Source organism: Panthera uncia, chromosome B1 (genome assembly GCF_023721935.1).
Source record: "Panthera uncia isolate 11264 chromosome B1, Puncia_PCG_1.0, whole genome shotgun sequence".
Taxonomy (NCBI): domain Eukaryota; kingdom Metazoa; phylum Chordata; class Mammalia; order Carnivora; family Felidae; genus Panthera; species Panthera uncia.
The window spans coordinates 130,109,264-130,223,599 of record NC_064811.1 but is presented as its reverse complement, the minus strand read 5'-3'; the positions used below and the strand labels follow the sequence as shown (position 1 = coordinate 130,223,599).

The 114,336-nt window shown below is 38.4% G+C and overlaps 1 protein-coding gene and 1 pseudogene across 6 annotated transcripts; one reads left to right on the top strand and one right to left on the bottom strand.

Moving 5' to 3' along the window:
* Positions 1 to 29,066: 29,066 nt before the first annotated feature.
* GUCY1A1 (guanylate cyclase 1 soluble subunit alpha 1) lies at positions 29,067 to 90,896 on the bottom strand. Of its 6 annotated transcripts, none has more exons than XM_049632316.1 (10): positions 90,807 to 90,896; positions 62,115 to 62,267; positions 60,554 to 60,922; positions 56,934 to 56,995; positions 53,693 to 53,751; positions 51,671 to 52,380; positions 49,780 to 50,265; positions 45,717 to 45,860; positions 41,536 to 41,690; positions 29,067 to 30,984 (listed from the first exon to the last, which is right to left on the bottom strand). In XM_049632316.1, the coding sequence occupies exons 3-10, from the start codon at positions 60,806 to 60,808 to the stop codon at positions 30,783 to 30,785; spliced, it is 2,073 nt and encodes a 690-aa protein (XP_049488273.1). In that variant the 5' UTR covers positions 60,809 to 60,922; positions 62,115 to 62,267; positions 90,807 to 90,896; the 3' UTR covers positions 29,067 to 30,782. The 6 variants fall into 6 exon arrangements, with proteins under 6 accessions (XP_049488273.1, XP_049488275.1, XP_049488278.1 ...); XM_049632318.1 differs by lacking the exon at positions 90,807 to 90,896 and adding an exon at positions 90,219 to 90,603; XM_049632321.1 differs by lacking the exon at positions 90,807 to 90,896 and adding an exon at positions 83,956 to 84,479.
* Positions 90,897 to 104,611: 13,715 nt separating this feature from the next.
* LOC125923785 (ragulator complex protein LAMTOR3-like) lies at positions 104,612 to 105,023 on the top strand (annotated as a pseudogene).
* The last annotated feature ends 9,313 nt before the right edge of the window (positions 105,024 to 114,336 follow it).

Here is a 114,336-nt window from a genome sequence, read left to right as displayed (position 1 = left end):
CTCTGCATGGCAGGACAAACATCTAAGTATGAAATATCTGCTCTTCTTACTGCCCTGTGAATAGGATTTCTTCTGTTAAAAAAAAAAGATTAAACCAAGTAAATTTGAAGATTTAACCGGCTTTATTAACTAATTCATGAATCTGTCAGCACTGTAACTAGCAAGTAGAGAGGCTCACTGAAGAGTTGCTCAAAATGGAAGGTTTTTATAGAAGAATGATGGAGGCAAGAAGGTTTTTAGCAAAATAGGATTGTTTCAGGTGATGGTGGTTTCTAGGAGGCAAAGCAAGGTGTCTCACGCAGAATACCTCATCTTTCTTTGGGGGATGGAGAGGATCCGGATGACAAAATCAATGTCACAGATTGAAAAATTCCTGGCTGAATAGTTAAAGACTACATTTCTGTGGGTATTGAACTGCATTTGGATTATGTATTGAGCACTAGTTTGGGAACTCTGTCTAAGTGACACCATTTGGGGCTTGTGTTTATTTTTTACTGCGTTCCTCTGAAGTCCCAGACCTGTAGCCCCTTCTCCTTAGTTCAGGATGACATATATACCTCACTTTGCCTGACAGTCTTTGTAATCTCCATGTCTGTGGATTGCCTGTGCGTACACAATTAAATTTTATTATCTCCTGTTAATATGTTATTCCAGGTAGAACACTTGAAGGAGACAGGAATTCTTGCTCTGGGACAGTTGGCATAGTTGGCAGGACACTTTAACTTGCTGGACACTGCTTTCTCTGGACACAGCTGCAGCTGAGAGATCCTGGGACATCTGACTTACAGCCGGCACAAGGTAGGATTTCTTACCATGTCAGCCTGCTGTAATCTATCTGGGAAGTCCAATGGAACAAGAGCGGCAAGAGTCGTTTTTCTCTTTTTCTAAATTTAGATTAGCAGAAGAAAATATTTGTGGAAGTTGTTCCTTGGGCTTAACAACTCTTTGGTTACTGATCCCTTTCCTCCCAGAGATGATCTTTGTTTTCTTTTGTCTGTGTCTTTCATGTCGTTTGTCAAACAGACTTTGAATGTACACATGAGGGAAAGGCTATTGCTGATGGACACCTTGGAAGCCAAAGCTGCAAAACCGGTGGACAGGAGGCAAGCATTTAAAACCTGGTAGAGCGCTTGCCACTGAACTCAGAGACTCCCATGATAGGATACCTTGGTCACAGAATGGGTTAGATTGACACTAAGCTACCCACCAACTTCGAGAAAACTTCTGTGCAATCAGGTACACTATAAAATGGCACAAGATCCCCAATCCCATGGCACATTTCTCCTAGGTATTAGTGTGGCTCCAAGAGAAGACCCAAAGCTTAGATAAAGCTGTTAATGTACATATTCCAGATATGATTTTTCCTTTCACCTTGTTCTATGTCCTAAGAGCTTGGTTTTGTGGCCAATGAGAACAGTCTCTTTGGTCTCCACCTTTCAGACGGTGCACTTACCAGGGTGCATTTCGATGGCCAAATAGACTAGAATTCCAGCTGTCTCAGTTCTGCTGTGTCAGCTCTTAGGGGAGTTTGTCATGAGAGGTACGAGCCTACAGGAACCTTTGTTGTCTCAATCTTCACTGTTTGCTACTGCTGGAAATTTCCATTTCAGTAACAACAGCCTGGTGTCACAGATTAGTGGGCCTGTGACTGGAGGTATCTCATGTTTTTATGGGAAACCAGATATACACCATTCTTACTGCCTGTGCATGGAAGCCCTTTGAGGTTTTAGACTAATTTCTGGAGTAAACTTTTGGATCATGGGGGTTGCATCATTTATACCCTCTCTAGACACCTCTTGTGTCTTTCATTAAACAATTGAAAAACATACTGGTTTCAGTGGGTAGTAATAGATCTTGCTCATTAATGGCCGCCTAATGGATCCTTTAAATTGACTGGGGGTGTGCAGGTGGCTCAGTTGGTTAAGCCTCTGACTCTTGATTTCAGTTCAGGTCATTATCTCACGGTCGTGGGGCTCTGTGCTGAGCATGGAGTATGCTTGGGATTCTCTCTCTCCCTCTCTCTCTCTGCCTCTCCCCCATTCATACTCTTTTTCTTGCAAAATAAATAAATAAACATTTTTTAAAAATTGGCTGAGATATATATATATACATATACATACATATATATGTATATATATATATATATATATATATATATATACACACACACACACACATACATGCAGTTGGCAGTCCCTTGGAATCTTAATATATATACACATACATATATATATACACACACACACACACACACACACACACATACATGCAGTTGGCAGTCTTAACCATGTCAGTCCCTTGGAATCTATCTGTGGAGTCCAATGAAGCAAGAGTGGTAAGAGTCGTTTTTCTCTCCTTCTAAATTTATATTTGCATATAAATATTATTTATAATTTATATTTATATTATATATAAATATTATTTATAATTTATATTTATATTATATATAAATATAATAGAGAACACTCCATTGACTTAGTGGTATAGTGGCTGGCCTCAGGGACTCCCTCGGCAGGATAAAAGAACAGAAACTAGACTTAAGACAAAAATAAATATCCACACCCAATATAAAATCCCCTTCTTAAAGTCCAGCCTCATTTCCCTACAAGATTTACAGAGATCACTCAGGCCTAATCTCTAGGTACAAAGTGTAAAGGCTGCTCATGTAGATGCTGAAAGCCAGAAATGAATTTAACAAAAGCACCCAGACTGACAATAGGGCTTGCTTTACTCCTACCTTCCAGGGCTCTTGAAATCAGGCTCTGCCAGCTTCAGACATTATTACCATGCAATATCCTTTACAGGTATATCCTAGACACCCACTGCAAAAGAATTTGTGTCCTCTGGACAACAGCACATCTTTTAAATTATAAAGACCTTTTACCCCTACTTTGAAAAGATCCTACCAAATTTAGAAAGTAACTAGAGGGGCGCCTGGGTGGTTCAGTTGGTTAAGCGTCCGACTTCAGCTCAGGTCACGATCTCGAGGTCTGTAGTTCAGAGCCCCGCGTCGGGCTCTGGGCTGATGGCTCAGAGCCTGGAGCCTGCTTCGCATTCTGTGCCTCCCTCTCTCTATGCCCCTCCCCCATTCATGCTCTGTCTCTCTCTGTCTCAAAAATAAATAAATGTTAAAAAAAAAAAAAAAGTAACTAGAAAGATTATTTGACTATATTCACAACCTTCCCTTCACAGAGGAAACAAGACAACATTTTTTCATAAGTCCTCCTACAAATGATCAGTGGAAGGCCAATATTCAGGGGCTGAAAGAACCCAAGATTGAACGGTGCACCCGGGGTGGGGTTGGGGAGAGGGCGGGAAGAAAGGCTGGTGTTAAAATGCATTACATAGACTTTACAAAGGCATAAATCTTTTGGTTCCTATTTTATTTAATTTTTTTTCCCTGATAAAAAGAAGCAAATTTAGTTAAAAAGACAAGTGTGACCCTTGGTGTTTAGGCTATAATCCAGTTCTTTGGGGAATTAGAGTCAACTGTTTTTGTCTTACAAATTTCTGCAAAACCAGAAATGCAACTCTAAAAACAAGTCAAAACCCACCTATCTTTACTAATCTCTAAACCTCACCTATTCCTATCAAAATGTTTGTAGATATTATAAAAGATCAGGATATTGGAACTAAATTGTTCTGTACTTAAAAAAAAAAAGGTAAGTTTTAAATAGCAATTACCCTGAGACATTAGGAAAAAATAGGTGTTTTTTTTTTACATTCTTTCTCTATCCCTTCAAATTATAAATCTATTTTTTTTTTTTTTTTGAAATATAAACACAGCCCACAGTTGCCTGAGACTGAAGAAAGAAAAAACAGAAGGGGAAAGAGACCTTTTTAAAAATACAAACTCCAAGGGCGCCTGGGTGGCTCAGTTGGTTAAATGTCTTGACTCTTGGTTTCTGCTCAGGTCATGATTTCATGGTCTGTGAGATCCCGCCCTGCATTGGACTCTGTGCTAACAGTGTGGAGCCTGCATGACATTCTCTGTCTCTGTCCCTTACCTGTTTACGTGCTTTCTCTCAAAATAAACACTAAAACATGAAAAATAAAAACTAGGTTCTAACACCTCTGATAATGGGCAGATGTGTTCCAAATACCCACCTTCGAAAAATCTTGGGTAATCTCTGTGTGCCTTTGTGATGTAAATTTTCTACCCCTACATTCTTTAGGACCTAAGAGCCATTCTTTGAAATACAAACTTTAAGGAAGAAATTTTTCATCAGAAAAAAAGAAAACAGAGGAAGGTATTTGAAAACTGAGCCTGTAACTGAAAATTGAGCCTATAATTTCCTCTTCACAGATATTAGTAAAAACAGTCTTATCTGTGTATTTTTTAAAGTGTATCTCCATGTATGTTGTAAATGTGGTATTTTTTTCTGTCTCTGGATGGTGTTACTAAAATTAATCTGAAAAAGGACTCTATTTAATTGGTTTGAAGGCAAGCATTTGTAAGGATTGGGCATTCTAAAACTCAGAAAGATAAGAACTAACTCAATTTTTCAAGTTCACATGATCTGGGAAAATATTCAGTATTAAAGCAAATTTAATGTTGTTGGTTTAATTAAGATATACATGTCTTTAGAATTATCAGCATTAAATATGAAACTTTTATTCTGTTTGGGTTTACTGAAAGTCAAATAAGTTCATGGTATCTCTGTTGCAAATTATTTTTAGAAAAAAAAAAGCTTAGAATGTCTGTGTCTAGTGCCTCATGAAGTTTTGTTTGTAGTATAAACATAATTGTTAAGAACAAATAAATTAAAGAGATATAAATAAGTGAACAGTTTTGTGGATACACTTTTAAATAGCTCTCCAAATCTTTGGTAATCTAAAACTTTACAGTGTTGCTAAGTTAAATGAGTTAAGTTAAATTTATTGAATATCTAGGTCATTTCCAAATTAGATAAATAACGAAACATTAAGTGTTAAACCTAGGTATCTGCTTTTGTCTTATTACAGACAAACTAAAGGTAAATTTGTGTCTTTTTGCAAATATGCTTTATTGAAAAAAAATTCCTGTGAAAGAGTTTCTAAGAGCTATGCAATACAGTCATATATTTGCCAAAATAAAGAACTCTTGTGTAGCAAACAGTTCACAATTGCTTACTACTTAGCTTTTGCTAGAAATTAAGGTTTCTAAGCATTAAAAAATCTGACCGTGTAATGACGACTACTGGAAATCGTAAGGGAAACAACTTTGTATGCAAGGAAACTAAGATTTGTGATTTCAGTAAAAAAAAGTATGAAGAATGAGAGTAAAGTTTTTGGGGGGAAAAGAAAGCAGTTTTGTCCTAAAGTGAGACAAAGACTTAGGAAGACTTAGGACAAAGTCTAAATGTAAAAAGGTTGCAGATTTGTGGAGGAGGAATCTTTAGAGGGAGTTACATGTGTGGTTGACACTTGCTAAGATTAAGATAAATTTAAGTAGGGGCGCCTGGGTGGCTCAGTCGGTTAAGCGGCCGACTTCGGCTCAGGTCATGATCTCACGGTCCGTGAGTTCGAGCCCCACGACGGGCTCTGTGCTGACAGCTCAGAGCCTGGAGCCTGTTTCAGATTCTGTGTCTCCTTCTCTCTGACCCTCCCCCCGTTCATGCTCTGTCTCTGTCTGTCTCAAAAATAAATAAACGTTAAAAAAAAGTTAAAAAAAAATATTAAAAAAAAAAGATAAATTTAAGCAAACAAATGACTTTTAACATCAAAAGTACACTAGTGTAAAATATTTGTTTTCTCTTTGTTAAAAGGACAAATATTTCTCAAATATGGGTCTGCTCTTTTTTTTTTTTTTTTAAGTTCATTTACTTATTTAGAGGGAGAGCTTGCACACACACGTGTAAGTGAGAGGGGGAAGGGCAGAAACAGTGGGAGAGAAACAATCCCAAGCAGGCTTCAAGCTGTCAGCACAGAGCCCAACGCAGGGCTGGATCTCACCAAGCTTGAGATCAGGATCTGAGCTGAAATCCAGAGTCAGACATTTAACCGACTGAGCCACCTAGGCACCCCAGTCTGCTTTTAATACGAAAATAGAAACAAAGTGTTTCTTTACCTTTTAAGTTATCTGCCAAAAAAAAAAAAAAAAAAAAGGATTCTGTTTTGCCAAAATAATTTGCTATGTTTATTACAGATAATTTATTACTATAGTCCTTGATTACTTATGTAAACAGTGTAATATTAATACTAAAAGAGCTAAATTTTGCTCACAACTATGTAACCTTCTTTATTTGCCTTTGATATCTTTTATTGTCACTTCATTAAATGGATATTTCACTATTATTCCATAATGATTTCTGTTCATGTTTAATCAAATATTCAAACCTTTTCATATTTTTTGACATATTTCCCCAAATGAAATTCTAAAATGAAAAGTTTTGACCACAGTCTAACTGAAATTTCCAGTGGGCCCTGAAACATTTCAAAACAATAATATTGTGAGAAATTAAACTAATTAAGCTTATTTTGTATGTTAAGTTACAGGGGAAGCATTGTCAGATAAGTGATATTAAAGTTTCTTAGATTATATTCATAGAGATATGTTATTAAAATAAGTGTTCTAAAAATTGTATAAAGTTCCCAGAAAGCTGGTGATAATAACCCAGAAAGCTGGTGTTATTATCTTGAAGTGTGTGTCACAAACTAGACATATTTTCTTGTCAATTGCATTGTAATGAACTTGAATCAGCTCTTTAATCACGGCCACGTTTTAAGTCTTTTATTATTTACAGACAGTGATACTTTTACTCAGATGCTCTTATAAAAGTTTCCTGCAGATGTGTTTCATCTTTAGCGAGACTCATGGAAAGAACTCTGAGTACAGGTTTCTGATAGCTTTAAGATCATAAAACTGACTAGGTAAAAATTTCTGGTTCTACCAGAAAAACTGAATTCAAGTAGAACAAGAATTAATATCATGAGACTTGTATAAACTAAGGAGCTATAAATTGTATAACTTTTTGTTTGTAACGTTGCTGACTTTTTAAAGTGTTTTGTTTTTCTTAATTTAAGAAAACTTCTAAGCAAACTGATAGTAATTTGATAAAATATACTTTTGTGAACAAATTGAAACATTTGTTTTCTCCCTACCTGAACCCTCCAGAACTCAGAAACTCTCAGTTAGTACTCTTATATTTTTATGGCAGTATATTTATTTGCATAAGTTCAATAAGAACTCGTATTTCTTATGACAGGACACAACTGAAAACGTAGGTTATGTTACCAAAACTTTGACTGGAATGTCAAAGAGAGACATGCATACACTCAGATATGACCAGCTTTAAGGAATTAGGGTAGACTCAGCTATGACCAGCTTTAAGGAATTAAGCCCCTTGGAAATATCAGCCTGGTAATTTATTTACAGACTTCCCAAAGCCTTGCCAGTTGAGTAAAGAAGGTCACTTCCTGGCAGGTGCAGGAAACAATATTTTGAGGCCCACGGAAAAAAGGAATTCACCCAAATGTATACATATTGCAGGCATTGTCTGATGGCAAGTATTTGGCTTGGCTTCTGTCCTTGAGAGGCTGTTCAAAGTTCAGTCTAGATATTCCTAATGAAAAGTTCCAGTGAAATAGATTTTAAAGAGTCTATATGGTACATCACTACTCTCACAGCGCTTATGCAAATAATTGGGCCAAGTTTTGTTCTGTTTTTGTTTTTTGAAACTAGACTTGTTTTGCAAATTATTGTTAATTTGGCTATCTTTGGTAGAAATGAGAGTGATTACAGACAGAAAATTTGTTTCAATAGCACACTTTTGTAGATATTAGATTTTAATACTATTCGTTATAAACTGGAATAAATCCCTATTTATTCTAGAATCCTCCAATGCCTGGCTACAACCTCTAAACCAACATTTGATTTTTTTCCCCATCTTTTCAACTTGGAATCATTTGAGAGCTAAAATTATTCTTTTTCCTAAAGCCCTGAAAACTGACTATAAACAACTTGATGTAAACGTCAGAGAAATTGCCACAATGTTCACGGATAGATGATGTTTGTGTGTATTACTCTGTGGTCCACTCAAAAAGATGGCCAGAGACATTTAAACTACAAATGAGGACAATCTGTCAGATTATCCCTGCCTGTCCTCACTCTATCTGAAAATGCTTGCAGCCTGACATCTAGAAATCTTAACTGGCTACCTTTAAGAACTCAGAAACTGGTTTATAATTTGATCCAATCAGTAACTGTTATTTTGCCTTTGTTTCTAAAGAAATACCTCTCATTTAATACCTGAATACTTGAACCATAGGCCTGACTTTGAGAACACAATTGTATCACTGCCTCCTGAAATGAATTGAACTGAATTGACTTGTTGTCAGGAGTAAGGGACGAGTTCAATGAGATGAAACAATATACCAGGTCAACTTCCCTGAAATTTCAGAGGAAGGAATTGTAGGGGCCAAGGGCAGCCTTCCCCAAGATGAGCCATTTGGCATGTAGACTGTTTGACCTGAAGGCAGTTGAGACCCTGTAGTCTCATGAGGAATTTTTGCCCTTCCCTTTACTACATAGGAAAATCTAAATTGGGGATTTTTTTTTTTTCCAGACTAAGGGTTAATAGAGATAAATTTTATCTGAGTGGTCCATCTGCATCGCAGGGCAAACATCTAATTATGAAACATTTGTTGTTCTCTATATCACCCTGTGAAGTGCATTCCTTTCCTCTTAAGTCCTAGACTAATACCCTCTTCTCTAATTCAGGATGACATATATGCCTCATTTTCCTGATTGTCTTTGGAATCCCGATGTCTGTGTGGATTCCCTGCATGTACGTTATTAAATTTGACTATCTCCTGTTCATCTGTCTCATGTCAATTTGACTCTTGGTCCAGCTAGAAGGATCCTTAAAGGGACAGGATTTCTTGCTCCCTGACACCCTCTTCTCTGTATACCCCATGCTGAGAAGAATTCCTTAGGTAGGAATAGGAAGATCTTGAGGAATTCCGTAGCCAGCCCTAAAGTTAACACTATGTAGATCAGTTCAGTGCATGAAAAATAAATATATAAAAAGACAATATGTGGCCTTCAGAAATATCAGCTGAAATGACTCACATTTTCAGGTAACAAAAATGAATTAGTTAGGTAAGTTAAATATTAAAGGTATTTTAACTACTGCTTTCAAGGCTTTTCAAGAGATGTGAAAATAATAAACCTTAGGTTACTGACAAAAAGGAACACATTTTTGGAAGGTGTTCTCAGGTCTGTGCATGTGTTTTTCAAGGTTTTGATGTTTTGCCAGTTTTTTTCTACCATGGAATCAGAGCTTCTGTTTTTGGATCATTTCATGGAACAGCATGTTCTTTAAGTTCGATAATTCCTTATACAATGATTTGATTTGTATTTGTATGCTTCTTAATCTCCATGGTTCAAAGCCCGATTAATGTGTCTCCATGGAGCTTCTGGTCCTAGTGTTGGATGGGTAGTCAGTAATCACACCTGTTGCTGTAATTTTTGCTAATACAGTCACTTCAATACTTCAAAGCCAGGAATGAAGAATGCTTATGAGCCAAAATGACCCATTATGACCAAATGGGTTCTAAATGACCCATTAGATGATGTAGTATTGGATCAATGGAAAAAATTCAATAGTTCAGATTCCTAAAGAGGTGACATTCAGATTTCCTTTGAATTTGCAAATCAATTATGAGTGTAGTCACATACAAAGTTACCATGTTTGTATCAGATTTGTTCAAATGTTTATCTTGTCATCAGAATTAATAAACAAATAAAAATAATCACACACACATAAACACCCACACACATATAGTCAAGCACTATATATATATATATATATATATATATATATATATATATATAAAGTTATTTACTCTGTAAATAAATGGAAAGAAATGAAAAAAGAATGAAGGATAATGCTTACTATTGATGGCTTTAGAATTAGAAGCATTAGGGTAAATCAACCCATTACCTATATTTATATTGGAATATATACAATTAAATAAAAATATGTTTTATTTCTGAGAAAACTTTATGAAAACAAGATTCAGCTCTAATTCAGCCAAACTGATTAAAATAAAAACTAACTGGTCTCAAAAACAAAAACAAAAAACTAACAATGACTGGGAAAGATTGTATATGACTGGGAGAGATTGTCAGATTTTTTTATAAGAATAGGTCTACCATGACTTTGTCAAAGCTTTATCTACTTTGAGCAGTGAAAGATAATTTAAAGGCCATTTAGTAAAACTTTATTTTTCCATATCAGGAAACCTTTTATGTACTTTGCTTTGTTAGGGGAACAATGAAAAATTAAAACCTTAGCTAAAAAATAGTAATTAGTAAAGTAATAGGTTATTGGCCTCAGAAGCCCTGAAAGATTTTAAGATTCCCATGAAATTAGAGCTAAATATACTTTCCCATAGTCTCATTTAGTGGTAGATGGAGTCTATTACTTGAGCTGCATGTGTCTATTCCAAAACAGTTCACAATTCTTAAAAGCCTCTGGATATCACATTACAATATTGATCTTTTCTAGCCTACGTTCAGTTATATACTGAGTTTACTGATATCAAAGGAAACAGGAGAGAATGAGCCACTAATTCATTTGTGTGAATATTTGTTTGATTATCTTTTTTTGGTTGGAAAAAAAAACAACAACAAAGAACAGGGTTATTAACTATGAGGACAATATAGTGTCATAGTTAATTGCGTAGATTCTTTAGTTGGACTGCTTTTGCCCCTACCATTTAGTAGTGGTGTAACATTGGACAGGTACTTGATTTTTTGAAGTGCAGTTTCATCACTTTTAAAATGGGAAAAATAGAATATTAAAAATATTACCTACCTCGCAGGTTTATTGTGAATAGCAAATTGCTAATGCAAATGTATTGCTTAAAACTTAAGAGTGGCACCCTTAAGTACTAAGAAACTATTAGTTAATACCCTTTTTGAAGTTGTTGCTGTTATTGCGGTTTTTACAATCAACCATTAACATGAGTCAACTCCTCGCATCCCAGATATGTCATAGGTCCACTGGCATTGCACGCATGACGAGAAAAGCTGGAACACGGCAATTTAGAAGATTTCAACCAGCCTTGTCAGTTACTGCTTGGCAGGTTAACCTGAGCTCCAAATTCCCCATTTGGTGATAACATGCCTGGCCCACTTTCCTAAACTAAGGTACAAGGAGAATCAAATGAGACGTGTTTGAAGGCTTCTCCATAAACCCTAAAGAACTATACCACCGAGTTACTGATTGTATGGAATTAGTAACTAAATAAGCCAAAGACTCACATAAGAAGCACTGAGTGACAAGTGACAATCTGACAATCTCTTGACTTTGTTAGAGGCCAAGGGCAGGCTGCCCCAAGATGGACCACTTTGGCATAAACATTGTTTTGAGTAAAGAGCAAATGAAACCTGGGGTGCCTGGAGGGTTCTGTGGGTTAAGTGTCTGACTTCAGCTCAGGTCATGATCTCGTGAGTTTGAGGCCCGCATTGGGCTTTGCCCTCAATGCAGAGTGCCGAGTGGGATTCTCTCACTCTCTCCCTCTCTTTCTGCCCTTCCTCCGCACCCACACACACACTCTCTCTCTCTCTTAAAATAAATAAAACTTAAAAAAATATATGTGTATAAGAACAAACCAAACCCAAAACCCAACAGATTCAGAAAAAGCTCTTTAGCTGTTCCCAACTGCCTGCAGGTACTAGGAAGAGAGCTATTAACAGAGATTCATCTTTATCTAAGATACTTATTTGTATAATAGGGGCACCCTTTGTTTTCCAAACATCTCTCAACTTCCTCCTAATGGTCTTTCTCATCTTTATATCCTTGGACTCCTGCCATCTCCTTCTCACATAAGCCTCATGTTGTCTTACTGTCTCTGGGATTTCATGTCTATGTGGATTCCTCATATGTGTGAAATTCAATTTTTCTCCTATTAATCTGTCTTATGTCAGTTCAGTTCTTAGTCCAGCTAGAAGGATCTTGAGGGCATAGTAAATTCTTTCTCCCCAACAGCGGCATCCACCTTTGACATTCATATTTGCTGTTCTTTAGCTTTTTGTTAAAAATAAAGTCCAAACATAATGGAATGATACAATAATGTTATGCATTTTTAACAAACACAACATGAGTAAAAATAATGAAATGAAAGTAAATTGACTACTGATCCATTTACACAGAGAATAAGCTTTTTTTTCTGAATGAGTACTTTATCAGCAACATAAAAGGTTAAAATGTGATAAAATATTAATCATTTAATTGACATTTAAAGCAAACCAATTGCATTGAATGTAATCACAAGTATGTTTACAAAACGTAAGTATTTAATAAAATATCATTTAGAATGAATTTTGAATGCTCTTTAACTATGATTTCTGGTGTCTCTATATGATGGCTCCCCACATAACAAAGAACATCAAACTAGAATGAATAAGCAAACAGTCCTAAACTGGTTTAATTAGATTCAAAGAGCTGGCAGCGATGTTTCACTTGAGAAGCATCAATACCTTATTGAAAAAATTAGAGTGCAAAACAACATTTGCTCTACTAGAATGATTTTAATGCTATTTAGGTTTTTTTTTTTAAATACATCTTGCCTCTAAATAGCCTTTGCCATTCACCTAGTACTTGCAAGCACATTATCCCCTTGTCTATGAGGGAGATGGTTTTGCTCATTTTAGATGTGAAGACCCAAGGGCGAAAAGGGTGAGGGACTCATACAATGATAAGGGCAATGGCTCTACTCATTGATCCCTTGGCAGATCATTGATTCCAAACCCATAGCTCTTTCCTTATGGCATCATTCTTTTCCTTTATGTGTCTGGAGAAATCAACAATTGGTGTTTGTTTATTATAATGCCTAATAGAGTAAAAAGAAATCAAATCAAAAGAGAAGTTATCTGCAATGAGCTATGTAAATTGGAAGGAACTAACATAAACCTCAATTTTCTTGTCTTTAAAACAAAGACATTATAAATAGTAACTTTTATGCCTTATGCAGGATTTTGGTAGGGATCAGATGAGTAAATACAAAGAAATGCATTTTATATACAGTACAATTAATGCACGTTGTGTTTGCTCTCTTTATTATATGATTCTTTGATATGAATGGTGAACATGAGTGTTTTCTTAACTCATGTTAAAATAAACTGTGTACATTTTTATAAACACATTTTTTAAATGGATTGTAAATTCACATATGATGAGTATTTACTGTGCACCACGCACTGTGATATGTCCTTTACATATATTATCATATTCCATCTCCACAATTGCCTTAAATCTTACAGCTTTAGACAGTTCAGTAACTGGTCCACAGTAGAACCAAATGCCAGCAGTCTTACATATCCCACTCTCCTATCTCCTTTGTGCTATTTTCTCACACGACAAAAGGGACTTTGTACATGTGAGTAAGTTAAGGATATTGATTTGGGGAGAGTCTCTTGGATTTTTCTGAGTCGGTCTAATGTAATCACAAAGGTTCTTATAAAAGAGGGACAAGAGCATCAGAGTCAGAGAAGATGTGGTGAGAGAGACAGAGGCGGGAGTGATTTGAGGCAAGAGCCATGAGCCAAGGAATGCGGGTGGCCCTAGATAGGGAAGAAGATGGATTCTTCTCTGGAACCCCTAGAAGGAATGCAACTCTGCTGACACCTTGATTTTAGGACTTCTGACCTTCAGAACTGTAAGGAAATAACTTTGTGTTTTAAGGCACTGAATTTTTGGTGATTTGTTAAAGCAGCAATAAAATACTAATACAGTTTTTTCAGTATCTTTTCTGAACCAAATTCTGAGATCTCTTGAAGACCTTGTTAGGGACTGAATGTTTATATCCCCTAAAATCCATATGTTGAAGCATTTCTTAATTCCCAATGTGATGGGATTAGGGCCCTTGGTAGGTGATTAGGTTTAGATGAGGCCATAAGTGTGGGGTCCTTATGAGGGGATTAGTGTCCTTATAAGAAGAGGAAGAGGTCAGCCATGTGAAGACACAACAAGAAAACAGACACCTGCAAGCCAAGAAGAGAGACCTCACCAGGAACCAAATCTGTCAACACCTTGATCTTAGACGTCCTAGCTTCTAGAACTGTGAGAAGTATGATATTTAAGCCACCCCAGTCTATGGTATTTTGTTATGATAGCCTAAGATGACCAAGACAGACTTATAAGTTATATTTCTATACTGAGCTTTCAGAGATGTTGGTAATAATAGCACATCTTCCACTCTGTTCCATGCATATCCTATCACTATGTGTATAGATCTCTTGTCCTGCCATTGGCTATGTTGTGTTTACTGAGAAAAGGATCATACTGATAGAGCTGATATATAATGTAGGACCACCGGTGGACCCCCTTCCCATGGTTAACCATAGCCTTCTTTGAAAGAATGATCTTTCCCCAGAATTATTGTCACAGAAATTGTTAGTCTTTCCATCAGTACAAGTTCTGCATTGCAAGCAACATAAATTAGCTATGGCTAACTTAAACACAAAAGGAAACATGAATACTGAGTAATTCACAGAATCACAAGGAAGACTGGAAAAATAGTGGGAAAAACATAAATTATGTGTAATTCTATTCATTTCCTGCATGAAGAGTGATCCAAGAGATACTGATTTGAGTCATCTGTATTGTATATATTACAAAAACATGTAGATTTGGGGACATTTCCTCTTTACAAGAAGATAGATAGTTTTATTTAATAGTTTTTCATCTGGGGAACTAAAAAATATATCTCTGCTCTTTGTGCTGGTAGCTGCCTTATAGGGTCTGAAGTTTTTTTCCTGCCTGTTTTCTTAGCGCTCTCCCTTCCACTATTACCAAAATATTTGGTCTGTTTCCCAACACTAATTAATTTTCCTTTTTTCTAAATCGCACTTGAACATCAGGAATATGTAGAGGGAGGTAGTTCATCCTGAGAGTTGAGCATAAGGTTTGAGAAAATGCCAACAGTGAAACTAGAAGGCTGGGAAAGGAAAAGGGGAGCAACATATGAAACTAATCATCTTGGGGGTAGGGAAAAAATCCCCAGAAGATGAGTCACATTTCAGTGATGAGTGTGAGAATAAAAATCAAAAGGCTATTTATCATGGGTTTAGCTAAAGATTCTGATAATGTATTTGAGAAAAAAATGCAGTGAAACCCCTATAAACCAATTGATTGGCTTTTTTAGGTCTCAGTTCTACTATTTCATCTTCTGGTTCCTGACTTCCCTATTACTCCTTGGCACAGATTCTTAATATCTGTCATTTAGTCTTGGTCCCAAATGTAATCTGATGGTGTATGGTCTAGCATTTTAAGGTCCCTTTTACTCTAGACTCAGTGTACTGGACAGTACATATCATCTGCCTAACATACTGAGCCTTGGAGAGCTAGGAATAACCAAGATGGAAGGAATCCAAGGAAGCTGCATGTTCCTTACCTCTGTAAATACCACCATGGTCCAGAAAGTAGGGGAACTGTGAGTTGAAATGCTTACCAAGCAATCTACGTAGTTAGAGAAATATTAGTTGTTAGCAGGTCTTTCCACCTGTTGGGTAAAACCTTAACAGTTACTCCAACACTTTGAGAAGAGCTATAGTAGGTTACTGGGATTGAAAATGCTGATAAAAATCTCATGAGAAGTTTGTGTAAAATACAGATCCCTGGACCCCAGTCCTGCTATTTTAACTGTTACGTCTGTGATTGTTTCCCTGGATTCTGCAAGTTTAACAAGCATCCTATTCCTCCAATGATTCTTTTATTTTGATGTTTATTTACTTTGAGAGAGAAAACAGGGGAGAGACAGAGAGAGAAGAGAGGAAAGGAAAGAGAATCCCTAGCAGGCTTTGTGTTGCTAGCCCAGAGCCCAACGTGGGGCTCCAAAGGACGGTGAGATCATAACCTGAGCCAAAATCAAGAGTTGGATGCTTAACTGACTGAGCTACCCAGGCACCCACCTCCAATGATTCTAAAGCAAGTGGCCCACATTTAGGGTTCCACTGTCTGGTTCTCAGATGAAGTCTAATGCGTGGTACTCTTGGTCTCCTCTTATTCCTTGTCAAGGTTGAAAAATGAATGACATCCAATGTGCAGGGAACACCCTGTAAAAAAAACTATAATACATTTTTAGACAGGTTGGATCAGCTACAAGAAAATTCTATACAGACTCTTTCCAGTTCTGTCAGTGATTGGCTCCAATTAGCGATTGCTTTGTAAGGCTCCTACGCTTAGTGTAAAACGTGTCCTGAAGAAAACTGCCCTCAGTGTGCTGGTGGGGAGAGAACCAGCATGTAAGAACTGATTGGTCAGAGCATCTGGCTAATGAATGCTTCCAGAGTAACTTCATAGCTCATACTATAGCCAAAGAGTGGTGGCACCCACCATCCACATAAACAATCTATAAGTAAGAGACATTTCTTTGCCTTTGTTAGGTTATAACAAGACTCATTATGTCTTTTTAGGGGTGCCCTGTTGCCTCACCTGGGAACCACCAAGGTTTATAATAGGGAGTGCAATTTTTGCTCTTAACTCACATGTGTTTCATCTTTCCCTGGAGACAAAGGGTTCTGGGCTCTGGTCCAGTAGGCTCAGCAAATGATGGGCAAAATCCAAACAGCACCATCAAAATGGTTGTTCTGATCTGGGAGAGGGAAAAGGGCACATCATGCTATCCCCACAGAGGCTTAGATGCATTGCCACAGTAAGATTCTTCCTTCATTGTCACCTACTCTCAGTGCTACATGGCTTCCAGACTTGAAGATGGCCCTGATCTGGCCAAAAGCGTCCAGTCTCCTGAGTATGTAGAACTGCCAAATGATTTGTGGCACAAAGTACAAAGCACTGCCTGATCCCAGGTACGTCTTCCTTAAATCTTTGTGCCAGGAACTGCACTGATCAGCCAAGTGATCAATTACTTCCCCCTCCTTGCAGTGAAGCTGGCCACGTCACTTCGTTTAAGCTAACAAAATGTGAACCAAAGGGACATGGGTACAACCTGCCACATAAACATTCCCATTTTCTTTCCCCATCTGCCCAATAGGTATCCATGCTCAGGATGTTGCTGAAGATAAAGTTTTGTCTGTCCAGGCCCGGAATGAATGGTGAAGCACCACTCTTCCCCATCCCTAGTTTGGTGAGAGATAAATAGCTCATGTGGGCTACAAACATTCAGGGTTTTATTTATTTGAGGGTTAGCCTACCTTAAATAACACAGGACTAGCTGAGGGCCTTGCAGAGTGGATTACTCACCCTGGTAATAGGGTACCATATACAGCTTTCCCGGGACAGGAACTTGAGGAAATTGTTTCCCCTATATTCTGTCCATCCAAATGAGTGTGGGACTGTGCCTTGTCCTTGTGTTACAAATTTGATTCCAGTTAAAGGACACCTGGGTGGCTCAGACCATTAAGTGTCCGACCTCGGCTCAGGTCGTAATCTCACAGTTTGTGAGTTTGAGCCCCATGTTGGGCTCTGTGCTGACAGCTTGGAGCCTGCTTAAGATTGTGTGTGTCCCTCTCTCTCTGCACCTCCACCGCTCATGCTGTCTCTTTCTCTAAAAAATAAATAAACACTAAAAACAAAAAAAGAAAAAAAATTAAAAAAAGAACTTGGTTCCAGTTAAGAGGATTACTTTTCCGTAAACAGGAAGCAAAGGTGTAATCTGCGACTTTATCTGGTCTCAAAATCATCAGCCAGAAGGTTTGGCATGAGTCATAATATTCAAGGTATTGACACAACAATCCTCTAGGGACCCGAAGCTGTGAATGTCTGTACTATTGGGCCAGCTCCAAAACACAAACCTACCACCCTGTGCCATCTACAAAATAAATACAGCTCTCTCGTAGCAGAACGATGAGAGAACAGTATTAAAGTAAATCTCACTTTATAGAAGCTGTATTCCTGACAACTACATGCAGTTCTTAAGACCGTAAATCAAATCGCATTTAGATGTACCAAGGGTAGATACTTAATGAAATCCTAAAATGAGCTAAGAGTTATAAAGAAAAGACTCTTTTGACACAGTGAACATTCCATCTTCTCATAATTTTCGTAAAGCAGGTTTGCTATCCTGGTGAAATATGCAAGAGCCACAGTCTCTAAAGCCCACTGGGTTTGGGAAGGTAATATAAAGTGATGAGGCAGTTTGAATACATTTAAGATAAAAGAGAGTGTTGGGGAATGCAGTGAACTAGTGAGTATTTTTCCAGCCCCAGTGAGGCCTCTGCTACTCAGGGACAGCCTTTCATCGACAGGATAGATTGTGGGCCAATAATGCCAAATACACTGAAATTCCTTAGCGAGATCTATAACTAGATTTTTATGAAAATAATCTAATTTTTGAATTTTGGCATTCTGTCCTACCTTTGCCTACTTGCAAGCTAACAAGTCAGCCTGAGGCAGTTCCAACGATGCTGGCAAAAAACTCCAGATTCAGGAGAGTGACTAAGGACTGTATTATTCACAGCAATAGCGATAGCCAGTTTCCTGAGTCCCAATTCCCACAGGGTGATGCAAAGTGGGCCAGGAGACACCTGTGTATGCAGTGGGTTAAAAGATAGGAGCCTTGACCTTAGGGAACCTAAGTGTTTTATCCTGAACTGTAAGGCTGCCTCCCTTTGCTCCAGAGGGAGATACTATCTGTATCTTCCAAAGTAGTTTGCTATACAAACATCCTTGAAAAAGATAGTGTGGAAAAAGACAGTCAGAGCCTCTGGTCATAAGACCCACACGAATATGAGGGGTCCATGGAAAATGATCTCCCAACCATATTCATCCTTTGTTTCTACACCATCCTGGATTCTGGTGAATTTTACAAGTATAGCACTCTGATTAATCTAATTGAAAGAGCTGAGTCCAAATCCGTTCAATTTGGCTCATACAACAGTTAATTATAGCTAGTGTCAACAGCACTTGGGCAACAGAATGAGCCCATGATGAAGTACTGACCTCAACCTTGCCCCAGAGTCCCAGACAGCTGAACAAGCCCCCAAAACCACCAGATCTAATTTAGAAGGCCAGGTGGCTTTCTTGTCAAGTTTTTGTAGTGACCTCTCCACTCGGTTATGTTAGAGATTGCATAGACTCCACTTTGACCTGCAAGGGGAAAGTTTAGGGCAATTTTATCATCATTCACAATCACCCAGACCAGTCAGTTGAGGCTGAGTGTAATGCCTTGGAGGGCCTAGGTAGTGTCTTTGACTTCAGCTAAAGGTGGGGAAATTTTAATTGCACCATTCTAACTGTATGACTCCCATCACAGGAACAACTGCTTGCAGTGTATGCATAAATAACCAGTCAGTTATTCCTCCAGGAAGCTTCCCTGAGTAATCAAGGATGGCCCCACTCTGGAGAGATCTCTGTAGCTGTAGTTGTTTACTCTGGGTGTTGCATTAAACATTTGAAGGTCTCCTATTCCTTCCTTATTCCTCCATACCCCTACAGTACAAGTCACTTGTTTTCAGAATGAAGGAAAATTAATGCTGTGCATCCACACAGGGAATACGGTCCCAGGTCGCATGTGGTGTCCCCAGAAAGGAAATGGCGTTGTTTACCATTCCTGGGATCTCTCAAGTGGATCCTGCTTTATTCAGGGGGCACAGGTTGATAATGCCTCGTCTGCTGCTTCCCAGCAAGCTAGTAGACATTGGGGTGCCCAGTTCTGTTTCAATACATGAGTCTAGTCTTTGTTCGTGGAGGCACTGGGGGCAGATGGCCCAAGCTGTGCTGTAGATCCATGCCACCAGCCAATGGTATTCATTGGGTCCATGAAATGACTGAGCAACAGTCACAGGAATGGGGTGGAGAACACAGGTAGTTTGTGTAGGATGCACATGTGCTACAGCCATCTCCTGTCTGATAGATTCAGTAAAGTTAAGGGAGGGGTAATTAATTCATGTTCAGAGTTGTTTCACAGGAAATGGCAAGCCAGTAATCAGCAAAAGTTAAGGCATTTAAAACAGTTTAGAGCCATATTAGAGCATTTTCTTTTATGAGAAAGGATCCAGGAGTGGTTCCGAATGATAAAGATCGTCAATATTCTTCCCTCTACCACATCTCCTGGGGTTCAAAGTGTTTGCTCCCCGGGTGCCAGGGTTATTGCTCCTGCTTCACCACCATGAATCTGGGTCTTATTTTAGTAGTTATGACTTCATCTTTTTAAAATCTTCCTCTAATTACACCCAGACCATTTATCTAGAAAGGTTAGATGGTGAAAGACAAGGGCATTTTTTAATGAAATTTAGAAAAATGGATTGAGTTCCCCACTTTGGCCTATCTGGGGACTCAATAAAAATGACAGTCAATCAAGAGGTCATCCTTATGATTTAGGACCATGTTAACACAACAAGGGAATCCAAGCGGCTAAACTCAAATTAAGCCTGAATTTTCTAGGTCCCATTGTATATGGGGTGCCAACCTAGAGGCTGGAGAGCTATGCTGGCCTGGGATTTTCTGTTAGGAACAGAAAGAAGCATCATGTCCAGGAAAAGTGAGGGCAAAATCCCAAATTTTTAAATTAGGTCTACTTAACAGCTCTTTATCCCTTTCATTCTGTTCATTATCCAAGAAGCAGCCTAGAAGAGATGATTCCTTTCTTCAGACAACTGCATTCAGTAATCAAACTTTCTTATTAAGGAAGGTGATGGGTATACTGTCAAAAAAATTGTAGTCAATTTTTGAGAAGCTCATTCTAGTAGTCAATGATACAAGTATTTGAGGACGGTAAGAAGCATGGAGGTGAAAATTTGAGTATCAGGGGCACCTGGGTGGCTCAGTTGGTTGAGCATCCGACTTCAGCTCAGGACATGATCTCACAGCTCATGAGTTTGAGCCCCGCGTCAGGCTCTGTGCTGACAGCTTGAAGCCTGGAGCCTGCTTCAGATTCTGTGCCTCCCTCTCTCTCTGCCCCAGCCCACTTGCATTCTGTCTCTGTCTCTCTCAAAAATAAATAAACATTTAAAAAAAATTTTTTAAGAAAATTTGAGTTTCAGCACATTGGTGAGTGGCTTTTGCACTAAAAACTACAGCATTGTTAGACTGTAAATATTCCAAGAAGCCTAAAACAATATAGAGCTTATGTGCAAGGACTACAATGCTTCAAGAAAGGGTCAAAGGTCTGAAACACATTGTTATGCCTGACCTATGATGACAAATGTGTTGCTATGTTAGCTACAGTGATGGATCCAGAGTAGTGATGGTGGAAATCTGAATGGTGCAGTTTCATTCAGTCCCTGCATTCCATCCCATATCGTTAGAGAACAGATCCTCATCGCAGGCATTTACATGAATGATTCAGCAATTGTCATTTGTTTTGACTGTTCATGGCCCCAGAGAGGGGTGTCTTTAGTCTGCTAATATGTAGCCGTCCGAAGAGCCAGGACATTAGCAACAGCCCAAGAATAAGTAAAAATATAACAGGGCACCACTGGGTTTTAGCTTAGCTGAACCATCAGTGAACCAGGCCCAGACAGGTGGGAAACCTCTGTCACCCAATGCCTCCACTGAGCCAGTAGCTTTCCTTTAAGCAGCAGAGTAGGATATAAAGTTTACCCCACAGTGACAGCTGTCACTTTTTCTTATAAAGTGGAGATGCTGCTCATGTCAGCCTTGCTGCCTGCTTGAATATCCTGTTTCTATTTACCTAGTGAAGCTTGTGGACCATTCCCACCTTGTTAATTATTGAGGCAGAGTCAACCCACCCTGAAATGGGAATATCAGACTGGACAGTCACAAGACCCTTATAAGTAAGGCATTCAGTTTTGACAAGAGTCTAATAGCATGCTGCCCTTCCTTCCTTCCTTCCTTCCTTCCTTCCAGAATTCCTTCTGGCATTTAGGGAAAAAGGAAGCACAAGCATATAACACATCAAATCTTAATATACATTCAGATATTGATGTGACAACAATGCACTGAATTAATCTAAAAGGCCCCAAACACAAGGTATGTCTGCCTCCCTTCTCCACTATGATTCCTGCCTAAATCCCATTAATTTAATTCACTGCCCCATCCCACCAAGGACAGCTAGGATGATGATGTGTATACAACAGAGGTATACAATTTGATTTCCTTCCTTACTCTTCCCCAAAGGCCTCCCAGCTCCAGATATTTAGGCAAGAGCTTATTACCTTTGATTTTCCTTGGCCCACCCATAATAGTCTTTCTCCTTAACGCAATTGAGGTCAGAGTAGAGAAGAAAGGATAGGTCAAGGGGTATAGAGGCCAAGAGTGGCTCTAATCCACTAAGCAAGGAACATCTACTATTAGTTTGGAGCACCTGGTGGTAGCTCATGGATTGAAAAAATGAACTTCCAAAGTCTTTGACTCTGCACAACACTCTAGCAGGTGGACATCCCTTGATTCAGCAGCCACAGCAACATTGTATTCCAACTGGGGGCTTGGGGTTTGCTCGCTTTAGCTGCCAAGGGATTGACTTAGACAACAGCAACTTCTTAAGGAGATCACCTTAGTCCGGGGCAATTGTTGCCTCATTACTAAGAAAATATCTTTAAATTCTTGCCCAATTTAAATGTAAGGTCTAGGGGAGTTTTCCAAGGCTGCAGGTCTGCCTTCAATAATTGATCTATTTCAGTCTCTCGTTCTCCAGTGAGTCACTTTGAGCAGCATTGTAAATCCAATTCAGAGCATTAAAAGTCCAAATATAGGCCAATGCTTGTATTAGCTGCTAGGATTGCTGAAACAAGTATCTGGGTGGCTTAAACATTACAAATTTATTGTCTCCCAGTACAGAAGACAAGAAGTCCAAGATCAAGGTGTCAGAAGAGTTGGTTCCTTGTGAGGCTGTGGGAAAGAATCTGTCCTATGCCTCTCACCTAGCTTCTAGTTTTTCTTGGCAATAATTCATTTCCTTGGACTTGTAGAGTCATCACCTTGATCTCTGCCTTAATCTTCATATGGCATTTTCCCTGTGTTGTCTGTGTCTAAATTTCCCCTCTTTATAAGGTTATCAGTCAAATTGGGTTAGGGGCCTAACTGCTCTAGTATGACCTCATCTTAACTAGTTATATCTGTTCCAACCTCATTCCCAAATAAGGTCACATTCTGATGTAGTGGGACTAGAACTTCAACACATGAGTTTGGGGTAATACAGTCCAACCCATAACAATGCCTTACTGTGGTTTCCCATGGGAGTTTGTCTGTTTCAGGGAAATCTCCCCAAAAGAACCAAGCTCCCCTATGGCAGCCAGGACTATTGAAAAGAACATCAAGAACTTTAACTGTCATCTCTGAAGAGATCTAAGGTTAGCATGAAAGATTGCAGGAAGGGTTAAGCCTTAAGACTTCCCTCTACTGCCATCCTTCCTTCACGAGCATTGTGCATCCAGCATGCTCCTCTCCCAAGTGAGCAATCTGAAATTTTAATAATTCACCTGGTTTATGCAGATTTCCTTCCTTTGCTTTGAGTGTAAATGTATATTTCAGTAACTATTGTCTGAAAAGGGTAGGAAACTTCTTTTAACCTGGGATTGTTCTTTCTACCATTTATGATATTGAGGTAGACTTGGGGCTGGCAGCCTGACTAGAGAGGAAGTCTTCTCTCCCAGGGGAGTGTAAGCAACAATCAAGCTGCTGCTCAGGCAACTGGCTTTGAACCTTCTTTCTGATACTTGACATGCAAATTCCTCTCTAATTCTTCCTCACTAGCAGACAACAAAATGGAGGACCATTTATCACCCTGCCGAACATACAATTTGGTCACCATCCTTGCCCCTGATTCCTACAGACTCGTCCCTCAAACCTTGTTAAATCAGCCCACAAGACCCTCATACCCTCTCTTCCAGGAAGCCATGTCTCTGTCAACATTCCATCCTCTTTGCCAAAACTGTTGATAACTATGAGGAGTGAGATTTTACACCATTTGCAAATTAACAAGTTAAAATGACACAGTTATGTGGATGCAGCCAGAAGACACAAGATTCCTGGGTCAGAGATTAAAGACTTCATTTCTCACAACTATGATAGCAGACAGAGAACATCAGCTTTATCTTGCACTGGTTCCCTGGGTCCCAATTTCCACAGGACAAAGGGGAGAGAACCCCTGTACACACAGCGAGTTGCATTATAAAAAAGAAGCCCTGAGCTTAGGAACAGAAATTTTTATAATGGCCACTAAATATGCCTGTCTTTTTGCTCAAGGGAAAACATCATCTCTATTTTCTAAGATGATTTCTTATACAAGCATCCTGAAAAGATAGTGTAGAACAAAGGCAGTCTGTACTCCTGTTTCTCTACAAAATACAAAGGCAGTGATGGAAAGCATTTTTTTGGTTTTGTTTGTTTGTTTTTGTTTTTGTTTTTTTTTTAGCAGATTGTACCTAAAACAAATTGTCCCCAAAGCTTATGCTACTAACCATTACACTTGGGTAGTCAGAGCACAGTTTTATTCTTAAGTTTAGGTTTAAAAAATAATTTGATATTATGGGTGACTTGAAAAACTTGGATGTGAGTTCTGTTGAAAATAAAAGCATTACATACCTAATGAAACGTATCTTGGTTACATTAATACCATCATTAACTGTAACTTTTTGAAAAGGGATAATAGCTGTCAGTCCTGTTTTTCCACACTCTTGTGTTGGAGGTTCCCTCTATCTGTAGCAGCAAGACCTACATGAGAACAAATGTGTTTGTGCTGCTTGAAACAGCATTGCTTTCACTTGATTCAACAGTTCATTTTTCTTTTTAGACAGCACTAGTTTTAAATTTTAAAAAGGTTTTTATTTAACACTTTTGTTACAATATTTATGTGGCAGCACAAACAAGCTTCTGAGACACGGGATCACTTTTTGATAGACTTGCAACTCTGCCAGAGGCAGAACTCAAAATAAATGTGTTATTTAAAATATCACCTGTGAAAGTAATAATAAAAGGAGTGTTGTTAGTATCAAGGTTTTCAATGCAAGGTCCAACAGTGATTCTATTTCACATAGAGGAAAAGTGAAAAGAAGTACTTAAATTAGAAAAAAAAAATTGGGATACCTCTAGCATACACATTTACCAAAAACTAGAGAAAAATAGGTCGAGAGATATGTTAAATATTGGCTGAAAAGAAACGTTAGTTGCCTATATGTGAAGCCCCATGAATTATTCTACAGAATAGTACCAAATAAACTAATTCCCTTTATTCCTCAAAAATCAAAAGTGGTTTCATCTAAACCAAAAGTCACTGATTTCTCCTGGTTGTACACTTCTCATTTCAAACATTATTTACTATTTTTTCCTCTCTTCTAGTAAGTTCTCAGTTTGAAGGTTATGCTACCTAACAAGAGTGGCCTAGGAATAGAATCCAGGGAGCCCTCTGGAAATACAGGTAAGTCTTAGGGTATAAGGTCATATGCACATTTTTGGAAGGATGATGGTCTGTATTAATCATCTTTTATCTAGTTCTCATAGTGATACAGGACTCAGTGAAAATGAAGACCCACTAGCCTATTGCAGCAGTTTCCAAAGTAAAATATAAAGATGATTGATTCACTCGGGTTAAGTGAAGAAAATATTAGAATTTTTATTTATATTCATGCTCATTCAAAAAATAAAATAAGCTTTACCACTATACCATAGTATATCAGATTGAGGGTAGCATATTATGTTTATAAATCATTAATCTTTGTAATATTTACATTTATGCTTATGTATTGATAATATACTGTCCATGTACCAAAATATCTTACTAATATTGTACAGGACTCCAAAGATTGAAAGACACTGCTCTAGATTAGTGAATGTTAAGTTGTCATAAGATTTTGCAAGGCATCTTTAATTAACATGTGGGAGGAGGTGAAGGAACAGTATATTCTCAAATACTAATATATTTTTATTCACTTCAAATTTCCAAGACACAATTTGTTTGGGGAAAAAGTCGGCTTATTGTAACTGAACTGTGCCTAGATGCTGCATATCCCTGCTTCACTGGTCATCACTCTCTCTGAAGGCACAGAATTCCATGACCATTATCACTATAACTTTCTCGACCAGTTCAGTTTTGCCCCTTCTATTCTGCAATGTATTATGTGGGCTTGTCCAACTCCCGTAACTGTATGTTTGTTTCGCTTTGCTTTAATTTTCTCTGAGACTACCTCAGAGTTCTTTCTTCAATACAAATGGATTTGGCAACATTTCAGATGTAACAAACATCTTAGCAGATACTTTAAGGTTTAGACATTATGCAAAGTCATTTTTATGCCAAGCAAATTTCTTCACAATCTGTAAGGTTTATTTGCAATGTAATATTTTGACATTAAATACTAAAAAAAAAAAGGAAAAGCAGCACAACTTTATCCAAAATCTTCTACCAGAATATCTGAAAAGTCCTAGATCTGCCATTTAAATTTTGTCCTGATTTCTACCCTGGTATTTAAATCTAAATTATTAACACTTTCCTGAAATGTAAATTCACTATGATGAAAAAGAATCTGTACTGATGATAAAAGAAGCATGGCTTTTAAAATATCACCTTTTTTCTCCTTTTGCTTAGTTTGTTTTTATTCTTTTTAAATCAGAATCTATGCATTTATAAAACCTATGCTTTTTTGTTTGTTTTTTGTTTTTGTTTTGTTTTGTTTTTTTCAGGCATTGAATAGAAGAAATGGGGGTAGGTAGGGGAAGAGCTTTGAATGAAAAACTGTGTAGATTGTGTGAGTTAGTCAAAACAGATGTAGGTGTGACAGGTTCAGAGCAAAGCCGCTTCACAGGAAATGTATAGATGGCAACAAAATGTAAAATGTTTGAGGTGCCTTAAAGTAACAATACCAAATGAGTGCATATCAACAACACAATAAAAGAAGCACTTAAAAGGAAGTTTGCACTTTATGTAAAACCTGGAAGCAGTGGTGGCTAAGAGCAGAAGGCTGAGTGCAACAAAGACTCCCAAGGACTAATTACTTCCATAAGCTTATGCTTTTCGGGACAGGAGTGATGCTTCCCCTTCTCACTAGAGGATGCAAAGATCTCCCAGGCTTTCGGAAGAATCCTAACCGCAAATGTACATTTTTAACACTGTAAACTTTGATTAAAAATTACATTTTGGTGTTCTCTGCTCAATAAAGCAAGCTGTCCCTGCTTTTAGCTTGTATTTAGACAAGAGGATTGAACTTATCTAGGGTTTCTGTAGCATTCAGTTCTTGCATTGCAGAAGATGGTAAGTCCTTCAACAAAGGAATTGCAACACCTTTTGCCTAGCTCCTTCCAGTACTGCCCTCCCACCTCCCACAGGGCCATATCCCCCAATCCTTCCACCTTTCAAATCTGCCTTCGTGTAACTTTCCATGTACAGCCATCTAATGAGTGAAATACCACCAAAGTGCACAATCAGGCAAAACACGTTTTATGTTGTATTGTTCAGTGAAAGATAATGACCTCTCAAGCCACCCCAATGAATGTGTATGAGAGATTCCTTTTCACTTTTTTTTTTTTTTTTTTTAGAGAGAGAAAAAGAATGCATGAGCAAGAGAGGGGAAGATGGAGAGGGAGAGAGAGAGAGCCTTAAGCAGGCTCCTTGCCCAGCATGGAGCCCAGTGTGGGGCTGGATCTCACAACCTTGAGATGATGACCTGAGCTGAAATCAAGAGTCATATGTTTAGCTGACTGAACACCCAGGCACCTCTTCTTTTCACTTTTTAATAGTGATTTATCCAGGTAAAATCCACATGCTTAAAACTACTACAATAATTCATTAACTTATTCTTTTTGGGACTACTAACTCTTGCTTTAACAGGGATTTGAAAATTGCTTTAAAGCATTGTATAGCCCTAGACTTCATTGGGGCTTTGCATGTAAAACTCCAGTTTGGCACTTTCCCAGCTGGGGAGTCTCAGGGAGCCATGTCTATACCCTAGACACTATGTGGAGTAAACACTCCCCTTCGTTCACCTCTTCAGCTTGCTGGGCCCACCAGAGAACATCTTGTTCCATCCTATGACTGCTTTTAACTTAACCATAGGACAATACTGGAAAGGTCGGCCTTGGCATGACAGGCAATATGAGGGATAAGTAATTTGGAGAAAAGGTTAAAAAATGTTGAAGTAACTTTTCCTTCCTTTCCACCAAAGGTTCTGAAGGACTAATGGCCTTTAGAGTAATATGAAATTCCAATGCCTGACGCACCAGTTCATAACTATGTGTACAAACCCAGGAAAAGGTATCTTTTGAGATACAGAAGGAATAAGAAGCCACATATGGAGACAGTAAAACCAGAACTGAAGGAACAGTTCCTGGCATTCCTGGAGTTAGGAGAAGCAGGCTGACTGGGAAGCCCTCTTGGGACCCACATTACTTTTTAGAATAGTTGAACTGGCAACAATATTCAGAAGCGTTAGCCACCAACCCCGTCATAGGCCCTCTCTGTCCATTTTTTCCTTCATCCTTAGTTCCACTCCTAACCTCAGAGGTGCTAGTTTGATCCCTTACTTTCCTTGAAAACTTACTTTCTTGGGTCTCTGGTTTCCATCAGTGGTCTGGATCTGAAAATGTCTCCATAACCCCTACCCTCCAAAATGGATAAGAAAGAGAGACAAAAGGGACTCCTTAATGTTCTTGCCATCCACACTGTGAATTTTGAACACACTCTATCATGGAAATGTATGTTCATCTTACTTATAATCCACAAGGTAATCTTTTGTAATTAATGTGCTTTTGTAGGCTGGGCTTGCTATCTATCACAGATGATTTAATTTCTCCATGAAAATACATTTCTGATAACTTTTTATTTGGGTAAAATGTCAAACTTATGGAGTAGTTACAGGAATAGTCCAAGGAATTCCCATATAGCTTTTACTCACATTGTTTACATTGTCTTCCATTGGTTCTGTGTGTGTGTATACCAAGAAAATACTTTTGAATTTTAATTAACTTACAAACTTAGAACATGAATTATTAAAAGATTGGGGTGTGTTTAAAAATTTGATAAACGGGGCGCCTGGATGGCGCAGTCGGTTAAGCGTCCGACTTCAGCCAGGTCACGATCTCGCGGTCCGTGAGTTCGAGCCCCGCGTCAGGCTCTGGGCTGATGGCTCGGAGCCTGGAGCCTGTTTCCGATTCTGTGTCTCCCTCTCTCTCTGCCCCTCCCCCGTTCATGCTCTGTCTCTCTCTGTCCCAAAAATAAATAAAAAACGTTGAAAAAAAAAAATTAAAAAAAAAATTTGATAAAGAAAACATTTTATTCTATGCTTTTTAATTTCCTTTAATCCCTTAATTCTTATTATTTTGCTATGATAAGGGTTCATTCCAAAATTCTGTTTTCCCAAGACCTGTGATACTTTCCAATAATAGGATTGGTATTTAGTGAGATATAATCAGTGCTTCAAGATGTTGGGATATCATTTAATAAATGATAATCATTGCCATATCTGTAGTAGAAAGCTGGGGATGCTAGAGGTCAATGAATGGTGACTTTTTATTCCTGAGGTCACCAGGCTAGTGTATCAATGACTCTGCTAATACTGATTTAAAGATTGCAATGTTCATCTTTCTCCTGCTTTGAAACTGAGCTCTTTTAAAAATCAAATCCTTATCCAAAACCAAACTCTGTAGATTACTCTCTTCTTCAGAGAGCTTAGGCTAATGTCATTAAAAAAAAAAAAGTTCCGGCTCCAGAAAAATGTTTAGAATTTCCATAATGAAGTCGCAGAATCATTTTCATCAATACTAACATTCTCTTTAAAAAATAACATTGCGATATCTCAAATAGAATAGAAAAATTCACAGATGTGTACTTGATTAGACAAAAAAACTTGATGATTCTTAGGATATACATACACACCAAAGTGTCCAACACAAATACTTAAAAAATAAGCTATTGGCAAAAAGAACAAGTCTCATTTCCCACTTTTGAACTTAAATTTCTCACTGGAACTTTATAGAACTCAACATGGCAATGCAGAATGGCTGCTGAAATAGATCCAAATCACTCTACGTGTGTGTGTGTGTGTGTGTGTGTGTGTGTGTGTGTTTAAATGTTTTACTTCTGTACTTCATGGTATATTCTCTGATTCTTACATTACTCCCATGTTACTTCTAATTAAATTAGAATGATATTATTGCATTTTTATATTGGCTATAAGCCTCTTGTATCCTGGATATGAATTAATAGGAATTAAATTGCTAACATGAATGAAAATAGCCTTTACCAAAGTGCAGAATAATGTCAAACAAAAGTCGATATTTATTGATATGACACATTATGTTATGGCAGATATTTTTATAAAACAGTCTTTGATATTTATAGAGGAACTATTTTATATTCATATTGCATCTAACCCATAATTGCTTATCTTCTTAAAAAATGGAGAAGAAACAGTGCAACAGAAAAAATACTCAACCTATTTTGTTATCTATGCCAACAGTTAAATGAAGAAATGTAAGAAAAGGCAGACTTGAAAGGTTCAAAGAGCTTATGGTATCAAAGACTATCATTTCTATTCAGAAAGCTTTTTTAAGGCAACACTATCACAAATACACTTTAACAACCATTCCACTAGGGCACAGACTGCAGGTAACCCCATCAGTTTGTGCAAGTCATGTCACTACAATTACCGGATATATGTACAAGGTGCTGAGTTTTGAGTACAGGTAATAAGTGTTTGTTATAGTAACAGAAATATCCCCCAAATGTCATTTTTGAGGCTTCATTCCTTTTTTTTTCTCTGAAGACTTGAAGTATTGAAGTGAATACATTTTTGTCACGTTAAATGGAAGAAAAAGTAGATGGTGACTTAGCTCCTGAAATTTGAATATTGTTCTTAGTCATCTGCAATCTTAAAGTGCTTTCAGAGATTCCACACATGCTCGTAGGAGTCAAAACCCAAGCCTAATAACCGGGTTTACATTTTGCTAATCTATTCCTGAGGCTTTGCCTAAAAAATTGGCATTGCCATCTTCAACATCTTTCGTTTGGAACCATGGTTTTGAATTTGTTCCTTGTTGATAAGCTTCCAGAAAATGACAGATTCCAGGAATTTCACTGGGGAAGTTTGGTGGGAGTTCCTCCCTTGATCGAGGGGTAAACACAAAACCAGGACAGTCTTTGAGTAATCTGAAAAGATTAAGATAAAAATATCAATATTAAAATCTACTACCGATATAACTGTCTACGCAAGAAAAGACAACCTAAAAATGAATATTCCTGAAAATACAGATCTTCCTTGACTTATGATGGGTTACATCTTAATAAATTGAAAATATCATGAACTGAAAATATCGTAAGTTGAAAATGCATTTAGTACACATAATATACAGAACATCATAGCTTAGCCTCGCCTGCCTTAATGTCCTCAGAACACTTACATTAGCCTGCAGTTTGGCAAAATCCTCTAACACACAGCCTGTTTTAGAATAAGCGTTTATTATCTCATGTAATTTATCAAATATTTTATTGAAAGTGACAAACAATGATTGTGCGAGTGCAGAATGGTTGTAAGTGTATGGGTTGTTTATACCCCTGTTTGCGAACGTGGGTCATGTGGCATACTGGTAAACCAGAGAAAAGATCAAAATTCAAAATTCAAACTATGGTTTGTGCTAAATGCATGTAGGTTTTGTACCATGGTAAAGTTGAAAATTCGTTAAGTTGTATCATTGAAAGCTGAGGACTGTCTGTATTAATAAAGCAGCCATTTTCAGTATGATTGACAGATCTTAATGATGTTAACAAACATCTTCACAGAAGAACAATGAAGAATCAGTTCACAAGAACTAAAACAATTCTACCAAATAATATATTCACTCTTATTAGGAAAAGTAATTATAAAATATTTTTGTAAAGATATAATCAATAACTCATTTAACCATGAATTCACAGTACTGGGAGAAAATGCAAAATAACCCAAAAGTCTAATAATAGCAAGAAAACCCCAAGCCCATGCAGAAACATCATGTTCTAGAATAAGGCTTCCTAAGTTGAAAGACAAATAACATTGTCCCTTTAGCAATTCATTCCTTTTGTAAACACTATTGAGAAGCAATCAAGGGCAATAAATTATAGAAGAAAAATTCTATATAAGGTACATGCCAATAATGTGAGAATAACATTTGAATCTCAATAGAATTTATATGAATTCTAGGTTAGTAGGACTAAAAGGAGATTTAATTGTACAAATTGACACTCTTCTTAACTACCTGGTATTTGAAATATTTCTTCTTATATCTATCTGTTGACCAAATTTTATTATTTACTACTATTTGTCCAGTACAGTAAAGTCATTTTATTTTATTTATTTATTTTTAATTTGTTTTAACGTTTTCATTTCTATTCCAGTTAGTTAACATACAGTTTATATTACAAACAATGTTATATCAGTTTCAGGTGTATAGTATAGTGATGTAACACTTTCATACAACACCCGGTGCTCATCACAAGTGCCCTCCCTAATCCCCATCATCTATTTCACCCATCCCCCTGCCCACCTCCCCTCTGGTAACCATCAGTTTGTTCTCTATGGTGAAGCGTCTGTATCTTTTTTTTTTTAAGTTTATTTATTTATTTTGAAAGAGAGAGACAGAGACACAGAGAGACCATGAATCTGCTGACAGCATGGAGCACGATGAGAGGGTTGATCTCGTGAACTATGAAATCAGGTCCTGAGCCCAAATCAAGAGTTGAATGCTTAACTGACTGAGCTACTCAGGTGCCCCAAGTGTCTGTTTCTTGGTTCCCAGCCCCTCTCTCTGTTTTCCCTGTGCTCATTTGTTTTGTTTCTTCCACATATGAGTTTAATTCATTTTAAATTCCAATCCTACTGATGAAGTTACTGGCTCCTCTTTATACTTGCTTCCCTAGCTTTCTGTCAAATGCAAACTTAATAAGTGTCTTTCTAATCTATTATTCAGGCAATGGATGAAAAAAATGTTGTCAGTTCTGGGCCCTAAACCAGACCATGGCCTCCTACTCATTAGTTTGTGATGTCATGTCCTGATGCAACTGGATGATGGTGCTGCATTAGATTTGGTACTGTGACACCGTTCTATGCAATGAAGGAAAAAAAAACTGAATAGAAACCTAGGTCTCACAAATGACAGTCTTCCAGTAGAAAAGAACATGTGAGTATTCAGTTAGCTCATTTTTGGAAAGTCATCAATGAATATGCAATCTGAAAAATAATTAATGAAATGATGCTTTAGTCATGATCCAGAAATATTTAAGTGTGTATTATTTATAAAGCATAATATTTGGTAATATATAATGAAAAGTTACAGAACTCCATAGTATTAAACATATAGGCTTCAAAGTCTGGTAGACCTAAGTTTGAATAGCAGCAAAGGTGTCCATTTTCTAGCCTGTGAAAAGGAATAATAGTACAGGTCTCTTAGGACAGTTGTGAAGATCAAATAAACAGATTAAACAGGATTGGTTAAGCATCAATTAGCTATCACTCAACACTCATACTGGTAACATTTCAGGAATAGAAACCTTCATATACCGCTGGTGGAATATAAATCGACAAGACCAATTTGGACAGCTAATGGATGCTCAGCAAAGCTGAACTGGATATGGCCTATGATCTGGGAATACCATTTATAGGTATGTGATCGCTGTACATGGCTTATTCATACTCTAGAATACGTATTATATCACATGCACATATAGTGCCAGGCTAGATCTAGCTCATGCTGGCTTATGGAGGACCAACTATTAAGCATTCAGGAATTTTATGAGCCAATGAAACCATCTGTAGCCTGAAACTTGCTATGGTAGCAGTAGGTACACCACAGAAATTGGTAAATGCTAAAAAGGTAGAGATTCTCCACTTTACCCTGCCCCACCCCATCCTCCCACCCCACCACCCCAGTGCTGGTTTACCAGCACACCACTGCATTAGGAATAGTTTAAATAAATGAACTAGATTTACATTTCATCAAAAAAAAAAAAATCTCAAAAACATAGTATTCAACAGATTTAAGGCAAGTCGTGAAAGGATAGGGGCAGGTCGAATGGGAATCAATTTTTCTCTGGTTTTGCTTTTCTACCTGCAGGTACCTAAATGAGAGTTTAGCCTCCTGGCCTCTCTCTGTCCACTTTCTTTCCTGGTAATTAGAAGCAATGTGTCTTATTGGTGAGTTTGGGAGAAGCTGCTGAACATGCTCTTCTCAGTGCCTTCCTGCCTTTCTCTCTGGGAGCCTGTCCGTCTGTAGGAAATACATGTTCTCAGCAACTCCCACAAACCCTATGGGGCACAGAGTCCAGCACGTCAGACAGCAGGGGCCGGGGCCTAGAATATTTTAATTTTTTAATAAAACAGGGATCTCAAAAGAAATATGGCAAAATGCTGACATTTATTAAATATTAGCTTTGGCCACATGGGTATCATATTTTCTTTGATTTTTTTCTGTATGCTTGAAATATTTAAAAAATAATTATAAAAATGCCCGAAACTATAAAGGTTTGATAAATAAAAACATAAAATTGTAAGTGATTAAGGGCTTTCTTTTTTTCTGTCCACATTATCCCAACATTTCCTGTTAAATATGGTAATTAATTTTTTTTTTCTTCACGTTTATTCACCTTTGAGAGACAGAGAGAGACAGAGCAGGAGTGGGGAAGGGGCAGAGAGAGAGGGAGACCCAGAATCTGAAGCAGGCTCCAGGCTCTGAGCTGTCAGCACGGAGCCCGATGTGGGGCTGGAACCCATGAACCGTGAGATCATGACTTGAGCTGAAGTCAGACGCTCAACCGACTGAGCCACCCAGGCACCCCTTAAATATGGTAATTATAATCATAACTTTATATGTAAATTTCTATAAAATATTCAGCATTTAGAAGTGGCTTTAAAGTATATCATTAGAATTTATTAAGTGCCTTGCTCAAGATGAGATATCTGGAAAGCTCTGTGTTTGGGGCTGTATGGCATGTCTTCTGGATACAAGTCTTACGTTTTTAAAAAATGTTTTTTTAATGTTTTTATTTATTTTTGAGACAGAGAGGGACAGAGAATGAGCAGGGGAGGGGCACAGAGAGAGGGAGACACAGAATCTGAAGCAGGCTCCAGGCTGTCAGCATAGAGCCCGACGCAGGGCTCAAACTCACAGACTGCGAGATCATGACCTGAGCTGAAGTCGGATGCTCAACTGACTGAGCCACCCAGGCACCCCCAAGTTTTATGTTTTTTAAAGAAACTTACAGATAAACACAATTAGAATGTTATGGAGTTAGAATGTTCATTAAATCATCTTTAAGAAAAGATCAGAATTTTTAACGAAAACAGGTGGAAAAAATAAAACCATTTAAATGAAAGCTTGATGGAATTAAGGCACATGAAAAGCAGCAACGGGCTCAGGCAGGTCATGGGAGTTTTCCTTACTCCTTCTTGACCAGATAACAGTTACCTCAAAATGCTGCATCAACTATCCTATTTTCTGTCATCTCTCCCACATTCTCTTTCTTCTCTTTGTTCTTTCCCTTTATAGAATTCAAGTCCTGTCTCCCTGCTATCAGTTCCCAGCTCTCTTGCAAATAAGAGTTCCGAGGTCTACTACATACCTATACTGGGCAGTATCCATTTATATTCCCCACCTGCCATGTTTGTCTTTAATGATCTCATTAATCCACTGACCTGAAACTTGGACAATATTTCCGTTTTCTGCACTTCAGTAACAGCTAACAGGAAAGCAGAAAACTGTCCCCAATAATAAACTCCTCATGACACTTAGAATAAAGGAATGTATAACGGTCATTACACAGCAACATTCTAAATTACTGATTAGAACTGGAAATGAAAGATAAGGATTTGAGGTTAAGGGTTTTTTGTGCATGTGGGTGTGTACTCTGTGTCTTAAACGTATAAGTGTTTCAAAAATATATCAAGGAAGCTACATCTGATATTATTTTATTTTTAGACAAATGTCACCCTAAAATTCAATGCATTACCAATAAAGTTCTCCCAAGGAACTAAATAGGTTTTATATTTGTATAACTTTAAAAAATTTTTTTAATGTTTGTTTATTTTTGAGAGAGAGAGATAGAGAGAGAGAGAGACAGATATGGTGCACGAGTGGGGAAGGGGCAGAGAGAGAGGGAGACACAGAATCCGAAGCAGGCTCCAGGCTCCAAGAGCTGTCAGCACAGAACCCCAATGCAGGGTTCGAACTCACAAACCGTGAGGTCATGACCTGAGCTGAAGTTGGAGGCTTAACCGACTGAGCAACCCAGGCACCCCTATATTTGTACAACTTCTTTTAAATTTTTTTAATGTTTATTTATTTTTGAAAGAGAGAGAGACAGAGCACGAGCAGGGGAAGGTCAGAAAGAGAGGGAGACACAGAATATGAAGCAGGCTCCAGGCTCTGAGCTGTCAGCACAGAGCCCAACACGGGGCTTGAATCCATGTGAGCCAAAGTCAGACACTCAACCAACTGAACCCCCCAGGCACCTGTACAACTTCTAATAGCTTCTACTATTTGTCCCCAACTTTGATGGAACTGAAATTATGTCTCTGTTTTATAATCCACTTATTAAATTTCACAAAGCATGGACTTTTTATTGAAATTTAAATTACTCTCTTTTTAAGTTTTTCTATCATTTGGAAAAAAATAAACTACTTTTAAAAGAAAGCATTTTAAAATGCTATTAGAGGTATTTCATGTTAAATATTTTGTTCTTTCCTACATAAAGCATTTTAACTGCCACTTGCCCTTTACGTAAGACATAAATATTTCCTATATAAGAGTGAGAGGTAAGTAAATTGAAAAAGGAAAAATAGTGGCACATGCACCCCAATGTTTGTAGCAGCACCATCAACAATAGCCAAATTATAGAAAGAGCCCAAATGTCCATCGACTGATGAATGGATAAATATATATATATATACATATGCATATATATACACAAATATATACACACATATATATGTGTATATATATATGAATATTACTCAGCCATCAAAAAGAATGAAATCTTGCCATTTGCAACAAAGTAGAAGGAACGAGAGTGTATTATGCTAAATGAAATAAGTCAGTTAGAGGAAGACAAATAGTACATGACTTCACTCATATGTGGAATTTAAGAAAAAAAAACAGATACACAAAGGGGAAGGGAAGGAAAAATAAAAATAAAATAAAACAGAGACGGAGGCAAACCACAAGCGGCTCTTAACTATAGAGAACAAACTGAGGGCTGCTGGAAGAAAGGTGGGCAGGGGATGGGTTAAATGGGCAATGGGTATTAAGGTGGGGGGCACTTCTGGAGTGCCTTGGTGGCTGTCGGTTAAGCATCTGACTCTCGTTTTCGGCTCAGGTCATGATCTCGCGGTTTCATGAGTCTGATCCTGGCATTGGGCTCTGTGCTGGCAATGCGGAGTCTGCTTGGGGTTTTCTCTCTCTCTTTCCCTCTCTCTCTGCCCCTCCCCTACTCATGCTGTCTCTACCTCTCTCAAAATAAATAAATAAACTTAAAAACAAAAAGGGAGGGGGCACTTGTGATGAACACTGGGTGTTACAGGTAAGTGATAAGTCATTAAATTCTACTCCTGAAACTAATATTACACTATACACTAACTAGAATTTAAATAAAAATTTGAAACAAAAAAAAGGAAAAAAAACATACCATATTTGTTTATAACAGAAATAAAAATAGCAAATGCATTGATGCTCAGTATCAATTAAGTTTTCATTATCATTTATATATGTGCATATAAACACATACTAAGAAATAATTAAAAAAAACAAAAAAGTGAATAGTTACTGTCTCTGGATACTGAAATTATGAGTTATTTTTATTTACGTATATGCAAACATGTAATATTCTGATATGCAAATATGTAACTTTCTGATATGCAAATATAACTTCTGATATGAAAATATAACTTTCTGATATGCAAATATGCATATATATGCAAATATATATAAATATAAATTTTTTAGAAAAAACATTTCTAAAATAAGCATAGGTTACTATTATAATACAAGATATTTTATTCATAAAAGGTAACACTGTAGTGTAAAATCCTGTTTTTGCACATTTAGTAAGTCTAGTAACATGGCCAACATGCTGAATTTAAGGATTGAAGCTATGGACCTTAACCTGTTGCCGAATATGTATATCAAAATGTCATGATCCTCTGTGGAAGACAAGAGATCCTATATTACGTTTTGGGAGTAAAATGAGTAGCTGATATCAATGTTTACTATCGAGATTCAAGACAACCAGACTTTGAGATATGAAACGAAGGAAGATTTTCTTTTATGCTGCTTAAAAACAATCAGAAGAAACAGAAAATCACTTTTTCTATATGCAAAGGTTTGGTTTTAAGGATAGACACACACACACGGACTCCTCAACGTGCACATGCACATGTATGACGTTATTGAACACTCACCAGCAGTGACTGGACTAGCAAAGAGTCATGTGATCACAGGATTCTTACTCTCCAATCCCCCAAAGAAAGCAAAGTCAAATCCTGAGGACAGGAGTTCTCATCCCTTCTTGGTTTACCCGGGAAGCCTACAGGTCTATTACCATTACAATAATCCCTAAGAAGTTTTCCAATTCTCATGGATAGTGACTCATTTTCGTATCAAAGCGTGGACAGTCAATCAATCAATACTTTCCTACTACTGTGTGCCAGGCATTGATCTGGGAAATAGGGAGAGAAAATGTCTACCACAGGAGGCTGACACTCTACAAGGGGAGGCAGGCAATAAACACATAAAGAAAGCAACATTTCAGACACAGATATGAGCTGAGAAGATGAAAAAAATAAGATAATGTGAGGTGTGTGAGGTGAAAGTTGTTCCTCTAAGTATGACAGTGAAGGAGTGTCTTTTGTTTTTGGGGGGGGTGGTGCACATGAGCAGGGGAGGGGCAGAGAGAAAGAGAATCATAAGCACTCCACACTCAGCATGGAGCCCAACGTGGGCTCATGACCCTGGCATCACGACCTGAGCCGAAATCAAGAGTCCGATGCTCAACTGACAGAGCCACTGAGGCACCCCAGGAGTGTCTCTTTGAAGAGGGGATATTTGATTTAGGTCTAATTATGAGAAAGAAGAATACATACGATGATCTAGGAAAGGAGTGGAAAGCAGAGGAATAGCCAGTATCTTCGATTGAGGAAAGGGTTTAGGAAGTCTGATGAATAAAAGTAAGGCCAGGGTGGCCGGGTATCAGAGAGTGACGGAAAAAATGGAAGAAAATCAAGTGACACAGGCTGGCCTGATGTTGATCAAAGAGGACGTTTTAGTCTGTGGTAACAAATTTAAATTTCATTCCGGCTGCCATGGGAAGCCATTAGAGGGTTTTTAACACAGGAATGATGATATCTGGCTTGTACTTTAGAAAGATAGTCTGGCTACTGGGTGCAGGATGAACTGCGGGGAGGAGGTGAGCAAGAAAGTGAGCCGAAGAGTGAGGACGATCCTTGGTTGGCTGAGGTGGAACAGATGAAGGAGGCTTGCCTTGGGGTGTAGTACTGAAGTAAGTCAAAAAAAGATGTATTTGGGGTATTTAATTGTAGGCAGAGGTGGTGAGCTGTAAGGGGGAGAAAGCGACGATCACTCTGAGGTTTATAGTCTAGGTAACACAATAGACGGTGGTGCCATTTTAAGGACATTGATAAAGCGGGGTGGGAAGTGGATTCATTTCATCAGATTGGAGTGTGTGGGAAATCACTTGTTCTAAGACTATCATGTTAATTTTAGTGTGTCGACTAGTCATCCAAGTAGAAATATAAAATATGATACACGGATCTGTAGCTCGGTGGAGAATTGTGGGATGGGCTAGAGAGAAGAGAAAAGGTGAGTCAATAAAGTTCAGACAAAGAAGAGAATAGGGACAGAGCTTTTGGGCATTACAACATTCGAAGGTTTGGTAGGGAAAGAGTACCGACATGAGACACTGAGAAGGTGCAGCCACGGGGTAATAAGAAAACCCGGTTAAGTGTGGTGTCACAGCCTAAGGAAGAAAATGTTTAAAGGAAGGAGTTCTCAAGCTCTTCAGTTGCCAGAGATGTTGAGGAACATAAGGGGAGAGAATCGACCACGATTTTAGCAAGCAACCCTGACGGCCTTGATAAGAACCATTTCAGTGGGGTGCAAGGGACAAACACTGATCGAAGTGAGTAGAAGGGCGAACGGGAGTTAAAAATGTAGAGACGTGAACATAGACAGCTCTCGCAAGGAGTTTTGCTGGAAAAGGGGGCAGAAATATAGGGGAGTAGCTGAGATACACTGGGAAACAAGGAAGCAACTATTTTAAGAGTTTTAATAGTGTGATATGTCTATATTCTGATGGGAATAATCGTTTCACCCGAGAATTTAATCATAGAGGGAGAGCAGGTATTTTCAGAAGGCAAGTTTTGGAGAAGATGAGAGGCAGCGGCACTCAGAGCAAACCTGGAGGGATCATCTGGAAAGGAGCTGGGCAGCTGGTACACAGTCACTGGCCACCGGAATGAAGTCCTAAGACCAGGGTCCCCGGGACAGCTAGGCTGATGGGATCTGCCCGGGAAGGTGGTGCAGTGCTTACCTGACTGCATTTTTTTTCTTTTCCTGTGAAATATGAAGTGAAGTTATCAACTTAGAATTAGGGCCGGAAAGGAAAGGTTGTGGGGTTTTAAGGAGAAAGAAGATGCTATAAAATATTTGTCTCTGAGAATAGAAAAGACAACTCGCTTGGTGTAGTTTGATAAATCAGCTACCACACATATCTGGAAAGCGTTTTGTTATTCAAGCATTTTCATTATGATCGGATTCTTTTTTTTTTTTTAATTTTTTTAACGTTTATTTGTTTTGAGAGAGAAAGAGTATGAGCAGGTGAGGGGCAGAGAGAGAGGGAGACACAGAATCCGAAGCAGGCTCCAGGTCCTAAACTGTCAGCAAAGAGCCAGATGCAGGGCTCGAACTCATGAACTGTACTCATGAACTGTGAGATCGTGACCTGAGCCAAAGTTGGACGCTTAACTGACTGAGTCACCCAGGCGTCCCTATGGTTGGATTCTTTTTTTTTTTTTTAATTTTTTTTTTTTTTAACGTTTTATTTATTTTTGAGACAGAGAGAGACAGAGCATGAACAGGGGAGGGGCAGAGAGAGAGGGAATCACAGAATCTGAAGCAGGCTCCAGGCTCTGAGCCATCAGCCCAGAGCCCAACGCAGGGCTCGAACTCACGGACTGCGAGATCGTGACCTGAGCTGAAGTCGGACGCTTAACCGACTGAGCCACCCAGGCGCCCCCCTATGGTTGGATTCTTAAAATGAGATGAAACGTATCCCTGTCTGACACCTGAATTAAGGATATGTTGAGGACCATGCCCTATAACTTGTGGGGACCATGCTAACTCTGGCAGTTAGCTACTGTACTGGTCAGATTAGCCGTCAAAGCACGGAGAGCATTAACACATGCTTCGAAAAGAATAGCGAGGGAAAACAGGATGTGCATCAAGGATTACAGCTGGGCTACAAATATCTCAGGAGGGTTGTTCTCATGATGCTAATGGGTAATTTTAGAAAAAGTGAGGATGATAAAGTCATTGCGTTCCTTTTCCTTGCAAGATTATCTAAGCAAGAAAATGTCATGGAGGATGAAGGAAACCAAGGAAAAATACAACAGCTTTGAATCAATAAAAATAATAGATTCCAGGCATTCAGTGCAAACAGTACCTGTACGTTGTCGGGCTGACGTTGATTTTCCGTGGTACGCTGCAGGACTCAAATTTGTTTGCCAAGGTGACGTTGTTTCCAAAAAGACAGTAACGAGGCATTTTAACGCCGACGACTCCAGCAAAAACTGACCCAGAATGTAGTCCAATCCGCATCTGAAGGCAAAAAGTAACACGGGGTCCTCACCGTCGGTAAAAACGTTTCCTGCTAGTCGGTATTGTACGAGTGCTGTTTATTTATTTATTTATTTTTTAATGTTTATTTATCTCGAGAGAAAACACATGAGCACTCAGGGTAGGGGCAGAGAGAGAGAGAGAGAGGGAGAGAAAGAATCCCAAGCAGGTTCCTTGCTGTCAGTACAGAGCCTGACATGGGGCTCGACCTCATAAACCCATGAGATCACGACCTGAGCCCAAATCAAGAGTCAGACACTCAACTCCATTGACTGAGCCACCCAGGTGCCCCAAACGCTGTTTGAATGATTTTGCCTTTTGCTGTCGCTACACCATTCCTCCCTCGGCAACACCTCCTGCCAACTTCCTTCTTTTCGCATCCAATTACCAGTGCAGGGGCGCCTGGGTGGCTCAGCCAGTTAAGCGGCCAACTCTTGATTTCGGTTCAGGTCATGATCTCAAGGTTCTTGAGTTTGAGCCCCACATCAGGCTCTGCGCTCACAGTGTGGAGCCTGCTTCGGAGCCTCTCTCTGCCCCTCCCCCACTCCCCTTTTCCCTCCCTTTCTCTCTCTCTCTCTCCCCCTGTCTCTTTCTCTCTCTCAAAAATAACATTTAAAAAAATAAAAAAAAACATTACTAGTGCAAAATCAATCACACTTCTCAACTCTTCTCCATTAAGCACCTACGTCTAAACAAGGCATCTTGCACCTGCCTTCAATGTCTGAAACACATTTCCACACATACCCATCACAGTCACCAGAGTGACAAGACAAAGGGTCTATGGGCAGTTTACGTGAACCTGTTCTGTCCATCAGGTGAGACAGACATAATTCCTGGACCCCAGGTGTTGTTTCCCAATGCACTGTCAGAGAAGGGCAAGAGAAGCCAGCTCTTAGAAAAGAAAGAATAAAAAGAACTTTAAGACAAACACTACCCTGCTGTTCAAATGACTAACAGGAAACAAGAAAGGCACTGTGATGTTTTCATAGAAAATGACAGAGGAAGCAGAGTGGGGGCTGCTTAGGCCCGCATCACAGTGACTATATCAACACTGTTGTTAAACACGCCTGGACGCACAGAAAACCAGAGTCGTGCCATATCTAGATATGAGGTGCAGTCCGGGAAATGTTGGTGTAAAAGTTTAGGAATTCTGAAGGTTACCAGTGATTTGGAGAACAATTAAAACAGTATCTTAAACTTGCATCTTCCAGAAGATCTGAATTCTTGATGATCTTAGAGGATGCGCAAATTCTTAAATTGCTGCTACAACTCAGCAGGTTCGAGTGGGGATGTTTTATATCACAATCAGACACCGTGTTCATTATTTTCAAGTCCCATGTTTAGTTGACCATTTAAAAAAAAAGGTTACATTATAGGTGAATTTTAAACAAAGGCCAAGTACTCAACAGTTTAGATGTTATTCAAGAAGACTCCAGTTTTGCCTAGTTTTGCAACACATTTTTGGTATTTGCTAACAACGTTCTAGATTAATTTGTTCCGAAGGTGTCAAATATGAATTCTGCAAAATTTTCAAACAAAGCACCAAATTCTAAATCAGGAGATCTGCATTCTCAACCAAACTTGGCTAATAACTGACGGTCTGACTTTCTGTAAGTCTCTTTATCTCCCTCTTATTATTTCCTTATCCATAAAATAGAGGATTGAATTAGTTTTACAGTCCCTTCTTTGTCAGTCTCATTTTAATCAGCAAAACTTAGACATGTTACCTCTAGCATTTTCTTCTTTATGGACAATATGGTTTTACACATCTACCAACTGATCAATATGAACAAAAAGCTATTTTCTGTGTATAAATGTCAAACACAATTTTAGCATATTTCAATCAAGAAGTTTCTGCTCTTTTTGGGCACTCTTCTGGTTAAACCAGTTTCTCTCTGTGTACTTAATTATTCTAGTTTCTTCTTTAAAAATTTTTTTTTACAGATTTTATTTAAATCCAAGCCAATTAACATATAGTGTAGTAATGATTTTAAGAGCAGAATGTAGTGATTCATCACTTACTTATAACACCCACTGCTTATTCCAATAAGTTCCCTTCTTAATGCCCAACACCCATTTAGCCCATACCCCAACCAACACCCCTCTAGCAACCCTCAGTTTGTTCTCTGTATTTGAGAGTCTCTTATGGTTTGCCTCCTTCTGTTTTTATCTTATTTTTCCTTCCCTTCCCCTATGTTCATCTGCTTTGTTTCTTAAATTCCACATATGAGTGAAATCATATGATATTTATCTTTCTCTGACTGACTTGTTTCCCTTAGCATAATACCTTCTAGTTCCATCCACATTGTTGCAAATGACAAGGTTTCATTCTTTTTGATGGCTGAGTAAGATTCCATTATATATGTACACCACATCTTCTTTATTCATTCATCAGTCAATGGACACTTGGGCTCCTTCTATAATTTGGCTATTGTTGAAAGTGCTGCTATAAACATTGGGGTTCATGTGCCCCTTCGATTCAGCGTTTTTGTATCCTTTGGATAAATACCCAGTTCCTCCCATGCTGCTCTCCCTCCCCCTCTCCCCCTCTCCAGTTCTGAATTTCACTCTTAACTCCACAGCTTTCTTATCAGGGTACTTTTCAAATTCACAAGCAAATTCACAAATTCATTTCAAATTCACAAGTAAATGATACCAAATTTAAGATGCATATCAAGCCCTGACTGGAAACCTGTTGGGGGCATCTTCCATTTGGGGACCACTTTTGATGCAGCCCACGTCCCATCATGGACATCTGGGAACAGGAAGGGGGTTAACAGGAGTCTGTTTCCATGTTCACTTTGCACTCACTGACTTTCCCTGCCACATTCAGCGCTCTGGCTTCTATCAACACTCCACCTGCAGTTTTCTAAGCCAGAGTTGAGGGGTGTCAGTAAGGAAATCAACAGCGATAGAGGATTTATACACATGGCATGCTGGAGAAACACATAGAGCTTGAGGGGAAAAAAGGAAATATTTCCTATTCTTTCACTCTGATTCCAATCCATGGGGTGGCAGGGCAAGGAGGAGAAAAGGGCTGGGCTCAGACATATGGCTTCTATTACGAAGAGCACCAAGACTATGTTTTTGTATTTTGCATTTTTCTTTCTTTTCTCTATATCTTATAGCATGCCAGACAGGATTCTGTACTATTTCAAAGGCCCATTTCTGAAGGTCATCAGTTAAGGACCGTCCAATAAAAATTAAGTGGCAGATTCAATGTAAGTAGGACAAATAAAGGTAATCTTCTTGTGTTCTATTAAACCAATGCCTAGCATGGTAATTTTAGGTTCTCATCTGCAGTAAGACATTATTCTGAGATAATTTAGAAATTTCAGAGTGTCACGGGCTTTGGAAAATATTGGTGGATTAGCGGTCGATTTTCATTGTAGTGTAACGGCCTCCCCTGCAGGGACTGGAAAACGAAAAATTACACTTTCCCAACGCCCTTGCATTTTCTAGGCGCACTGAGGTTTGGTGAATCTGATACACTCACAAGAGGTCTGGAAGCCAGAATTTCTGCTGCGACGGCCTCCAAGTGCAAGCACAACTGTGGACGTCTTTATTCTGTGGAGGTCATTCATTCTGTGAGGGTCATGATGCAGAATTTCCACGTTACTGATTCAAAATTATATATAGTAAGTGCAGTTTTGTTCTGCAGCCAATAATGGAGGCAGCAGCTTTCTGAACACAGCAGTTTCCTGACTGCGGCTGTGGAGGTATGGTGCTGGAGCCAGGTTCTTGATCTTGGGAAAAACAATGGTTTCTGAAGTGCCGCTTTGGGAGCCATTTTGTGAAGGTTTAATGTAGAGATGGCTTCTTTAGCTCTCTCGATAGTTCTGTAAGCCACTCGATACCCCCGAGTACGTGCCTTCTCGCTTCCAGACGTTAGAGATTTTGCTCTCCGTCAACCCTGAGAACATCCCCCTGAGAGATGCACTATTCTTTGGATACCTAAAAAGCATTCACTCTCTGTGACACTTCCCGGACAGTATCTATCTGCCTTACCTTGATAGGTTCTCCATGGGGAGACATAACTTCATCAGACAGTTCCATCATCTTCAGGGCCATCAGTGCTATCTGAACAGCATGGGTATCACTTTCTTTGTGTAATCCCCCAGCCACACAATATGCATCGCCAATGGTCTCCACCTACACAGAACAGATATTCCATATTACAAATTCAGAAAGAGTTAGAGTGCACATCTGAGAGCAGAAAATCTCAGTGTTTGGGTCCTATAGGAAATCAGAGTAAATCAGATACACTCAGCAATGGCTTTCCCTTTCGGGAAATTCATAAAGTTTAGATGCCTTATATCAGGCACTGCTCCGAAGGGCAGTGGGGTCCTGCGAGCCCAACGTTAGGAGGTGGCTTCTACTTCCAGACTTGCTGCTGAGTCAATACATCCATCAACTCACCTTTTTCCCCCTCACCATGTAAAATGGCTCTTTAGAGGCAAGTGATGCTATGTAAATGATATTTTGGGTTATAACAGAGATAAAGATCATTGGAATCACTTGCTGATTTTATATCCTTTTAGCCTGAAGTATTTTGAACAGTCACTACTCAATCAATGTCATATGAATTTAGTAAGAATGTGCGACATAAAATGGAGACATTTTAGCTTTTCTAAAGGATTTGGAGGTTCTCATAGCAACTCTAAGTGTCTACATGAATATTAATCACAAAGTATAGAAACCGAGAAAGATGTCAAATAACGGTTCTTGGAAGGCTACTGAAAATTAAGCTGTTTGATAAATTCCAAGTATTATCATTGTCATTGCTGTTGTTGTAAGAAGTGATTTTTATGTCTGTGATGCTGATGACAAAGCTACCAGTTAATTTAAATCTACAAACCATCCACCCAATTTTAATCATTGCATTTTCTCCTCTAAATATTTATGATATCTTATCAGATCATATCATTCCTCTTCTCCAAACCCTCCAATATGGAGGGATGGAGATGAGAGAGAAAAAAAAAAGGGAGACTAATCTTCAGTGATTCTCCATCTCCTCAGAATAAATGTTGAAACTGTTATAACACCTCCAAAGTTCTTCTAGCTTTTCTGCAAATCTCTGACTTTATTCCCTAATCCTCTCCCTTGCTCACTTTGTCTCAGTGCCATTGAGACAAAGTTATCATGTTATCCCTCAAACATACCAAACATGTCCCTGCTTGCTATTCCTTTGCCTGCAGATACTCACTTGGCATGTCCCTCATTTCCTTCAGTGCCTGCTAAACGATCACCATCTGAGAAATGCCTGTCCCAACTGCCTTCTATAAAGTAGCAATCACCCCTTATCTTCTGCACTTCTCCTCCTTTAACTTTATCCAGAATATTACACCAATTGGAATACTATAAAATATACTCATTTGTTTATTTTCTGTCTTTCCCCCCGTAGAATATTAGCTCTCTGAGTTTGTCCGTTTTATTAACTCCTGAATTACCAGCACCCAGATATCTGCTAATGAATGAACCAGGCGGTAGTGCCTCTTATAAGATTTTCCTCAGTGAATACATAAGAAGTGCCTAAAATAATGTCTAACATATCTCCGGTGCTCAGTACGTGTCACTAATCAGAAAAAGCGGTGCCCTCACTCCTTGGTGTTCGATGCCTACTCTCTATGCTATTATAGCACCTTGTCCACATGTGTTTGGGTTCGGGCATTCACCAGGTCATAGAGATCGGGCATCGGTCAGCCCCACCCTCCTTTCCTTCCACATATGAGATATTCTCACTCATGCTGGCCAATGCTGGATGACAGGAAATATTTGCTAAAACAACCAATAAGTGAATACTGAATCAACTGAAAAATGGACGAAAGGCTGAAGGACAATAAGCAAATGAAATTAAATAAAGTCCTGAAACAAACAGGTCCTGGAAAAGAAAAGTTCAACTATTCCCTGGAAGCCATCACACGCACAGGTGAGCATGTGATGATACATTCTGTATATCTTACATTTATCTCACGGTTAAGACCCTTCCTGATGTCTTCACCACTGCCTTCAGATATTTTCATGCAAAATCAGAAGTGAAGAGAAGGTGGAAATAAGGGCAGAGCAGATGGTTCCCTATCTAGCTTGGGTTGTGGTTGGATTAACCCGGGAACTCTGTGGCTACCATCCTTGGAGCAAGGAGCACAGATCCTGAAAACTTGATTGGAATAACCACAGTGTTTCAGTTTCACCAGTTCGAAATTTGTAGAAAAGGTGGAATAACTACAGTGTTTCAGTTTCAACAATTCGAAATCTGTAGAAAAGGGCTGCTACTCCTGCAAGCAATCACAGCAGTTGCAAAGGAGACCAAGAATTTCTTCTCACAGTTTCCAGAGGAGACAATATCAAGATAGAAACTGTCTACAAACAAATACAGTCAATTCCACAAGAGGCCGTCAAGCTCAACCTAACTGAAGCCAATTATTTTATCTGTAATTATACATGGACCTCTTTTTTTCCCAAGGGAATCATGGTTCAGTCTGGAATTTCCTGCTAGATATTTTAAAAAGGAAGGCTTTACTTCTCACATCTAGATTGTAACAAAGCAGAAGTTATGTCTTCCCACAAATGGTATTTATTTTCTCCTCAATAATTGTATTTATTTCTTGTCGGGCAAAGCTCTGAAATGCCAGGTTGTTACATGGGAAACTAAAAGGTGAGTCAAGCCACACAAACAGGAAGGAAGATTCTTAATGCCAATAGCTAAAATAATGCAAAATACTTTAAATTAGTAAAAATATGTTTTAATTCTAAAAACACGGAACCCCAAATCACTTTATTAGTTCTCTTATTGCAAATAAAGTTACATTTTAAAAAGTTTATTACACATTAGGGATAATTACTGTGCCTCCCTGTGCCTAGAGTGATGTGTGGTAAGCACTCAAGAAATCCTGCTGCATCGTGGATAACCGATGTTATTTTCCATAATCTTTAGAACAGTCTTGTTCATGAAGATAATGGGACATAATGTATGTTATTCATGCGTATAATCTCTGTAGGCGGATATCACTTTCTCTGTGTAAGACATGGGAAAGGCTACTTGACTTTCCCAGCTTACAAAGCAAGTAGAGAACAAGATTTGAAGACAGACTCTCTTCTTCAGACATCTCTGCCCTTGGTCTCTTCAATAATGCCTTAAGTAGGGGTTTTTTTCCCCTCCTAATCAGCCATGCAAACTATCATGTTAACTCTGTATTTAGTTAATCTATTTATTTCTTTAAGTTTATGTATTTATTTTGAGAAAGAAAAAGGTTGGGTGGGGGGAGAGCACGCACAGTGAGGGAGGGGTAGGGAGAGAGGGAGAGAGAGAATCCCAAGCAGGCTCCGTGCCGTTAGGATAGAGTCCGAAGCAGGGTGAGTTAATCTATTTAAAGATCATATAATACTCATGTTTCTTCTATACTTTTATTTCTACAAAGGATAAATCTTCCCCATACAAGTCATATTTAAGAATCATCTCTCGCCTAATAACTTAACTCAGTTGCCACAGTCTAGTACCAGGTTCACTGATTCTTTTTTTTTTTTTTAATTTTTTTTTAATGTTTATTTATTTCTGAGACAGAGAGAGACAAAGCATGAACGGGGGAGGGTCAGAGAGAGGGAGACACAGAATCTGAAATAGGCTCCAGGCTCTAAGCGGTCAGCACAGAGCCCGACGCGGGGCTCGAACTCACGGACCGCGAGATCATGACCTGAGCCGAAGTCAGCCACTTAACCGACTGAGCCACCCAGGCGCCCCCAGGTTCACTGATTCTTAAACTGTACCTGTTCAGGGGTCCTATACCCCATCCTCCACTCAGTCAATCACCCTTACATTCTGTGCCTCTTATCTGAGAAGACAATGTGTCAGTCCTTTCGTGGAATAACAATCTCTGTTTCTGAGCAGATTCAGAGCTATTTCTGGCTGGAGAACACCCACATGATTAATGCACAATGCCGGCTCCCAGGGTGCGGCATGTGTAGCCCTGCAGAGAAAGCCCTTCGTCTGCCTTGTAACTCGAGACCTGGTTGCAGAGCCTTTTTTTCAGTGACTTTTGCCTGTAAAACGGGCCTTGCGCTCCTCCACCCCTACCTTGTAGACATCCAGCTCTCCGCACTGCCGGTCAAAGCGAGTGTAGAGTGCATTGAGCATGGTGATAACCTGCAGCGGAGAGCACTGGGAGCAGATGGCGGTGAACCCAACGATGTCTGAGAAGAGCATGGTGACATCACTGAACTTCTTGGCTTGCACGACTTGCCCTTGCCACAGCTGCTGTGCAACCTCGCAGGGAAATATGGAGCACAGGAGATCCACGGTCTTCTTCTTCTCCTCCTCCAGGGCTTGGTGGGCCTGCTCAAGGGTGGCCTTCAGCTTGCCCAGCCTCTTCTTCAGGCCGTCCTGTGCCCTGGCTTGCTCCCCTATCAGCACCACGTCCCTCAGTGCATTGTGAATCGGGATGTCTGAGAGGTAGAGCCCTCGTCCCGTAAAATCTTCTAATCGGTCCACACAGGGTGAGCCCAAGAACAAGACTGCACTGGATTCAACAATGTAGATCATCTGGCCTTTGAGGTCCATCACCTGTGAAGCAAAGGCAAAGCCAACTCTCATGGTTTATCCAAGTTTTCAACACCTTTCTGAGACAAAAGGAAAGGCATTAGATACAGCGACACTCCCTTTGCATTTAAACTTGATTGCTACCACTTGCAGAGAAGGAACAATATGCTTTCTATGGTTCTCATTTACTGTGCGTCCTAAAATGCATGCAGACATTTGAAGAACAGATAGACTGGAGAAACTCTATACAGAGATCATGATTTCCAATAAGCAGTGCAAAAAATTCTTGCCTCAAGGCGTTCTCACTAGGGGGAATGCTGATGCTTTTGCTATTATATTCCTTTGATAGTAGCAGATTGCGTGAAGGATTGTACCAAGGAAGCCTTGAGAGAGCTGAGGCTTTAGGTGGTCATCCTGGGATACCAGATTTAGTTTACGAGGGTGAACAAATATGTATATGTGTGTTCACTGCAGCAAAGAGTCCAAATCAACACAAATGTCCTCCGATAGGACTGGCTAAATGAAGTAGAGGATAACCATACAATGGGATTCTATGTGGCCGTTGTGAAAGTGAAATAGACCAATACCTCCTGACATGGAAGAATGCCCCAAATATTGTTTAGCGAGAAAAAGGAAGTGGCAAGTAGGATTTTGTTTTGATCTATCCCAAAAATGTATATAATTAACGTCTTTGATTTTTTTTTGCTGCAATGAACATCTTTAAGTATCACCTATTTTGAACATCTACCGGCATTATTTTTTATGATAAAAAGTAGTAGTGAAACTGTTTTCACTTTGGGAAAAAAAAATGCACAACTCCTGGAATTATGCATGTTTCAAAGTGATATCCATCATAAGCCTGACTGTTGGCTTTACTTACGTACCCTCAACTATGATTTTGCAAACTCTTTCCTTAGACTAAATGTTTACCAAAGTTCTCTACCATCAGAACAACCCTCCCAACATTCCTCTAACAATTAAAAAAGTTAGTGATTCTCCATGTCTATTAAATATTGATTAAAAAACCCGTTTAGTCACCTCCAATTAGAGACAAGTAGTTTTTGTGTGTTTGTTGTAGAATAATGCTTCCTATTACTCCAAACTGTCAGCTATTTGGTGATAACTGAAAACGTATGTTTAAATACATATTTATCTAGTTTGGTTTATAAAATACTCTGAAAGGATTTTAAAAGGTACACTGCATTCAATAAATGTTTGTGAAGTAATAAATCAAGTAAGCAAGCCAATGATTGCAAAAAGGATTTTGCTTTAAATTGATCTCAGCCTTAAAATTATGTCAGACTTGCCTTAAACATAAATGTTTTATCAATACATTTGAAGTGATGCATATGTTTTTACCTTTTTGATTCTAGTCCTTAAACAAGAAGTGACTTATTTCATATTCAAAACACTATTCCGTTCTCCTTACCCTGGAAGATTTCTTCACAGAGTTGTCCCACCTCCTCACTCGGACCACAAACTGCATGTTCAACATGGTCAGGATTCCACTGAACGTTTGCTTGATTTTTGGAGTCAGAATTTCAAAGTACTCTTCAAAATTAGGCTTTCCTTGAAAGTCTCTCCTGTTCATCAGCCTTCTAATGCCATTGCCAAACTGCAGAATTGTCATGTCTTTGTCGAACATGAAATGAAAAGGAAAGGTCTTGCAGAAGAGGGAAGCAGGAATCACCAGCGAGGACGGGGGCTTGCCCGGGGACAGGGATGGCTTGGTGCTTTTGACGTGAAGCGAGTATAACAAATAGGGTTGATTAACGAACTCGCTGCCTTCAGTACGGAAGCAGGGAGGCATCAGTGACACATCCACTTCTGTTTCGTACAAAATGTGAGCAGCTGCCTTAATGATGCCAGGAAGAATCAGAGACGTGATTCTCTTAGGGAAAAAATAGTAAACATTTAAGAAATTGTGATCTTTATCCAGGCATAGAATGGAAGCGTCCTCGAACCTGCCTCTCTTTTCTGCCTCTTGGCAGTGGCTGCTCTGTTTCAGAAGGGTGCTGAAGCTATTTAAAAAATCTTTGAGGGTTCCTCCAACCACACCTAAGATGTGTTCATCTTCCTCATAACATATTTTAAAAAGCTCTTCACCGAGAGATTCTTTGATGATTTCTGCTGGAACTCCTGAAAGTAAATAATACATTTTTTGCCATATCAAATAGATCCTCTTGGAAGAGCTGTACCATTACTACTGTTTTTAACATTGTTTGATGATTTAGTTCCCTTTAAGTCTGGTAACAAGAGTTCCAACCAAAATTAACCACCTATATTCAAATTATCTACATGGATTAGTTTCTAAAATCCTGGTAGCTCCAAATAAAAACTTCCCACTCAGTTAATTATACAAGAATGATCAGTTAAGTCTAACACATAATTTTTAATCTCCCTTAAGAGATGGTTCTTACAAAAGAACACCTAGAATTTACAGAATCAAGTTCATTTCAGAAAAAGCTCTCCCAGCTTTCTGTTAATGGCAAAAACAGTATGTCTTGATGAAGGGGGTGCCGTCCCACCTGGAGGGCCCCCAGAAGTAGGAACGTCAGACAGGAATTTAAAATCACTGCTCATGAAACTCAATTTGTCATTTTTCTCTAGATATGACAGAAAGTAATTGTTTTTTGTTTTGTTTTGTTTTGTTTTGTTTTTTAGCAAAACAGCATTCTTGTTGTTTAGTGTTACCTGGAAGAATATTTGTTTGGAATATATTTACTTCCTGTAACTTCTCCTTCCGCAATCTCTTATTTTTTAAATTCTGTGTGTCATTTTTTTTTTTCTCCTCTGTAACTGCAAAGACAATAATGCCCTTTCACAGCACCGTGGTGATGTGTTGGGACTGTGTTTAGAATACTGCCTGGCTCCCAGGAAGGGCTCAGGATGTTTGCCATCACCATCATCATCCTTAAATTCTTAATACCTTGTACCTTCAGAAAGATTTAACCCATTACTCCATGCACTCCAATTTTGAAAAGGCCAGTATGACAAAGTTACTCATCTACTTGTTTTCCTCAAACTCATTAAGACGAGAACTCTGTTAATCTTTTTTCCCACGATTGTTTCCAACCTTTAAACAAAATTCTTTATTTTAGTTTGTTGAGTAAAATTTCTCATGCATAAATGAGGAATACCTAGTTTAAGTTCAAGGCCAAAGCATGTAAATGTCTATGAGTCAGCTTCCCATGCAGCCTTATCTCCTTCTCAGCAGACACACATAAAGAAGAGGAAACGTTTTAGGTCAAACAAAAATACACAAATTATTCTTTAAGTTAACACAATACATAATATTGAACACTTCATACTGGAAATCACCTTTCAGGTGAAGATATTAGTTCTACAGGTAAATATTTTCTACTAATAGAAAATATTAGTTTATAGGTAAAATATTAGTTCTGTAAGTATAATTACTCCTTCATTACATATACTTAAACAATTCTATTACCTGCTGCAATTGCTTGGTCTGTAATTATTTTTTCAAAGTCTTCTCTTTCCAAAGATTTCCTGAAAATATGTCAACATCTTAAATTATAAACTGAAAATTGGATGTTACAACTTCAGATTATAACATACAAACATGACGATGGGAAATAATTTAAACTACCTTTTCTGCAGAGGTGAATCTTGACTGTTGAATTTACAGGAAAGGAGCCAACCCAAACAATGTTGGAAAACCCCAAACTATACCTGATTTGAAGTGTTTCATCATCTTCTGAAGCATATTTACCTTTTAACTTAACTTTACCTAGGCTAATACTGTGGGTGTTTACACTGGCAGGGAACCAACCAGAAGTATGAAGTGGCCAAGTAGGGGATGGTAATAAATCAGCCAAGGGGTCGTCTGATAACACAACCAAAAAGAAAAAATTACATACTGATGGATTTCACTTTTTAAGTATCACCATCTTTTTTCCAAAGCAAATACGTAGCATCTTGCTTCTGAGTTTAAGGTTCTATACATTTAACTCTCAGGCATTATTACATTTAACTATCCACATATAAAAATTAGTAACTAAAGAAATCTATTCTTCATTCAATTACTGCATTCAGTTTTATCACATAGAGGTTGATAATATCATAGCATACATTTTGAATGACAAAAAGTTTTGGCAATTTCAACTGGATAACTTATTGATTTATGTTTGCCTAATTGTTTTTTTATGATTTCTGATAGTGACTGATTTCTGACCAAGTTGGCCAAACTACTAACAAATTTTAAAAGACACCCAAAGTTCTATTTGTACTTCAATTTGCCATTAGATAAGCCAAGTTTACAGACAGGCAAAAATCTAAATATTAGACAGATTCCAATAAAACACAAAACATGCAGAAAAGTTTCCAAAGGATATATTTTCAAGAAGGAAAACTGCTCAGTCCACTACTTTATCACATAAAGGTACATTGCTTTTAACTGTTTAAAATGTTATGGAGAAACACTTTCTTATCTAAACTGGTTGAGGGTCACTATCTAATTTTCTATTTAGTTCACATAATTTTATAACCTCTTGTTATATATTATTTTATATTAATCACTCTTCAGATTTGCTTATTTTTATCATTTAAGCAATCTCTGTTTTTTCTTTTCTTTTTCCTAAAGAATGAGAGCATTTCTGCTCAGGGGACTCTAATTCTGCCAGTTCCCAGCATCCATGATATGCGATGTGAGCAAAACTTAGTTCAAATAGCACATAACACAATTAAAAATAAGTTTGCTATCTTTAACTTAAAAAAAAAAAAGGAGTAAGCTTGCATATGTACCAGCAAATGTGTATGTGCTTGTACACACACACACACACACACACACACACACACACACCAGCCATGCACAGATATGATGATGTGGTCAAAAGATCCCAGGGAAAGAAACAAAGCAAAAGCTCTCTGTGAAACCAACCGAGAGAGATATCACAATGACTGTACTAAAATTCATTTACTTAAAAGGTGGGGTACAGGGAGCTCCAGTCTTTCATTTAAAGACAGCTTATTCTTTAATATATTTATTCTTTGCTTTTCAAATCACACAAGATACTGAACATTCCACAAAAAAAGAGTTAACTTATGGTCAGGCAAGCTGAGAACAGTAGAAATGGCAGCTGACTTTCCAAAATGAAGATGGGGGAGAAACAGGAACAAAAAAGAAATCCAAAAACTAAAAAAGCAAAGCAGAGAGAAGCCATTTAGCATATGAGCAGGCAGTCATGAGAAAAAAAGGTTTGTTATTTTATTTCAACAACCGAGTAATTATCATTAGGGCAGTTTAAAAGTATGATCAGCTCTTGAAGAAATAACGGCAGGGATAAAAAACTTTTCAAGATTTCCAAAGAAAATGACTTTGTTTTAAGTTCTTTAATTTTTAAAGAGATAGAACGCTGGGAGTACATCCTAACTGAACCCCTGCATCTAGTTTAGGAACATTTCAGAACACAAAGCCCTGAGAATAAATTCTGAGCAAACTGGCTGCCAAAGTCTTAAGGAGACAGGCACAGTAGCATAGCTACAATGACTTGTGGCTATCTTATCAGCTTGACTGAGAATTAAGGTCAGAGGCATTCTGGAATGCTTTTCCTATCACTCGTGTAAACAAAGCTTCTGTCAGACACACAGATTCACACTCTCTCCTTCTGGACCCCTCATGACCCCTTCTTGGCTTGCCTGCTGCCTGCAGTTTGGGACCAGTTAGTCAACAAGGAAAATTATGGGCAGATAATCCACTCATGAGAAATAGACGGATGAATGAATTTATAAAACATTCCCAACAATGGTGCTGGTTTGCAAAGCTGCAATGTTCAATTCTGCAAATTTGAATACGAGTACTTATTCCATTATTTGCAAAAGGAATAATCCTTGAGACTGCATGGAATCAAAGAATAAAAAAGCCAATCAAATTATCCACCAGTAGTGGATGTGCCAAGATATATTTGAAAAATCAACTATATAAAGCAGGTTTCTAAAAAAAAAAAAAAATCACGTTATATATTAAGCCTTTACAGAAAGCATTCTTTAAAAAATTTTCAGACTACAAGAAAAAAGTATAAAAGGAACGGACACTCAGCCGGTGCACACAAATATAACCCAACTGGTTATGAAAATATGGAAACACCTCCCTAAGGATTGATAAATTGTCGCTGCTGTTAACCCCCTGAGGCAACCCATCCCTTTAAACAGCCTCCCAACTTTGATTCTTCTTGAATCTCCTCCTGATCCAGCAGCTGAAAGTTGAACCCGTGGGAGGCAAGGGCCACTGGGACCCTGCTCTACCTTTTGGCAGTATCCTTCAGGCACAGAGTCTGTATTGAGCATCCGGGATCCATGCCTTCCATGTTAAGTACTGTGGGGATGATTACCTCTTAGTAGGAAAGAACAGGTTTAATGACTTGTCAAAAGCAGCGGTATATGGCAACATGGTTAAAGCCACAGGCTCTGAAAAACCCAGGCTTGCAACTCAGACCTGCCTTTTCCTAAACGGCTGTAAACTCCTAAACATTTCACATAAATCTGAGCTTAGATGTATCAACTGTGAAAAATTAAGACACTTCCTTTCACATTAGCAGCAGCTAAAACACCTAATCCAGTTTCTGGCAGTGATTCGAAACACGGTGATGCATTTACTAAGTGATGGCCATTGGCAATGGTATCAGTGATTGTAATGGGGAGTTCACACAGCTAAAGTAAGTGGTTCAATTTACCTGCTTTCTTTTATTTTGTGTTTTGCCAATGTTCTCTGAAGTGCAAGGTTCAGCCGCTCCAACTAAAAATTGAAAAGAAAGCTTTTAAACATTCTCTTAAATAATAGTTTAATTGAAGACACGGATTTTACACATTTGTACTGTAAGCTTCTTCTCAAGCAAAAACACGATTACTGGTAAGTGTGGCGAATTTACGCTTTGGAAACAGAGACTGATTTTCTAGAAGTTTCTCAAGCCTAGAAGAACCGATGAGCCCAGACTAATTTGAGTTTGGATGTGGGCTGTGGCTCACGGGCTCTGCCCTCTGTGGGTGGTCTCCCTGACAGCCACAACACAAGGTCAAGTTGAACCGAAATCCAAACAGCAGACTCCAGTTTGGTAACGCCGGGTCTTCCAAGGAGAAATTGTAGATCACTTCCTCTGGGTCAGGAAATCCTCTTGGATGTGCTGCCAACACTTCAATCTCAGTATGGCTCTCGCCAAGCAAATTTCTGTTCTGTTCGCAAACCCTACACCCAGCCACCCCACTGTTTTGCCCCGCCCTCAACTACAAATGGGAATTTATGTTGCCTATTTCATTTACATGTCCTGGCCTAGAAAACTCTGAAGCTATCCCTGTACCGCCCCCCACCCCCCACTTCTCTAATTCTCTAATCCCTTAAATCCAAGCTTTCACCAAGGTCAGTTGGTCACTGATTTGAAACAAATCTCGGATTTACCTTCACGTGTACTAAGTTCCCTTCTTAGAACTACTAATTTTCATCAAATACTTACACTTTTACTCTCTTAGATTTCTGAGTATTTCATGAGTTTCCCTACGTGACAAGTTATTTTTCTGTAAGTCTCCATACTTTGTAAATACCTGCCTATCAATTAATCTCTCTTAACAGCTTGTTTTCTTTAACTAGGTCGTAAGTGGCAAGTACAACATTGGATAGCAGCACTGCCAATTTTTTTTTGTTTTCCATTTCATATAAAAACCATATGTATCTATATGTGTATATATCATTGTTGACTCTTTCTGTAGTTTGCCCAGAGGAAAGTGAAAGATTTTCTGGTTATGTTCCAAGTTAGGAAATTCCTTTTTCCTTAAGAACTATTTATATCACGCTTAGAGTTTCCACTGGTCAAGTGAGGCAGTACTGTTAAGCAAAATAGAGCAAGCTTATGTTTCAATAAAATGAGTTATGAAAAGGACTTCCAGTTTTAAAATGCATATAGAGCTTAGAAACAAATCTAGAATTTATTGGGGGAAAAAAAAAAAAAAACAACACCAGAAATGAAAAGTCTGCATTGGATGAGCAATAGCATCTTTCCAGGCCCTTCTATTCTACTATTCTGGAATGACACCTCCCCACTCTAAATTTGCTATGGATCTGTGTCCCACCCCCTGCCAAAAAAAAAAAAAAAGCCATGATTGTGGAGTTAAATCGGATTATCCAAAAAGCAAGAGCTATAATGTTGTCAAATGCTGTTTTGAGTCTCCCCTTTGGGTCCCTGATAGAACTGAAACTAAACAGTAGGCTAAGCATTAAATCTGTCCACTCAAAAAAGAATCAGTAAAAACAAAAACAAAAACAAAATGCTGTATTTGATCAAAGACTTGCTGACATTTGGATGGCTGATGGAGTAATCTACACTGATCACCAGACAGTCCAAATGCATCCAGCACTGGGACATTTATTGTTATAAGGCAAAATGGCCTCAGTTGTCAGAGTTCTAGTTGCTAATGCCAAATGTACCTCTTTTACCCTCTAGAGTTCCTATAGCTTTGCCTTCCTTGCTACATGATGCTACAGTCAAATTTTGGTGTTTGTTCCTATGAGTTCACAAACAACACAGATTATTCTAGAAAAAGGAAAAAGAAAAAAAAAGTAAAATATCATTTATATTTGGTATTCAGAATGTTTTTAAAAGAGATTCCAAAATGTGTCTGACTTCTATGGCAGGAATTCAAAATTTATCAAACAAAATAATGAAGCCAGGATGGTAATGACAGGACCCAAGGAGAGCATGGAAGCTCTCCAGCATCCCCATCATCACCATCTGTTCATCTCACTCAGTTCTTGGAAATAAGAGTTTCAATCACTTCCCGGACTATGATGCCAACCAGCACCCTGAGAAAGGCGACATCGCTCATCCCAGCCAAAACTGGCTGTCTAGTGACTTGGGTGGGGTGAGAATAATGAAGTATTCCCATTTCAAAGGCCATTAACCAAGGCGTGATTGTGCTAATACTGTATTTGAAGTAAGTTCCCTCAACTTTCTGCTGATTCTGCTTTCTCCATCTTCAAGCTACAGTGCTAGTCTCTTCTTTCACAGTCACTCTAGGCATACTGTTGACAGCAGTAATTGCTCTACCCCTGCAAAAGTTGGGTGACTTTAGTCAAGTCACTTAACCTCTCTAATCCTTCCTGGGAGTAAGACAAAATCACTTCTAAAGTCCAGTAAGTTCTAAAAGTCAGCAATCTGTGGTTCTTCAGTGCTCCACACAAAGCAGAGGGTTGGTGCTGGGTCAATTAAACATTTTCAATGGATTATTATAGCTGGAGTCAGATTATATCAATGGCCAATCTCCCAGATGAAGTGAGTTTACATAGAACTGTAAACACTGCCAGAAGGAGAAAGACATCATGAAGACCTTTTCAGCTGCTCTTCTCTTTAGCCCCCAGGGGGAGAGGAGCTCTCCATATACTCTGTGATTCCTAATATGTGACTTCATTAGATATTTGCCCTGGCCCCAAGGTTCTCCTATAGGTGGATGAACAGAAGGTGCTTCAGATCTTGAAGAGGCATTAGGCTACACAGCTCACAGAGCTATACTGAGAAGTGTCAGAGGTAATTTGCAAGCACAGGGCCATGACTCTGGCTCAAGGACTCTGGGTTGAACAGAGACTTCTGGGTCACACTCAGAGCCAGAGGAGGAAAGGGGAGATTTTCCCACCTCAACAAGTTGGCAGGGAACCTACGATGCTCTTTGGAATTAGAAGAAAACTGGCAGAAAATAAGTTATTCTTCAAGAAATTTAATTTAAAAATAATAGCTAACAACTACCAGGCACTTAAGGTATGGCAAGAGCTATGGATTATTTCACTTCATGCTCATTGAAACTCTAGGCAGTAGGTACTATAGATAAGGAAGCTGAGGATAAGAGGGCTTAAGCACTTGCTCAAAGTCATAAAGGCCATCGAGGCAGGATCCTTTAGAAAAGAATTCAAAATCTTAAACATTTAAGAATAAACACAATTGAAGAACATGATTGCTTGGGGCGCCTGGGTGGCTCGGTCAGTTAAGTGTTTCACAGTCTGCAAGTTCAAGCCCTGCACTGGGCTCTCTGCTGTTGGCACAGAGCCTGCTTTGGATTCTCTGTCTTTCTCTCTTGCCCCTTCCCTGCTCACTCTCACTCTCTCAAAAATAAACAAACATTAAGAAAAAATATTTTTTAAGAAAGAACATGTTTGCTTTTAAGAAGTGTTTTTAGATGTTTCTAGGAAATACTCTACATCTATTATATACATATATCCTTGAAAGTGAGAAAGCAAGTGTTTACATTCCCCTTAAAAAATGCTCTTCTACAATATTCAAAATATCAGGAAAATCTCAAAAGAGCAAGCACTCACCTCTGGGAAAATCAGTTTGCAAATGCTCTCTGCTAAAGTGTGAAGGTAGACGCGGCTCCTACTGGTCTTTCTTTGAGGAAGACTTCTTGGTACATTCTTCTCAGGAACATCCTGACAGATGGGCAGAGTTGTTTTGCCACTCTCTGAGCTTCCTGCTACCTCTTCTGCAGGCTCTTTGGGAGCCTGCCCCGGTGCCAGTAAGGACAAAGGGCACTCTCCTGTGATCTTGAGATCTTTCAGCTTCGTGCAGAACATGGTGTTGGTAGCCTCTCGCCCTGCTGTGGATAGCCTCCCGATGAGCTGTTCTTTTTATGCGGGACTGACAAACAGAAGCCACTATCAGATCAAAGGTACTGGTGACTGCGGTGTCTATGGGTAATGGAGAGTCAGAAGAGAAAGGGAAGTGAGGACGTGTACTTGTGTAAACCGGAAAAGACAGGTGTAAAAAAGGCAAAGACCACAGGTCCATATGCCATTTTCAAGTAAAAAGAAAATTCTGGTGGACATGTCAGCTACTATATGGATGAAACATTTAGTAAAGACCTTAATTTAATATGTGTGCATTTTAGTATACTAAATACTCGGGTTTTGTATTCTTCAAATGGAATATAATCTTCTCCAAAATGTCCTTACCGCAAACTACTGATTTCCATTTTTATAGATAGCCCACTTCGTTAAGTTTGATTTCACAAGAGTGGAACTTTATGGTTTCATGACAGAAGCCAAGTATAAATCTGTGTCTTAGTGCTAAGTCTTACTACATTCTCATTATGTTTCCCTTCCTGAAAAATCAGAATAGCAGAAACTAGTGTCTCCAATACTTAAAAAAAAAAAAAAGTATGTGATGATGCTCAAATATATGTTTTTGGCTGAAATACTGAGTTTTAGAGGAAAACAAAATTAACTGAAATGATTACTGCAGGGGCGCCTGGGTGGCTCAGTCAGTTAAATGGCCGACTTCGGCTCAGGTCATGATCTCACGGTCCGTGAGTTCGAGTCCCGCGTCAGGCTCTGTGCAGACAGCTCAGAGCCTGGAGCCTGTTTCAGATTCTGTGTCTCCCTCTCTTTCTGCCCCTCCCCTGCTCATGCTCTGTCTCTGTCTCAGAAATAAATAAACGTTAAAAAAAATTTAAAAAAATGATTTCTACAAAAGAAGACACTTGTTTCTATAAATAGCAAAATAATTTTAAAATATTATCAAAATGTAAGAAAATAATATTTTTTTCCAAGAACTCCTGATCCCTAAGCACATGCCACTGGATTTGCAGGGGTCTCCGGATCCAAATCTAGAGGACACTGGAGTAAACCTCTCAGGGGCCCACGGAAATCATATACGTGGCTATTTCAGCATGTTCCCTTCATACTTTTGTTTTTGCCGACGCGTGACTGCAAATCCTCCCACCCACAGTTTACAACCCATTTATAATTAGTTATTTGTCACTCAAATGGTCTCATGAACTGTCAGCAATACTAAGTCTTTAGTAACTGGGTCCACCAACCATCTTCATTCTTTGAAAAGCAAAAACACAAAAGGAGTGCAAAAGAGCCCAAGCTTACTTACTTCCTACGACGTGCCTGGCACGTGGCTGGGGATTCTGTATTTACAGTCAAGCCTCACGGGAACTGTTCCATCGATCCTCCCAACAGCCAGACGACACAATCCCCAACGATCCAGAGGCTCAAAAGTTTAGGCTATTTTCTTTCATTTGATGTGCTGGAAAGTGACAGAGCTAGGGTTCACATGTAGGTCCATCTGATACCAGAACCAATGTGTTTTCTATCAACCCAAACTCCTAGGCCAGTTTCTAAATAATCAGGCTTAGTTCATAAACTAGGAGTAAAGATATGGTTTGCAAGTTTATATTAAAAAGCAAACAAAAACATAATTCTCCTGCTCGTTGGTTGGTGGTAGTTGAATCATCCAGGATAAAACCTTATATTTCAGTCGTTAGAACTGGAGTTCAATTACTTACTTTTTTCTTTTCTGTGTGCCTTAATGCTCTTAATATGTTCTTCATGTACACCAGCAACAGATTGTAATTTGACACAGATATGTTCTCTAGTAAGTTTAGAACAATGGGCAATTCATTTTCTGAACTGGGGCAAATAAGGAAGCTAAATTCACCACGTGATAGCCCTCGGGAGCGTCATGAGGTATTAGGTATGGGCGAAGATTATGGATGCTGACAGGCCAGAAGAAGCGGGTGCTACTCTCTGTTACTTAAAATCCCCCAAATCTGTGATCACATGTAATTTATGAATCTTCAAGAAGACACAAGGAAGATCCTATATATTCACAAGCAAAGGCCATTTCCTGCCAGAATAAAAGAAGCAGCTATCTCAGCAGGCTAGAATGACCCAAAGGTAATTTGGTAATAGAGTGAATGGTTACTTTGATTTTGAAAGACCTAAAACTCCAAGGCTCTCAAGCACACTTATCTTGATTCAATTCCACAAATATATGTTTCTCAGTCTTTAATGCATCCGAACATAACTATTACTCTTCACTCACTCCCGTCCTCATACATGCTTTATACCAGTGGACAGCAAACTTTTCTGTGAAGGGCCAGAGAGTAGATAACTTCAACTTTGCAAGTTTCTATCAGTGGCTTAACTCCTGCCATTACATCATGAATGCAACCACAGCTGATACACAAAGGAATGGTATGCATGTGTTCCAATAAAACTTTATTTGTAAAAACAGGCTGTGGAGTTGGCCCTCAGAATGGCCTTATTGATTTGGATCAGGCCATGGCTTGCTGACCCCTGGTCGTAAAAAGCTGAGCAGGTTAACTGAAGCATTTTAATCCAGGTATAATTTGGACTACAGGACCAGAGTCACTTCCTCATCTCCTCCACCACTCCACTCCCAAAATATAGTAGCCCATGTGAATCTAGTTTAGTATAACTTGTAAGTAAAAAAGACAGTGTAGAAGATAATATTAAATAACTATAAAAATTATAATACATTACTTTATGTTAATTTTCAGGAAGAAGAGCTATATTAACTGAATGCCATGATTTCAGTCATATCAAAATATAACTAGAAGAAGAGAGTACACACAAAAAAAGAAAAAAAGCCAAAAAAATTTGAAGATTTTAGGTTGGATCTGATGAAGGTACAGAACTTCTAAAATAAGTAATTCTGGTACATATTAGAATTTTAGTTTGGGATTTAGGAGTTTGACATAAAAGAGTTTATGATAAAGTCTTCCCATTAAGTTTCTTTTTAATGTTTATTTTTTTTTATTCTTGAGGGGGGTTAAGAGAGAGAGCAGGACAGAGTATCAAAAGTGGGCTCTGTGCTAACAGCAGAGAGCCTGATGTGGGGCTTGAACTCAGGAATCCTGAGATCATGACCTGAGCTGATGTCATACACTTAACCGACTGAGCCACCCGGGTGCCCTGAAGTCTCCCATTAAGTTTAACCTTCTCATTAATGTTGGATTTCAACACTTGTCTCTGAACCCAACATTTTGACTCTGTTTCCTGTTAAATCTCATTGCAGAAGGATAAAACTGACCAGTCAACCTTGAAATTCTTTCTTCTCCTGTATTGCACATCACTATAATTTCCAGAAAATGTGTCTAATGCTGTTTTTTTATTAAGAAAAAACAGCAACAGGAAACAAGTTGTGCTTACTTTAAGTTCAGCTAAGTGTTTAGTCTCATTAAATCACATATGTATAAACAAACTAATTAGCATTCTTCATCTGTTCAACCGATGAAATTAAATTATGAAACAGATGCTCTCAGTGCTGATACCTTGGAAACCTATGTTTGTCTTGTGTTTGCCTGCTAGGAATACAGAATACGTTCTTCGACTAAACGAGTGGTGATTTTGATGTGTAACATTAGCAGTGACTTCGGAAGTGGTTTGGTCAATGGCTGAACTCAGGCCACAGCTGGTTATAGAAATGAGGGTAACACAGTAAGGGAAAAACAAATTAATTAAAATAATAAGCTTGGTGACAAGGCCTTGGCAAGCAGTGGGATATATGTTCTCAGAAACCCAGAGATGTTATTTGCTATCCCCAAGGTTAATGATTAAACAGCCTCTGAACATATTGAATGCTCTCTCCCTCTAGCTAGTAAGTGATTAACATTTCTATAGTGAGAAAAAGGACTCAGCTACTGGCCTCATATTAATAACCTGGATGCATTATTGTTCAGGTAAGGGGCCTGTCCATCATTTAAACTCCAGAGTTATACACAAGAATCTTGTTTTCTCCCTATCAAAGACCTGAGGGAAAACACTCACAGTAAGGACTCTGACACAGAAAGCCCCTTTTGCAGCAACTTAAATAGAACAGCAGGTCGTAAAGAGCAGGTTTCAAATTAGAAATTTCGGAAGGGGGCGCCTAAGAATTGAAGTCTCCTTAGTAGAAGTCAATAGTTACATCGAGTGTCCAATATCAGACCGAGGACCTAGCCGTGCCAAAATCCGGGGTTAAAGAGATATAAGTGTTTTAAGATCAAATTCCAAAGTCCAAAATTTTAAGTTTACCTGAAGGGAGAAAAGAGGCTCGAAACACAAAGTGCCCTGGTAAGGGTAGAGTCTGCACACAGCAGCACAAACTAATCACGACGTTCATAAACCGATGTCAAGGGAAGAGCTTATTTTGCAGGTAGGCTGACAATCTTCAGTTTTTGTTCTTCAAAAATTGAAAAAAATTAAAACTCCGTAAGTCAAACTTTCAAAATGTGTTTCTTTTCATTTTGCAGTAGGAAATATTTATAGGACATTCCTCTGTGATATATCAGGAAAGCAGGACAAAGTACTAGAAAAACTGGTTGAGAATGTCCAAGTTACTCCAGGACTAAGTTTGAAAAAAAAAACAAAAAAAGCAAGCAAATGTCAGACTCTCTCATCTCACCATGCCTCCTTCGCCTCGCCATTGTCTCTGCTCATTATGGTCACACTTCTTGAAAGATCAGGCCTTATGTGCTGGGTTCACTTCCTTACAAAATAGTAATTCCTAAGTCTACAACTCCCTGGCCTTTGCTTCCACTGGGTTACTGCCATGCACCTTGCTCAAGTCAACGACGACCTCTGAAAAGTTAAAGCTCATGAACCTTTTGGCTTGTAACATACTTGAGTTGAGCTATTTGCATTTTCTTTTTTATAATCTCCACTCCCACAGATTCTTTGATACACCGGATTACCTTCTACTGCATTCACTTTTCATTCTATTCAACAAGTATTTATGGATGACCTACTGTGTGTCGGGAATTCTTACAGACACAGGGACAGAGCAGTGAATGAAGGACATCACCTGCCCTCATGGAGTCTACAATCCAGCAGGAGAACCATTTCTGACACATCAGTTCCATGTGTGATGCGTGCTAATGAAAGGGGAAGTGCATGGTGCTCTAGGAGTGCAAATCAGGGATCCAAACCCAGTCCCAGGAGGAAGAGACATCTGAGCTGAGCTATGACCCTGAAGCAGGTGAAGAGAGTTCCAGAAAGAACAGCATTCTTGGAGGTCAAGACAGACCTAGCCATGTTCTAGGAACTGAAATAATTCCAGAACGGCTAGAGCATGGGGTCAGGGAGAGCAGGGTGACGGTGGAGGGAGCTGAGACAGTGAGAGGTCACAATTGTGGAGGGCTCTCCAAACCTTGCTAAACAAAGGAAAACTCTATTCCAAGGGCAACTAACTGAAATCTAAGAGGTAAGGATGTGAACATATTAGGTTGTATTTTTTAAAGATTATTTGGAACGGAGAATGAGAAATGTGGCAGAGTTGGACAGGTGGCTGATCTGGGTTGGACTAAAATAGTGACCCTGAAGATGAAAAAGTGGATCAATTCCAGAAGTATTTCAGATAGAAAAATCTACAGCCCTTGGCTACTGACTGCATATGGGGTCTGAAGGACAGTGAGGACATACTCCTCTGATCTTACTTCTCAATACCACAGCCCAGGAAAGACTCTAGGCCCCACGGGGAGCAATCAAGGGTCCATAATCCATTTCCCACAACATCGGTTATTCAATCATAACCGAGCCCAGATTTTGGGTTCTCACTATTACATAACACCTTGTGGGAGTCAGAATGCTCCAACTCTCTTGCTAAAAATCTCCTTTTGGAAAGTAATTTCTCTTGCTTCAGAAGCCCAGACGTGGGAAAGCTGACTCCAGTTTATGTCACAGCAGAGAGTGTTCACCTTCCATGACTGCATTTACATGCAAGTGTAAGGTGCATCTTCTATCTGGATGAAGAGTAGGGGATACTTACCTTGAATTTTTGTAACTAGAGAGCCCATACTGTTAATCTTCCCACAACAACGAAGTCAACTCCAGTGCTCACTTCAGCAGCACAAACACAAAGAAATCAACTCTAAAGGCAATGGCCATGTGGAGGTTAAAGAACACCCTACTAAAGAATGAGTGGGTCAACCAGGCAATTAGAGAAGAAATTAAAAAATATATGGAACAAACGAAAATGAAAATACAACAATCCAGATGCTTTGGGATGCAGCGAAGGCAGTCCTGAGAGGAAAATACATCGCAGTCCAGGCCTATCTCAAGAAACAAGAAAAATCCCAAATAAAGGCAATGGCCATGTCAATGCTAGGGCCCAAAATGCCAGAAATCCCCCTTCACCTGATAGCAACTACCTCGTCAGAGCCACGGTACCGATTCAAACTATGTTTAATAATAATTGCCACAATTGTATTTAATACTGATAATTACAGTTTAACAAACTGTATTAATTCTTTATTAAGAATAATAGGGGTGTGATTCACAATCTTTTTTCATTGGAATAGGGAGCAATTCTCTGACATCTTTGAAGTGATAGCAGAGTTTAGTATACTCTAGTAGGGAGATTTTATCTCTGAGAATTAGCATTATGGGATTCTCAGTTTTTATAGCAAAATGCTTACAGCATACTTTATACAGCAAAAGTTTTGGGACTATAAATCCTAAATCTCTATGTTTAAAACTCTCTAGTGTGATTATCACTGAAACTTGAATACACGCAGTTAGTATGTCTTCAATATCATTACCACTGATGGCAGGTCATGTCAGTCATGAGGAAATCAGATAACCATTTCAATCTTTTGCTCCTGTGATATATAAAACAATTTCCTGCAGCTATTTCCGTAATTGCCATCATAGTTTTTTTGGGGTTTTTTGTTTTGTTTTGTTTTTTACTAAAATAGTTCCTTAGAAGCTTGGTCCTTTAAAAACATATTTACTGAAAATATAACAATTATTGTGAAAGGAGTGAAATGAGAAATGGAATTCCTTCTTACCCCATAAAAAGCCATTTTGGTTTTTTATCTGTTTTCAGATAAATACTGTGTATTTCTGTGATGTGAACTGGCTCAGACACAGTCATAAAGAGGTGAACAAAGTCGGTCTAGAGGAGTAGTCATGCTGGGTCTCCATCTACCCCATGGTCTTCCTCCTAGCTCCGTTTGACCATGTGTCCTATCTCGGAAGTACTTACTACGCTTGTCCTCTATTTCTTTCCCCGTCTCCGACACTCAGCAGGCTCAGCACTTTCTTATAGCCCCTTCCCATCAAACTGCTTTCACCCTTTCCCCTAATGTCAGGCTTATAATTGCTTTCGTGCAGGATTCCTCAGAATTCAACTGGTCTCCTTAACAAGCTTATACAGTTTTTATGATTGTTACTGCTTTTGTTGGCGCTCAGGGTGTCGACTGGTTTTTACCCTAACACATTTTCTTCCCACAAGTCCTTTTATTTTTAGTGTGGTTCTGCAGCATGCGAGGTTTTTCAGGAACATATGTAATGTGTTGTTTCAGAAATGCCTGTGCTCTCGACAATGTTTGATTTCAGTTTGCAAGGTGAAAAGCGGACATAACTACTTGGAAAACACACCCAATGAGGCCGCATTCTTGAGGACGCTATAGATTCCATTATGATCTAGGTACTACAACTGGATGAAACTTTTAAAATGAAAACACGTCCATGATGATGAAACAATTGGGCTGATTGGTACATTTCGTTTAAGTAGCATAACAAAACTCCTGACTATCTTAACATCATTACTTCTCGCTTTTCTTTTCTTTTTAATGTTGGTCCGTCAGGAAGACCTGGAAGCACATGTTCGACTTGATAAACCTGCATACATGCACAGACATACCTATTTTCCCTCTCCTGCAACGGTGGGTTGTTTTTAGTGTCTGAGACTCTCTGTTTACTCATTATCTGTATCACTGTGAAGATACTTAGTGTGATAGAGACTTGGTGGTTGGGAAGATCAGTTCACACGAATGTTGGTGCCACGCACAGGTGTGCCCTGAGATAGTGGAGTTAGTGCAGCAGTGATGAGCTCAGGCTCCAGGACCAAAGACCAGATGGTCTGTGTCTGCTCCCTGCCTCTACCATCCACTAGCTCTGTGACCTTAGTTAGATTCGTAACTGCACCTCAACTTTCTCCATCTGGAAAATAGGGACGTGAACAGCCACTATCTCATAAATGTGTTGTGAAAGTAAACAAACGGATAAGAGTAAAGGACTTAGAATAAGCACCTGGACCCAACATGTAATGATTAATGTTGACTATCGCAATTGCTATTTAGCAGCAGGGCAGGTGGGCAGGTTTCTCTTTTTTTTTTTTTTAACGTTTATTTATTTTTGAGACAGAGAGAGACAGAGCATGAACCGGGGGAGGGTCAGAGAGAGAGGGAGACACAGAATCTGAAACAGGCTCCAGGCTCTGAGCGGTCAGCACAGAGCCCGACGCGGGGCTCGAACTCACAGACCGCGAGATCATGACCTGAGCCGAAGTCGTACGCTTAACCGACTGAGCCACCCAGGCGCCCCATGGGCAGGTTTCTTAACTTCACTGAGCTTCTGTTACCACGATTGTAAAATGGTAAAAAAAAAAAAAAAAAAAAAAAAAAAAAAAAAAAAAAAAAAAAAAAAGATTAAATAGAGATGTAGGAAGGATTAGAAAAAAATCTATGCAAAGGCACTGTACAAGATGCAAGATGTAAACCATGCTAAAGGAAGTCACTAAATAGAAGAATGACAAATTTATTCTATTTTCTCAGAAATATAGAATAACTTGTCAAAACCAGTTTCAGGAAACTAATATAAAACTAATATATAGCAGGTGCTTGGTACTCTACAAATTTGGAAAACATTCTCCCCTTGAAATACATTAATACATACCGGGGAAAAATAACATCTATGTCAATACTTAGGGTTTATTTTATTGAATTACAAAATAATAGAGTTTACAGCACAGCCCAGATTAGTAAGATTCTAATTTGGTTTTATCTTATATAATTCCATTAGCTAATAAGTTGCATGTCAAATTTCTTTAATATGATATTAGAATAAAAATTGAAGGACGATGCTAGATTTTAAATCTCTTTTTCCACTCATGAAACCAAACCTGTTAAATAAATCAGGCAAGCCTGACATCAGTGGAGTACATAGTATTTTCCATAAATCCACACTATTTCTAATGTGGAAACATTTTTAAACAAAATAAACCCATAACAACCGAGCTTAAACAGAAATTCTGTGGTATCTGATTTTCTTTTCCTAGAATGTTAGATTGACAAATGATTAGTATTGTTACACAAACACTCTTGCCTCCAATCGTGGCTTTTATAAGCCAACTGTTCTCCATATTGATTCAGTGTTAACTCTTTTATGTACTTATCTCCTCAATATTTACTTATTTTGTATAAAGGCTTAAGAGATGGGCAGGAAGATATGAAACACTAACCAGCAATGTTAATTTTAGGATATTTGTGAAATCTAGGTAAGTCACCCAAAGTCTGATTAAAATAGGAGATGACAAGGTTTCTAGCAAGAGTAAATAAAGTGGATTCTGGTTTTCACGGTCATACCTGCAGAGCAATTGAATTAACATTTCAACAATGAGGAGATATCAAAGTGGCCTCATCCTTGAAGGGAATAAGGGGTAATCCGTGCGGCACAGAATTCACCCTATGGTAGACAAAAGTGCACTTATCTGGGCTTTAATTTGTCGTATTTGGAGAGAAAGTTCTGGAAGAAGACACAATAGTGACCTTCATGATTCTTCTACTCCAGCCCTTGAAACTTTTCTCAAAATCCTTGAGAAAAAGGGCCACAAACTAATAAAGCCATAAAAATATAGCACTTTTCTCTCAACAAAGAGAGAAAACACAAGAACAGGAACAGATATACCAATAGTAAAGGCTCAGGCAGTGAAGGAGATGCCCATACTGGGCCAGGGCTGGCAAGGGCAGATAAAGACAAACCACCACTCAGGAACGCACTGGACCTTTCGGACCCTTTAAAGCAGACTCTGGCATAAAATGGCCTGTGATCCAAATCTAACCTGCTGCCTTTCTTGTCCGGCCCTAGACCTAAGAATGGTCTTTACGTCACTAAACGTTTGAAAAAATCAAAAGAAGAATATTTCACGATACTCGAACACTATATGAGATTCAAATTTCAGTGTCCATAAATAAAGTTTCATTGGAACACAGCCGTGCTGTGACAGAATAAGGGATATATATTTGGTTTCTGCCTGTTGTTTCCTGGCACACAACTACTAAAACTCAAGGAATCTCCAAAGTGATAAGTCTCCTTGGATATCTTCAGGATGGGGCCTGGTTGCCAGGGGAACCAACCAAGTGATTAGAGGGTTGGAACTCTCCATCCCACGGTGGTATCTGGAGAGAAGACAGAGTCCGAAGATTGAATTAATCATTAACAGTCAATGATTTCGTTAATCATTCCTACCTAATGAAGTCTCCATGAAAATTCCTAACCAACAGACTTTTGGAGAGCTTCTTAGATGCTGAATGCATGGAGGTGCTAGGTGGATAGCATCCCTGGGGAGGGCATGTAATGGCTGTATTTTGAAAAAGACCTCCATCTTCTACAATTCCCTCAAAACTTCCACCCTGAAGACCCCAAGAAAGATGTTTCTCTGGAAGCCCCTGGGGACATGATGGGGCAGGGGGTTGGTCAAGAGCCTATGCTCTTTGTCCACTTCTCTGTTAAGTTAGCTAAATGAAAAACCATACATGTGTCCAATACCTCACTGCTTTATCAGAAGCACTGAGCACAGTATCACGTATTATTTGGTATTCAATAAATATGAACTCTTTCATCAATAAAATACGCTATTATCAGGCTATTAATTATAACCAATATAAAGGACAAAACACAGACAAGAAAGTATAAAATAGAAGTAAAATGAGGCTAGATTGGAACATATAAAATGTGTTGCCTCTTGAAAACAAGTTTTATGAGCTATTAATAAATCAACCTTATTCAATCAATATTCACTACGTTTCTGAAAAAGATAAAACTATTTCTTTCAAAGTCTAGTATGGGTGATATACATTTTCTTAAATGGCTAAAATAAAAGGTGGAGAATAAGTAGAGATAGAAAATTAATGATGTTTATAAAAAACATTGCTTTTAGGCAACAGCAGCAAAACGGTGATCAGGGAAAACTTCTTGGAATGCAGGAAATTTGAGCTTAGTTTTGAAAATGACTAGGGTTTGGGCACAAAGTCATTAGTAAAAACTCATGCCAGAGAGGGAGAACAGTATAAGTGAATGTGAGTGAAGGAAGTTGTGGGAAAGGGCAGGAAAGCATGGGTGATAGAGATATTATAAAATTAAAGTTGGCATCACATGGCCAATGACTAGGTCTGAAGAACAAGATGACTGAGGTTTTATCTGGAAAGATAATGGTGCCATTAATAGAAAGATGTAACAGAAGTAGGCTTGAGAGAAGGGATGTTGAATTTTGTTTTGTACACATCTTGAACTGCTGGCAGGGCATCTATGCAGAGATGCATTTGAAAACTGGAATATTTAATTAAGGATTAGAGATAGGAGTGTGTGGTCTGCCACACTGAGGAAGCTATTAAAGTCGACTTTAATTCAAACTGTTCATTGTCAAAGGGATGCAAGTAGAAAGGGAAAATAGCCAAACTCATTACTCTGGGGGAACATTCATTATTTAAGAGTTGGAGAAGGACATTATGACTAAGATGGAGAAGGAGCAATCAGAAAACTATGACAAAAGGGGCACCTGGGTGGCTCAGTGGGTTAAGCATATGACTTCAGCTCAGGTCATGATCTTGTGGTTCGTGGGTTTGAGCCCCATGTTGGGCTCTGTGCTGACAGCTCAAAACCTGGAGCCTGCTTCAGATTCTGTATGTCTTTCTCTTTCTGCCCCTCCTCCACTCGTTCTCTCTCTCAAAAATAAATAAACATTAAAAAAAATTACGAAAACTATGATGAGAATGGAAACAAAAGAGAACACATGTTCAAAAAGAAGTGTGCATTTTGCAAGTCTGAAGAGGGGAAGGGGGTGTATTAGTCAGCTCAGTCTGACACACACAACAAAATACCACAGACTGGGTGGCTTAAACAATAGGCATTTATTTCTCATAGTTCTAGAAGCTGGAAGTCCAAGGTCAGGTGCCAGCATGGTCGAAGAGCAAGCTGCCTCGTCTTATAAGGGCATTAATCCCATCATGAGGGTCTCACCTTCATGACTTCATCTACGCCTCATTATCTCCCAAAGGCCCCACTTCCAAATACATTGGGGATTTTTAAGAGCTTCAACATAGGAACTTTGGTGGGGACACAATTCAGTCCACACCAGGAGGACTGAGAAAATATCATCTGACTTTTAGATTAAAAAAAAAATTATAATTTTTATGAGACAATTTTCAATAAGAATAGTAGGGTAAAAGTAAAGAAAACAATGGGTTATGATGAGGAAATACTACAGTGTAACTGATTGCAGATTACACTGAAAAACAGCAAGTTTGAAAGAAGGATTTTGAGAATATGAAATTTTTTGTTCTTTGTTTATGTTTATTGGTAGTTTTCTGTAAACAGAAATACTTAACTAACTACATACTGTATCAAGTTAGTTCAAAGTCACAGTACAGAGTCTTCACTTCTGATTAGGTTGTAGAAAATCACAAGAGACTCCCACTCAAGCCCCAATGATGAGAACTAACTCGATACACTACGTAATCATAGTTTTAAAAAACCTATCAGAGGGTATCTAAAAAAACTACAGTTAAAGTCATACCCCAAGTTAAAGATTTAACACTTACGCAGGGATACCTCCTCTCACCACACCTAATCAATTGCATTGAAGTTAGATCCTAGCCATTGCAATAAGTTAAGAAAAAGAAATAAAAGACACAAAGATTAGAAAGAGAGAAGTGAAGGGGCACCTGGGTGGCTCAGTTGGGTGGCCCAACTTCCACTTGGGTCACGATCTCATGATTCGTGAGTTCGAGCCCTAGGTCGGGCTCTGTGCTGCCCCTCCCTCCTTCACACTCTGTCTCTCTCCCTCTCAAAATTAATAATAAAAGAAAAAAAAAGAGAAGTGAAACTGTCCCCGTTTGCTATATGTATATATAACTGTTCACATAGGAATTCCCAAGGGATCTACCAAATATAGGCATGTCTCAGAGACATTGCAAGTTTATTTCCAGACAATGGCAATAAAGTAAAATTGCAATAAAGTGAGTCGAATTATTTTTCTGGTTTCCCAGTACAAATAAAAGTAAAAGTTGTATTTACACTATACTGTAGTCCATTAAGTGTACATTAAATGTGTATTATGTCTCTGTACATACCTTAATTGAAAAGTACTTTATTGCTTAGAAATGCTAACCATCATCTGAGCTTTCAGTGAGTTGTAATTACTGACCACAGATAACTGTAACGAATACAATAATGAAAAAGCTTGAAATATCATGATAAATACCAAAATGTGACACTGAGGTATGAAGTGAGCAAATGTTGGAAACATGGCATCAGTAGAATTGCTAGATTCAGGGTTGCTACAAACTTTTAATTTGTAAAAACACAGGATCTGTGAAGCACAATAAAGTGAAACACAAAATGAGGTATGTCTGTAACAACTATGATTAAGAAGTGAGTTTAGCAAGGTTGCAGTTATACCTATGTACTTATGTATGCTAATCTACAAAACTCCATTGTAATTTCTGTACTCATAGTAAACAACTGGGAAATAACATTTTTAAAAACCTATATGTAATAATATAAATAAATATAAAGTACTTAGAAATAAATCCAACCATCCTAGTATCCAAGATCTATAAAGAACTCACCAAACTCCACACCCAAAAACCAAATAATCCAGTGAAGAAATGGGCAGAAGACATGAATAGACACTTTTCCAAAGAAGACATCCGGATGGCCAACAGACACATGAAAAGATGCTCAATGTCACATTTCATCAGGGAGATACAAATCCAAACCACACTGAGATACCACCTCACACTGGTCAGAGTGGCTACAATGAGCACATCAGGAAACTATAGATGCTGGAGAGGATGTGAGGAAATAGGAATCCTCTTGCACTGTTGGGAATGCAAACTGGTGCAGCCGCTCTGGAAAACAGTGTAGAGGTTCGTCAAAAAATTAAAAATAGAACTACTCTATGACCCAGCAATAGCACTACTAGGAATTGACCCAAGGGATACAGGAGTACTGATGCATAGGGGCACTTGTACCCCAATGTTTATAGCAGCACTCTCAACAATAGCCAAATTATGGAAAGAGCCTAAATGTCCATCAACTGATGAATGGATAAAGATGTGGTTTATATATACAATGGAATACTACTTGGCAATGAGAAAGAATGAAATCTGGCCATTTGTAGCAACGTGGATGGAACTGGAGGGTATTATGCTAAGTGAAATATGTCAGGCAGAGAAAGACATATGTTACCATATGTTTTCATTCATATGTGGGTCCTAAGAAACTTAACAGAAGACCATGGGGGAGGGGAAGGGGGAAAAAAGTTACAGACAGGGAGGAAGGCAAACCATAAGAGACTCTTAAATACTGAGAATGAACTGAGGGTTAATGGGGGGTTAATGGGAAAGTGGGTGATGGGCGTTGAGGAGGGCACTTGTTTGGATGAGCACTGGGTGTCGTATGGAAACCAATTTGACAAATTATATTTAATAAAAAAAAGAAAGAAAGAAATCTAAACCAAAGGTTTGCAAGACCTCTATACTGAAAACCACAAACACTGGTAAGATAAGATAAGGAAGGCAAAGAAATGGAGAGGTATATCATGCTTAATACTGTTAATGTATCCATTTTTCATAAACAGTCTACAGATTCAATGCAATCCCAGCGAAAATCCCAGGAATCATTTTGGTAGATATTGACAAAATGATACTAAGAGGTAATGAAAGACACAGAATAGCTACATCAATACTAGAGAAGAAAAGCAACACGGGAAGATTTATACACTTTATTTTTAAAATTATTATAAAGCTAACATAACCAAGAGAGTTGGATATTGGTTTGAAAGAGTAACACAGAGATCAATGGACTCTTAGAGAGTCCAAAAACAGATCCAGATTTGGATGTTCATTTATACAACCAACATATCAAGGCAATTCAACGAGGAAATTTTTTTTTCAATAAATGATGTTGGAGCAACATATGATGTTGGATATGCATATGGAAAAAAATGAACATTGACCCATATTTCACACCACATACAAAAATTAATTCTGTATGGATCACAGCCATAAGTGTTGATGTTAAAATGGTAATACTTGTAGAAGAAAATAGGAGAAAATCTTTACCTTGTATGAAGCAAAGATGTTTACTTTTTATTTATTTTTTAAAGTTTATTTATTTTTGAGAGAGAGAGAGAGAGAGAGACAGGGAACAAGCGGGGGAGGGGCAGAGAGAGAGGGAAACACAGAATCTGAAGCAGTTTCCAGGCTCTGAGCTGTCAGCACAGAGCCCGACGTGGGGCTCAAATTCATGAACCATGAGATCATGACCTGAGCCAGAGTTGAACTCTTAACTGACTGAGCCACCCCTGGTGCCCCAAAGCAAAGATGGTTAAATAGAAAAAACAAATCATGAAACATCAAAGCAAATGATAAATTAGAGTTCATCAAAATTTTAAATATTTTACTCTTCAAAAGATACCATTAAATAAACAGAAAGACAAGTCACACACTGGGAGAAAACATTCGCCACATGTATATCAGCAAAGTAATTAAATCCAGAATATATAAAGTTTTACCACTAAATAAGAGAGCAAACAATTCAATTAAAAATGGGCAAGAGATCTGAACAGATATTTCACTAAAAATGATATAAGAATAGCCCATAAATGTCTGTTTCTATGTTCAATAATATTAATTATGAGGCAAAACCCCACTGGAATGTCTAAAATTTGAAAGTTTGCCAATGTCAAGACTTAGTGATGATGTGAGATACCTGGCATTTTTTTTATATGCTGCTGGTGGGAATGTAAAAAGGAACAACCACTGTGGAAAACAGTTCGGTGGTTTCTTAAGACGTTAAACATGCCTTCTCATACCACCCAGCTATTCCATCGCTAAGCATTTACCCAAAAGAAAGGTAAAGATATATTCAAACAAAGACTTGTATGCAGACATTTACAGCAGTTTTATTTGTAATAGCCAACAACTGGAAACAACTTAAATGTCTTTGTTCATGTGAACAAATAAAGAAAGATGTCATATAGCCATACATGTAAAGAGCTATTAATTAGTCAGCAGATACATGCAACAACGTAGCTAAATCTCCAAATCATTATGTTGTGTGAATGGGACCACACATACAGGAATATCTCATTTTCAGATAAAATCTAGATACTGCAAACAAACCTGTAAGCACAGAAAGCAGATCAGTGATTGTCTGGGGACAGAGGAAGAGGGAGGAATTGATTGGAAAAAGACACAAGAAAACTTTTAAGGGGTGATGGGAATCTTTTTTTATATTGAGTTTGGTGGTAGTTTCACAGGTGTATACATCTATCAAATAGAGTCCAGTTGGGTATTTTATATATGTGGGATGTATTGTATGTAAGTTATACATTGGTTAAGTTTTTTTTTTTTTTTTAAAGTCAAGGGCTCAGATACACCTCAATGAACTATATTCCTAAATAAATAAGTAAGTAAATAAGTAAGTAAATAAAAGGTCTAGGAGAGATGAGGGGCTATTTTCAACCCAGATGAAGTAGTGGAAGGTTACAGAATCTCCCCCAGGCAGGGGTCAAGACAAGTTGGTTAATTGTTTATCAAACTTTTAACTGCCGTATGACAGATTAGAATCCGGAGAAGCCCCACAATTTATAATGACTCAGTCTTCTGTACTTGCAGCTTAATGTACACGTGTGCATAAGTAGAGTATCCACTGAGAAACAGAAAGCAAAGAAAATGAAATAATTGGAAATGTGCTAAAAATGAAAAATACACAATCTGCAACAAAGAATTCCATTTAATTGGCTTAACATCAGAAGAGAGGATCAGTCGACTTGAAGTCAGGTTGATAGAAACAACTCCAACAGAACCACAAAAGAACAGAATAAACAGCAAAAATACAGAAGAGCACCTGACATCTATAGAACAATGTCAAAAGGTCTGCCATACATGTATTTAGACTCCCGGCGGGGGGCGGGGGGGGGGGTGGAGAGAGTGGGGATACAAGAAGAAATATTTGAAACGGCTAGAAATAGTCCATGTTTGATAAAGCACTAACTCACAGATCCAAGAAGTTCAGCAAATCCTCATGCATGATAAATACAAAGAAAATCACACCTAAGCATATTGTTACCAAACTTCCGTAATTCAAAGATAAAAAGAAAAAAAAACAGCGAAAGAATCATGGAAACTAGCAAATAATGAAACAAAAAATTAAGGACTGAGGAAAGGAAACAAACAAAAAACAAACCTGTTTCCCTTAAATTATACATCCAACAAAATATTCTTCAAGAGTTAATATATGTGAAGAAAAGAGTTGCCTGACTATTGCAATCATAACTTTAGACTGATGGAAAACTTAAAGATACTTTATTTTCATTTGACTGAATTTCTATCAAAATTCTTTCAAATGCATTAATTTTCTGTTTCATGCATTAATTTGGAAGTTCACAGGTCTTTGAAACCTAACTCTAGAGTCTCATTTGACCCTGTAAAAGCAAATATGCTATTGATCATATGCAAAATCATTTACAAACCACCAGAAAAACATATATATCCAGGAAAGATGGTGAAGCATAGTATTTAAGAGGATGGACACTGCTTAGCTACAAACACTGGTTCCACCACTAACTGAAGGTATGACATTAAGGCAAATTACTTTTCCGCTCTTGACTCCATTTCGTCACCTGGACATTAAGTGATAAGGTAGGACATTTCTCAAGGGGCTCGGTAAAGTTTTCGTTTTAATTCCGTTTTAACAGTGCTTAGAATATAGTATGTGCTTAATAAAATGTTGACTCCTATTTTCTGAAATTAGGTACAAAATTAGTCTGGCACCTCTCTGCTACATTGTTCAAGGCTTGGTTGATCTAAGGCAGCAGCACAGTAGTTCTCAAAGTGTTGTCTGTAACTTCTTGGGGATGCCCCCGAGACCCTTTAAAGGGTGTGTAAGATCGGAGCTGTTTTCATTACAGTACTGAGATATTATGTGCGCTTTTCATTCTCATTCTCTCAAAGGCACACAGTGCAGCTTTCCACCAACTATGCAACATCTAACAATGTCCTCATTCTCCCAGCTAATGGAATGTGTGCTTGTGAAGAACTCTCTAAGGTAGCGGATTTAGTGTACAAATATATGTGTGTTCAGGGATTAACTCAGTTTGTTCTTAGAACTTGCACTGTGCTCTTCTCAGAAATCACTGGTTACACTCGCTATTATCTCTGCAACCTCATCATTGTGCAGTGTTATTATTTCAAAATTCCCAAGTCTTCCTTACACCTACATGTATACACAAAAAGCAACTATACTCTGCTGTTTTGTTTTGTAGTAATATTAAATTATGTTAAAGTTTTCTAAATTTTAAATTTTCACTCAGCTGTTAGTTTAGAAGTTGATAATATTTATTTCAATTTAAAGGGAAATGTATTTGTATCTTTCATATATTTAAGGATGCACTCTTGGCTTGAAAAGATGACACTGGAAGACTTTCTCAGGCCACAAATGTACCATCTACGCCTGCCATGGTGGACTTGACATCCTCCCAATACTTAAAACTCTTTCCAGATGACAGCCACGGCGATATTAACAAATGTGGTTTTTTGATAAAATGCAAAGTGTGTCAACATTTGGAAGATCTGAAAAGCTCAGTGAACCCGTATTTTCCAATGACCATGATGTTACAAAATCATATATTAATAAAGGATCCGTTCACAGAACACAGATCTTAGTGGTTTCGTATCCCATATTGCAAGTAACCTTTAAGTTATGATCATTTCAAATTTTGAAATTTTTTACACCAGAAAAATCTACAATTATCTTTAAAAAAAATTTTTTTAATGTTGATTTATTTTTTGAGAGAGGGAGAGAGACAGAGCATGAACAGGGAAGGAGCAGAGAGAGAGGGAGACACAGCATCTGAAGCATCTCCAGGCTCTGAGCTGTCAGCGCAGATGTGGGGCTTGAACTCACACACTGTGAGATCATGGCCTGAGCCAAAGTCGGATGCTTAACTGACTGAGCCACTCAGGCTCCCCCACAATTATCTGAAAACACTATTAAATCACTCCTCCCTTTTCAACTGTGTACCAGAGTAAGGCTGGAATTTTTTCATATACTTCAAAAAACCTGATTTTGTTTTATATTTTGTTTTAATATATTTTAATATGTTTTAATATAATAAATTATATATTTTGTTTTCATATTAAGAAAATATTACTTTTTATTTCAGACAATTATATAATTATTGTGGGTTCTTATACCAAATGCACAGTTAGCACTTACAAATAATATACTTTCGGTTTATATCTCACAAATCAGTTGGGTAACACCACTTTACTCTTCCACAGGCTGTACCTTAATGTGACACTAATTCTATATCCAATGGATCCTTCCCTGTGATACTGGACAAGACAATGTCTTTCCTCTTCAAAGTCTATGCATGGCTCTAGACTCTAAAGCAACATGCTTTCTCCAGGGTAATTCTTTATAATTACCTCATCTTCCCTTAAAATCTTTACTCTTTCTTCTACTAGAATCCCTCAATGTATCCATTCATCCATCCAACCATTCATTTGTGTGTTCATATATCCTGGAAATATTTATTAAGCACCTTTATCATTGCATTCTAAGACATGAGGTTTCAAGAATTCAAAACAAAAAGAAACAAAAACAAAACACCACTAGATCCTTAAGGAATGTGTCACGTAGGGATTGGGGTGTGGACAGAATAAAAACACACAAATTCAATTAAGATGTGATCTCATGTGACAAGTGATGGGGACCCAGAAAATCTGCATCTAAATCTGACATGGTACATTGGTAAATGCTTCGTCAAAAAAAAAAAAAAAAAAAAAGAGTTGAGTCTTCTAGAATAAGTAAGAAATAATAAGGCATAGAAAACAAGAAAGGTATTCCAAGGAGTAGAAAAATACGTTCAAAAGACAAAGACAGAAACAAAAAAAGAGTTTGGTGCCCAGTTACAGCAAAGACAATATGGCTATAACACAGATTTCAAGTAAGAGAATAATCAAACACTGAACAGCAGAGTTAGACAGAAAAGTTAGGCTGTCAGAATACCTGCTTGAAATTATGAACACTGCATGTTTTTACATCACTTACAATGGCTTTTAACACGTGGCATGCAGCAAATTCTTAATACTCATACAATGACCAATGACTATTTATCGAGGACAGTTAATGTAAAGAAACATAGCCAAGTACCATTTCACTGTGTGTAAAATAGACTAAGACAACATACAACTACCCATTTCCACTATGTACTGAAACAGATCCAATGTTAAGATAAAAATAACTCAACCAATATGACTCTGGTTTGATTTGTGTAGATAACCAAGGCCACAACATGCTGGTGAGGGAGATGTTCTAACTGCCCCCAGTTCGGACAGGAAACAAAAGTGTGAAGAAACAACTCTTTTCAGGACCTTCTTTACTTTTTTTAACCTTACTCTTCCTGTTTGAGCACCATATTGCCACCCAATGTCCCCTACTGGTATCTACCTTTCTTATTTATGTCACGCATACTACGTCTTTCAATTTTCTTTTTCTCTTATATTTAAAAGTCTACATCAACGAAACCATGCTCTTGATTGATGGTAGAAGGCAACATAATAAATGTGACTTTTGGTATTGGGCAAACAAGTTTATACTCCTCTTCTGAGTAACAAAGTTATTCTAGGGTTCCTAGAAATAAAATCCAAAGGACTACATCGATCCAAAGGAGTTGTCCGAGTATAGGACAAGTGGAAGAAAAACTTTTGTGGTAGATGGTCTTATGATACCCCTTATATACATACCTCTTATACAACCTTCTTGCCCTTGGCCAAGCCATCAGGTGAGTTGCACGTGGTAACCCAGTCTAAGTCAAGATAAATTCTTATAGCTTCCAAGAATGGGGAAGAAAGAGAGGGGGAAAGACAGCAAATTCTACTAGGTATAATTTAGTATCTAACCCAAGGAACAGACTCTAGCAAGAAATATCACAACTTTTCTATATACTGTTGCCGATATACATGTTTTTAAGCATAAGACAACACAACATGAGCTTAAGAATTACTTGTAAATCAGTCACTACAAAAAAAAAGAACCAGAAATAGATGCATGGCATATTAAATTATTATTTGGGGTAGAAGTGGAGAAAGAGGAATGTTACTTACAATTAGTGACTGTGAATATTTTAAAACATTTAAAAAACGGAATTTTACCCAAAGAATCTTCACTGAGAAAAGTGCCTTTGCTAATCACATTTACAAATGAATGTTAATCTGGTGTAAGAATATCTTGTTTTAAATACTACATATCAAGTATTGACAATGTTAATGTGTTTACCCAAATCTCTTCCATGCTACAGTTGTAATCGCCCATTGTGCTGTATCAATTAAACTCTAGGTTCACAAATACACAACTTAAGTGTTTATATTATGTCAGTGGAACATTGAAATCCCTTGTCCTGTGTGTTAACAATATAAACCAAAGAACATTTGACTACTTATAATAGTAAGTATCTGAAGCTGCAAAATGATTGAAAATTGAGCACAATTAGCAGCTAATAATTTCAGTTCCTACAAACAAAATTAGACTAGTGAAATAACAAAACTTCTCTAATAAAACACACGGCATTAAAGTCACAGGGTTTCCCGACCTCACAGATGGAAACACCTGATGCAAGGTAAGAAGCCAAATAATCCCTCGTTAAAGCTAGAAATGCGTATCAAGCTTTGAATAGTTTTAATTGATTTATGAAGGTCTAATTAAAAGTCAGGAATATACCGTATCCTGTCCCCAGACTCAAAAAACAAAATGGTTCTACATTACCTAATAAAGCGAAAACTCTGCCTGACATCCTGGCCTTTTGTAATCTAACCTCTCTTTACCTTAAATCTTTTTATAAATAAGTCCCCGCATAGCCTCATCACTCCAAGCAGGCCCCTCTCACATCACACATTTTTACTGAGTGCTTATGATCCATGGGACACTTCTATTAGGTGTCTGTGAACAGAATGAGAACTAAACAGCAATGGCGCCTCTGGCCACCGAATAGGAAGGAGTGTAATGGTGAAAACGGACAATTCGGCAAGCAATTACAGGACGATACGATCATATGACGGGCAAGTGCAGGGCCTTGAAGGAAAACATAACAAAACACTCCACGGAGACTCAGAAGGTCAGGGAAAGTTTCTGAGAAAGTAGAGCCTAGTTTGAGGTTTGAAGGATGGGTAGGTATGGGCCTCTCGATAACTGAGCAGAGGGAAAAGGGATCTAGAAGCAGAGGGAGGAGTAGAAGGATTTTCCACAAAGGAATACTGCCAAGTTGTGCTTGAGAAGTCTCGGTGTGCCCTTTCCCCCTTCACACCCCGGTTCCACGTGGACGCGCATGCACACCTGCACCCCGCACTCATCCCACTCACCTGCTTCCGGCACCGCGCCTCTCTTTTCCTCTGCCCAGAACACTCTTCCCACGCTTCTCTATATTTAAGTCCTACGGGTCCTGCAAAGTCCTACATGGGTCCTCTTTTAAAATCTCAGCTAAGAGCCAGATCCTCTCTAGAAAGCCTTCAATGTTTCCATCCTGCAAAGCGCCTTCTCTTTCAAGTTCTTCAGAACTTATTAAAAAGGCACCACGAATATTAAGCTCATTGTTAAGTGCTGACGTGTGTAATTCTGAGACTATCTCTGGGTTCTGTTATCTCTACGGGCAGACTTTAAATTCCCTCAAGTCGGGGGCTGTGTCATAAACTGTGCTTGTATGTCCCACAGTGACAACCATAATCCATAATAAACTTTATTGTGAGAAGTACAAAAAAGGGACTGAGCCTCTGAGAAGAGTATCGTAATACATAAAACAAGCCAAAGCTTCCAAAAATTACAAATTCAAAAAAAAAAAAGTTCTTTCAATTCTTTATTATTACCAGATCAAGTGGAGATGATGGCATTTGCATTAGGTGTATGAGGAGTTCAAAGACCGGGGGGGATGTGAGAAAATTCAAATGATGGCACATGACTGGTCCAGCAGAATTACTCCACTTTCATTTCATCCCCATTCCTCAAGAAAATAATTTTCATACTGGCAAAAGTAAGACCAAAGTCAAAATAACAAATTTAAGGTTCAAGATATGGAATGATGGTAAATATTCTAAATGAGTTTAAATCCATTCATTTGAAGAAACGGCATTACAACGTACTGAAAGCACTTGCGGATGAAAGAAGGGGAGAGTTAAAATCATCTTTAAAAATATTACAATGAAGAAGAGTGTTGATAGAGAACAAAGAATCCAGTCATTGCCTCAATTTTCAAAATAGAGAAGGTGAATTCCACCAACTACAGCCTAGAGAGCTTGACATTTCATTCCAGGCATGATTCCCAAGAGATTTTTAAATCTATGGTACGGTATGGCAACTCAAAATGTGAGGTGTTGTTACCTACAAGCTAGTGAAGTGTCTCAAGGAGCATATCATTCTAAATTGATCTAGTGTTATTTCCTTTTTTTTTTAATGTTTATTTATTTTTGAGATAGAGAGAGACAGAGCATGAATGGGGGAGGGTCAGAGAGAGAGGGAGACACAGAAACTGAAGCAGGCTCCAGGCTCTGAGCTGTCAGCCCAGAGCCCGATGCAGGGCTCGAACTCACGGACGGTGAGATCATGACCTGAGCCGAAGTCGGACGCTTAACCGACTGAGCCACCCAGGCGCCCCTTCCTTTTGTTCTTAATAAGGGTACTTGGGATCTATTCTGCAGAAAGTGGAAATGCATTTTAGAAAGAAGTTTGACCAAGTCTATCACCTGTCACTCCTGGGCCACACGAAGGAATGCAGACTCCAAAGAAAGAGAGTTACTTGACGATATAACTGGTTGGACATCCATGTAAAGAGGACTACTAACTCACGGACTCATATAAAGAAGAGGAAGGTATCTAGGATCGTGACAGATGTCCTTCCAGTTAGCATTTTTAACAGTTACTTGGATGAAGACATTAACTGTATCATAATCAAATCTGTTACGGCCTCTGAATTGGGAAGAATGGCTAATCTTCATCAAGGAATCAGAATCCAAAAACACCTTGACCTTCTGGAACAACAGGCTAACTAAAGGTAAAAATTAAATTTAATTGCAGCATCTTTAAAAGTCCCAACTTAAGTGGCCAAATGTATAACTGAGTAGAAGTGTATCTTCAGAAGAGTATGGATAAAAGGATGTATAATTAAACAGTACAGTGTGGATGTAAAAAAAAGTGGGGGGAAAAACAGATTCGATTTTTAGGATGATTTACTATATGGTATCCAGAGGAGATAATCAGATATATCCAATGGTATCCGTCCACTCATCCATGTTCAGCTCGGGGCACCACATTTTAAGAAAAACACGAATGCATCCAAAAGAGAAATTCCCTGATGATAAGACTTACAAACCGTGTCAATTAAGGATGAGTTGAATGAACCGGATATTACCATAGAGACACAGGAGTTGTCATATATAAAAGCATTTTGTATAAGTGCTCTAAGACGTAAAAATCAGGATACGAATATTGCAGTGTTAAATAGTTTCATTCAATATAAGAAAAGGATTCTTGGGGCACCTGGGTGGCTCAGTCAGTTAATTGTCTGACTTCGGCTCAGGTCATGATCTTACGGTTCACGAGTTCGAGCCCCGCATTGGGCTCTGTGCTGACAGCTCAGAGCCTGGAGCCTGCTTCAGAGTCTGTGTCTCCCTCTCTCTCTGCCCCTCCCCTGCTCATGCTCTGTCTCTCTCTCTTCTCTCTCTCTCTCTCTCTCAAAAATAAATAGAAACATTAAAAAATTAAAAATAAAACAAAATAAAATAGTTCTTATGCTTAGGATGGGTCAAATAAAGAAATGCCTCCTAAGTTCCAGATAATTCCTGACAAATAGTTTGCCTAGACTGATCTTACTATTCTCTGTGAATCTGGACATAAGGTCATCCACTAAGAATGAAAAAAATCAGGATAATGTGGGTGGGCTGGAAAACCTGGAAACATCTAAAACAAGCACGATGGAGAATTTGATACGGAATTATCCAAGAGAGGATAAAAGAACTTCCTAGCACTGTTAATCATCCCTTAAGCTGAAGTCAGAATGAACTAGATTCTGGTAGGTACAGTGGCTAGAGATCTGAAGTCTGCAGCAGAGTTGACATTGCTGTCCAAGATGAGTGTGGTGAGTAAAGAGAGGAAAACATGCGCAAATTGGGCGTGGCCAATGAACAATAACGGGAGAGAAGGATGTTGGGTAGTTGTGCATGAGTGGAAGGATCGGAAGGATAAGAGGCTGTGGAAGAAAGGACACGAAATTCTTAGCTTTCTGTTCAGCTGGGGCAATCCTGAGCGACGAGAAGACCCAGATGGGTAAATACCAGCAGACTCCAGGAGACCAGCAGAAGTAGAACAGGCCAAGGTGCTGTGAAAGCCAGACGCGTAGATGTTGAATGAGTCTTCGAACAATGACAGCTGATGAAAACCCTTCATTATTTTAGATTCCTGAGGAAAGGAGAATGTTCAGGATATCAAAAAGCACTGGTAATGGGGCGAGGGTAACATGAGTGAAGGATGTAAATTTAAAAAGATAGAGGGTAGAGGCACGTGGGTGGCTCACACGGTTAAGTGTCTGACACTTGGTTTCGGCTCAGGTCATGATCTCACAGTCTGTGGGTTTGAGCCCCGTGTCGGGCTCCGGGCTGACAGCACAGAGCCTGCTTGGGATTGATTCTCTGTCTCCCTCTGTCTCTGCCCTTCCCCTGCTTTCTGTCTCTCTCTCTCAAAAATAAATACACTTAAAAAAAAAAAAAAGATAAAGGGTAACTGGATGATGATAAAAGAAATAACAGTTTACAAGCAGTTCTGAACAGACTGCATGCCATGAGAGAAAAGCACAGCAGTGTCTCTGGATGATGAAGACCATAATATTCCACAGAAGGTCAGTGGAAAACAAATATATTTTTTTAAAAAATTATATCCTTAAACAAAATAACTTATAGCATCAAGACATAAAAAAACCTTAATTCAATCATTACAAAGACAACATAATTAATCTTATTAGACACCTACTATGTACCAGGCACTGTAGATCCAACGGTTGAATATCCTGAAAGAGATGGGAGTTTGGTAGGCAATACAGACATCTTAACAGGAATTTTTAATGCAGTGTGGTGCAGACAAAGGAGATATATATGTAGACAGGTCAGACCTGGAAAAAATTTCAGGATTAAGAAGTTTTTCTTCGCCCAACTTCCTTTCCCCAGGGTGCTCCCTCTCAAAGCCATCATCTTCTGTTGGCTTCTTGCTAATTCCTACTACACTGAGGAGGAGGAGGTGGTCTGTGAGTTAATTAATTTGAGCTGCCTTTGATTTTCTGAAAGGGAGAGTACATTTTATAAAAAAGTATGAATTGCCAGAAAGCATTTCAGGTCATTGACATGAGTAACTATAAGCAGTTAAAATCACATTTTTGTAGCAAGGGGGAATCATGACCAGAGACCCTCAGATTTTATAAGATAATCATTCTCTTCTACTGTAGGCTGAGAAAGGAGCTGGCCTATCTTCACTCCTTGCAAATAACTATTCATACTCAATAACCCTCATGGCTATAGGAAGATAAAATCTGTTGGCCTGAACCCAGGAAAGAGAAAAAAAATATGAAATAGGTCAGACGCTTCCAAACTGTTTGAAAGAAATAAAATAAGCAAATATGATTCAGGATAGCCAAAAACTTATCCCAACCCCAAATAAGTCAACTAGTCTATGAACAACTAAATTTGTTCATAGAAAGCCCTAAAATTGCCCAAAGTTCTTATTGTATCAGGTCAAGATAGAGATACTCAAAACAAACTTATTGGATAAACACCTAATAAATACTTACTGAATAAATCTAGATGTTCTGGAGACTAAAACTATTGCAATTATTAATATTTTACAAAGAAAATATCTTTCTGCAAATATGCAGAAAAATAATAAGTAGTGATGTTTAAGAAAAGTTGCTTAAACAACTTTTGGATGAATATTTATAATCAAATGGTGTAAAAATTAGTGCCATAAAAGTTATATATCCTAGCAAATGAAAGAGAAAAGCTAAGCAACTTCCTGGCAAATCTGACATATAGAAAATATTCTGAATAACTAATTTCCTCCAAAATACTTTCCCATCAATAACATGCTTTTTGCTTTATTCAAATACTGCTTTAGCTTTCCACTTCTCTTTACCTGGAAAAATTCATTAAGGCTAATTTGAATTTTTTTCTATTTTTGAAAAAATACTAACTACAGACATTTTGGGTATCTATATTGTTTTAAACTAACTTGTAAAAAAAATCAGTATTATCCCCTCTATAGTCATTATGAATTGTTAGCAAATGTAATGTATAAGTGTAAATATAAGATTTAATTTCCCTGACATGGTTTCTGACAAAATTCAAGGTTATCTAATCTTAATTTATTAAAAAAAAATGATATTAACTAAAGATTTGAGGCTTTTTTGTTTGAAAAATGTCTGCAACAAAACAGCTAACATTTAGGCACAAAAATATCTTATTTACATATTCATAATCATATGATAATGGTTTAATCACTTCTTTAGCTTTTAGTGCAATATTAATTAAAACAGTTTTTCAAAATGACACCTTAGAACAAAATTGTTTCATAAACCATAGTTATAAGAGATATAAGGACTAAGGCTTTGAAGTTTACCACATTTCTTTCTCCTTTGGTGTTGCCAGATATAAGTCAAATACCTTTACAGTTTCTTTCACATTCTCTAAATGACAGAAAACTATCTTAGATATATTATACCTGGAAGGGCCTTTAAGAGATTATTTATATTCATATACTTTGAAACACCACACCATGTATAAGCACTTTATCTTTTTGTTGGGTTCCAAATAGAGAAAAATATAATTTTTATTTTCTATGTCATACACTAGAAAGAGATCTCCCAGTACAAGAAGAAACAGAATGTACCTATCTATTCATCACAAATTTCTACTAAACAAACTTCACCAACCTAAGTTGCCTGATACATTTAAAAACATGCAAGTGTTATATGAAATGTTTAAATATTACAACGCTAATTATTCTAGAATTTTCCTAGTTTATGTCTGCAGTCTTTATGTAGAAAGCCTATTGTTGTGACAAGAAGTAAAGCTTATATATTTTAACTTTGTAGTTCTTATTTTTCTGTTGAGTCAAAGATCCCTCTGGACTACCACCTAAAAATAGAGCGACTCAAATGTTTAAATACAGTATCAGGGGCTGCATGACCCTTTGAAGCAGATATACAGACTTGAGTTGGTTAATAACTAAACAGAACACAGACCATCTCACAAAAAAAGTAATAGAGTTTATATGGCTTTTTGACAAATTAAAGTTTGCTTCTAAATTTTAGATTTTCATACTGTTGTGATATTTTTGTTGCTCTTGATTTTTACCACTCTTCATAACATAGCACCTGAAATGACCCCTCTTGAAAAGAAAACATAGCCATTTTCGGAAAAGCAACAGATTACTTCTGCACTATGAACCAAGATATGAAAATCTCCACCATTAAGTGCTTCAACGTTTATGTATCTGTCACCAGAGGGTTAATGACGTTCCCACCAAGAGTAGTTCAAGTAAGTAGGCAGACCTTTAATGATATCACCAATGGAGGGTTGAGCCTGAAAAAAATCACTACTGATACAAAACAAAAGCTCAAAAAAACCCATATGTATATAGATATCTAGAGAGAGAGAGAGCTCCTCTTCTATTTAAAACTCAGACGGATTTTCAATATATTGTAAACCAAGGTGCCTTTGACCAGTTACCGTTAAGTGAGAGGTTCACTGTGGTTTATTTCAGAAGACACAAACTGTTTTATCAAGTGCAAAATGAAGGAAGAACCATATGAAAATAAGCGAGCAAAAGAAAGACGCACGAAATCCATAGCCTGAATCACATGATCACGATGCACCGCAGCCCCTCGCACGACCGACCGCCACAGCGAAGCTGCTCAGCTCACCACTACAGGCTGCAGCCACAGACCCGACGCGCAGAGGCTGCTGTGATCCCCCGCTTACCATTACCCCGAAGCGCGGCGGTCACAATGAAAACAGAAATTAGACTGCCAATAGACCGCGAGCGCGCGCGCGCGCGGGCACACACACACGCACACGCACACGCACACACTTACTCTTCGATCGAGCCCCGAGCAGCCCGGCTGGAAGTTTGCTGGATGCTTTGTCTAAGCAATTCAGCAATCGTTCGCGGTTTGCTCTCCAGAAGGGCGATTGGCTCGCCCACGCAGCAGCCGGCGGGGTGAAGTTGCGGTAAAGCCGGGGCGCGGCCTCGAGCCCCGGCCGGCTCTGAGGTCCCCGCCGCCCTTTGCTCTGCCGCAGCTGAACCTCCCGTGCGCCGGAGGCCCGGGCGCCCCGGCCGTGGGAGAGCAGCGGCCCCAGCGCGCCCCGCGCGTTCTCACGCCCCGGCCGTGCGAGCCCGGCCGCTGGCGCTGCGCGGCCCGGCGCCTACCCCCTCAGTCCTCTTCCCTCTGGCCCCGCAGCTCCCCCGGGCCCTGAGCCGGGCCCCCGGGCGCCGTCTCCTCTGCTCCCTCGCTCCTCCCCAGCGTGGGAACCGCGCCCCGGCCCCCGGGGGCTGAGCAGCTGGGAGCGCATGGAAGTCTCCCCAGGGAGGAGAAGGGGGACGAACCCAGCCCTGGAGCCTCGGCAGATGGACTGCCCCTCTGGGGAGCCCCGACCCGCGTGGGCACGCAACGACCACTTACTCGCTGGCTTCCCAGACCTCGCGGCTGCGTTTCGGGATCTCCGGCAGCTCCAGGGCGCGCCTCGCAAATCCCCACTGCCAACGCAGAAAGAGAGTGGGCGTCAGGAACCAGCGAGGGTGAGCGGGAGAGGGGACCCTACAGCGGCACCTGTCAGTCCGTGCTCGAGTGCACCTACCGCACAGGCGACCGCGGTACTCACGCTTGGGCTCACTCCCGTCTACCTGCTCAACAGGCTGGGCGGGACGCGACGTGCCTTGCAAACCGTATTCCCCGCGCTGCTCCCAAACACTCAATCGGTTCTGGCCGTGGTCCCTCCCTGTCTCCGTATCTGCCTGCTGACCCCGAAGGATCCCTTATAATCCCTTTCCCTACAGCATTCAAGTTCTTTTCAGAATCCCTCCCCTTCTGTACACCGAAAGACTGAAAAAGAAAGTAGCGACTAAAACGCACCATGGTGAGGTCACTCAGGGTCTGGGTCCTGCCGAGGCTCGTGACGCTCCCCGCCCCCTCTCCCCCGACCCAGCCTGCCGCAGGTATGGGTCGCCTAGGGCGGCTCCCCAGCTGCTCTCGGCTTTTTGCCTGGGATCGAGAGCAGCGAAACTGTCGGAAAGCTTCGAAAAAACCTGCTTTGGAAAATCAGCTCAGTGTTGGAGTCCCACCCACTACGCCCAGACTAGGGCTGGGGACCTGAGTCCTGGCCTCTCCAGCCGTCACATCGCCATCCCAGCACTTACTGTGTGGAGACTGAGACGAAGGGGCAGGGACAAAGAAAGAGAAACAAACAAAACAAAAACAAAAGGAGGGAACTCAAGGAAAATCTGCTCCCCCCTCCGCCCCCCAAATCTTCTCCACCATGCATTGCTCCGGAAGATCTGTCGTTTTCAGTAGTTAAAACCTCCAACATTTCTGCTGAGAAGTTAATCTCAGCACAGATGGTTTTCCTGTCCTGGTTTAAAGGTTTAAAAACAATCTACGCCTTTGCAAATGCAACCTTATGGTTGCACAGTATATACCATCTTCCCAATAGAGTTCTGATACAGCTTGGTTCAGTGCATTTAGTTCTGCTGGGTGTGTGTGTATCCCAGCACAGAAAAATAAATTCTGATAATTGATTTTGAGTCAATTTTCTGACTTAAAAATGTCATTATGCTATTTCGTTGTGAATTCATAATTAATCATGATTACCGTGTGATCCTTCTTCAAATTCAGTAACTCTGAAACATTGTTCTTGGTTATCTACAATTCTTAAATCTCTCCCAAACCCCACCACATAATCTGGTCTCATGTTAGATTCACCACATTTGCAAAATTTTCTCCCAGCCTTGTCGACTATGCTCTCCTCATGGCAGACATTAGTCAGAATAAGCAAAGAAGGGGAAAAAAAGTCATTTAATTTTTTTAAAAAAGGCATTTAAATAAACTTTGCCTTAGTATCAGGCAAAAAGTTCAGAGCTATAAATTTGAATTTTTTTGGTTCTACCATATCTGAAACCTTCTCTTCCCCTATAACCAACCCATGAAAATGTCTTAAGTCAGTAGGGCTTTTGTCTTCAGTGCTCTTAGAATTTAAGACCTAGAATAAAAAATAAAAATAAATACCAAGTAATGCATTGTTCACTAAAACTGCGGTAGGTGACTATGTTAGCATTGTGTGATTGTCACAAGCGATCTCAAGGAGAAATGAAGAACAGGAAGAACTGGAAAACCAGTTAGGTAGAGGCATGCAAACAATATTTTTACACAACCAGATATGATAGATACATAATGTATTGAGATGACTAAGGATCTTCATTGTGTCTATGTAGAAAGCACAAAACCTTAATTTTTACAACTATATTACATTTATAACTACATTATATTTTACAACTGTATATACATATTTTTACAACAGAATTACACCTTATGATGTACAGGTATCTGGAGAACTACTTGTGAGCACATGTACCCCTTTCCCTTTTGTATATATAATTCTCTGTAGCTAACAAGCTTTGAAGTAATTCTTCAGAGCAATCTGAAATACTATGTCCCAGGCTATAGTCCTCAGTAAGACAACCTACTGTGGGGTTGGCTTTCTTTCAGTGGACACCATCATTAGAAGAGGGCCCTTACTATAATTGTTAAAAAATAAATTTGATGATGTGGAAGCTCAGAGGACAAACAGCTATCTTCTGACAGGAGAAATACTTCTTAACAGAGCAGCATTAGAGTTAGGCCTTAAAAATTTGGTCATCTTTAAGAAAAGATGAAATACAGGAAATGTTTGTTCATTTTGTTTTGTTTTTGGGCCAAGGGAAACTTGTGAAGAAGGGCATGGAGGTGGGAAGGCATCAAGACCAATATTCAAGAAACAGAGAGTGATGCCATTAGGTAGAAATGCCAAGCAAATGGGGAAAAAAAAAAAAAAAAGTATAGGAAGATAAAGTGGAAACATCAGTTGGGGCCAAATGATCTCATTGGCCTGTCTTCTAGTTGCTGCACGGAAGACTTGTATAAAAACAGCGTTTGTGTTTTTGTGTTTCTTTACTGGCATTACTCTTGTCAATATTCCTTTCATCCTGGAACACGACTTGCTTAACCCATTCTTCTCTGCCTTTACCATCCTGGTATCCCATAGCACACCAGAATCCATAGTACGTTTAACTTCAGTCCTCTCTGCAGGGGCCTACCAGTTTTACCAAGGGTAGACTCTCAGCTTGTATTCTCCTTCTCCCATCTTTTACGACTTCCAGGCAATGGGGTGTGTGGGAAAAGCAGCCAATCTAGGGTGCCGGGTGATTGTGAAAAACATGTTCTAATCTGAATGTTTGATACGCCCTGACAAAAGGTTAAGAGTTCCCTGCTGTTATGGAAGGAATCTTTGTAGCCAAGTGCGTAGCAATGTATACGGTTCCTAAGAGGGATTCAGTAAAATAATTATTGAGTGGCTAAATGCATATATGAGTGTTTCATCATCTTCCAGGTCTGCTCTTCTGTCTTACAGATAATGTGTAGGTTAAAGCCTACTTGTCTCCACTTTATTGAGAATCAGAAAGTTGTCATGACAACTTAATAAAAATGTTAACAAGGACAAATATTTGGTTGAAAGCAATCCTTGGTATTCTTGTCAGCTTTGGCAGAAAAGCTCAAGTTTTTCTTCTCAAAATGCTTTGTTTTTCCTGTATCCACAATTGATGATAGCACAGAAACATTTAAATGTGTATTCTTTGCACACTTACAAATGACAATGGCAACCAGACATGTGATCTAACGCCTTGCTACTCAAGATATCAGCAATATCAGCATGACCTGTCTTCTTGTCAGAAATACAGAGCCTTGGACCTCACTCCAAACCTACTGAATCAGAATATTCATTTCACAACATCTTCAGGTGAGTCTTAGGCATATTAAAGTTCGAGAAGCCCTGATCTAATATCAATGCATTAAGTATGCTAGACCTAGAAACAGGTTGCATGAATCTGTTGAAATCTAGGAATTTTGAGAACGAGCATCTTTTTTTTTTTTCTGGAATATTATTACCAAGTCAGTTTAAATAAAGTAATGAGACTAATTAAGTCATCTCTGCTGGCTTCTTGGTCCACTTAAGAACCAAACACAACTTCATAAACCAAAGGGAATTGAGAGAGAAATGAGGGGGGGCGGGCGCAATGTGGCAGGAGGGAAGATATGAGAAACATTGTATACTTTTGTATTTTATATCCTTTTTAAATATATGTCACAGGCAGAGCTTCACTTTATTTTTTAGCCAACAAACTACTTGATTGTACTGTTTATCAAATCAGGATAACTTGTCAAACACAAGAAAGATAACTTCATTATCTTTTTCCCCTTTATTACTCTTTTTTTCTTCCTTCTTAAGATTATTTACTTCCTAAATTTTTTAAATGTTTATTTATGCTTATTTACTTTCAATTCGTTTGAAATACAACTAGTTAGACAGACTTTACATTAGTAACTTGTAATTATGGGGGCCATGTTAGTACTCCAAAATGTCCCTTTTAGAATGTGAAGTATTAATTAGGAAAAGGCCATGTAGAGTTGGAGTCCCTAAATTTCCAGCTCTGGTATAGACATTCATGAAGCAGTTTGGACTCCAAGAGATTCTAATGGTGACAGAAATGTTCACCATGTTGTCTCAGATGGTGTTTGTTATCAGTAAATAGGGTGGTAGGCAGAATAATGTGCCCTCCTTGCCCAAAGATGCCCATGCCATCCCTGAAAACTATGACTATGTTACAATATGGCAAGGGGAAATTAGGTTGCACATAGAATTAAGATTGCTTGGGGTGCCTGGGTGGCTCAGTTGGTTGAGCGTCTGACTCTCGATTTCGGCTTAAGCCATGATCTCATGGTTCATGAGTTCCAGCCATGCATGGGGCTCCTGTGCTGACAGCGTGCAGCCTGCTTGGGATTCTGTCTCTCTCCCTCTGCCCCTCTCCCTGCTGTATCTCTCTCTTTCTCTCTCTCTCTCTCTCTCTCTCTCTCTCTCAAAATAAATAAATAAACTTTAAAAGGAAAAAGAAAAAAATTTTTTTAAAAAAGGTTGCTAATCAACTGACCTTGAGATGGGGAGATTATCTTAGATGAGCCATATGACACACTGTAATCGCAAGGGTCCTTATAAATGAAAACTGGAGGGGAGCCTGAGTGGTTCAGTCAGTAAAGCATCCGACTTTGGCTCAGGTCCTGATCTCATGGCTCATGAGTTTGAGCCCGGTGTTGGGCTCTGTGTTGACAGCTCAGACCCTGGAGCCTGCTTCAGATTCTGTGTTTCCCTCTCTTCTCTCTCTGCCCCTCCCCTGCTCACACTCTGTCTCTCTCTTTCTCAAAAATAAATAAACATTAAAAAAATATTTTTTAATGAAAAATGGAGACAAGACAGTCAGGGTTAGAGTCAGAGGGATGCAGTGTAGAAAGACCTGACCAGCAATTGCTGGGCTGGAAGATGCAAAGGGGTTATTACCAAGGGATGTGTGCAGCCTCTAGAAACGGGATTAAGGTAAGAAATCCTATTCTCCCTGAAGTCCTCCAGAAAAGAAGCAGCCCTGCCAATATTTTGATTTTTAATCTGATGAGACTCATTTCAGAGTCTCAGTTTGTTTGTTTCAAGCAACTAGGTTTGCAGGTATTTGTTGCAGCAGCAGTGGGCAACATTGGTACTGGAGAGTGAACTGCGGTGGTAACACCTAGAAATGGGGAAGTGGCTTTGAAATGGGGCATCAGCAAAGCCTGCAAGGATTTTATTGAATATGATTTTTTAAAAGCCTGAGTTGCTTTGAATGAGCTGTTAGTGAAAACATGGCTGTTAACTCTGCTAGTGAGGACCCCACGTGGTGGAGAAGTAGAAGCATGTTTGGGAAAGCCTATAGCATTCTACAGAGCACTTAACGTGTCGTGATCTGACTGGTCGAACTATGATGTTAAAAGCGCTGCCAGTGAGGCCATAGATGGAGATGACGAATCCGTTACTGGAAACTGGAGGAAAGGCTTAAGGAAAGGCTTATCCTTATACACTGGCAGGACACTTAGCTGAACTGGAGTCTGCAGGTTTGCAGAAAGAATGAATTTGAACGTTTAGCGGAGATTTCTAAGCAAAGTGTTGAACGCGTGGCTTGGGCTTTTCTGGCTGCTTATTATCAAATGTGAGAGGAAAGAGAAATTGAAAGGAGGAACTATGAAGCAAAACGGAACCCGGATTGGTGATTTCGGACATCCTCAGTTCATCGAGACTGCAACAGACGCCATTCCACCCTTTTCTAGGTCCGTGTAATGTCCCTGTACTTTGGTGCCATGGAGCGGCTTTCTCGATTCTCATATTTGCAAAATCTGTTGAACATACTGATACAACAGATCCCCAGATTCTAGGCTCATGTCCTAAAGTACTAGTCACATTGACTCTTTTAGCCCCAATATCGTTACGTAGCACCAGTAGTATTCCATGAATTGCGCTTCAAAAGGCGGCCAACGTCGTAGCCTACAGACCTCCATATATTTACTGCTGTTGACTTCAGAAAATTGACAAGAAAATGTAGAGTGGAGACAGTGATGTAGAAGTCCTTAAGATGAATGGGTTGATGAATACTGCAAAGGAAACACTTGAGACACTTGCTCAAAGATATTTATTGAGTGTAACTCTTCACCTCGTAAAACATATTTCATTTAAGTAAAAACTGACACATGTAAAAGGAACATTTCAGCCATACACAGATATGATGTCTGTGGAAACAAAACAAAAAGTCCATAGCTACGGTTAAGCTATCATTCTAACTTAATTCAAAACACACTTATTTTTCAATATTGCTATTTCTTCTCTAGCTAAGTCTCCATTCCCTACCATGCCTTTGTAAGATTTCTAGACTTTCCAAAATAATTGACCATATAAAGACAGATTCTGTTTTCTGAGCCTCTTATTTTACTATTTTTTTAAATAGAAAAGCTAGTGCCAGCTTCTAGCAAAGGTTATCTGGACTATTTATAATAGCCCCAAACTGGAAACAACTCAAATGTCCAGCAACAGATAAGTGGATGAGCAAATTATGATATATTCCTATAATGGAATACCACTCAGCAACAGAAAAAAAAAAGAAACGACTAATACAAAGAATAACAAGGATAGATCTCAAAAACATTGTGCTGGGGGAAGTGGGGAAGACATAAAAGAATACATGTCCTACATGATTGCCTTTGTATGGGATTCTAGAAAGGGCAAAGTTAATCCGTAATGACAGAGGGATGATTAGTAGTTGCCTGGGGCCAGGGTGGGAAGATGGCAGCAAAGGGGCACAGGTGACTCTGTGGGTGATGAAAATGTTTTATGTCATGATGGTGGCGGTGGTTCTGAGGGTATATACATGTATTAAAACTTATCGGACTACACACTTAAAATGAGTGTATTTTATCGTATGTACATTTGTCTAATAAAGTTGATTTGAAAACATTAACAACAACCAAAGTTATCAAAAGAAGAATGGATGACTTCTGGGATTCTAACATTTTAGTTGTCAAGAAGAATCGTAATAGTTGGCATGGTAAGATATTAAATATGTGCCAGACACAGTTCAAAGCACTACATGCATTAGGTCATTCTTTTCTTCCAGTAATCCTTTGAGGTAAGCACTATGATTATATTTGCTTCACACATGACAAATTGAGGTATAGGAAGATTAAGTAACTTTCCCAAAAGCACACAGCTAACAAGTGACAGAAACAGGACTCAGACTCAGGCCATCTGGTTCATAATCCTGAGGTGTGAATTACTCTGGTTATGTTCCAAAGAGCTTCTTAATTATGCAAAATAAAGAACCCCGGTTCAGATGTATTAAATCAGATTCTTTGATGGGGCGCCTGAATGGCTCAATTGGTCAAGTGTCCGGCTTTGGCTCAAGGTCTTGATTTCACTGTTCTGAGTTCGAGCCCCAAGTCGGTCTCTGTGTTGACGGCTCAGAGCCTGGATCCTGCTTCAGATTCTGTGTCTTCTCTCTCTCTCTATGCTCCTTCCCCACTCGCACTCTGTCTCTCAAAAATAAATAAACATTTAAAAATTTAAAAAAAAATCAGTTTCTTTGGGTACTGGTAGGTCCCAGAAACCTGCTTTTTAACAAACACCTGTGGATCATTTTGATGGTTGAGTATGATGCCCAGAAACAAATATTTCAAGGTAGTGTTGAGAATTCTTTGAACAGGGACATATTCCTGACACAATTATGCAATAGGTTTGGATTTTCAACACTTGCACTTCAAACTGTGTATATATTCTCTTAAATTATTTGCTTGACATTAGTTTTAAGCTACCAAGTAAGCAGTGGGGAACAAAAGTCAATAGCTCTATTTTTTAGTAGACTGGTTAATTAAATAAGGGTAGTATGTTCTCTATGAATTATGTATTTATAGAAAGAAAAGGGAAACAGAGAGAGAAAGAATGAAGGAAGGGAAGAACAGAGCTAGGAAGATTGCTGAAGAGGTAGGCAAAGCATTGGGAGTATATTGGTAAGCAAAGCATCTCACAGAAGAAACTATTAAGGAAAACACACTTGGGTAATTTTCTCCCGATCCTTCAAATGTCATAAAGGTTGATTTCTTCTTGTTTTCTCTTGAAGCAAGGTATGTTAAAAAGTAATCATTGGTGGGGCGCCTGGGTGACTCAGTCGGTTAAGCGGCCGACTTCAGCTCAGGTCATGACCTCACGGTCTGTGAGTTCAAGCCCCGCGTCGGGCTCTGTGCTGACAGCTCAGAGCCTGGAGCCTGTTTCCGATTCTGTGTCTCCCTCTCTCTCTGACCCTCCCCCGTTCATGCTCTGTCTCTCTCTGTCTCAAAAATAAATAAACGTTAAAAAAAAAAAAAAGTAATCATTGGGGCACCTAGGTGGCTCAGTTGGTTAAGCGTCCGACTTCAGCTCAGGTAATGATCTCACTGTTCACGAGTTCAAACCCCCCATTGGGCTCTGTGGTAACAATGCATAGCCTGCTTGGGGGTCTCTCTCTCTCTCTCTCTCTCTCTCTCTCTCTCTGTCACTCCCCCACTCTCTCTCTCTCTGAATAATAAATAAACATTTAAAAAATAATCATCGATTAAATGAATGCGCTATACAGAGAGTTGAAAATTCTCTAACACTTTTTATCTCTAGGCACTATATGTATAAACAACCCCAGAGCTCCTGTAAGTGAAACTCCCAAGAAATCTTCCTCCACAGGATGACAACACTATCTCAAGGGGTTCCCGTATAGCTGGGTTAAAATACAGTTTAAAAATATCACAGTCTTAATAGAATATTACTTATAAAGGAGAGGATTTAATCAAAATGATAATTTTTATATGTGAATATAAATATGTGAACATCTATCAATCCTTCAATGTTAAAAGAAACATTCCAAGGCAACATGACCTACTGACCCATAGAAAAGAGAGCCCTCTGTGTGCAAAGACATATTTTTAATTTTTTAAATAATGGTAAATGAAATGAAAAGTATACTTTAGTCAGTAAAGGTATCCTCTCTCCTTTTAAGTGTTGTAACATAAAAACTTTGCTGCTTCCTGCATTACTCTATTATAATGCAAAGCCACAAAATATGGTATAAGAAGCATAATATGCCTCTCACTAAGCAGCCCAGTGTGACCATGTCCCCAGTTGTTTTCATTATTCTAACACAGGACACTCACCAACTGGTGATGTGTTCTACTAATGAGCTAGATTGAGAGTTCTACTAATGTGTCAGAAACATCTGCTGAATGGGATCAATTTTGCTTTCGGTTTGCAATTTACTTCCAAAGCCAAGATGTTTTCTTGGAGCTTTGTTTGTAAGAGTGTTTTATGTACGCTTCTCCTTCTGAGCACATGGATCTCGAAACTGGAAAAAGCAGCCAAGGAGACTGAGATGCTCTTGAATGATAGTCCCACCAGACGGGGCCAAAAGGCATCTCCTGTGCCACAGATTAAAAAAAGGGACGTATTCAACTTTCAGAGTAACTCTGTTTTAACTCTGTTTTGACACTGAAAAAAAAAAAAATAGGCAAATTATGCACAGGCAGACTTGTTGAAATCTCATTTTGTGAAAATGACAGTTATAGCTGCTGCTTTTGTATTTATAAAATAATGTGTTTAAATAGTTGGCAATAGTACCTAAGGGAAATAGTGCCTTACCAAATCTCTTCTTACTTGTTAAAATAGTCTATTTGGGTCTGATTATGAAAGTAACGCAAGTAATAAAACAGGTCTTCCCTTTCCAACACTATGGCAGATGTGCAGAGAAACCCTGCCTGGGACACAACACTAGACGATGCTGGATAAAAAATTAAACAAGACTTTAAGGTCTCACCAGGCTGGATGTCCGGAAAGTGTAACAAGCCCAAGCTAGATACAGTGAGAAAGAAAGACTTCCCTGGGAGGCAAGCACAGTAGCTGGGTAGCTGGCAATTGTTTAATGGTCATGTGCTTATCCACCGTGGGCCAGAGCTTGGGTTGTTGGACAACATGTGACCTAGAAGACAAAACCAAATGCAAAGAGGAAGTGACAGCACACTTACTAGGAATCTTGGAGGCCATGTTTTCATAAGGTAACTCTCTCTCATAAGGTATTGACTCAGAATGGAGGGGGGTGGGGGTGGGTGGAAAACAAGTCTCTCCTAAGTATTCCTGATCCCAAGCCAGTTTGGGACTGGAAATTAATACAAATTCAGTGGCTTGAAAATCTGCAGGCAGAACCTGTATTTTAAAGTGGTCGTGCATTGGGAATGCTACAAGGAACCTGGCAGAAGCAGACACAAATCCCCCCCTGGGGGGGGGGGGATCCATTTTAAAGAAAGTCTTCAAATAATTTCTACAGATATAGTCCTAAGAAAACTGAGCCTGTAATAAGGAAGTCGCCAAATACATGAGGAAAAAGACAACCATATTATAGAAAAAACTCAATAAATTAGAAGTCAGACCTACAAAGAGAAATTATTCAAAAAATATAAAATAAGTATGTTTAATATATTTTATAAAATAATATATATTCATTGTGTAAGAAAGAGACCAGAATATAAACTTGACCAGTCTGAAACTAGAACCAAAAGGAACTCTCAGGAATAAAAATATAATGATTGAGGGGGACCTGGGTGGCTTAGTCAGTTAAGCATCTGACTGTGGCTCACGTCATGATCTCACAGTTTGTGGGTTCGAGCCCCACATCGGGCTCTGTGCTGACAGCTCAGAGCCTGGAGCCTGCGTCGGATTCTGTGTCTCCCTCTCTCTCTGCTCCTCCCCTGCTCCCACTCTGTCTCTCTCAAAACAAAAACAAAAACACATAAAAAAAAAAAAAATATATATATATATATATATATATATATAATGATTGAAAATAATTCTTCTGCTGGGAGAGTTAAATAGCAGATTAAAGTGAAGAGAATACTAATAAACTGGAAAATAGATCTAGATAGATCTAGATAATTTTAGATAATTAGATACACAATTAGATACACAACTTAGATAATTAGTTGGGTAAAAATATAAAGGACAGGTGAAGATACTACTAAGAAGGAATAGACATCTAGTAGAAAGATATTTAAAAAGATATTTAAAGGTATTTAAAAGGATATTAAAAGGGACAATTGATAAAGTTTTCCAGAATTTAATTCCCATCGTCCTATCCTCTTGTTAGTCCAACAATTTTCAAAAAGGATAGATGCAGTTTTTAAAAATCCACTTATAAAGCATTTGATGAAATGACCCAACCAAAGATACATAGATTTTAAAAGTGACAAAAAAAACCCAAATTAAGATAATTAAGATTATCTTAATTTGGGTTTTTTTTTTTTTGTCACTTTTAAAATTCCATTACAATGGAATGACAGGTTGACTGCCAATTTTGCTAACTTCTGGACAGAAATGATTGAAGGTAGAAGAAAATACACTATTACCTTAAAGGTGCTAGAAAGTGCTGAGAGAAAAAGAGCTGTCAATTTAGAACTGTTTATCCAACAAAATTGACTTGCAAGATTTGGCAGGTAGGGAGAGAGGAGGGTGATTTTATAGCCATCAAATTCTTAATAACACAATGTCTAAAGATATACTCCATTTTTATTAGAAACATTTTTAGAAAAAAAAGTATCTCCAGTCAGACCATCGGAAAGCAAGGCAGAAGAGTCAGTAAAAAAAAAAAAAAAAAAAAAAAGGAAATATTTAATATGTTTAACATAAATTTAGACAAAGGAACTGATTGCTAAACTCTGACTAGTTTCATCAAAGACATTATAAAGAGACCAAAGAGACAAGATATAAACAAATTGAAGTTATTGACAACACATAATTAACAATGTATGAACAATTTTGTAAGTAAGTACGTTTGTTCACTGCCTTGTATTTTCCTTTATTCATTCCCAGGGATTTAGGTTTTAGAAAATGAGTTATTTTATGGTTACTAATGCCACTTGCCAAATGATTTCATAAGCTTTAATCAATTTATAATACGAATTTTGTACAAAGGATGTTCCACATGCTTGGTATTATTTTAATTAGACATTTATTTTAGGTTAAACATTTTCATGAAAAGTGAATCTCAAATTGTATTAGTTTCATAAACGATTTTAAATACTTTATTTATATACTTATGTGGTCATTATTATGGTCATTATCTCTTGTTTTTTGAAATGTCAGTGTATGCCCTTTGCCCTTGGTTGAGGTATTAGTGCTTTCTTCCTAATTCGTGTGAAGGACCTGCTTATATACTTAGAATATTCTTCTGAAATATCAAAATTATCAACCCCAAATTGAATTCTTCTTGATTAAAATTATAAGCAACTATAGATCACAATGGAATTTAAAAAAAAAATTTTTTTTAATGTTTATTTATTTTTGAGACAAAGAGAGACAGAGCATGAATGGGGGAGGGTCAGAGAGAGGGAGACACAGAATCTGAAGCAGGCTCCAGGCTCTGAGCTGTCAGCACAGAGCCCAACGCAGGGCTCGAACTCATGGACCATGAGATCATGGCCCGAGCCGATGCTTAACCGGCTGAGCCACCCAGGTGCCCCAGATCACAATGGAATTTAATGATAAACCATGAGAAAAACACTACTCAGTGCTGGGCTGATTATTACCCTTTTCAAGTGAGTTAAAACTTACGGTGACCATAGTAGACAATGAAGGAAGAACATGGCTGGAGGACTAGTCAAATAGGATAAGAACTTGCTTGAAATTAAAACATGCATGCTTTGTTTCTTCTTACCCTAGTTGGGCTTTCTCTCCTTTTTTTTTTTTTTTTTTTTTCTGTTTACTGACACTCAGGAAGAATGAAAAAGCACTCCCCCAGATTCATGCATTTATTTAACTACTTGTATTGAGTAACAATCACAATAACAGGCACTGTTCTAGAAACTGGGGACTCAACAGTATGATAAACAAGGGTCCTTGTCGTCATGGCACTTTTACTATGACGGGCAATTAAAAAGATTAAAAAGTAAAAGATACAGGGTGTCAGACAGTGATTTTGTGCTATGGAGAAAAATCAAGCAGAGAAGGAAGATGGAGGTGAGGTGCTAAGGAAGAGGTTCAACTATTCAACCAAGAAGGTTTTTAAAAAAAAAAAATCTCAGCTATCAAATATTTAAGTTTTGGCATAACCACTATATCAGAATCTTTTTCTTCAGGAAAGCAGAAATCATCATGCATTTCAAGCAGAGAGAGGTGTTAGGAGAACTCCCGGAAGACCCTGAGGAGGAAAGTACAGATCAGAGGAAGATACCACTGAGGATGTTAGCTGCGTGTGGCATGCATGTGGCTGATACAAATCTCAAGAGTCTCTTTGTCAATGCAGGTGCCTGCGGCTGCCAGAGGGAAATGGCACTTCTCCTTTTCTCTGCCATCTGAAGCTCACGATTCAAACTAAATCCTGTGGGTGAGGGATTCTGGGAACTGTAGTTTCCATGCTCCAGCTTGCATCCTTGCATTGCAAGAATACAGGAAGGGGCAGGGCTGATGTTCAGTTTACAAGACTGGCATAACAACAAAGTTTGAAATAAATTTATTATTGCAAAAACTGCATAAGTGTGTTTTTGTCCTATTAGCTTATGCAATATTTTTGTTATGGGACATTGAATTTGCTCATCCAAGGTATAAATAAACCCACCAGTTTTGAGTTAATTAGCCAGAAGTTCAGGGCACGGAGATGGGGTTAGAAGAAGAGCAGGTTGCCTCTGTCACCGGGCCTCAAAGGCAGAGGAAGTGCTTCCTGGAGCACAGAGGAGGTACAAATCCTGTGAGCATGGCTTTCAGGGGAGACTCTCTTTAAAGCTCTTCCTGAATTCACAGTGGAGAGAACACGGCAGCCCAGTAAGCCAGGTGTGGAGATTGATCCTGTAGAGAAAGGGGTTCATCATGGCGGATGGCCTAAAGCGATTCCTGTATAGAAAATTACCAAGTGTTGAAGGACTCCATGCAATTGTTATGTCAGATAGAGATGGAGTTCCTGTTATTTAAGTGGCCAAAAATAAAGCTCCCGAGCATGCCTTGAGACCTGGTTTCTTATCTACCTTTGCCTTGGCAACAGACCAAAGGAGCAAACTTCTTTCAAAAAAATAAAAGTATCATCCACCAGGTGGTTCAATTTGATCATTTACAGTTGGTTGTGACTTTCATAGCCAGCAGCAATGCCAGTACAGAACTAATTGTCAGCTTAGAAAAGGAACTTGCTCCATTATTTGAAGAATTGGGACAAGTTGTGAAAGTTTCTTAATCTGGCAGTGGTTTTGATGTACACCCTGTTTTCATCATAACAGACGCAATAGCAATCCAACAATCTTTAGACGACAATAATACTTGAATTTCATGTATTCAAGAAAGGGCCCCTTTTTCTACCTTACACTAAAGAAAAGAGCCAAAAGATGTAATTTATAGACAGATTGTGTGTGTGCGTGTGTGTGTGTGTGTGTGTGTGTGTGTAGGGTCTTTTCTTATTCAGTGAGATCTGGGGATACCACAGAAATAGTTCAGTACATCACAACTCCCATGAAGTTAGTCCAGTCACCAAATATGCACGAGATTCTATTCAGCGGGTCAGAATCAAAATGGTGCTTTGATCCACACGGGCCATTAAGTGCTGCTTATTATAGAATATGCCCAGGACTGCAGAATGGAAGCAGACCCTTTTTATTGTGAATAATAACGAGGACACATTTTTCTTTATATTGTTTTATTTCTTTGCATTGAATGTGAGGAAAATAAAATGACTTAGTAAAAGTAATAAAATTGGTACAACCACTAGAAAGAAAGAAAGAAAGAAAGAAAGAAAGAAAGAAAGAAAGAAAGAAAGAAAAAGGAAAACAGAAAAGAAAAGAAAGAAGAATAAAGGAGAAAAAGAGCAAGCCAGAAGAGAACATTGTGGGGAGATGGGGCTAAGGCTGACAGCAAAGGACAGCTCTATTGCCATGCCCTTTATGAGCTGTTTGGTAAACCAAGAAAATCTAAATCATGAAGTGCAATATGAAATTTAATTCAATCAGCTATATTTCAGATTTATTCATTGATTTCACACATTGAAACATTCTACCATTTCAGGAGATAAACTAATGCCACTAATAATAATGCTTCAATTAATTAATTAATTAATTCTTTCACTTGATTCAATAATATGTCATTAGTTGCCTATAAACCTAACTGTTGGGATTTTTTTTTTTTTTTTACAAAAGTGATCTAATTATGGCCCTCCAGAAGTTCACAGTTTAAAAATAGAAAGGAAAATTGAAAGATAATTGCAATGCAGAAATGCAAATGCTCTGATAGAAATACTCAGAGAGTGCTCTAGGACTCCATGAAGGGTCATGAACAATTTGAAGAACTGATGATGTTTGAATTGAGATGTCACGGCTGGCTAGTAATTTTCTAAGTGGAAGTATAAATTATTATTCCAATTTTACAGACCAAGACTTGAAGATTGAGAGGCTAACTTTGCGAAGCCATACAGTGGGCATAGTGTCGGTCACAGAACAGGGACTCCTAATATGAATATTTATTGAATGGATGGAAGGGTGAAGGGTGATTTAGTGTCCAGAGCAATGGGGAAGAGGGTATTACTGACTTTACTGAAGTTTTCTAAGGTTTATATTTTCAAATTTTAGAAAATGCTTAGTGCTTGATTCAGATTCTTTTTGAAAGAATCGTGATGTACTTTTTTTTAAAAAAAAAGACAAAATTCAGGGCACCTGTGTGGCCTCTGACTGAGGCTCAGGTCACGATCTCGTGTTTTGTGAGTTTGAGCCCTGCTCAGGCTCAGCACTGACAGTGCAGAGCCTACGTGGGATTTTCTTTCTCTACCCCTCCTGGACTTGCTCCGTCTCTGTCTCTGTCTCTCTCAAAAATAAATAAATAAACTTAAAACACTGAAATAAGACAACATTCTTATTGTGATAATAACGTACCAAACAATACCAGTAATAAAAAAAAGAATAAAGAAATAGAACCTGCTTAAAGGGTCTATTACATAATTATGTTAGATGATCATAACAAGGTGAACCAAGAAGGCAAGCGAAACCTTCAAGAAAATTCACAACTACAGTCATACATCTTAATTATGGCTTTATGTAATTCAACAAATGCTATTAAGAATTCCCAAATACTCTCTGTTTTTCCTGTAAATTTGTAATCTAAGTTAGAGATCAAAAATATAAGAACCAACTCAGACTATTGCTTTTACAAAACAATTATTTTAGCCTAGAGACCATGGAAAGTAAATAGCAAGTGTCCAGGCAGTTTTGATGAGTTATCAAGTAAATTAATTATTTTAACTATAATGGAGCAGCAAGAGCATTTTTATCCTATTACCTATACGCTTTTCTTCTACAAATAATAACTTTTTCTTTTGGGTATTAAAATGGGTAAATTAAAGTACCTAGAAATTTGATATGTTAAAGAACAATTGTGGCTAGATAGAAAAAACAGTAAGAGTAGCAAAATTGCCATGGCTTAATTTTTCTTTCTTTGTACAAAGTTAATTTGGTACATGTAATAGAACTATTTTTAAGGACTTTAAGACCATCAGCTGAAATATAGAAATAATTTATAATGCAAAATAATTTAACATATTTAGTAATCAACTTTATCTGGCATTTTGGTATGGAAAATGAGCAAAACAAGTTAGTTATAATGAGCAAATAAAAAGGCCTGGCTATATTGGCTATATTAAATTATTAAAAAGTCAGAACTGGTGATGGGTCTGAAGGTTGGAAGGCTGACTTATCTAAACTGAGCCATTTATGAGAATGAAAAAGATAAGAGCAATTATTACGTTAGGATAATGGACATAAAACAAGAATTTCCCCCGGGCAAATTGTCTCTATCTCTTTCCCCATAACACTCTTAGGCGCCTCACCTCCTACCCCCTACAGTGTGGTAGGATTGTAAGGTAATACATTTTACTGAACACAAATCCTCTGTTCCCACCACCCATATTCTCTTCTAGACTGTCAGATGCTGCAAATTTGGAATCCTTTCTTAGTTTGCCATCTCTCCAGTCTTATCAGGAAGGGGTCTTTCATCTCCCATCTTACTCAGGATGTCTTCCCCTAACCCTACAATGTCCAAGTCATGATGGACCGGTTGGCCATATTATTCTTGCCTATGGTTTCTCCTGTCAGATGCGGTAAGCAAATTAGCAGCAGCTACATGTACTACATAAATGTGGCTCACAGAGATATGGGGCTTTGTGGTAAAGGGATCTGAGGAAATGGTAGATGGAGGAACAGAAAACAATGGTCTCTGGAGAACAGGATTTTCTATGTTTGAAGTCAGAGTTGTGGGTCAGGAAAAGAGAGAGGAGATTGGATTTTTGTGTAATATTAAGGAAGGAAAGGTATCCATATAGGTTATTTTTAAAGATACCAGAAAAACAATAAAAAAGAGAGTGAAGAACAGATACGGCTTTGTGGTTATGCAAATGAAACATGATATAATCTGATATCTAGACTTCCTTCTGGTCTTGGTAAATCACAGTGCAGTAGATTAACTGTTAACGTATTATTAATGTTAGTATTTTACTTATTTTATTTGATTGTAATTTTTATCTTCTTTTGCTTCAATAAAAAGACTACTGTAATTTGGGCTGCTGCTGGCTATTAACCCTTCTCAGATACGCATTAATTTCCAGTAAATTATCTGTGTTTTACACTGAGCTGCTCAGTTACTTCTCAAAAATTTTTAAATTTTAAATTATTCTTGTGAGCATTTATGTATAACTATTTCATGGTGAGTAACTAGACCTAGGGCACGCACACCAATTTGGCAAAGAGACTATTAGCAAAGTATAAGCTTTCCAGCACCCAGTGTTTTTCACTTCCCTTTGGAGGTGGGGTGAGAGTAAGGCTGAATCATCTCCATAGACCCTCCTGGGTTGCAAGCTTTTTATCACATGAGTATTGTGAGGACATTTAAAGGGCTGGGATGAAAATCAGAAAAAGTATATTCTTTTTCATTTCTTTTGTATGTGTTGGAAATAGGCATGCAGAAATTTAAAGAAGAAATCTTCTATTCAGTAGAAAATAAACATTGTAAGTTTAAATGCCTGTAATTTAACCTTTGTTAAAATTAGGTTGACAAGAAAAGATAAAGCTTCAAAAACAAACACCTTTAACAGAAGTTAAACAGTTAGCGATGCTAGTCCTTTAACACATGAAGCAAAGGGTTGGGTAAACAATGCTTTTTTTTGTCTTTTTTAAGCTAGAAAATATGTGTGCACCTGTGTTCATATAACAAGTATAATTTATACCTCTTGTGTATCTTATGTCCAAAAGCTGTTTCATTTTCATTGTATTCCCTAAAAGAAGCAAAGAATGGTCTTATTATATGAAGGATATGTTTCAATATACACAACTGAGATACAATTTTGAGAACATTAAATTTTTTGTAGAAAACTTTACTTGCTCGCTTAGTTATAAAACCATGTTTGTCCTCAGGAGGAAATTTTGCTCACCGTCTCTATGACACTTAATATACTGATTATTAACCCGTCCATCTCCTTTTAATTAACTCAACCAACCTAGAAAGACATTGCGGTGTCCTTTAAAAATGGGAAATACTTCATAATTCTCCTTGCTAATAGGGAGTTTCATAAAAAAATAAATGCGACTCTCTTAGATGAATATTATAATAGAGTACGGGATTTCAAGTTCCCATGACAGTTTGGAAGCATGGTTTGGGGGCACACTTAAGGTTGATGGAGTAAAATTTGTTGTACAATCAGATTTTTTTTAGGTGTAGGTAATGCTTCTTCCACCAGATTTTCTTTGAACAGTATAGGATAACACTTTGTACACCTTCTCTAATGCTTCTATTGCAGAGAGAAAAGCTCACTTCAGGTAACCGTGATTACTGTGGACATTAAATAATTCAAGAAGCGTGTTTTAAACTTTCTGTAACATTGCAAAACTGCAGGAACTATTACCTGGAATTAGTAAAACATTAACATTGGACTCTTAATTTAGTCTGAATTTTATTTTCTTTAAGCATAAACTTTATTTTTAGGACTTGCTTAATTTAGCCTTGATTTTATTCCATAACTACATGGAATGAAACTTTCTCAGTGAATGTAACGTCTTGTAAGCTGGATTCTCTCAAGAATTATTTAAATTTCCTGGTAAATTGAATAGTTATACAAAGCACTAAAGTTCGTCTTCTACTTACGTCTTAACTTCTGTAAGAAAAAGTGGTTTTTGTTATTTTTGGGAAAGACAATAGCTCAGCTTTTCCAGTGTTTTCTTCTTCATTTCAGCACCTCCACTTTCTGCTCTTATTGTCAGAAATTCATAGTGAAAACATAAATGTATTTGTATAAATGGCTATTTTTATTGTGGACGTTAGGGTGAGTGCTTGGCACAAGAGCATATTTTTGTGGTGATAAAACAATTATCAGAAGGTCTTAGCTCTTTTTTTAGGTGATACGATATGAATTTCACCATATTGAGAGGCAAAGTTTATTCATCACAACACAAGAAGGAAGATATCAGAATTATCCACAAGCTTAGCCTGTCTAGAAAACAAAACCGATTCACTCAGATTCCCAACATTCATCTTACTCAACTAAATTTAATCAATGTCAAATCATTATACTGTACACCTGAAACAAATATAACACCGTATATTAACTATACTGGAATTATTTAATTTTTATTATTTATTTTATTATTATTATTATGTTTGTTTATTTTTCAGAGAGAGACAGAGCATGAGCAGGGAGGAACAGAGAGAGAGGGAGACACAGAATCTGAAGCAGGCTCCAGGCTCTGAGCTGTCAGCACAGAGCCCGATGCCGGGCTCGAACTCATAAACAACAAAATCATGACCCAAGCCGAAGTCGGATGCTTAACTAACTGAGCCACCCAAGTGCCTCTGGAATTATTTTTTTAATTTCAAAATAAATAAATTTAATGAGCATTAGCCTTAAGATAATTCCAAATCTCCTTAAGAACATACTCTTGTTTTAGATATTGAAAAAAGAGAACAAACTAAACGTTCTTGATGCTATGCTTTTATTATTGTTCAGCTATACTCATACTCCTGTAACCTAAGACGGGGCTATAGAACCCTGAATCTGTAGACCATCTTCCCCTTCATTCATCTTCTGAGAATCACCACATGAATTCATTTCTTAGGGCCGCCATAACACGTTATCACAACTTGGTAGCTTATAACAACAGACATATCTTCTCCCACAGGTCGGGAGGCCAAGAGTCAGAAGTCAAGGTGTTGGCTCCAAGGTGGGAGCCTCTGAGGGAGCACCCCTTCCATGCCTCTCTCAGAGCTTCTCCTTGCTGAGAAGGAGCAATGCTTGGCCTTCCTTGGCTTGTTGCTACATCACTTCCAACTCTGTCTCTATCTTCAGGACTTCCCCCTCTGTGTCTCCATGTCTTCTCCTTTTCTGTCTCTGATAAAGACACTTGTCATTGGATTAAGGGCCCATCCTACTCCAGGAAGATCTCATCTTGAGATCCATATCTTAATCACATCTGCAAAGACCCTTATTCCGATTAAGGTCACATTCTGAGGTTGCAGATGGACCTATCTTTCAGGGGCCACAATTCAACCCACTACAACCGAGTTATTAACAACTGGACAGTTTTCATGTAAACTCTAGTCTGCATGAAGTTTCGGTGAAGGATTTCAGGACTATCTTGTCATAAACACAAGAAATTAGGAACTTAAGAAAGGTGATCTCCAACTGTACCTCATCCATCTCTAAGAGTATGTAACTGTGATACTGTGATAATGATTACATTATGCCATTTGCAATATTGATAGTCTTATAAAATTATCACTTCATTTTGTGCTGTATCCAAACAATGGAAATAAAATCTATTCTTTATCTTTTCCTTTTCAATGAATCTAGTTTATTTTTCCACTGGAAAGATCAATGTCATTTTAAAAGATAGTCTCACAGAGTATCATAATTTTAAAGAAATCAACCAGCCTCCAACAAGGGTTACAAAATTAAAAATGAGTGAAAGACCAATTTTTGCTTAAAATGAACATATTAATTATTAAAATATATTTCTTTAAAAAATTTTTACATGTTTATTTTTGAGAGAAAGAGAAAGAGAGAGAGAGAGAGAGAAAGTGGGGGAGGGCCAGAGAGAGACAGAGACACAGAATCCGAAGCAGGCTCCAGGCTCTGAGCTGTCAGCACAGAGCCCAACAGGGCTCAAACCCATGAGCTGTGAGATCATGATCTGAGCTGAAGTCAGACGCTTAACCAACTAAGCCATCTAGGTGCCCCTAAAATATATTTCTTATTAAAAATACATATTCAAGAATTTGTCTACAACAAAGTTTGGTTTATTCTTAGGCTTCTACTTATATTGATATGTTTCTTCATGCATCAAGATAGATCTATATATTTATTATTTGTTATTATATATTTATATATAATAAATATTTTGCCACATTTGCTAGTTTTTAAATAGTATAAAGAAATCAACTAGTGATACTGTATTCACCATAGACTGATTGATATTTCATTTCCAAACCACTTGTTATAAATCCCTTTTTGGACTCACAGCTCACTCTCTGTGTGTGTGTCTCTATCTTTCTCTGTCTTTCTTTCCACCTCTGTTTATCTCTCTCTCTCTCTCTACACACACTCTATATAAAACATATTAAATGTACATTATATAATTCAATATATGTAATATATATAACTTTGTATATTCATATATAACTCCATATCTATATCATATTTGTACATATATATATATATATATATATATATGTTTGTGTGTCTAATTAACATTTTCTCCAATAAAATGTTAAACTTTACTATAGCTTTGCCAGAATGGTTTTTAGTCACTTATTTCTTAAAGTATATTTCTGCAATTATCTTTGAAGTATCCTTTTAACTTTTTTCCTGGTTACAATAGTTTCTAATAGTTTTCTTAATAGTTCTTGTTTAAAAGCATATTCTCTCAGTGTATTACCAGAGAGCCAGACTAATGATTTATTTCTTTCATATTGCCTTCCTTTAGGCTGCTAGCATTTTTCTCTGCACTTTAAATAGCAGTCATAATCAAACAGTTGATTTTATAATCAGAGTTGTGGTAAATTGATCACCTCTGTTAAAGTGAATTTTTGAAACTTCTCTTGTTCAACTTTTAAGTAGTTACATTACCTCTTTTAAATACACAGCAACTTTTATATGCCAATAAAAGATTAAATTCGTTAGGAAAGCCAAAAAGCAGGTGACTTGAATTGCTTTTGCTTGTTTTAATATCTTTTGTTACATACAAAAACGTTCTAACTTAAATACTAATTATTTATATTGGGATAATTCGTTTTCAAGAACCTCTCTAGACAAAGTGGTTCTTAGTGAAGTGAAAAATCTCTCATATAGTGAATTATAATCCAAAATCATAGCCCAAGAGCACAGAGCCATACAGTTTTTCCCTGGAAGTATTACCGAGAGATGCTGATTCATCCTCTGTCAGGGCTGCTGGGTTGTGCTGGGAAGATACTTAGGGAAGGTGACATCTTACTTTACCCCATTCCATCTCTGAGATTCTGTAACTGTGATAATGGAGATTAGCTACGTCATCATTTCAATATAACCTTGAATTTCATATAGCATTCATTTATTTATTATTTAATAATAATGCAACACAAATTTAGCGGAAGAAAGAAATGATCACTATAGAGAAACTTAACAATTAAAATTAAAATTTCATGTAGCATTCACCATTTTGTAATATTTTGGCAGATATATTCTTATTATTTTATTCATTCATATGCCTGCCATTAAACTTCAAGTCAGCAATCAAGTCATATTTTCTTTCTTAAAATGACATTACATTCTCCTTGCTATTAAGTACTCTAAATATTTCTAAACATTAATAGGTAATTACTAAGGATAAATTCCCCAAAATTTAACTGCTGAATCAAAGATTACTATTGTCTTTAAGCCATGTTTGTTTGTTTTTTTTTAAGTTTATTCATTTTGAGAGAGAGAGAGAGAGAGAGAGAGAGAGTGAGCTGAGGAGGGGCAGAGAGGGAATGAGAGAGAATCCCAAGCAGGCTCTGTACGGCCAGCATGGAGCCCAATGCAGGGCTTGAACTCTCAAACCGTGAGCTCATGACCTGAGCTGAAACCAAGAGTTGGACGCTTAACAGACCCAGGTGCCCCAAGCCATAGATGTTTTTTAAATAACTTACACATTTATGAAAGAACTATTTCTTCTAGCATTAGCAACGATCCTCATAGGGAAACTGAAGCACAATTATTAGGTGTAATAGTGTTGCCATTATAAACATATAATTAATTAGAAAAATTTTTGAAATAAAACCAAGGCAAGAAATAGCTGTTCAGAATCCATGCTGTGTGAAATGCTGCAGTGTATTTCTACATATGCCATCAGAGGATATAAAAAATGGAACAAGTTCAAAGCCTATGGGAGTTTCAATATTCTTGGAATAAAACATAGTCTGCACTATGTTTTTGGAATTCTTATAAAATAAGATGAATGACATATGATAACTAAAAAGGAAATAAAACAGATTTGTAAAACTCTCTGGACGTATTTATTTCAT

Coding starts and splice junctions, on each gene's coding strand:
- GUCY1A1 (XM_049632316.1), bottom strand. CDS start 60,808: ATGTTCTGCACGAAGCTGAAAGATCTCAAGATCACAGGAGAGTGCCCT. Junction 53,752..56,933: donor CACAAAATAAAAGAAAGCAG/GTAAATTGAACC, acceptor ACATATTTTCAG/GAAATCTTTGGAAAGAGAAG. Junction 52,381..53,692: donor AGACCAAGCAATTGCAGCAG/GTAATAGAATTG, acceptor ATTTACTTTCAG/GAGTTCCAGCAGAAATCATC.